The sequence below is a fragment of the Neoarius graeffei genome, chromosome 2, assembly GCF_027579695.1.
Source record: "Neoarius graeffei isolate fNeoGra1 chromosome 2, fNeoGra1.pri, whole genome shotgun sequence".
In the NCBI taxonomy this organism is placed as follows: Eukaryota; Metazoa; Chordata; class Actinopteri; order Siluriformes; family Ariidae; genus Neoarius; species Neoarius graeffei.
The window spans coordinates 6,979,488-7,123,666 of record NC_083570.1 but is presented as its reverse complement, the minus strand read 5'-3'; the positions used below and the strand labels follow the sequence as shown (position 1 = coordinate 7,123,666).

At 40.3% G+C, this 144,179-nt stretch overlaps 3 protein-coding genes and 2 pseudogenes across 4 annotated transcripts; all 5 read left to right on the top strand.

The window, feature by feature from the left end:
• The first annotated feature begins 17,032 nt into the window (after positions 1 to 17,032).
• LOC132871711 (uncharacterized) lies at positions 17,033 to 18,164 on the top strand. Its single transcript, XM_060906146.1, has 3 exons — positions 17,033 to 17,204; positions 17,312 to 17,439; positions 17,570 to 18,164. The coding sequence occupies exons 1-3, from the start codon at positions 17,035 to 17,037 to the stop codon at positions 17,977 to 17,979; spliced, it is 708 nt and encodes a 235-aa protein (XP_060762129.1). The 5' UTR covers positions 17,033 to 17,034; the 3' UTR covers positions 17,980 to 18,164.
• A 22,346-nt stretch (positions 18,165 to 40,510) lies between these two features.
• Positions 40,511 to 53,567, top strand: LOC132879453 (E3 ubiquitin/ISG15 ligase TRIM25-like; annotated as a pseudogene).
• A 15,756-nt stretch (positions 53,568 to 69,323) lies between these two features.
• On the top strand, positions 69,324 to 122,864 carry LOC132879421 (E3 ubiquitin/ISG15 ligase TRIM25-like; annotated as a pseudogene).
• Positions 91,369 to 93,689, top strand: LOC132878827 (serine/threonine-protein kinase ULK4-like). Of its 2 annotated transcripts, XR_009653770.1 has the most exons (4): positions 91,369 to 91,512; positions 92,976 to 93,115; positions 93,284 to 93,443; positions 93,593 to 93,689. XR_009653770.1 is itself a non-coding variant. In XM_060913688.1 (3 exons), the coding sequence occupies exons 1-3, from the start codon at positions 93,044 to 93,046 to the stop codon at positions 93,651 to 93,653; spliced, it is 342 nt and encodes a 113-aa protein (XP_060769671.1). In that variant the 5' UTR covers positions 92,948 to 93,043; the 3' UTR covers positions 93,654 to 93,689. The 2 variants fall into 2 exon arrangements, 1 of the variants encoding a protein (XP_060769671.1); XM_060913688.1 differs by lacking the exon at positions 91,369 to 91,512 and having other exon boundaries at positions 92,948 to 93,115; positions 93,284 to 93,492.
• Positions 96,947 to 100,067, top strand: LOC132878024 (uncharacterized). The gene is made up of 5 exons (XM_060913636.1): positions 96,947 to 98,409; positions 98,522 to 98,807; positions 98,896 to 99,110; positions 99,217 to 99,344; positions 99,475 to 100,067. The coding sequence occupies exons 1-5, from the start codon at positions 98,159 to 98,161 to the stop codon at positions 99,816 to 99,818; spliced, it is 1,224 nt and encodes a 407-aa protein (XP_060769619.1). The 5' UTR covers positions 96,947 to 98,158; the 3' UTR covers positions 99,819 to 100,067.
• Positions 122,865 to 144,179: the final 21,315 nt, after the last annotated feature.

The following is a 144,179-nucleotide window of genomic DNA, read 5'->3' as shown; positions in this document are numbered from 1 at the left end:
AAATGAGACAAAAATATTATCCTTGGTCATTTATTTATTGAGGAAAATTATCCAATATTACATATCTGTGAGTGGCAAAAGTATGTGAACCTCTAGGATTAACAGTTAATTAGAGTCAGGTATTTTCAATCAATGGGATGACAATCAGGTGTGAGTAGGCACCCTGTTTTATTTAAAGAACAGGGATCTATCAAAGTCTGATCTTCACAACACATGTTTGTGGAAGTGTATCATGGCATGAACAAAGGAGATTTCCGAGGACCTCAGAAAAAGCGTTGTTGATGCTCATCAGGCTGGAAAAGGTTACAAAACCATCTCTAAAGAGTTTGGACTCCACCAATCCACAGTCAGACTATAATTCTGAATTATAGCAGCGAATTCTAAAGGAAAATGTCAGGACATCTGTCCATGAACTGAATCTCAAGAGAAGGTGGGTCATGCAGCAAGACAATGACCCTAAGCACACAAGTCATTCTTCCAAAGAATGGTTAAAGAAGAATAAAGTTAATGTTTTGGAATGGCCAAGTCAAAGTCTTGACCTTAATCCAATGGAAATGTTGTGGAAGGACCTGAAGTGAGCAGTTCATGTGAGGAAACCCACCAACACCCCAGAGTTGAAGCTGTTCTGTACAGAGGAACGGGCTAAAATTCCTCCAAGCTGGTGTGCAGGACTGATCAACAGTTACTGGAAACATTTAGTTGCAGTTATTGCTGCACAAGGGGCTCACACCAGATACTGAAAGCAAAGGTTCACATACTTTTGCCACTCACAGATGTGTAATATTGGATCATTTTCCTCAATAAATAAATGACCAAGTATAATATTTTTGCCTCATTTGTTTAACTGGTTTCTTTTTATCTATTTTTAGGACTTGTGTGAAAATCAGATGATGTTTTAGGCCGTATTTATGCAGAAATATCGAAAATTCTAAAGGGTTCACAAACTTTCAAGCACCACTGTCATATATATATATATATATATATATATATATATATATATATATATAAACCTCCTTATGTACAAACTACACACAGACCTCTCTCTCTCTCTCCTTATGTACAAACTACACACAAACCTCTCTCTCTCTCTCTCTCTCTCTCTCTGTGCATGTATAAGGGAGAACATGGCCCACTCTGCACTGTGGAGAACAGCTGAAATAATCCTGACTGCATGATCGGGGGGTAAAAGTGAAATGAGCAAGCACGGGGAACACATTTACCTCATTATTTAGCTTATTATTTGCTTATTTTTTCATTGTGATCATTTGTTCATTTAATTAAAAACACACTTGGAATAATAAAAAATTGCCAAAAATGTAAAAGTGTTTCATTAATGAATTTCCACATATCTATATCATCTGGAAGCATTACATATTTTTCCCACTCCTCTCTCTCCCACGTTCCTCTCTTCTCCTTATCTTATTCTTTTTATCTTTGTATGTGTTAAAACTTAATTTATTTTATTTTATCTAGAAGTTTTTCTCTATTTCTTTTCTCTGTTTTCTGTAATGATGCTGCTGGAATCTTAATTTCCCTGAGGGAACCCTCCTAAAGGGATCAATAAAGTTTTATCTAATCTTATATATATATATATATGTTATTTACCAGCCGGGAGGTCCATATCGTGAAATACCGTGACTGAGGTCTTGAAAGTACTGAGCGAGGCCCTCTGGGCCGAGGTCAGTATTCAAGGCCGAGGTCACAGTATTTCACCATATGGACCGACCTTAAGCTGGTAAATATATTTATTTTTTTATTTACCAAATTCTAACAGAAAACTTTAAACATAAACACTAAAGTTATGTTTAAAGGGTGACTATCCCTTGTGGTCACAGTTTCTGTAAGGTGTGTATTAATGGCTGCTGGGATCAGGAGGATCAGAAGGGCGTCTACAGCTGTCCTCAGTGCAGAGACACTTTCACGACAAGGCCTGTTCTACGCAGAAACAACATGCTGGATGAAGTGGTGGAGAAACTGAAGAAGACTGAAGTCCAAGCTGCTTCTCCTGCTCACTGTTACGCTGGACCTGGAGATGTGGAGTGTGATTTCTGCACCGGGAGAAAACACAAAGCCGTCAAGTCCTGTCTGACGTGTTTGGCTTCTTATTGTGAAACTCATCTGAAACCTCATCAGGAAGCTCCTGTTTTGAAAAAACACACATTAATTGAAGCCTCAGTAACTCCAAGAGAAGATCTGCTCTGAACATGATGAAGTGCTGAAAATCTACTGTCGTACTGATCAAAAATGTATTTGCTCTTTGTGCATGTTGGAGAAACATAAAGACCATGACGCTGTTTCAGTCACAACAGAAAGGGCTGAGAAACAGGTGAGAACTAGAAATCTTTCCAGAATTAAATCATCTTAATTATAGTTTCCCATCTAGAAACAGGTGCTTTAGTCAGTGATATGATTTGAACTTTAATTTCAATGTGTGTCTCAAACAGAAGGATTCTGTAAAAGCTGATTAAAATTGTCTGTGTTCTGGTGAACAGAGTGTTAAATTTATCTTCAGTGATGGTTGTAATCTGGTTCGGGGTGGATTTCCTGATAACGTTGCCCTTTAGACCTAAAGAGAGAGTTGAGAGACTCTCTTAAGGAATGAATGTTGTGTCTGTGTGTGGTTTTCCGGAACTCACTCATAAGAAGGAGTCTAAAGAGCAACAGGACGAAGAGCATCTTTGCAGTTCACGTCCCCGATATAGGCATTAGTAGCTGCTAAAGGCAATCGTACTGTCGTTGCTGAAGGCATTAGTAGTTGCTAAATCCAGTCGATAAGGTCACATGGCGCTCATTTTTAACCAAAATCTAATGAAATATAAAGTGTTTAAAATAAGATAATATATAGTATCATCTGGAAGCATTACATATATAATGTGGTAATTAATTAATGAAACTATTTTATGTTTTTGGCAATTTTTTTTATTCCAAGCGTGTTTTTAATGAAATGAACAAATGTTCACATGAAAGAATGAAGAAATAAGCTAAATAATGAGGTAAATGTGTTCCCCGTGCTCGCTCATTTCACTGTTACCCCCCGATCATGCAGTCAGGATTATTTCAGCTTTTCTCCACAGTGCAGAGTGGGCCATGTTCTCCCTTATAAGTGCACAGAGAGAGAGAGAGAGAGAGGTTTTGATCTGTGTGTAGTGTGTACCGAAGGAGGTTTAATATATATAGTCAACCTTATATATAAGGAGGTTAATTAAACCTTCTTAGGTACACACTACACACACATCAAAATCTCTCTCTTTCTCACACACACACACACACACACACACACACACACACACACACACACACCATTAGAAATGCAGAAATGTCTCATTTATAACACTAAATTAGTTAATCACTCACCTAATGGAGCTAAATTTGATTAAAATATAGTGATATAAATGTGACATTCTGATATCCATACGTAATTCCATAACATACTGAAATATATTCATCGTGTTTTGTGTATATTTATTTAATAATTAACAGAGCTGGACAAAGAACCCAACTTCATTACTTAAGTCAAAGTACAGATCCCACTGGGCAAATGTTACTCCGATACAAGTGAAAATTGGACAGTCAAATTTTTACTTCAGTTAAAGTACTGCAGTATTTGCTTTTAAAAAATTCTTAAGTATTAAAAGTACATTTTCTGACAATGCATTGTTGTATTATAGCCACAACACTTACAAAACCTAATGCCTCTGAAACACCTGACTGGATTTACTGACTAACTTGTAGAACCTGTAGAATAAACGCCTGGTAGAATGTTACAAAATGAAACACAACTGAACTGAAAAAGACCCATTGTCATTTTCATTTTTTTTTATTGTAACCCTCCTCCCCACAAAGCAGCATGGTAGTGTTCTGACCCAGCTCTGGCAGTGTGTGCACACATGTATGTGTGTGTTAATCAGGAAGACAGTGGAACAGCTGTAAATGCAGCTTGCACAGAAAATAAAAAGGACAATCCAACCTGATTAAAACCCAGATCCGCACCTCGAGCTTAATAACGGCCCAACAGCAACTCTGCTTTAAGCAAGACAACAACAAAAAAGGTGCAAGACCATCATCTGACATCAAAGCAAAAAAATCCAGCAGTTTGTTAAGTGTATGTATTCATGCACATATGAATCTGCCTGTGGAATCATGTCAGTGAAGCTCCACCTGACATGCTAGCAAACTCTTTTCAAACTCAAAATCATATTGGGCAGCTAATATTATGAGAAAAGAAAGATTTCTACTTTTTTGTTTAATTGGCAAGATTATGATAAAACATTTCTGAAAGGACTTCAGAAAAGTGAACGTTATTCATGTTAGTGTAACTCCGTTTTTACATGCTAACTAACAGTGTCCAAGTTAACTAGCTATGTGTAAACATTAGACGTGGACAAGGCGATGGTAACTTGGCAAATCCATAGAAAGTCATTTGACTAATCAGACTGTGTAGCGATTGCAACGTTATCGCGAGCTCTAAAGCACAGACAACTTCACTGCAAGCTTTCTCTTGGAATAAAACGTTTATATCCCTCAATATGCTTCCGCAGGTCGGATGGAGAGTTTTTGTAGGCTGTGATGTGCTCCGTTTTAGGCAAACAAAGCAAACATTTAAAATGAAACAACTCTTTATTCCTTTCAGAAAACTGAACCATGGGTTCTAGCTATAGAACCGTGGGTGTGTGCATTCCCCAGAAGAACAGCCTCCTTCCATTCTGCCATCAACTGATCGTGTTAAATAATGCTGCGGAGAAATCATTGATCTTGATTTTATCCAGTCTATGGACGTGACGTGACCCGAGTGATTACTGATAGACTGTCTCAGTGTCACCTGCGAAAAATCCAATCACGTTTTAGAAAAGAAAAGAAAAAAACATCTACTTTCAAAGCTGCTTCATAGTAACAAGGACCTTGATAGAAATGTAGTGGAGTAAAAGGTATGATATTTGTCTTTCAAATGTAGTGAAGTTAAAGTCATGTTTCCAAAAAAAATACTCAAGTAAAGTACAGATACTCAAAAAGTGTACTTAAAGGTGCAGTACGAAATTTTGGAATAACGGTTCCCGCAAGCAATATTTTGAAAAGAAACATGCCTGCTCTTGCCATGCTCCCACCCCCTCGCGTCTCCACCCCTCCTCCCCCTCCCCCCGCGTCTCCACCCCCCTCGCTCTCGCTGCCAGGGTGTACACTTGTTAACACGACAACACTTTCCTATCTGAAAATGTAATAAATACATAATGTTATCTTACCTATCGAGTAGAAACAGGGCCACCATTGCATCGGTTTGAAGTCCTTTTTGTTGTTTGAGTCGCCACCAGCGGTCGAATGCTGCGCCAATATTCACTCTGGTCTTGACTCGTCCTTTTTCATAAAGTTTCCTGGCAGGTGCCTTTTTGAATACAGATTTTCATTTTCTTTTTTGACCAGTTGTGTGCGTCTGTTCTGCCATAGTGTTATGTAATTATTGTAGGCCAGTATCTAGATAAAATGGGCTAGTATGGTAGGCTATCTATCCGTTGCTTTGAAATGGCTTAAGTTCAGCTGTAGTGTTCCCTGCTCATACTGTAAGCGCAAGGTTAGGGGTGGGGGTGGGGCGGTGAGGGTCGCGGGCTTCAGTCTGATTGACGTGTCAGTATCCAATCATTTTGAGGTGGTACCTCGATAGGATTTGATGGTGTTTTTCCTTTATTTTACACTGTAGACTGGATTAAAATATTTCATTTTTGGGTCAAACCTTCTATTGTACTGCTTGCAACATGGGTGTGAGGAGCTTTTCAAGCAATATGGTAAAAAATACTCCTGAAAAAAATCTTGTACTTGACCTTTAAGTACAGAACTCAAGTAAATGTACTTCGTTACTAGCCTGGCAAGCCAGACTAAATGTGAATATTTAGTCTGGTCTCGGTCGTAGACATTTCCGAAGGTGGGGGTGGAACAACCCGTTGTCGTTCAAACTGTCTCTGTGCGTATAGGCCAACGCTCTGACCAATCAGCGCAACAGTGACTGTGACGTAGTCAGAGCGACAGAAAGCAGTGGGGGAGACCTTGAAATAAATAATTTTTCAAAATGCATATTAATTAATAAACAGGTTCTAGATATTAAGAAGTTTGGAGATAATGACCACAAGTTTGGAGTCTGTACCACATACAGAGGGGCAAAAAAGTATTTAGTCAGTCACCAATTGTGCAAGTTCTCCCACTTAAAAAGATGAGAGAGGCCTGTAATTTTCATCATAGGTATACCTCAGCTATGAGAGACAAAATGAGAAAAAAAAATCCAGAAAATCACATTGTCTGATTTTTAAATAATTTATTTGCAAATTATGGTGGAAAATAAGTATTTGGTCAATAACAAAAGTTCATCTCAATACTTTGTTATATACCCTTTGTTGGCAATGACAGAGGTAAAACGTTTTCTGTAAGTCTTCACAAGGTTTTCACACACTGTTGCTGGTATTTTGGTCCATTCCTCCATGCAGATCTCCTCTAGAGCAGTGATGTTTTGGGGCTGTCGCTGGGCAACACGGACTTTCAACTCCCTCCAAAGATTTTCTATGGGGTTGAGATCTGGAGACTGGCTAGGCCACTCCAGGACCTTGAAATGCTTCTTATGAAGCCACTCCTTCATTGCCCAGGCAGTGTGTTTGGGATCATTGTCATGCTGAAAGACCCTGCCATGTTTCATCTTTAATGCCCTTGCTGATGGAAGGAGGTTTTCACTCAAAATCTCACGATACATGGCCCCATTCATTCTTTCCTTTACAGGGATCAGTCGTCCTGGTCCCTTTGCAGAAAAACAGCCCCAAAGCACGATGTTTCCACCCCCATGCTTCACAGTAGGTATGGTGTTCTTTGGATGTAACTCAACATTCTTTCTCCTCCAAACACGACAAGTTGAGTTTTTACCAAAAAGTTGCATTTTGGTTTCATCTGACCATATGACATTCTCCCAATCCTCTTCTGGATCATCCAAATGCTCTCTAGTAAACTCCAGACGGGCCTGGACATGTACTGGCTTAAGCAGGGGGACACGTCTGGCACTGCAGGATTTGAGTCCCTGGTGGCATAGTGTGTTACTGATGGTAGCCTTTGTTACTTTGGTCCCAGATCTCTGCAGGTCATTCACTAGGTCCCCCTGTGTGGTTCTGGGATTTTTGCTCACCGTTCTTGTGATCATTTTGACCCCATGGGGTGAGATCTTGTGTGGAGCCCCAGATCGAGGGAGATTATCAGTGGTCTTGTATGCCTTCCATTTTCTAATAATTGCTCCCACAGTTGATTTCTTCACACCAAGCTGCTTACCTATTGCAGATTCAGTCTTCGCAGCCTGGTGCAGGTCTACAATTTTGTTTCTGGTGTCCTTTGACAGCTCTTTGGTCTTGGCCATAGTGGAGTTTGGAGTGTGACTGTTTGAGGTTGTGGACAGGTGTCTTTTATACTGATAACGAGTTCAAACAGGTGCCATTAATACAGGCAACGAGTGGAGGACAGAGGAGCCTCTTAAAGAAGAAGTTACAGGTCTGTGAGAGCCAGAAATCTTGCTTGTTTGTAGGTGACCAAATACTTATTTGACCGAGGAATTTACCAATTAATTCATTAAATATCCTACAATGTGATTTCCTGGATTCTTTCCCCCCATTCTGCCTCTCATAGTTGAAGTGTACCTATGATGAAAATCACAGGCCTCTCTCATCTTTTTAAGTGGGAGAACTTGCACAATTGGTGGCTGACTAAATACTTTTTTGCCCCACTGTACTTAACATACACTCGTTTTTTTTTCAAGTGTTTTTCAAGGGTTTGCTTAAACTGTTTTTGAGAGTTTTTATTTTTATTTAGTGGTGTTCGGTGAAATAATTTCCCTTAAATTTAAAATAACGCGAAAATAAGAAACAATCAAAAAGTAATGTTTCAAAGCTGTTTATTAATTCTTTGTACTGCACAAACTAGCCCCATCCTTTTGGCAACCAGCGGAGCCAGCTGGTAGATCAGACATTGGCCATAGCCGGTCGGCAAAACAGCGAAAACGTTCTTCTTGAAAAGGAATGAGCGGAGAGCCTCTTCCTGCTCATGTTTCAATGAAAACTCCAAGTCTAATTCTTCTAAAACTGATTCCAAAGCGGAGTCAAACGAGTGCTGTTCACTCGCCATAGCCATCTTTCCTGTTGTGCTTTCTCCAGCGTCGCGCAGCTTTGGCATCACTCCTGCAAAAGCCCGCCCAAAGAATCCAAACAAAAACCTTGCGTTGTGATTGGTGGGCACGATTTGATGCCCGGGGTGTTTTGTTGATATGGTGCGAGGCTAGACCCACTCGTAGGCAAAAATATTTTTGGCCGCTAGGCAGATGGGTCTAGTTTACTACGCTACTTCGTTACTGTCCACCTCTGATAATTAACCCGATGTACTTGCAATGTACAAGAAAACTAATTGAACACCACCAGCAGATTCAACACCAGTTTCCCCCGCTGACTGTGAGAGTCCCTCAGAGCCGCATGCACATTCTGTGGATTCGGCAGCGAGCGAGTCGCTCTTTGTTTTGAACGAGTGCTCCGGGTCTCTCGTAAATTCCGAGCAAACTAAAGGACGACTTGTGCTACGATATTGTTCGGGAAAACCACGTTAGCTTGATGATGGATCTTAAGAGGTCATTTAAAACTCTCTTGGCCTTAAGAGGCTTTCGGGAAACCCAGCCCAGATCAGTTAGTGAACATTTCTCTCTCTCTCTCTCTCTCTCTCTCACACACACACACACACACACACACACACACACACACACACACACACACACAGAGCACATAACCTTCAGAGCGAAACATGAATGTACTTTGAACTGACATTAATATGGAACCAGTTCGCTCGTACTGTATAAAAAGCTGAATGTATTTTATTTGTCCTCAGAGTGAGTTAAAGGAGGAGCAGATGAAATCCCAGCAGAGAATCCAGGAGAAGCAGAAGAAGGTGCAGGAGCTGAAACAGGCTGTGAACACTATAAAGGTGAGCAGTGAGCAGAGACAGAGCTGCTCCTAGAAACACACACAACATGGACAACGAGTCATTTACAGTCCCAGTAAGAGAGGGAATGATAGATGAGCTTTAAATCTTGTGTGTGTGTGTGTGTGTGTGTGTGTGTGTGTGTGTGTGTGTCCTAACAGCTCAGTGCACAGACAGCAGTGGAGGACAGTGAGAGGATCTTTACTGAGCTGATCAGCTCCATGGAGAAAAAGCGCTGGGAGGTGACGGAGCTGATCAGAGATCAGGAGAAGGCTGAACTGAGTCGAGCTGAACGACTCCTGGAGCAACTGGAGCAGGAGATTGCTGATCTTCAGAGGAGAGTCACTGAGCTGGAGCAGCTTTCACACACACACGATCACATCCATTTCCTCCAGGTAACACTCACTGTCTGATCTACAGAGCCAGCTGTTTCTCACACACTCTCTAAAACACCTCTCATTAAGGGAACAATAAATGCCCCTGTCTGACGTCACAAGTGGGTTTTACATTTCATTTGCTTTCTGTAGGTTTTAGCTTCTGGACGTCGCTCTCCTCTCTTCCAAAGACCAGATTTTCACACATCCAGCGTCACTGTCCGTCAACATCTCTCATTTGATGGAGTGAGGAATTCTCTCTCAGATCTGAAAAAGAGACTCGAGGAATTCTGTGAGGAGGAATTCAACAAAATCCCTCCACATGGTAAGAGGAGCTGTTCCTGCTGGAGAAACACAGTGATGTGTTATTTCTTAGCGATGCTCCTGCTTTCTTTTCTGCAGACACTTTATTCACCCGACACTTTGAACTAAAACACTGATTTAAAATGAATAAACTGACTGGATCACTTTAAACTCTTTCCATCTTTTACACAAACTCATGTTTCTATTTTTCTCTCCACAGCTGCAGCAGCTCAGATCATTTCAGAACCAGAACCACAGAGCAGAGAAGAGTTTCTGAAATGTACATCTAACACACACTCTCTCACACACACACACGTACACACATCTAGGCCTGTCATGATCACAAATTTTGTTGGACGATATATTGTCTCAAATTATTGTGATAAAGGATATTATTGTTGACGTCTTTTCAAGACAATTTTATGCCACTAGTAAAATAATAATGATCATGCAAATACACCCTTTCATAGAACAGTAAACTTTTTAATTAAGTCAACTTATTCAATTCAACAGTGGAACGTAAACAATAAATCTAAATAAATAAGCTAAAGAAATAAAACAACAATCAAACAAAAACAATAAATAAAATACTATTTATGGCTCTTAAAAATTGCACTGAAGTGAATATTAACTTGGCAGAGGGTAATAAAAAGACATTCTTTTCTTCACAGGCAACATTCTGCCAATCCAGTTTCTCAAAGATTAGTACCCAGATCAACAAAAAGTGCAAAGTAACAACGTATTGCCAGCTGTCATTTGGATAAAAGTCACAACAATTAGAACGAGATAACATGTAGGCAAGGGCGTAGGTTTGGTATTAACATTGGTGGGGACAAAAACCCAATGCCAACCCCCAGTGGTGCCAACTTCAGGTCAACATTAGAGGGTCACAATATTTTACTCCATTGTGTTCCACCAAAAGAGTCTCCATCATCTCTCCAAAGGCCAGACTTTTAACATTTGAAGTTCAGAACTGTAGTAATTCATGAATAATAATAATAATAATAATAATAATAATATGAAATCCATTTGATTAACTGCAAATCTTGCATGTGATGATGAACTCATTCTACCAATTTGCAAATGTGTTTTCCAAGCGAATAGCGCACTGACTGTCGGGAGGGTGTATGTTCCTTTCCCTCATAAATGGAAATAAAACCCATCCGGAGCCTTAAACACTGCGTTCCATGAGGCTGGCAGGGGGAGTCGCTCTCTTCTGTGGGATCTTTAACTAGTTTTAGAATGCTAGTTTAAGCTGATATGTGATTGATCTACGGTAAAACAGCACGAGGGCTCGAGAACTTTGACAGGTTACAATTTTCACTGCTTGTGAGCCCGTGCCCAGCGGTCACCTAGCAACGAAGAGACGTCTCAAAAATAAGGGGTGCACGGACATTTAGAAAAAAACTAAAACAAGGTGACGAAGTTTCTCGAATTTCTAAACATGTTTGTATTTGTAATTCTGTGAACAAGATTATCACTCAAATATGGAAAAACAGGAGGCATTTTGAAAAGACCTGTTACTCGTAGTGAAGGCTGTACCCCCGATTTGGAAGTGAGCTGGTCCAGCTTTGTTTCCGTCTGACAGCTGTTTGTGCTCACGGTTTATTAAACTCTAGTTTTAGATTTGAGTTTTCTCAGTTTCTGCACATAGTTATAAAAAAAATGCAGAATATTTTAGCATAATTGTTTTCTCCTGGTCTTATTCATGTTACTGACCTGTTTAAAGGAGTTCTGCGACATATTTAATTTAAAGTTCTCCTTGCAGTTGCCTAGCATTTGTAAATAGTCATTAGCAAATCGAACTACTGTAGCTTGCTAGCTTCAGGAGAGTTCATTATAGTATCAGTGCAGTTCTTGGTTCATGTATTTGTATATTTACCACAGGACAGGAACAAGTACCGGTAGCTCGATAAGTAGCTATGCGTGTTAAAAAAACAACAACAACTAATTACACTACCGTTCAAAAGTTTGGGGTCACCCAGACAATTTTGTGCTTTCCATGAAAAGTCACACTTTTATTTACCACCATAAGTTGTAAAATGAATAGAAAATATAGTCAAGACATTTTTCTGGCCATTTTGAGCGTTTAATCGACCCCACAAATGTGATGCTCCAGAAACTCAATCTGCTCAAAGGAAGGTCAGTTTTATAGCTTCTCTAAAGAGCTCAACTGTTTTCAGTAGGGCTGTAACGATACACCCAACTCACGATTCGATTCGTATCGCGATTTTTGACCCACGATTCGATACACCCACGATTTTTTTTTAAATGTATTTTTAAAGTAGTAAATTTGACTTATTAACATTTACTTACTTACATTAACTATTTAATAACAAATAATTCAGACCACTGCAGAGAATGAGTAATATGTATGCAAAAATGAACAAATGTATATCCAAAGACTGTTTTATTTCTCAAAATAATACTGTTGAGCCGGAAGCTCTGTCTTTTTCGGTTCTGAAAAAGTCATCTTTCCAAATCGTGTAAATCCGTTAAGATTTTTTTTTGGGGGGGGGGGGGGGTGGCTCTCTCACTGTCTCACTCTCATAGGGCCAATGATTTTCTGTGATCGCGGAAAACAGATGGAAATTACGGAATTTTTATGGTGAAACATTGCTCGCGTGTCAAAATGTAACTGCCGCAGAAGGCTTCCGCCCAAGCAGACATGCCTTTCCGGTCAAGTGATTGTGATTGGCTTGTGGCACACCTAGCCAGCCAATGAGCTGCTTGTTTACAGATTCGCTCCCCGCATCGCAACCAGAATGGCGACCGCTTAAAAGAAATGAATGCTCTGCCAGTGGCGAGTGTGGACGTTGCGTGACTCGCAGAAGATTGTTGCAGGTCGGCGAAAAAACGACTTACTAATAGATATAAAAAAATAAAAGTAATTTAAGTAAGTTTAAAATGTAATTTAAATAAAAAGTAAAGTATTCATAAATTGAAGTTTGGAAGCGCCTCTGTTTTTGGGCTGAGAAGTTTGAAAGGGTGTACCGCGATTCTGCCTTCTTGTATCTCGACACGGATCGTGGCTCTGCGTATCGCGATTTCGATACGCATATTGTTACAGCCCTAGTTTTCAGCTGTGCTAACATGATTGTACAAGGGTTTTCTAATCATCCATTAGCCTTCTGAGGCAATGAGCAAACACATTGTACCATTAGAACACTGGAGTGAGAGTTGCTGGAAATGGGCCTCTATACACCTATGGAGATATTGCACCAAAAACCAGACATTTGCAGCTAGAATAGTCATTTACCACATTAGCAATGTATAGAGTGTATTTCTGATTAGTTTAAAGTGATCTTCATTGAAAAGAACAGTGCTTTTCTTTCAAAAATAAGAATTTCAAAGTGACCCCAAACTTTTGAACGGTAGTGTAGGTCATGAGTGTTTTTTGCTGTAAATCAATATCAAACAACTAATCTCTTTTCTAGTGAAAATCTCAGATGGAAAACTTCATTTTGTTTGAAGAAATTGGATCCGGGAGCAGGTCAGTGGTTTACAGGGGCAGGAGGAAAGATGGCCTCAAATTTGTGGCAGTTATCCGTAGTGAGAAATCCAAGAGGCCTGAGTTGGAAAACCATGTGAGTAAACTAGAAAATATTATTGAAAATCATTCTAAATTAGACCAGTATATAAATATTAAGCTTTGGTCATTTCTTGTTTTTTTTTTTTTTTAGTTTTTGTAAAACAGAATACATGTGCATCAATGAGAATGGGGATGAGTGTGGTGAAGATGCAAGGAGTGGATGTAAAGAAAGTTGGTGAATTCAAGTACCTGGGGTCAACTGTGCAGGAAAACAGGGGCTGCGATAGTGAGGTGAGAAAGAGAGAGCAGGCAGGGTGGAGCAGTTGGAGAAGGATTTCAGGAGTCGTTTGTGATAGGAAAGTCCCAGCAAAAGTTAAGATGTGTAAGACAGTAGTGAGACCAGCTGTGATGTATGGAGTGGAGACCGTACCCTTAACGAAGAGACAGGAGGCAAAGTTGGAGGTGGCGGAGTTGCGGATGTGAAGGTTTGCAGTGGGAGTGACGAGGTTGGACAGGATAAGGAACGAGCACAGCAGAGGGACAGCACATGTGGAGAGCTTGGGAATTAAGCTAAGAGAGATGAGACTGAGATGGTATGGGCACATCCTGAGAAGAGATGCAGAGCATGTTGGAAGGAGAATGTTGAGGATGGAGCTGCCAGGCACATGAAAACGAGGAAGGCCAAAGAGGAGATACATGGATGTGGTGAGAGAGGACATGAAAGTGGCAGGTGTGGTAGAGGAGGATGCAGAAGACGGAGCAATGAAGACGAAAGATCCACTGTGGCGACTCCTAATCGGGAGCAGCCAGAGGAAGAAGAGATTTTATTTCAGTTTCATTCAGAATCATGTACACAATCATATTCATCATAACTGCTGTTTTTCAAGTTTTTCAATATACATGGTAACAACTATGATACAACAAAGGAGACGGAGACTATAATGACAAAGAAAAATATAAAACAAAATAGAATTTAAATCAGATTAGGAATATAGATCGGATTCATCAGAATCAGAAACACTTTTATTGCCAGGTATGCGAACACACGCGAGGAATTTGACTCCGGTACCACTTAGCTTTCATAGTACAACATAGATAAAAGCATATACACAAAACAAAGGAATGGTGCAGTAGTAAGGAATAATAGGGAATACAGAGAGAGAGTCTAACTGCAGTGATCATCAGGGGAAGATTGTTGCTCCAGCAACGACCTTGACCAAGGCAGTGCTGGCTGAGATAGCCGAAGATAAGATTGGAATTTGTTTAGGCTTGAAACGGGTAAAATGCCCAGCCACTGGGGTTGTACAAGTGGATAGATTGGGGAGGGTTGCGTCAAGAAGGGCATCCGGTGTAAAACCATATGCCAACTCAAATATGCGGGTCATGATGATCTGCTGTGGCAACCCCGAACGTACAGGAGCAGCTGAAAAAAGATTATTAATGAGTAATAGTTGGTCTTTAAACAGGTAGATTTCACCTAGTATTGAAATCTGGATATCATATTTCTGTAGGAGGATCATTAGAGACAGTTATTTCCCAAGATGAATGCTTGCCTGAGGATGCTGTGCGAAAGTTTGCTATGGATTTAATAAAAGGTCTCAAGTACATCCACGACTTTGGCATAGTGTTCTCTGATATCAGCCCTGCTAAGGTACGTCTCTATACATCTGACATAACGTTACATAAAGAAAACTGTATTCATGTCTGTATAAAATCAATTCAGAATATAGAAAGTCTAATGCCTAGTTTACATGTTTTTGTGACTGTAAGAATGAGTTTGATTACACTCTGAACTCTGAACATGGGTGTTTGCCTGCAGATTTTATTGGATAGTTTCGGTACTCTGAAGTACTCTAATTTCTGTCTGGCCACCGTACAAGGAGAGAACCTAGGAGAGTTTTTTGCTCACGTGATGTCAAGAGAGGAAGGAGACAACAGAGAGAGTGCTACACCTCAAAATATTCAGAACTGAACCCAAGGTTATCACTTGGCACTTAAACATGTGACTGTTTCTTGTTACTGTGTCAGGTCTCACTTTTAACTCTTTGATGGGACATGGGTAGTAAATTCCTTTACAGATAATTTTCATAATAAGTCACACTCAGTGTTTTGGTCTTGCTCTCTTCAGGCTCTCTACTGTACTGTGCTCCAGAGGTGCTGAGTGGAGAGAGCACAAGCATCGCCAGTGATCTGTGGGGATTGGGCTGCATCCTCTGCGAGATGTTTACAGGTCAGGACATTTTGAATGGGTTCTTTCTGCTTTTCTGTTTAAATGACTTCAGTGTGAATTGCATAAAGGACAGTCGTCATCATTTACAGTGAAAGCTTTCTGTATGATGTAAGAAGAAATAATTCCTGTCTGTTAAAACAACATCCATCATCCATAGCAGTGCTGTTGTTCTTATTATTAAATTAAGAAGCAAGAGCGCTACACCAGCAATGATGATGTTTACAGGTAACTGGGTGCTTTGCTTGCAGCTATGGATTAGAGGCATGCACGTTCCACCTAGGAGTGTGTGATATTGAATATATAGCTGTGTTCACACATATACCGGTACGATAGTGGTATAACTGTATTGATACAAAGTATATCAGTTTAGTGCATCTGTCCACACTAGTGAGAAATGTTTGCGGTTCTCTTTCACGGTAGTTGAAATGCGCGTGCGCGAAATGTTTCCGTGGCGGATTAAACGATGTGTGTGTGCCAGACCTGCCAGACTCAGCCATTTGGTTTATTGATTGACGAGTCAAACACAATGGATAAAAACAAAGACCTCATAATATTGGCACGGGTTTATGATAACACCCTTGAGGTCGTAACAAAATTCATTGATCTGCCTGTTTGTAACATTGGTACAGCTGACAGCATTTTTGCAAAACTGGAAAGCTTTGAGGTAAGTTGATTTCTCAGTCAAATTTGCTGGTGCTCTATATATATAATGGAATTTGCTGGCGCTACAGTACATATATATAATGCAAGTACTATTTTCTTAGTCTGGAGAGGTGGTTAGAAAGAGCATCAGTGAGTACTGTGAAATTCAGTGCTGTGAAGGTTCAATTTGGTTTTTAATCAATAATGCATTTGTGTGATTCTAGTACAAGAGGAATTTCGTGGGATAACCTGGTGGCCTTTAACTCAGATAATTGTAGTGTGATGAAAGGAAGGCACCATTCAGTCATTACCAAGTTAAAAGCCAGACAGCCTAATGTCCAAGATGTGGGATGCATTTGCCACCTTGCCCAACTTGCCACAGGCTGTGGCATCAAGGCAATGAAGGCCCCAGTCGAAGATTTGCTGGTTGGAATATACTCTCACTTTGACAAAAGGTGAGAGTGTAATTTTACATGGTTTGGTGATGATCCACTTCACCATCTTCACTATATTCACATCAAATTTTAACATTTACTATTGGCTATGTTTGTTTGTTTCCTGGCACAGTGCAAAGAGAAGTGAAATTTATAAAGAGTTTGTGAATTTCACGGACACCGAGCACTTACAGCTGCTTCAATACTGCAGTACACGGTGGCCCAGTCTATACACATGCATCCAAAGGGTGCTGAGTCAGTGGGCTGCCCTGCAAGCATACTTTAACAGCTGTGAAGATGAGCGGAGTGCCAAAGTGAGACAGCTGGCCAATTACTTGAATGATCCTGAAGTGAAATTCTACTTTCTCTTTCTGAGCACTGCTCTCAAGCCATTGGTGTTATTCAACACTTCTTTCCAGGTAAATGGGCTGAATGTTCCAATCATTGTACATAAAAGTAAGAATTTGTCAATTTATTTTGATTTGATCTTGGACTCCATGTATCTAGGCAGACAGAGTGATGATTCACAAATTGCATGCTGAAATGAAACGACTGGTGATGGGGTACATCCTCCCGGCCAGACTGATTGTGGACCCTTTGACTGAGGTGTCACTCAATGAAGAACACCAGCTGCCAAATACTGAGCTCTTCGTCGGATCTGAGGCTACAGCATTAATTGTGAATGAAGACCTCTCCACAGCGAGAATCTATAAGTAAGTGAGGGCTTGATTTGTAATTAATGTAATGTAATTACACTTTGATGATTCCTAGTTGATATTGTTCTAATTGAGTGTAATTCTGTCATAATTGTGTTTTTTAGGACAGCCAGGGCCTTCTACGTTGAAACCATTAGGAAGATGCTGAAGGTTTTCCCTCTTGATTCCGAGCTGCTGAAGGCGCTAACCGTGCTTGACCCAGCCTCTCGCCTGGATCTCTCACCAGTGACAGGTGAATTATGCCTTGTAATTTTTGCATTTACCTATCCAATCATCATGTTATAAGAATGCAGAGTCCAGCACCTTTGACATTTTTAAAGTGATCTAAGGAAATAATGTGCATATTATGTTATTGCTGTCAGTGACAAGGCTAGGTGAGATGCTTCCTCAACTAAGGCTTGATCCAGATAAACTGAGGGAGGAGCTAATAGACTACCAAGTTGCTGACAAGAAGGAATTGCCACAGGAGCGGAAAGTGGACAGATTCTGGGGCCTATTAGGGAAACAACAGTGCTTTAGTGAGATAGCTAGGCTTATGAAAGCATTATTGTGTATTCCCCATAGCAATGCCTCCTCAGAAAGAACCTTCAGCATGGTAAGGAAGATAACTACAGAGAACAGGTCAAGTTTGAGCAATAGTACTCTGTGCTCTTTTTTGTCCTGCAAGATAAACTACACCAAACCTGCTCACAAGTATGCCCCTTCTAAAAATGTTCTAAAAGCGGCTAAGTCAGCCACCTACTTGTACCTACATGCGTCTACAAAAGAATAGGCACACTTGCAATACACACTGTCAGAAGACATACAATGTATACAATCAAGGGCATAATCAGTAGCCTACAATAAGTGCGGATGTAAAATTAAAGTTTTTTCCTATGATGTCATTGTCATTTTGTTATTGTGCCATGTTATTTTGCTCTTACTTAATTTTTTAATAAATGTTGGAATGTGGATCAATACTGTGTTCAGAGTATTCACTTTATATACAGTGTGTGTGTGTGTATATATGTGCATTTTATACATATCTCCAAAAAAAATCTCCCTTATTTTGCTACTGCAATGTTGGCAGGTATGCTTGCAACCCTTCAGCCTTCGCAACCTGCTCTTCAGATACACACCCAATCAACAAATCACCATCATTCAACACTCTGGCGTTATTTATAGCCCCAACCTGATTCTTAAGCACGTTCGTCAGTTTTATACACCGGCGCTTTAAGGGGGGGGCTTCGGGGGGCTCAAGCCCCTGGGCCACAGCCAATCAGGGGCCTCGTAAAGGGGCCTTGTAATATTAATAAAATAATAAACTTTCGGAATCGTGGGCCTACATTAATGTACGGATAGAAATAAGGTTAGAAATAAATGAGCGCACAGTAGCCTGCTGTAAGAGACATGGTGGATGTGGTTCGTGAAACGAACACCCACAACTGTACCAGAATAAAATGTAACAAAATGTAACGTCACGCACAAAAGCGTGCCAAAGACTGCAGACTACTGAGACACAAATTTAGAGGCTTCGAAAGATGAAGCGTTCACATGTTAGCGGGGCACATAAAAGGAAAAAAAGAGAGAGATGCAGGTAATGATAGAATCGTTGCCTAAAGTCACAGACTTTTTTAAGGTAAGGATCACCAATCTGTTCAGAATATCAGCTACTTATCAGTTATCAGCCTACCAGCAGCTAGGTTATGTGTAGCTAGGCTAGATATGCTATGTAACGGATAGCATATTATTACATTAAGGTAATAAAATGTCTAAAACGACATCTACTGAAGAAATTGATGAAAAGATTGTAGTCTATAATGTTCACAGTTCAGGCAGCAGACAGAGTAAGCATACTGAGGGGAATAGCAATACAAAGCTAGCGCAGATCCACATTTCTCGCTAGCTGTGTTGGGTGTGTTGTTAACCTGTGTGGATTTAAGTGAAATACTTGAGAAGTTCTGTGGTCAAGACAATGTTTTAAGGTAAGGACGCTTGATTATTAATGTTTGCCTGCCGTGGCTCGTTGTTGACGAAAGGCCCACATGATGTTGCCTTATGCAGCTACTGCTAGCGTCATGCTTTGTACTAGGTTAAGCTCATTTGCGCTAAAGGATGGGCTTATTGAAGGACTTTGATGTAGCTAGTTTCTTTTTAAAAAATCGTATGCTCAACAGTATGCCCGTGTTCTTCATGTTTAACTTTTTTTCTTGATGGAGTGCGTGAAATATTGTTGCAAGTGGTATTTCGATGCAGTCATGTCAAAAAGGCAGTTGAATGCACGGTCTTCAAGGAGAAGGAAGACTTGTATGATGCTTGAACATAGATCAGTAAAATAGACCCTAATAGGACTTGGTTTCGTGTATTTCGGTCTGTAGAGTTATGAGTTTGGCCGCTGTCCATGGTGTTTACGTTTCATGTGGCCGCCGAGCCAAGTACCTTGACTTGCAGTGAATGTTTGTTTTCATGCTGCCGAGCTATTTTTATGTATTTTATTTTTTAAAAGGACTTGTCTGTAAGTGTGTGTGTTTTATGTTTACAACACATAGGTCTACATTATAGCTCAAGCGCGCTTGTGTGGTTATCTCTGGCCATGCCCCTGTGTGAAAGTTACGTAGTATCACTGTCCTGTCCGTGGTAATAATCAGAACCGGCTCTGTAATGATAATGCGCGCGTTCTTCTCTCCCTCTGTGGTCGGATGTGTTGAGTAGGGGTGTGCAAAAATATCGATACGGCGATATATCGCGATACTTTGTCTTCCGATTCAATATCGATACTCAAAATTTGAATATCGATATTTTTTCAAATAATCATGTTTCAGACGGGTTGTAAATCCAGTACGATTTCCGCACCTCCGCTCCGCGAGGTGTCGCTGTGCCGCTCCCTCACTGCAAGGCACTCTTCATTTTCTCTTTTTTCCCGGCGGTTGCAGTGAGGAAAAAAAAACAAGCAAGCATGGCTGTTAATGTAAACCTAGAGACGCCGCCGAACTTTAAGGCAGATGTTTGGAGGCACTTTGGATTCCAAAGGAAAGGAGAAAAAAACAGTGAGCCGGACAAAGAGTATGCACTCTGCAAAACCTGTTTCGCTCCAATTAGATATTCAGGTAACACAACAAACTTGCGAACTTACTTAGCACGACACCACCCCGACATATTAGCTCAGCCGGAGCCACCGAAACCCGACCCGAAGCAAACTACACTGGACAGCGTCAAAGTCCTCCCGTCTACTTCAGTGATGTGTGACTTACTGTAACTGTGAACTTAATTTTGTCATTTAAGGCCAAAGGCAAGAAGCTGCACTTTATCTTGCATTTTCAATTTTAGTGTGTGTGAGACACTGCATTTTATTTTGAGTATTTACTCAAAGTTCAGAAGAAACATGATTCACTGAGGGTTCAGTTCAGTTTCAGTGTGTGGACACTGACCCACACTGCACTTTGTTTCATAATCGTGCTCAGAGAGACTAAGATGCCCACTGCACTTTTCAATGTGTTTCAGACAGTGTGTTGTTCCTGCAAAATAAGCACAAGTTAAATGTTCTCAGGTATATGTTCTCAAGTTTACAAAGAACAAATTGATATTAATGTTAGCACTGAAATGTATGTGCAGTCTGCAGTGCAAGTTTTAAGTTTTCATAAAACAATTTGATTCTGCTTGTTAAGCAGCACTGATGTGTCCATGCTTACAGAAAAGTTGAGAATACTAGCACAGAAATGGGAATTTTCTGTATGTTGTAGTGAAGCGACTCTTGGTTTTGCCAGCAGTGGAATAGAGACAAATATATGTCTGGCAAGAGTGTGTAGTTATGTATGTGAAATGTAATTTTACAGTGGTCAATAAATTCTGATTTTCTTCAGTGACACAGATATCGTGATGTGGTTGAAATTTCTTGCAATATATCGATTATCGCAGAATCCCTGTACCGTGATATTATCGTTATCGTGGGCAAAATATCGCCATAGTATCGTATCGTGAGGTATCTGGTGATACCCAGCCCTAGTGTTGAGCGATGTGAGCGTGGGCCTTGCGCAGCTACGCTGAGCCAAATGTAACCTATCGTAGGCTTCTAGGCTAATTACACGCTTACACTGTAAATGCTTGACACGTATTGCAAATAAAATAAGAGTGTTTTCCTGGCCAACGGTAAGGGTAGGGTTGACAGGTAGCCTATGAGGGGCCTCAAAAAACCCAGTAGCCCCTGGGCCACGGGTGTTGATAAAGCGCCCCTGGTTTTATAGGATCCATATTCTTGATGCCACCACTTTCAATCCTTACAACCACAAAAGAGCACTTCTCCCTGTCTCTTCCCCCTTCTCCCGTCACCGTAGTTTTAAACCTTTTCCTTAACTACCGACTATTATCATCATCTTTAATGCCATCCATACTAACCCTCTCCTCCCCCCTTGACTCCCCGCCATGGCGGAGAACTTGCAAGGATATCGTATACCGGACCTATACAGGCCGTCGGCCGATATACTCACAGAATTCTCCACACACAGCCTATCCCTACCCTGTTTGTATGCTTGAACACTGCAGCTCTTCTCTTCTCTTCTCTGGTATCAACCTTGACAATGACTCAACAAAGACTACCAACTGCAGAGCTCACCAGCCAACCAAACCAATCGCGTTGTTTAGCTAATGGAGTCGGCCTTGTCCGGGAGCCTCCTCTGAGCCCTATTGGAGCTCTCTCCAGCATGGCTGAATCCTGAATGACTCCGATTTGTATAAATAGGGGACTACATAGGCGGCAAAACGTAGTGTTTTTCCTGCCATGGAAGTGCACTTGTATACTGAAGAGGAAGCAATTTGCATTACAGCCTTGAATGAGGATTCAAAATGGCGGCTTGGCTCAGGAGGGCTGATAGAAGTGGCGAAACATTTTACTTTTTATCGTTTCTTTCACAACTTGAATGCATTGAAACAAAAAAAATTATGACAAACGCCGCTTACACTAAAATATCGAGGGAAATTTGAAATAAAAACTTTACGGTCAGCAATTTCGACGCGGAAATTCTCGATCGGTCGGGTTACCGGAAACACACTTTTTTTTTTTTGCTTTACATGTTCTCCCACCTGATTTTTATCCTCTCCAAATCAGCATCGCAACTATGCTAGCACTGTTTATTCATTATAATTTCATTTCTTGATAGAGACGGGTCAGCCACAATCAGATGGACCTACTTGTTTGAGATCATGTAACACTATGGAACAGCCTTCTATTTATGTTTATTAAACTATTTCATATGTTGTAATGGTAGACTATCATTGCCAATGTATGACGTTTCAAAGCCAGATCATAATTTACCACCACTGAATCCATGTCTCAGTTTTTTTTTTTTTATCAGACAAACTCTTCATATTGCACATTTTCACCATGTAACACATGTTCATTTGATTTAATACCCCAGAATGCGTCATTGCTGCTTAAACTTGGCAATAATTTGTCAAACATTAACTGTTTTTAGTAAATCAGCAGATTTTTGAGGAACAAATTGACAGCTGAATCACGGAATTCCGATAAAAAATAAATCTTTCACAATAGTTTTGTCAATGGGGGGTGCTGAACCTAATTTGTTTTCTTTGTCACTGCAAAGTTGAAAAATGGCCTGAGAAATCTTATTTAATGCATTTTAATAAACACTTTAAATTAAATACAGACATTTTATGTAGTATGTGATATGATTTGATACAAAAACCTTGTTGCTGGGGGCATATGTTTGCAAAATTCACATGCCAAAGATTTTGCGTGTCATTTCCGTTGTTTTCTGTAGTGTCCGTAACGGTCTTGCTGTAACAGAATGCTGCAGAATTTTTTTACCATTTTTGGTGATTATGACATGCATTGGTCCTGTTGGCCTCATGTAGGACTCTAGTTACATATTCATACGTCTTTAGTTGTTATATTAATAGATATATTTGCAATATGTAGTGTCCGTAATGCCAAATTGATATTTTGGTAAAGCCAGTTAATTGAGACTTCTTGACAAATTTAAATGAAACCTTCATGTGAGAATGACGCAAATTAATCATATTCTTCTCTCAAAGTTTTGTAACTGATTGAATTAAGACCCCACAGGCCAACTATTTGAACACTAAATTATTATAATCAAGATGTTACCAAGACATATTTTGACCATTCAAGATAGAGCCCTGGCTTGTTAATATTTTTTTTTTTACATAATGTGCTTTTTAACACTTTTGTTTTTGAGACGGCTATTCATGTACAGTTGAACCTCGTTTGAGTGGCCTCCCCTATTGCCGGCCAAAAGTGGCCTTATAAATGAGGTGGTTGTTCACGAGAGGTCCAAATGCATCCGTGAGACAGCCAAATGTGGCCTTTCATAAGAGGTGGCTGCTCACATAAGTGACCTCTCCAGAGAGGTATTACAATTACTAGTATTTTCCAAAAGCGTGTTTAAGTATGTATAACATGTGGCGTTGATCCTGTGTTGATATTGATATACTAGTATTACCCGGTAGGTTTCGCCCTGCTGCATGATGCAATGTTCGAGTAGTCACCCTTGTTTTTTAATAATTCGTTAAGGTGTAATGTGTAGTAGATGCAGTGTGTCATGACTAATTGTACTAAAAACATTTCTCTGAAACACGTTCCATGTTGTGACTTTGGGAATAACCCAAGACACATTGTGTAGTGTCCGTAACGTTGTGTAACATTGTTCAACAAGTATATAAGCTATGTAATCTTTGATGGAAAGGACAACCAACTGTCAATTAATTAAGGAACTAGTATAATAAGCCGATACTATGCATAAAATGATGTTTTGTGAGCCCAATAATTGGAGCTTTAATAAAGTGTTGTGAAATTTTGTGTTTGTCTAATATCGGGGTCCCTGATAACGTGTCACATAACTAGAAGACCCAGCAAATATATGTAACTATACTCAATTGTAACATTCGACAGGGCACTTTATGGCATAACAGTTCATTGCCCCATCAACATTTGCTTTTGAGGTGTTTTAAGTGGATCTATCCCGTTATATCTTTTAATGTAGTCAGGGCCGTTGACAGCTTTGGCTGGGCCCGGGACAAAATAATCTGAGTGGGCCCCCCCCCCAAATAATCTGAGTGCCCCCCCCCCACACACACGCGCGCGCACGCACATCGCCACACAGCAACCACCCACACCCAACCCCTCTTTTCACAGTCTCCATTCACTCCAACCCTTAAATAACAGGTATTCCAAGCCCATTATAACAGTCAACCATTTTATTTCAACATTTCAACATATTTACAGTTTGAACATTTCCTTAGTCTGCAACTATTCAGGTGCGAAATGCAATGCGCCGGACTTTTGCTGTGGCAAAGTCGTCAATAAGGTCATTGAAGTCCAGCTTCTTTGCAAGTTCGCGCTCTATAGAGAGCATAGCCAGCCCATTGAGCCTCTCCTGTGACATGTTTGAGCGCAGGTAGTTGATAAACCAAAATGATTGTTTACGGGATGGAACCGGGCCTCAATGAGAACGGAGTTATGGCTTTCCCAAAATCTGAACATAGAAGCATCACCACTAGTGATGTGTACAGTGAGTTTTTCAGTGTATTTTTTTCGTCTTGTTTTTCATAAACGTCCTTTCCGTACTCGATTTAGAATGTTACAAAAAAAATTGACACCCTCCCAACCACGTAACATTAGCCTATCTGACCTGGGGGCTGACACGTTTATTACGGATAAACCAAAAGGATTACAACGTTCCCTGGATATAGAACTGGACCGAGAAGATTTCAAAATCTTAACGTGTAAGCAACAACAATAAAACAGAGGTTGTTTTATTCATTTAGGGCTTATTAGGCTACTTTCATTAATTGCGCTTTTCATACAGGCCTATCATTTTTCACTTGAGCAAGGGAATTGTTTGAAGAGTATCCAGTCTAAGCGAAAGTTTAATGATTTGCAACAGACTAACCTCAAAACACCCCATTTATAGCCCATTCGTTACATTAAACTCTATCTAGCTGGCAATTTCACATGCCGTCATATCTACACGGGATGATTTCCAACAAAATAAGGTGTAATTAACAAGAGGCAGCGTTCCACGGGCTTTCAGCTAACCGGAGTCCAGCTCAGCGCAGCTCAGCAAGCGTGCCTAAAACATTTGGATATGATTGCGGGCCAATGTGCTATTCTTTGCTTCATTGAGATATATGCAACACAGTGTTATTAAACCGATATGTTTATGAAATAATTCAATGCCCTGTGCATTTCAGTGTTCACTCAGTGTACCCTGCTATCCCCTACTTTATAATTATGAATGGCACGTCGCGCATGCTGGGGTTACATTACGGGGCTGGAAAAAAGTTATGTGTCTTACCTGGCTCAGCTGCCCCACTGCATCATCTGAATCTTTTCTAAAATATCTATGCAGTGAGCCCCTGAGGCTCTTGGCTTCTTCATCTCTTTTTCTCTTGTCTTTTCTTTTCTTTGCTCCTGACTTGTGCATGTTGGCAAACGGGCTCGCACGCTTATTGTTGAAGCGTTATGATGGAATAGTGCCGTGTTATTTGTCGCCTTAATCAAAGACCAAACCATTTCTGCATTAGGGGTGGTAGGTGGGTTCTTGAATCTATTTTCGAAGACAATAAAGGCAAAAGAACCAGAAATTATTCATTGAATGCAAATATAGCACATTTTTCTCCCCCAAATCAACACATTTTGAAATGAAACAGAATGATTAATGGCATCTTCATGAGGGACCAGTTCTGGGCCCCCCTTCATGCCTGGGCCCGGGACAAAATACCCAGTTGTCCCCCCCTGTCGACGGCCCTGAATGTAGTGTCCGTAATGTCAACAACCTAGCAGAATGGGGCATGTATAAAATGAGGTATATTTTCAAAACGGAAAGAGAATGCTACATGAAATTTTAGGTATGGGACCCCAATATGTTCAAGCCCATAATATCACAGTTTTGACCATTTTGGGTAACCTTGGGTTTTTTGTTATTTTGGAACCTATAAGGTCCATCTGATCTTGGCTGACCCGATAGTTAATCAGCTTTTACCCCTTTCCTCCCGTGTCTCCTTTCCTCGCGACTCCTGGCTCCCTCGCTTCGCGCCTCTCAATTTTCCAAAACAACCAATCTCTGGCGTTATCTCGTGCTGCATTCGCCGCAGTCGGACATTGGAAATTCGCGCACGTAAATGTCAAATTGGCCGTAATTTTTCTTTGAATTCGTCGCTGCCAGCAGGGGTGGCAAGGCTTTCTTTTAGGGTGGCATTTGCCACCCTATGCCACCCCGGTAGAGCCGCCCATGGTTATTCACCCCCGAGCACGCTGGAAACTGTTCCATTGGTATGTTCAGATCCAGTCGCGAGATGAGGTTGCCAGATCTCTCTATAAAAAGGTGACTTTGTGGTCTGAATCTGTGGAATATTCGTAAGCGAGGACTGGCAACCAGCAGTGGGTTGCGCACCAGCTGATCAGAACTCCAATGGAAAAGAAGTGCGTGTTACTGTTTATCTCGATTGACTGTAACCTTGTAAGTGAAATCTTTGGCAACAATAACGTTGTAGCCTGCCTACCCCCCCCCCCCCCCCCCCAAAAAAAAAAAAAAACCTCTTCGGATCTACACGATTCACACAAGTGACCTATTTTGGGACCAAAACGGCGAATTTCGCCGAAAGGTGAGGAGTTTGCATGTGTGGTGTGTCGCCCATTCTTGTAACCACCTGAGCAGTCAGACATGAATGTAAACAACATGAGTTTTTTAACAAGTTCAAACCAGAGCCATGCCATAGCACTCATTAATGGAGGAGTCTCCCTGCAGCACACATGATCATTTATGTCACACGTGAACGCTAACAATGAGAAACCTTTGTCAACAAAATTGTCTCAATCAAAGCCATGCCATATTTGTCATTTCCGGAGGGAGGGATCTCCTTGCAGCACACGTTCTCTGCTTCCGGAGGCATTCTGGCGCAATTCCCACAAATGCACCTGGCCAGATTTAGGTGGGTGTGTTTGTTTAGAACGTATGGATCTTTATATTTGGTGTGCTATGACCAAATCGTCTTTGAAATATGGTGCCTGGAATTCAAGCCATAACTAGCATAGGATTAGCAAGCTAGGTCAGTGGCTAGACTGCATTTAGCAAGGCGCTAACCAAGTGCTGTACAGTAAAATAACTCCGAGGAAGATGGCAAAGACTGTTGACAGTGTAAAGAAATCAGTCTTTATTTTAAAACGTTACCAACTGTTTATTACAACTTGAAAGCATAGCCTAATGACAATCAGCACAAACGTTCACCTCCGGAGGAAATATAAGTTCCAATGCAAATATTCCCATTGTGAACCGCTCATTGACAGCCGATCAGGAATCGGTTCTTGTTCTATCTCTCCTTCCTCCTCGGATTCAGGATCAAACACATACAGCTGCATCTCTGAACACATTATGTGCAACAGTTTCCTGAGTTTTAGCTTTTTCAAGTTGACTGAACAACCGAGGCCAGGAAAACCGTAGACAGTGTTGCCAGATACTGCTGACGTTTTCCAGCCCAAAAATATGTTCAAAATGCACTTAAAACCGCCCAATCTGGCAACACTGACTGCAGAGCCAGAAATGGTTCTGACTCACTGGAGGTAGCGTCACAGTTAGCCAATCAGAGGTAACACGTTTACATGTCATGAATATTAATGAGTAAGAGCTGAAATCCTGTCGTTCTTCCACCATCCACTCCTCCACCAAACTAGAACAGCCTGAAACAGGAGAACCACAGCATTTTTTTCACCAAAACTCTTGGACCCAGAACTCTTAGCATTGTCCCTTTATTAAAAGTGTTTGATCAGAATAATTTAGTAAAAATCTGTGAAATAACGGTATTTTTCACAGAACTCTTAGCATCGGCACTTTATTTAAAGTGTTTGATTGTAATAATCCATGAAAAATCTGTGAAATAATGGTATTTTTCCACAGAACTTGTAGCACTGTCACTTTATTAAAAGTGTTTGATCGTAATAATTTAGGAAAAATTTGTAAAATATTGGTATTTTTCTGCAGACCATTTAATGAAAATTTCTGTAAAAGTAATGTTTCTGGACTTAATTTGAATTAGGATAGTTTACCTTAATTTTACGTTTTTTGTTTGGCAGCCGTAGCTGTTCCACGGCAGGCGTCGCTTATCCGCACGACCTTCATGAGACTCGTGCGAGACTTCGAAACGTGAGGTGTCAGCCAGGTGTCAGTGCCGCCATTTTGAAAACTTAGATCCTCCCTCAGACACCCTCTGAAAACTGTTTTCCAAACGAGCTGAAATGACGATTACTGCCTACTTTTTTCAAACTTTCCTGATTGTTATCAAAAACAAACAAGACTTCTGGCTTGATTACATCAGCATTCGCTCCCTACTCACTATACAGGGCACTATATAGTGAGGACGCCATTTTGTAGTGCTGTCCGAAGATTATTTACACCCTATACAGTGCACTCAAAGTATCCCACGGTTTTTTTTTTTACATTCACACAGTTGTATAATTATCATTCGAAGTCTTCAAATATTTTCAAATGATCAAATGCATTCAAGAGTGACATTGCTTTTTTGCATTTCATCCACTTTAAGGCAGTGAGGATTTTCTACAAGATGTTTTTTGAACACAGTGAAAATAGGCCTTACTTTTTCCCATTTTGAGCAGTGAATGAAATATTTCGAGAGCAATAGTAAATTATTCATAACACAGTCTGCTTGTGAATCCTTCAGACTCGTCCCAAATGTTATGTTGTCCAGGGTAAGTGTGTCCTGTAGCTGGATTTTAGAAGAAAGCCAGTCCAAAAAGTCCTCCCAAAATGTTTTTGTGTAAATACATTGAAAGAAAAGATGGTCCGTAGTTTCAATATCTGATTCACAGAAAATACAGTTGTTATCAATACTGTCAATATTGAATCTCACTCTTAGCATTCCACTGGATGGATAAATCTCATTCAAAATCTTAAAATGTGCTTCCTTCACCTTTGGACTTACAGGAAATTTTAGATATTGGGCCCTCCATTTTTAACCTCTACTTCAGAGAACTTCTGAAAGATGGAATTTATTTGAACGTATTGGGTACAGATTATTATTCAAATGATTATGTAGGATTTTGTTTGGTATCTCTTTGTTAAGAAAGTCTTGTTCCATGATGTAGAGTATTGGAAGGTTAGGAGGAGGCAAACTCTCAGGATCAATGTTTTGTACAAGTTGTTTGACTGGTTGAGGAATTGCTTTGCATATTTTATTAAATTCAGCTTTTTTGCAGGTAATATTATGAATGGAGCAGAAGTTTTCATATAACAGCCAGTTGCCCTGATTATCCATAAGGTGAGATATTAACCAAATACCTTTATCCATCCAGTGTTGCAAAAAGAGAGATTTTCCATGGCACAGAACATATCTATTATTCCAAATCGGTGTTTGGTGTGGTGTAAAGTTGTGGTTGTACATAAGTTTCCAGCATAACAGAACCTGCTTGTGAAAGGACGCCAACTTGACTGGTAGTTTTTCTATATTAAAATCACATTTAAGGACAAACTCAATACCTCCCATTTTTTCAAATAAACCTCTGTAAAGACAAAACCAAATATTATTTCTATCTAGCAGAAAGACAGCATTTAGACATTCAAAGTCAATTGCTTGTACGCCACCTTCTTTATATTCTTTTTTATAATTTCATATTTTTTGATATAGTGAGCTCGGTTTTTCCAAATGTAGTTAAAGTTTAGTTGATTAATTGTTTTGATGGTTTTATCTGGTATAGCCATAGAGTAGGCGGGGTAAATACATCTTGCTAAGGATTCCATTTTAGTTAAGTACGTTCTTCCAAATATTGTTAGGTCTCTTTGTAACCATGAATTTAATTTTGATTTACATTGAAGAATTTTATCGTGAATATTTAATGGTTCACTCATGGCACTGTCTTTGGTTCGGTGAATTCCTAAATATTTTACACAAGACTTAATGGGAATGTTATATGCTTCGAAAAGGTTGCAATCATGTATAGCCATGAGTTCACATTTACTACGATTGAGTGTGAGACCAGATGCTTCAGAGAAGAGATCAACACATTTAAACACTTCAGGGATATGTTCTAGGCTTTTTAGAAAAATAGTGGCGTCATCAGCAAGCTGGCTTATCATCAACTGTTTACTGAAAATATTTAATTTATCTATTTGAGTTTTTCATAAGGATTGCTAACATTTCTGCTGCCGTAATAAAGAGAAACGGAGATATATTGCACCATTGTTTAACTCCTTGGTTTAAGGAGAAGTGAGGAGTAGTGCCTGTTGGGAGTGCTACCGTGCTGGTTGTACCATCATAAAAGGATTCTATAAATGTTGCAAAATTTTGGACCAAACCCATATAAATGCAAGACTTTAAAAAGGAACTGACACTCAAGTTTATCAAAAGCTTTGTGAAAATCAAGAAATAAAATAAAGCCCTTGTCCTCAATTAGGTGACTGTATTCTAAGATGTCTTGCACTAACCTTATGTTATGTATTGATCTTTTATTTATAAACCCTGACTGTGTTTCACTAATTTTTTAACCAAGTCCTTTTTTTAATCTATTGGTATAGATGTTTGTTAACAGTTTATAATCATTGTTTAAAAGTGAGATTGGGCGATAATTTTCCAGTGTCCTTTTATCTTTACCAGGTTTTGGTATTAACGTTATAATGCCTTGTCCTGCTTGTGGGTAAAATTAGATTAGTTATTGCTTCATTAAACACCTGAAAGAGGAGTTCCCTAAGCAGCTCCCAAAAGTGCCTGTAAAAGTTAGCAGTTCGCCCATCGGGGCCAGGGGATTTATCTAGTTTTAAACACATTACAGCTTTGTCAAGTTCAATCAGTTCTATATCTTTTCACATTTATCTTTAAATTTATTGTCAATTTTTGGAATAGATTCTTCAATTTTGTTCAGGAAGATAGACTTTTTCAGAAGAGTAGGAAGAGGTATACAGATTTTGATAAAAAGCACTAATTTATTTTGCAATAACAGATGGATCAGAGCATTCAGAGCCATTAATCATCAGAGATTTTATTGTATTTCGTTCTTGTCGTGTTTTTTCTAACCTGCAGAAGTAGGCTGTATTTTTCCCCTCTTTCCATCCACTTCGCTCATGATCTGATGTATGCCCCTCGAGATTTCTGTTCATAGATTTTGTCTAGTTTAGTTTAATTGTAAAAGCCTTATATGATCACTCTGACAATAGTGAGCGAATAGTAATTGAGAGTATATCTTTTATAATACGTTCCTCTTGTATATTATTTTGGTTTCTAACCTGTTTACTAAAGGAGATGGAGTCTCATCTCTTCTCATTATCTGTAGCCGCTTTATCCTGTTCTACAGGGTCGCAGGCGAGCTGGATCCTATCCCAGCTGACTATGGGCGAAAGGCGGGGTACACCCTGGACAAGTCGCCAGGTCATCACAGGGCTGACACAAAGACACAGACAACCATTCACACTCACACCTACGCTCAATTTAGAGTCACCAGTTAACCTAACCTGCATGTCTTTGGACTGTGGGGGAAACCGGAGCACCCGGAGGAAACCCACGCGGACACGGGGAGAACATGCAAACTCCGCACAGAAAGGCCCTCGCCGGCCCCGGGGCTCGAACCCGGACCTTCTTGCTGTGAGGTGACAGCGCTAACCACTACACCACCATGCCACCAGGAGATGGAGTATTGATGGATTTTATATTTTAGGAATTCCCATTTCTGAGAGTATTATAATAAGGCTTCGTCATGTAAGGTTTCTTGTATAAGGTTTGCTTTGCCTTCACAAAAGTTATCCTATTTTAATAAACTAGAATTACATTTCCAATACCCTTTTCTCCTGTGGGACTGTGATAGGGGTGTGACCAGTAACTCAACACAGCCATGGTCAGTTAGAGGTGCGGGCATTATTTCTCAGAGGGAAATGTGATTGAATAGAGCATCAGTAATTAACCGATAATCAAGTCTTGATTTGGATGAGCCATCTGGTTTGAACCAAGAGTATTGTTTTACATCTGGATTTTTCTCTCGCCATACATCTACAAGTTTTAATGAATCACAATAGTCAACCAGCATAGTATTGGGGTGAGGGTTTGTAAATCTACTAGGAAGTCTGTCTAGCCCTTCATCCTTAACCATATTCCAGTCCCCTCCCAATATTATATTTCCAGTTACATATTTAGTTTTAAACTGCAAAATAACTTCTCTAATCTCTGTAAGAAGGTTTCTGTTTTGTGCTATGTTAGTGTCCATAAACATTTCCTAAAATTAGCGTAGAATTGTCCATTTGAAGTATGCATATTACCCAATGGCCATTATTACTACTTTTGGTGGCAATTATTTTCCCCAGTGAGATATTGAGTAAAATTGCAATGCCTGCTGATCTTGATGTACCATGTGGAAGAAAAAAAAAATTGTCTCCCCATTGAGTTGTCCAAAACTTCGTATGATTCCTTTGAATGGGTTTCCTGAAGTAGTACACATTGAGAACTTCTGCTTTTGTAGAATAGAAATAAAGCCTCTCTCTTTATATTATCCCTTAGACCTCTGGTGTTAACTGTCAAAAGTTTTAGATTGCATTGTAAAGACATTTTAATTCACATACATTCACTCAAACAGACAAAAATAGGTTGTAAAACCTAAAGGTAATTGAAAGCTTGCTTTTGAAGCTAACTTAAACTTAGGCAGGTCCCTGAGAACAGTGTGGACATTGTCCTCTCATCACAAGTATTCAGAAAAATTAATATCTTGGTACTTAGACTCTTCAAAAAAACAAAAAACACACATTCCTAAAAGGGAACTGGGAGAGTATAACAACTCACTTTTCAAAAAATTCAATTTGAACAAGTGGAACATAAAGCTTTTTTTTTTTTAACCCTGAGCTTATAAAGCATCAACTTGCCGCATCACATTCTGATTCAAATGCATTTCTGGCAGTGACCACGCCCATCAATAACTGCTATGTGGCCTTTGTAAAAAGCCACCTTACCCTGAGATCTAGCATGTTTTAGTTTTGGCCATAGTTGTTCTCTCGCCAGTCTGTCCTCCTTGGTGAAGTCCTGGGCAAAGCGGACCCCTCGCTCCTGGCAGATCTGGGAGTCCTGAGTTGCCTTCCAGACCGCATCCCAGTGAAGTCTCCTCACCAACTGCAGGAGGACCTGCCAGTGTCAAATTATCATGAGTCTTCCTGTCGTGTTCGGGTCAAATGTGACCGATTTACAACTTAAAACACTCAATTTTTTTTTTTTTTTTACATCTAATTGCCTCAAGACCTTATGATATCCTCCACACTGTGTACTTGAACATATAAAAGTGATGATCACCACTTACATTGAATTTTCAGTGTTTTAGTCAACCTTGTTACATCTGTAATGTTCCCGGTCAAAAGTGACTGCCATAGGAAATGAATGGGTATCCAGATTATATTCGTCCATCAGATGAGAAAACATCCCCATGCACACCAACCCAACACAATCTCTTTCCCACGCTTATGTGCCAATCCTCCCACGTGAACCAACTTCCTGATGCAACAATGCATCATATCTACACACAGACTGGACAGGTGTCTGTTATGTGAACCCAACTCTTTCCTGTGCTTTTGTGCCTACCCTCTACCCCACATGAACTACACCTTCCAGACTAAACAACGTCTCAAATCTTCACACAGACCCCCAAAATATAGCTTGATATTTGCCTTGCACTCCTTTGTTAGGGTTTTGCTGGGATTCGAACCCGGATTGCTGGTGTGATAATCCAGCAAACCCCCACTAGGCCACCAGGGGAATGACTCAAGTGCAGAGGCGTGAGGCAAAAGTAGAGTATCAAAAAACAGTTTATTTACACTATGTACAATATTTACAATCTGATGGAAAAAAAAACAAAGAAAATCCAAAAGCACAGAAGATAACAAAAATAGAAATATCCAAAGGGTCAAAGTCCAAAATCCAAATAAGAAAAAAGGCAAAAACTCAAACGCTCAGAAGATCAAAAAGGTCAAAAACAAAAACCACAAAGTCCAAAAGAAAGAAGCAAAAACCAAGAATACAAAGCCACAGGCAAGGTACCTGGGACAGAGGGAACTAGCACTAACAGCATAACATAGGAAAAAGACTCCGTGACAAGGGAACAAACAGAGGGGTATTTATACACAAACTAATTAAGGACAGGGCGGGGCAGGAAACAGGCAATAAGACAAAAACAAAACACAGAACACAGTGGTGACCTCTAGAGGCCCAAAACAAACATGACCAGAAAAGGAATTAACAGTGGCCTCTAGAGGCCAAAACAGTCCCAGTCCTAACACTTTTACTCTGAGCACAATGAGGAGGCGACTGGCCATGCGGTTATCTGTCAGAGAGGCTCTGGACCCGATTTTAGAAGAAGATGAAGAGGGCACTGAAGTTGAACCTGAGATAGAGGAGGATGTCTCAGAAATGGAAGACAACACTGATTTTGATCCAGACTTTGAGGTGACTCCTCTTATTCATTCTACGGCGCCAGCACATTCCCCACACACCAGCCTCTGCCAGTCTGGTTAGGAGTGTGCAAGCCCCAGCCGCTGCCCTGGCCGCTCTCTCCCAAAATGGACAGGGGCAGAAAAGGAAACGCTGTGAGCTCTGTGCCCCAAGAGACAATAAAACAAGCCTGAGATGCTGTAAATATGATCGCTACGTCTGCAAGGCCCACTCTAACCTGAGTGTCAAATGCCACTCATGTCCATGAATTCACACACACACCATGTTGAGGAGTTTGGTCTCTGGTTTTCCCTTTCTTTTTTACAGAACATTCATTTTGTTATAAATTTTCAGTGCCTTTTTGTATTTTGAATGTAGTTATTCATGTTAACCACTACCCTGGGGCATTGTTCACAGCTAAAGAGTGTTAAATAAAACTTTGGTGGTGACTAATGGTTTTTGTGTTAGTTTAAGAGCAGTTAAAACAGACCGGTCACATTTGACCAGGAACACTAAAGTAAGGGGTGAAGGGTGAACACGACAGGAGGTTAAACAAATCAATATTCATCAAGATAAAGTGTAAATAATTCAAGTATGAACATAAATCCCATATTAGGCTGGTAAATCCAGACTAGGCCCAATTATACCAAGTCGGTAAATGTATACTGTGGTAAGGTTAGACCGCGGATGCTACAGTTTAAATTTACCTGCTAAATTCAGACCGTGACATTTCTTCAGCTCTGACTGTTCTTTCTCCAAAATGTCCATGTTGGACTGCATTCCTGCAGTTTCCACTGAGTTCTGGTCCCCGCGCTGTATGACGCTGCTAAACAAGTCAGAGTTCTCTTTAAGTTGTTTTCCGAAGCATCTACTTCGCCCTCCGAGCTACAAATGGCTGCCAGGATGCCAGCTAAGGAGAGCACGGCTCCGGCTCCGGCTGCCATTTTCTTAGCGGGTGGCAGTTTTGTTGGCGGAGTGTTTAGCGGTCTTCTGGTGCCTGAAGCGCTAGCGTTAGCTTTGCTTGGTTTTGGTGTGTCCACCGGAATAGCAGCTTCTGTGCTTGCTGTGTGGCTAACATTAGCTTTGCCTGAGGTGTCCATCGGAGGATCAGCCTCTGCGTTTGCGGGCTCGTTATGGAAGGCGAGCGGGTTTCCCGTCTTACCATTAGCTGTCTTGAGCGGGAAAATCTTTATCTTTGAGGACAGACATCGTCTTATTTCGATTCCTTTGTTCCAGCAAGTTGAAAAGGTTAAAGTGTTTCTGTCTGAAGAGGACAGTTTAAATCCAAAAGTGTGGGACCAAGCAAATGGAGATGGAAAAGCCGCTCGTGCCCTGATCGCCATCTTGCCCCACCTCTGCATCACGAAAAGCAGCGAACAATGATGGGGATGAACCAAGGCAATACATCCCATCATGCATTGCGGTCGCGCTGACAAAAATCAAATTAAAAGTCTCAAATGTGGTTTCATAAAAGGCAGCGGCGAAGAAGAAACAAAGTATTCAGCCTTGATTTAAAAGAACTGAAAGCTGCAGGGACTTTGTATTGATTAATGTGTGAAATGCGCTCAGTATAATATGGATTTATCACAAAAACACAAGCGTGTGTTTATTATTTTGAAACCCAGCAGCCGACTGATCTGGCACGTTTTAATTGTGCGACCATAATGAGGTAAAAACCTCTTAATCAGGGCTTGAATTGCGTTGAAGATGGTTTTGTTAGTGATCTCACCTGACTGTTCACATTTGTCTTTGCTTTCACTGTTTTGGGATTTGGGCTGGGCATGGGTGTGGGATCATGAAGCCTTTTCGCATTTTCTTCCTCCATCGCCTCAATCTCTTCTTGATCACATGCTTCCTGCAGGCTGTCAGACTGTAATCATGGTCTGTTAGCCCTGTAGCATTAGCCGCTCTATTAGCATTAGCATCTCACTCTCGGTAAGCCAGAGAGCAGTTTAGTGGTCTGACTCAAGAAGCCAAACTATCGTGGGGTTTCTGAGTCATTTATAGTTTTTTTTCTCCTTTTGTTTTCCAAAGATAGTTTCAAATCGTCCTAGAACAGCTAACTTTTATCAGAGCCTGAAAACATGCTCGCGCTCAGTCCACCATCTTCCCCCCTCCTCCATCCATCTCAACAATCTGTTCATGAGAAAGTGGGACTTCTATTAGCAATAAACAATGCAAAATACAACCCTGATTCCAAAAAAGTTGGGACAAAGTAAAAATTGTAAATAAAAACGGAATGCAATGATGTGGAAGTTTCAAAATTCCATATTTTATTCAGAATAGAACATAGATGACATATCAAATGTTTAAACTGAGAAAATGTGTCATTTAAAGAGAAAAATTAGGTGATTTTAAATTTCATGACAACAACACATCTCAAAAAAGTTGGGACAAGGCCATGTTTCCCACTGTGAGACATCCCCTTTTCTCTTTACAACAGTCTGTAAACGTCTGGGGACTGAGGAGACAAGTTGCTCAAGTTTAGGGATAGGAATGTTAACCCATTCTTGTCTAATGTAGGATTCTAGTTGCTCAAATGTCTTAGGTCTTTTTTGTCGTACCTTCCATTTTATGATGCGCCAAATGTTTTCTATGGGTGAAAGATCTGGACTGCAGGCTGGCCAGTTCAGTACCCGGACCCTTCTTCTATGCAGCCATGATGCTGTAATTGATGCAGTATGTGGTTTGGCATTGTGATGCTGGAAAATGCAAGGTCTTTCCTGAAAGAGACGTCGTCTGGATGGGAGCATATGTTGCTCTAGAACCTGGATATACCTTTCAGCATTGATGGTGTCTTTCCAGATGTGTAAGCTGCCCATGCCACATGCACTAATGCAACCCCATACCATCAGAGATGCAGGCTTCTGAACTGAGCGCTGATAACAACTCGGGTCGTCCTTCTCCTCTTTAGTCCGAATGACACGGCGTCCCTGATTTCCATAAAGAACTTCAAATTTTGATTCATCTGACCACAGAACAGTTTTCCACTTTGCCACAGTCCATTTTAAATGAGCCTTGGCCCAGAGAAGACGTCTGCGCTTCTGGATCATGTTTAGATCCGGCTTCTTCTTTGAACTATAGAGTTTTAGCTGGCAACGGTGGATGGCACGGTGAATTGTGTTCACAGATAATGTTCTCTGGAAATATTCCTGAGCCCATTTTGTGATTTCCAATACAGAAGCATGCCTGTATGTGATGCAGTGCTGTCTAAGGGCCCGAAGATCATGGGCACCCAGTATGGTTTTCCAGCCTTGACCCTTACACACAGAGATTCTTCCAGATTCTCTGAATCTTTTGATGATATTATGCACTGTAGATGATGATGTGTTCAAACTCTTTGCAATTTTACACTGTCGAACTCCTTTCTGATATTGCTCCACTATTTGTCGGCGCAGAATTAGGGGGATTGGTGATCCTCTTCCCATCTTTACTTCTGAGAGCCGCTGCCACTCCAAGATGCTCTTTTTATACCCAGTCATGTTAATGACCTATTGCCAATTGACCTAATGAGTTGCAATTTGGTCCTCCAGCTGTTCCTTTTTTGTACCTTTAACTTTTCCAGCCTCTTATTGCCCCTGTCCCAACTTTTTTGAGATGTGTTTGTGTCATGAAATTTCAAATGAGCCAATATTTGGCATGAAATTTCAAAATGTCTCATTTCCGACATTTGATATGTTGTCTATGTTCTATTGTGAATACAATATCAGTTTTTGAGATTTGTAAATGATTGTATTCCGGTTTTATTTACAATTTGTACTTTGTCCCAACTTTTTTGGAATCGGGGTTGTAAATAAAATCAGGTTTTGACTCCCCTTGTGGGAATAAAGAGTCATTTATTTCTATTCATTTTCACTCCTCACTAAGTTCCAAACTGACAGAATGAGGAAAATATTTCAGCAGAACAAATGACACTGAAGTGCAGATGACAGTGAAATATTTCTGCTTTATTTCCATCCTTAATGAACACAATGTGGTAGTTTTTAGTGCTTGTAGTAAGACACAATCCTGCTGTAAATCCTCTTGTGTGTCTTTTAGTGAAGATACAGAATTGATGTTTTTAGGCTGTGTGTGTGTTTCAGTGATGTGGTGCTACTCTGTAAAACTGAGCCTCCAAATAACAACTTGATTGTATTCGCATATTATAGAATTCTATCTGGAGTTCTGATTTTAAAATGTGATTTAACCGCATACACTTCATGGACAGAAAGAAAGGACAAAATGGGAAAAGAAAATAAATGACCTGAAACCCTTCGACTCTCACTTTGGGACAGGGCCAGTTTAGGGCTAATAATGAGGTAAAAAACAATTCAATAATGATGTGATTTGAAACAGGGGAGGTCAACAGGTGATTGTAGTCATGATTCGGTAAAAATCAGGATCCAGGAAAGGCCCAGTCTGTCCTCGAACGGCAACATTATAAAGTGGTAAATGCTTTACTGTCCCAACGGTTTCTGATTTGGGTTGTGGATACACTGGTCATGATTACATCTTTTTTAAAAGTATTTGGTCTCTTAATATTATTCTGGTCATTCCAGTGAATCCATAGTTAATGTGATGCTCCACCATGTGGGTACTCTACTCGAGATACCTGTATGAACCTGAAGGGAATCGACTACATACACATCCGCTTTAAATGAATAAAGAAGGCCACTCTTTAGTCATAACATGGCTGCAGAAAGAAGCCGCTCCAGTCACCTGATCAGCAAAACTTGATAAAAGAAGGATTTGTGAATGAAAACAGACAACGTACAGGCAGCCCCAGAAATACCACCAGCTGATTTGGGCAGCAAAATTGTGATTAAAATCAAGAAAAACAGCCGAGAAACAGCAGCAAGTCTTGATGTTGATGAGAATTAGCAGATACAACTAGATGAGATACGATTCAAATCAGGACCATGGAGCATGGGGACAGAGGAAGAGTAACGCAGCAGAAACCATTCATCAGCCTCAAGAAGAAGAAAATAAAGGTGACATCTGCACAAGAACACACAGAAACACAGCAGCTTCTGGAAAAACATCTTATTTTCAGATGAATCCAAACTGAACTTGGATGGATGTGGTGGTCAAGTGTTTGTGTGGAGAAAGCCAGGAGAAGAATTCCAGTCAAACTGCACTAAGGGACTATAAAGCACGGAGGAGGCTGGGGCTGTTTCTCCTACAGCGCTGTTGGTGAGCTTGTGTTCAACGGCATCATGAACTTTCAGAAATCTGCAAAGAAATGATTCAAGCAACAGAAGTGGATTTTTCAGAAGGATAATGAACCAAAGCAGGTGATTGACAGCGATAAACATGTCTCTGCCAAACATATTGGACACAGTTGTACACAATTATACACGAAATATACAGATAAAAAAGGAAAAGTTTCCTGTAACTTGTTTAAATGATCAACAAAACATCATCTTTTTATCATCTAAACCTTTATCTTTCTGGCTGCTGAGTCATTAATATCGTGACGTTCTCTTCTGCATTTCCTGGACAGAAAGTTTCTTCCTGAATTCGAAAAGAAAGAGGAGGGAATGTGTGAATTAGTGAAGGTCAGAAGTGTGTGTTGTGATGGAGAAAACAAAAGAGATGGATTGTGTTTGTGTTCAAAACCTTTAGATGAAGAGAGTTGGACTTCCAGATTTTTCTGAATTTTTTTTCACTTTTTTTTTGGACATTTTAGTCGAGCCCACTGAATCAACTTTCATAAAATGTCATGAAATTAATCCTAATCAGTGCAGCTACATGGGTTATATTTCTGCACTGAAGGGATATGAAATGGTTAATAGAGGAGTGTTCATGATCTGTCTGTGTTTGTGCTCCTCCTCTCTCTCTCTCTTTCACACACAGGACCAGGAAGTGATTCATCATTTCAGAGAAAACAAAACTGATCTCTCTCTCTCTCTCTCTCTCTCTTTCGGTGTGAGTTCAGGAAAATGGCTGAGGCCAGTATTTCAGTAGATCAGTTTTCTGTGGACCAGTTCATGTGTCCAGTGTGTCTGGATCTCCTGAGGGATCCGGTGACTATCCCCTGTGGTCACAGTTTCTGTAAGGTGTGTATTAATGGCTGCTGGGATCAGGAGGATCAGAAGGGCGTCTACAGCTGTCCTCAGTGCAGAGACACTTTCACGACAAGGCCTGTTCTACGCAGAAACAACATGCTGGATGAAGTGGTGGAGAAACTGAAGAAGACTGAAGTCCAAGCTGCTTCTCCTGCTCACTGTTACGCTGGACCTGGAGATGTGGAGTGTGATTTCTGCACCGGGAGAAAACACAAAGCCATCAAGTCCTGTCTGATGTGTTTGGCTTCTTATTGTGAAACTCATCTGAAACCTCATCTTGAACGTCCTGCTTTGAAAAAACACACATTAATTGAAGCCTCAGCAAAACTCCAAGAGAAGATCTGCTCTGAACATGATGAAGTGCTGAAAATCTACTGTCGTACTGATCAAATATGTATTTGCTCTTTGTGCATGTTGGAGAAACATAAAGACCATGACGCTGTCTCAGTTGCAACAGGAAGAGCTGAGAAACAGGTGAGAATGAGAAATCTTTCCAGAATTAAATCAACTTAATTATAGTTTCCCATCTAGAAACAGGTGCTTTAGTCAGTGATATGATTTGAACTTTAATATCAATGTGTGTCTCAATCAGAAGGATTCTGTAAAAGCTGATTAAAACTGTCTGTGTTCTGGTGAACAGAGTGTTAAATTCAGGGCTCTACAGTGTGCACATTTCACTCGCATTTGCGAGCGAATTTTTTGGCATGCGAACGATGAAAAAAAACCACGCGCATTCATGCGAGGGCTTCTTGCGGCCGACAATTTAGGAAAGCACTGAGCACAGACGCGACGAGTTTAAAATTCTAAAATGTATCAAACGTTAAACTGCAAAGTATGTAAATCCAGCGCTGGATAGCCTACCTAATATTATTTTTTACACTAGAGACAAGAAAATTACATCAATGTGTTCAGGAGAGCCTTGTAGTGCTCAATGTGAAAGAATTTTGTGAATATCTCCTTCCGTTTTTGTGTAAATCCCCGTTTGGAGGGAGCGCTCTGAGAAAATCCTTCACTTTCTGTGTGACTCTCTGTCTCTGCGCTCAGCGTGCTGGTGGGGGAGGGGATGCTCACTCTCACACACACACATGAGGGAGGGGCTGCTCGCTCTCACACACACACATGAGGGAGGGGCTGCTCGCTCTCACACACACACATGAGGGAGGGGCTGCTCGCTCTCACACACACACATGAGGAAGGGGCTGCTCACTCTCACACACACACATGAGGGAGGGGCTGCTCGCTCTCTCACACACACAGGAGGGAAGGGCTGCTCGCTCTCACACACAGGAGGGAGGGGCTGCTCGCTCTCACACACACACACATGAGGGAGGGGCTACTCGCTCTCTCACACACACAGGAGGGAGGGGCTGCTCGCTCTCACACACACACACATGAGGGAGGGGCTGCTCGCTCTCTCACACACACAGGAAGGAGGGGCTGCTCGCTGTCACACACACACACACACACATGAGGGAGGGGCTGCTCACTCTCACACACACACAGGAGGGAGGGGCTGCTCACTCTCACACACACACAGGAAGGAGGGGCTGCTCGCTCTCACACACACACAGGAGGGAGGGGCTGCTCCCTCACACACACACACACACACACACATGAGGGAGGGGCTGCTCCCTCACACACACACACACACACACACACACACACACACACACACACACAGGAGGGAGGGGCTGCTCCCTCACACACACACACACAGGAGGGAGGGGCTGCTCCCTCTCTCACACACACACACACACACACACACACACACAAGGGAGGGGCTGCTCCCTCTCACACACACACACACACACACATGAGGGAGGGGCTGCTCCCTCTCACACACACACACACACACACACACACACACACACATGAGGGAGGGGCTGCTCCCTCTCAGAGAGACACAGGCTTGTAGCATCATGGCAGTGTAACGAGTAATGGCCTGTATTGTTGTAAGTGTGTGTGTTCAGTGTTGTGTACATGCGTGTGTGTGTGTTCTGCCTGCGCCTTGCTCCCTGTCTGTAGTTGCGTGCATTGCCTCTGTCTTGGGGGGGGGGAGTGAAAAAGTTACATTTTTTTTGCCATTCTGCCATGCTAGTGTGTTTTACTGGGACATGAGATTTCAGCATTTTTATTCTTCTCGGTGTGTAGCTTGAATAAGTTTAGGCTACTGAATAACACTTTCAGTTAAAGTTGAGTCTGGTGCTTTTGTGCTGACGCTACAATAGCCTACTATCACAATAAATATCCCCCGTAACAGTTCCCGTTTTCTACTCATCTTTCTGTGATTCCCCCTCTTTCCCACGGTTGTATGTTGTGGGTGTGGCATTAGGTGGGAAAAGTGCTTTTTAGGGATTCATCAGATCATTCAACTGAGAGATAACTGAGAGCTGGTTCGGACTGAGCTGAGAAATATATTCGCTTTGCAGAGAATAATGGCGTTTTTTAAAAGCAATGATGGTGGAAACAAGAATAAAAGAACGGACGAGGAAGAAAGTGTAGTGAAGAAAGCTAGAACGATGGGAGAAGGTGCAGGAAAATTATATAATGAGATGGAAAGCACACACCCCAGTGCAAACATTTAGATGGGAACATACAACACAGCAGAAAAACAAATAATATACAGTATATACAAATGGTGCATGTCACAACACAGCAGAAAAACAAAGAATATATAAACAACTGGGTGTGTTGAGTTGCAGATGTTAATTGCACATTAGTTATAGAAACTCAGTTCAGCTACAAAACTCAGGATATTGCACTGTATTTGGTATTGCATTGTATTGGGTATGGATGTAAAAGTGTAGAAATATAAAATATACAAAAGCTATAAAAACTAAAACATTGCTCTGTGAGGTTGCACTGTAATAAGTATTGCACTGTATCAGGTAAGTGTGAAAATATTGTCCTTTTAGGTCCTTGTTGGTGCATTGTTGCACCTGCCAGAAGTGGCATCAGTCAGTGCATGTAATTAGCCTTTTTCACATTACGTCACTTGCAGAAGAACCTCACATCCATTTTCAGCCTTTTGAATGGAAGAAGAGGCGGCATGCTAATCTGCTGGCTAACAAGTAGCAACAATAGAAAGTCAGTAAACTTCCTTTCCAAAACAAGGCAGATAGGTGACTGGAATGGTCGCTAACAATACGTAATGATAAACAACAATGTGCAATATTATTATCAATCTTATCTGTGAATGACACAGTTTTGTTAACATATGTTGCCGCCGTATACCTCTTCTTCCATTCAAAAGGCTGAAAACAGATATGAGTTCCCCTGCAAGTGACGTAATGTGAAAAAGGCTAATTGTTCAAGGTGGTTATGGCCTGTGGGAAAAAAACTGTTTTTGAGTCTGTTGGTCCTTGCTTTGATGCACCTGTAACGCCTGCCTGAGGGCAGCAAGTCAAAGAACTCAGAGCCAGGGTGGGAGCTGTCCTTGATGATGATGTTAGCTCTGCTGAGCTCTGCTGAGCTCTGCTCTCTGTTTAGCTACTGTTTGTTCATTCATTCAGTTGTTCGTTATTCATTTGTTTGTTCATTCATTCGTTCATTCATTCATTCTCAATTGAATTTTGTGTTTTATGTGTTGGTGTGTCTAAGGTTTGCGCTGCAATAAACCTTTAAAATGAAAACCTACTTGTGCTTGTGCCCCCATTTTTTTCCCTGTGCTCCTAAAATTTTTAACTTAGGAGCACGTGTGCTCCTGAAAAAAAAAGTTAGTGTAGAGCCCTGGTTAAATTTATTTTCAGTAATGGTCGTAATCTGGTTAGGGGTGGGTTTCCTGATAACGTTGCCCTTTAGACATAAAGAGAGAGGTGAGAGACTCTCTTAAGGAACGAACATTGTCTCTGTATGTGGTTTTCCCGAACTGACTCATAAGCAGGAGTCTAAAGAGCAACAGGACGAAGAGCGTCTTTGCAGTTCGCGTTCCCGATATAGGCATTAGTAGCTGCTAAAGGCAATCGTATTAGACATAACTAACAGTGTCCTAGTTAACTAACTATGTGTAAACATTAGACGTGGATAAGACTATGGCAACTTGGCGGACAAATCCACAGAAAGTCACTTGACTAATTAGACTGCATAGAATAAAACATTTATATTCCTCAATATGCTTCCGCAGGTGGGATGGGGAGTTTTTGTAGGCGGTGATGTGCTCCGTTTTAGGCAAACAAAGCAAACATTTAAAATGAAACGACTCTTTATTCCTTTCAGAAAACTGAACCATGGGTTCTAGCTATAGAACCGTGGGTGTGTGCATTCCCCAGAAGAACCGCCTCCTTCCATTCTGCCATCAACTGATCGTGTTAAATAATGCTGCGGAGAAATCATTGATCTTGATTTTATCCAGTCTATGGACGTGACGTGACCCTAGTGATTACTGATAGACTGTCTCAGTGTCACCTGCAGAAAAACCAATCACGTTTTAGAAAAGAAAAGAAAAAAACATCAACTTTCAAAGCTGCTTCATAGTAACGAGTAACGAGGACCTTGATAGAAATGTAGTGGAGTAAAAAGTACGATATTTGTCTTTCAAATGTAGTGAAGTTAAAGTCATGTTTCCAAAAAAAATACTCAAGTAAAGTACAGATACTCAAAAAGTGTACTTCAGTACAGAACTCAAGTAAATGTACTTCGTTACTGTCCACCTCTGATAATTAACTCGATGTATTTGCAATGTAGAAGAAAACTAATTGAACACCAGCAGCAGATTCAACCCCAGTTTCCCCCGCTGACTGTGAGAGTCCCTCAGAGCCGCATGCGCATTCTGTGGATTCGGCAGCGAGCGAGTCGCTCTTTGTTTTGAACGAGTGCTCCGGGTCTCTCGTAAATTCCGAGCAAACTAAAGGACGACTTGTGCTACGATGTTGTTCGGGAAAACCACGTTAGCTTGATGATGGATCTTAAGAGGTCATTTAAAACTCTCTTGGCCTTAAGAGGCTTTCGGGAAACCCAGCCCAGATCAGTTAGTGAACATTTCTCTCTCTCTCTCTCTCACACACACACACACACACACACAGTATATAACCTTCAGAGCGAAACATGAATGTACTTTGAACTGACATTAATATGGAACCAGTTCGCTCGTACTGTATAAAAAGCTGAATGTATTTTATTTGTCCTCAGAGTGAGTTAAAGGAGGAGCAGATGAAATCCCAGCAGAGAATCCAGGAGAAGCAGAAGAAGGTGCAGGAGCTGAAACAGACTGTGAACACTATAAAGGTGAGCAGTGAGCAGAGACAGAGCTGCTCCTAGAAACACACACAACATGGACAACGAGTCATTTACAGTCCCAGTAAGAGAGGGAATGATAGATGAGCTTTAAATCTTGTGTGTGTGTGTGTGTCCTAACAGCTCAGTGCACAGACAGCAGTGGAGGACAGTGAGAGGATCTTTACTGAGCTGATCAGCTCCATGGAGAAAAAGCGCTGGGAGGTGACGGAGCTGATCAGAGATCAGGAGAAGGCTGAACTGAGTCGAGCTGAACGACTCCTGGAGCAACTGGAGCAGGAGATTGCTGATCTTCAGAGGAGAGTCACTGAGCTGGAGCAGCTTTCACACACACACGATCACATCCATTTCCTCCAGGTAACACTCACTGTCTGATCTACAGAGCCAGCTGTTCCTCACACACTCTCTAAAACACCTCTCATTAAGGGAACAATAAATGTCCCTGTCTGACATCACAAGTGGGTTTTACATTTCATTTGCTTTCTGTAGGTTTTAGCTTCTGGACGTCGCTCTCCTCCACGGGACAGACCATCATTTCACACATCCAGCGTCACTGTCCATCAACATCTCTCATTTGATGGAGTGAGGAATTCTCTCTCAGATCTGAAAAAGAGACTCGAGGAATTCTGTGAGGAGGAATTCAACAAAATCCCTCCACATGGTAAGAGGAGCTGTTCCTGCTAGAGAAACACAGTGATGTGTTATTTCTTAGCGATGCTCCTGCTTTCTTTTCTGCAGACACTTTATTCACCCGACACTTTGAACTAAAACACTGATTTAAAATGAATAAACTGACTGGATCACTTTAAACTCTTTCCATCTTTTACACAAACTCATGTTTCTATTTTTCTCTCCACAGCTGCAGCAGTTCAGATCATTTCAGGACCAGAACCACAGAGCAGAGAAGAGTTTCTGAAATGTACATCTAACACACACACACACACACACACACACACACATGTCTAGGCCTGTCACGATAAATTTTGTTGGACGATATATTGTCTCAGAAATTATTGTGATAAACGCTATTATTGTTGACGTCTTTTCAAGACAATTTTATACCACTAGTAAAATAATAATGATCATGCAAATACACCCTTTCATAGAAGTCAATGTTTTAATTAAGTCAACTTATTCAATTCAACAGTAGAATGTAAAAAATAAATCTAAATAAATAAGCTAAAGAAATAAAACAACAAACAAAACCACTCCCAACAAAAACAATAAATAAAATACAATTTATGGCTATTAAAAATTGCACTGAAGTGAATATTAACTTGGCACAGGGTAATAAAAAGACATTCTTTTCTTCACAGGCAACATTCTGCCAATCCAGTTTCTCAAAGATTAGTACCCAGATCAACAAAAAGTGCGAAGCAACAACGTATTGCCAGCTGTCATTTGGATAAAAGTCACAACAATTAGAACGAGATAACATGTAGGCAAGGGCGTAGGTTTGGTATTAACATTGGTGGGGACAAAAACCCAATGCCAACCCCCAGTGGTGCCAACTTCAGGTCAACATTAGAGGGTCAAAATATTTTGCTCCGTTGTGTTCCACCAAAAGAGTCTCCATCATCTCTCCAAAGGCCAGACTTTTAACATTTGAAGTTCAGAACTGTAGTAATTCATGAATAATAATAATAATATGAAATCCATTTGATTAACTGCAAATCTTGCATGTGATGATGAACTCATTCTACCAATTTGCAAATGTGTTTTCCAAGCGAATAGCGCACTGACTGTCGGGAGGGTGTATGTTCCTCATCTCATCTCATTATCTCTAGCCGCTTTATCCTTCTACAGGGTCGCAGGCAAGCTGGAGCCTATCCCAGCTGACTACGGGCGAAAGGCGGGGTACACCCTGGACAAGTCGCCAGGTCATCACAGGGCTGACACATAGACACAGACAACGGTGTATGTTCCTTTCCCTCATAAATGGAAATAAAACCCATCTGGAGCCTTAAACACTGCGTTCCATGAGGCTGGCAGGGGGAGTCGCTCTCTTCTGTGGGATCTTTAACTAGTTTTAGAATGCTAGTTTAAGCTGATATGTGATTGATCTAACGGTAAAACAGCACGAGGGCTCGAGAACTTCGACAGGTTACAATTTTACTTCAGGGTTGCCAGATACTGCTGACGTTTTCCAGCCCAAAATATGTTCAAAACCCGCCAACATGCACTTAAAACCGCCCAAAATGTAAAATGGACTTGATGCCTATCTTGTAAAGTAAAACTATGCAGCTAAAGTCCAGTATACTATTTGTAAATCGAACAAATAGCACCATGAGCCCGTCAGTGCTGGAGGTGAAGAATCTGCTGTCTGGTACTCGGCTCCGTGTGGTTCAATCAGATTATAACTCTGCAATCATCTGCTGTGTTCTGAATCCTACATGCACCAGTAGGTGGCGCAAATGCATCATATTATGTAGGCTATGTTAGGCTACGATGCATATCTAACATCTGCATTGCTGAGGTTATTTATTTTTTATTTATTTATCTTTTTATCCTGTTTGTTTTATTAATTTTATAGGCCTAGTTATTCTGCTTAATTTATTTTTGTCTACATCCATGTATTTTCTTCATCTGTTATCCTGATTTTTGTGGATTTGTTAGATTGTACCTGTTTTATATACTTCAATTAAAAAAAAAAGTGAGGCTGCGATGCATGGCTGAATGTAACATGAGAAGAGAAAATGGAGAATGGATTGCGTCATTCTTATTTACTAGTTTGAGTTCAGTTTCTGCACTACATTACACACATTCATATTAGTCTTACAGTTACATCGAAATTGTTTTGTTTAAATAATACTTAATGAGATAAATGTTTGTTAATGATCAATTTAAGCCAATGCTCGATTTTGGTTGTTTAAAATACCTAAGGGGTGCTGGGTAAACTAGGTCTTTGTGTCGTGTGATGCCCGCGATCTCTGATTGGGTCACAGAAGTGTTTAATATGGATTGGATTGGATCGGGGCGATTTCTCAGAGACAACAAGGGAAGCCGAACTTCCCCTAAAATTCTCTCCCCAAACTGCGGCGTCTACGACGTTGAATTCTCATTAAAACAATAACTTGCATAACATAATCTATGCCCAAGATTGTATTTACGTTCATAACTATCCCCAGGGGCGTCACTAGGTTTGAGAGACAGGGGTAGCTTAGCACCCAGAGGAGAAAAGGTATTGTGCGCGCGCAGCGCGCGCCGATATCAATATAATGTATACCATATTTTCCACAGTACTATTAGTATTACAGCATAAAGGGAAGTATATGGCTGTTTAATGAAATGATGTTATAATAAATTAAGTTCATATTTTGTTGTGCACTGTATATAGGCCAATTTCCACATCACACAGTGTGTTCATGTTAAATTGGCCAGAATAAGGGCAAAACACTCTCTAAGAGGGAAAATACCTGAGTTGAGTTTGGGATGCATTGAGCATAGGTCATCACTTTGTGTTGTGTTTTTATCCCAGGTTGCTAATGCAAAGGGATTACTTGATTTTCTACCTTAAACGTGTCATTTAACAGGGGGTTCATGTTATACACGTTCTAATCAGGCATGTCATACTGATAAGCATGACACTTCAGACACTGAGACGCCCAACTCAGATGCCTTTTGAAAAAAAAAAAGTTTGGCAGCCACAACGTTCTGACACTTTCCCAATAATACAATTAGAAGGCGACATTTGCAACGTCTCGACGAATGCGTCTATTGCGTTGCACAATGATGTGGCCAAAATACATTGTTGCTCGTAGTAGACCTTTACTGACCTCAATCGAGACAGCCTCAGCATCTGCTCCTTTGCCTCTCGCCTCTTGCTGCTGACTCCCTTTCTTAAAAAATCTTCGTATATCCATCTAGCCAAAGGACGGACAGATAATCTTTTCCCATGCCAAAAAACTAATGCTAGTAGGCTACAACCCACACAGCTTAGTAAGTTTGTTCACCATGCTAACGTGCCAGATTTACAGTTGAAATAGAAAAGCTACAATATCGTCTTTCCTCACTACCAATTGGTCAATATAGCCTAGGTAAAGTTAAGCAAATGCAAACCACTGACATCAAATTACAATCTCACCGTGTGTGTCTGCAAATGAAAGCATAGAATTCTGACTCTCTGCAAACCCAACTCAATGGAAGCCCGCACCGCACCGCGCCTGCTGCAGAATGCCCGCGTAGTTTTTTAAGTCCTACTAGCCTACCACTCGACGTGACGCTTGACACAGAGCCAATGAGGAGGAATCATAACGATATTAATAATATTGCATTAAACAATAAATAAGCAAGCAGAAACTGTTGTTCGGATTAACTTGCGTTCTTGATGGCTCATGTTCAGTGCTTTACTGCCTGTTTTTTTTGGGAAAAAAAATATAAATATAAATAATTTAAAAAAGGGCAAAAAATATAGGGTGGCTTTGCCATAAGATAGGGTGGCTGGAGCTACCCTAAAATGGGTCTGGCGACATCTATGACTATCCCTATATCATCCTGTAACTTATTTGAGTGATGTCTGATGAACTTGCAGTTCGCTACGAGAATCACCTTTGCTGCCAGGCTGTAACCTTTCTTATTTCAATGGGCTCTATGGACTGGCAGCCGGGTATCCGTTGCAGTCTACGAGACGGCTCTGAACAGCCAATTTCGGCTAGTTGTTATTGGTTAAAATCGACAAAATCGTCACTTCCGGGGAAGCCGGGTATCTCTGGGGGTAAACGGGACATGGGCGGGCCAAGAAGCCGGGCTGATAAAGGATTATTGGAGGTGGTGTTTGAAAGACATGAGGAGGGCAGTCGCTGTACTTCGGCGAGGAACACGGAAGTATGATCAGTCAGTCCCTAGCGGATGTCGAGAAAGTGTAGTTGTGTGCCAAAGTGCTGTCCGAATTTCTTTTCATATAAACATTTCTTCTCATTGATGTCTCTGTGCATTACTCTGTAAATAAATGTAAATATTACTCATTGTGCTCCGTTAACTTTCATCCATTCTATCAGTTTGATCATTTGTGAATTCACTCGTTTATTTCATTTGTAGTTCAATCAACGTGGTTGTAGGCTAGCTTGAGCCTTATTGGGATCTGCAGTGCTAGCTGCTAACAGCTGGTATCTATCTGCTATCATGGCAAAGTACGGCCAGTCATTTTGCCCCGCCCCCGCCTCGCGCTCCGTCCGGTGCGGTAGTGATGTCCCGTTGCTCGCGCGCCACAGCAGAGACCCGCGCGACCTTCAGCCGGTACAGTCGCTGTTCTTTTACCACCTCTGTTATTCTCATCTTTCCGGTGCGTTCTTGATTTTTCCATTGTGTCCTATTTTGCCATATCAAATACCCAAAATGGTATCGTATTATTCATATTTAAGTGAATAATCAATTGTCATCATAACTTGGCATTTTGAACCCAATCAATCAAAAAGAGGAAATTTTTCAATATTTTCAAAAAAATTTACAAAAACATTTGAATTGTAATAAAAAAAAATTCCACAGCAGAGGCCAGATAAAGCAAGATGCTATCTTTATTCTTATTAAACATGATAAAAGAAACATTGAGTGTAAAGGCCAATTTATGCTGACAACCCAGTCCTCGCAGATAGCGTCGCAGACAGTGTCTGCATAGCCCCCCCACCTTCGCAGATTCTCTGCGTGCACCTCCCAAAAATTGTGACCACCGCAGAAGCCTCGCAGACAAGAGGGCTTTGATTGGTCCACTCTACATCCGCTGTACACGCACTTCTGCTTCCCTACTTTCCCGGTTTGTTTTGTTTTCATGACCGCCATTTTTAAAAACACGAGCGAAGATGGAGCAGCACGAAGAGCGGTTGATTGAGGAAGTACGTACATCTATACGACTCCAGTTCTAGTCATTATAAAAAAAAAAAGTTCTAGTCATTATAAGTAACCGGAGGATAAACACTCCACTAACCACACCCACCAACTACTCCTAGCGACTTCGCGCCCCCTTGCGTTGTGGCGGTGAATAACATTGCGCACGCCTATTACTCCCCGCTCAACGATAAATTACAACTGTCTGCGAAAAGCTATCTGCGAAAGCCTTGTCGCAAGAGCATGCAGAGGCCTTTAGGTAAATGCAAAAAAAAAAAAAATTAAAATTAGAAAATTTATTTTTTGACTATAATGTCCCAAATGAGAGACCAGTTTCTGAGACAGACACATATAACAAAGTGACTCATGACAAATAACAAATAATTGAAAAATTTTATTACGTAGACCTAAAACTGAGCTTCGCCTATTTCAAAGCCCACCAGCCGCCACTGGATTGGATGTAGACTAGTGGACGGAGATAGTACATAGAATGCGCTGCATCAAAGTCCTTCTAAGGCTGTAGAAGTGTCTCTGGCTGCATTCTCACACAGAACATTCGTGTGAAATGTTTATAAACATCTGATAAAAACCCGCCGAAATAACGTCAAACCGCCCAATCTGGCAACACCGTTTAACTTGGCAACGGAATGCATCTGAATTCTGATTGGTTGTTGTATCTGAATTCTGATTGGTTGTTGGACAGAGAAAAGTTTTCACTGCAACCGAACTGCTGTTTCCGTGACCACGCCCCCAGCGCGGATATTCATGTTCACATTGTTCAGTTTGTTTTTCTCTTTTATTTTAGATTTCTGTTATCTGACTCTGGATCCCAACACGGCACATCGTCTCCTCATTCTGTCTGAGAAGAACAGAGCGGTGAGATGGAGTGAGAGAGAGCAGCGTTACTCTGATCATCCAGAGAGATTTGATTACTGGCAGCAGGTGTTGTGTAAGGAGAGTGTGTGTGGACGCTGTTACTGGGAGGTGGAGTGGAGCGGTGCTGGTGTGGACATATCAGTCTCATATAAAGACATCAGCAGGAAAGGACGGGGTGATGAGTGTCGGTTTGGATGCAACAATCAGTCCTGGAGTCTGCGGTGTTCTTTTTTTTCTTCTCTGTCTTACTATCACAACAGCATTAAGACTGATCTCAGAGTTCCATCAGCCTCCAGAATAGGAGTGTATGTGGATCACAGTGCAGGAACTCTGTCCTTCTACAGCGTCTCTGACACGATGAAGCTCCTCCACAGAGTCCACACCACATTCACTCAGACTCTATACGCTGGGTTTAGGCTCGACTGGGTTTCTACAGTGAGATTGTGTGATCCAGAATAAAAGTGTGTAGTGTTTTCTGTAAAATTCCTGCACGTTGCCACGTTGTTGCTCAGTCGTCTGTTTCACTAGAACACAATCCAGCTGCACAAAAACACTCATTTTAATATTTAAATTAAAACAGATGAATAATTTAAAAATAATTAAAAAGGAAATGTTAAAAATTAACTGTCAGACAAGAAACTCGTCAAATTTAAAAAGAAAATGATCTCATGACCTTCGCATTATAAAGTTCTGTTTGTTTCATATTATTCCACAAGGTTAAGTACGCTCGCATTTGTGGACATAAAATAAATAATTTTGGTGAAATTGGGCAGCCTTGTCTGAGTCCACGTAAAATATTAAATTTTGGTGTCATTAAAGGGTTAAGGGAGATTAACTATAAATATAATTGCGAAATATTTTAATAACCTTGCAGAGCCCATTTCCAAATCCAAGATTTGATTTTTATAAACATAAAATCATGCTCCACAGTGTCGAATGCTCTGAAAAAGTCTAGAAATAAAACAAGACTGATTGAATAATTGATTGAATCAGTCAGACGTGGTTTTGAATATATCTTCCCTTCAAGAAGGCTGATTGATATTCATCTACAAGTTTTACAAGTCCACGCTTTAGACGATTAGCAGATACTAAGGCAAGTAATTTATAATCATTGCATAGTAAGGTTATAGGTCTCCAATTGTCTAGCAACAAGAAGTCTTTTTTGGGTTTTGGTAGCAAGGTTATTAAGCCTGTCTTCATCGTCGGGGATAAACATCCTTTGTGAATGCATTCTAAAAATGCTCTATATAATTTTTTTTTTAAATATCCACCCAAAAGTATTTTAAAAATTCAGATGTTAAGCCATCGATTCCTGGTGATTTACCATTTTTCATTTGTTTTAATGCAATTTCAATTATAGTTCATTCCTCATCAAGTGTATGTTTGTCTTCGTCCAGTTTTTTGATGTCATCATTGATGGGATAAAATAAGACGTCACATTCTGATTTATTAAATTTAAGTTACAATAAAACAAGCCAAATTTCATCCTGTACTCATTTCTGATCTATTATATCATTGGTCATAAGCTTACTCATTTTTTTCTGAGTTTGTCTTTGATTTTCAAGTCTGAAGAAATACGATGAACTCTTTTCACCCTGTTCGATCCATCCAGCTCTTGATCAAGTGGAAGCTCCATTTGCCTTTATTGTGTACATTTCGTCTAGTTGAGACTGCAGTGACTGTAATTCTGAAATGTTTTCGAAGGATAGTTAATGTATTAATTTTACATGATCTTCAGTTTTCTTAAATTACATACAAAATGACTAATTATATATGTAGCCTGGTATATTAAAGTTTGTCCATACTAACATCTCTGTAATTTTAAGGTAAATCTTTATATTCGCATGTAATTATACATTCAACCTGTAATTAAATGTGGCTTTTTATTTAAAGGTTTGTCCATACTAACAACCTAACGTTTTTCTCTGTAATAAGGTAAAGATTAGTTTTATATCCGTATATTTTTACATTCAAACTAATTAAATATGTACCTCATTATAAAAAGGTTTACATGCATGTCCATACTGATGTTTCTCTGTAATGTTAATCTTGTTCACTAGTACTTGCATGGTATGTATAAAAGTGCTGGTGTAGACTTGTATACTTTAATATTCAAACTGTAATTCTGGATATAATGCCAATGAATCTGACAAAAATAAAATGAGGAAAGGCAAAGTCAGGAAAAAGGATTGCAATAGTCCAGGCAGGAAGTAGCAACAACGATTACCTTCTTGCTGTTGAATGTTTTATTCAAACAATCAATGCATTTACACTTAATGATAAGGGCATCATGAACCCCCAGAGTGCTCTTTTGAATGAAGGGCCTCCAAATTGAAGCTTCAATTTGTGTGTGCCAAATAGGCCTAACACATGAACAAGTCTGATGCACCTTATATCCAACAATAACATGCCAGCCGCAGAGTGAGACACTGAGAACAGAAATCTTCAATCTATTGCAAGTAAAAAAATAAATAAATAAAAATCAAGAAACAATATATAGAAAAAGGCTGTGCTTACAAAGTTTGTCTCAAATGAATTAACACTTCAATAACATTCATCAACTTATTTCAATGCACTGTTCTACTTGGAAACCTTTGGTCCTGGCATTCACATGGACACGTGTTTGTTTGGTGAGGTAGTGATCTCACCCTTTTACTCTGTCCATTCAAAATTGACAATTTTGGAAATGAGGCTCAGCACCCTTGGGTTGACAGCATACTGACGTCCCTTTGCTTTTCGCTCGACTTTGGTCCCTTGATCTGGGTTGATTCTGAAGATGCATCTGTTGGAAAAACATTTAACACAAACCATTCAGAGAAAACTAATGTTGGCATTAAAGCCAGTGAAACAGCATCTTTAGATACAAAGCTAATACGTTTTCACAAAGCTACACTATGCAATTTCCAATCATTAGAGGGGGTTGAGAGTAGAAATGCACTGAGACTCCTAACTTGAGCAGTATGTATACGTACCGCATGTCTCAGAGCCTGTGAATATTCTCATTCAGCCAGGTTATAGTTATTGCGAGGAAATTTAATTGAACGCAACTGGACTTGGTTATATGTCTTTGAAGACGTTTCACCTAGGACTAGTCCTAGTCTAGTCCAGCCTAGTCAGATGAGCATGAACTGACGAAGAGGTGAAACGTCTTCAAAGACATAACCAAGTCCAGATGCGTTCAATTAAATTTCCTTGAGATACACAGGTCAGAGTTATGAGCTGGGGAGGAGTTACCAAGTTTGAATGCTGTGTGTTTACAAACAGCAACTGGCAAATTCTACATTATCTACCTGTAAAGCAGCGTGTGCATGCATTCTGAAAGTGTACCTCTGCAAGAACTCCAGAGTAGCGGCAAGTTCCACTGGGTAGTCAATTTTGTGCAGGTAATATGAGCAGAACATCTGGAATGCTTTGGTGAAGCTGTTCGTTGACTATGACCTGGTCCATAGCAACCATGAACATCTTGGCAGTGAGTGGGGTATTACCTGAAAACAGTGCGAGAGTATTATTACCATAGCCAGTAAATAGTTTGCTACATGTATATGGATCCCTAATGGTTAAGTAAGCCAGGAGCTGTGGTCCGCACACTGCAAAACAAACTGTGCCGTCAAAAAAAAAAAAAACACACAACTTCAAGTTATGTAAAATGATTTCTCCAGCTCTAAACATGTTTTGCAGTGTACGGTACACTCCTCCATATGTGTAAACAAAGATATTAAGTCATAACATTATTTTTTGGCACACCTACCACAGACCACAATGCAGGGCGTCCATGGTAGCTTGGTGGTGTCCACATCAGTCGCAATGGCGGCATGATCGACATTTACTAACATCTTGTCTTCCTGCTCTTTAAAATGGACAAGAAGCATCAGTACAGCTGCACAAGTTTCATCACCTCCTGCCAGGGCTTGGTTCAGAATAGTGCCTGCTCTGCTGGACGGCTCAGTTTGAATAAACTGAAAATAGCGCAGGATTCTTCTGAACTTGGTGGCTGTGGACTCTTCAAAGCTGTCATCAATCTGGACACCTGTTAGTTCTCTGAAATGAAGCCTCATTCCAATTTCCTGGCAGAGGAAAGGCCATTCCTTAAGGATCTCTTCTGTCTCCTTCAGTCCTGACAGTATGTCTCTCCTCTGTGAGGGAAACATCTCAACCATCAGTCTTTCTAATTTTCTTTGCCTTTGAACGCCTTCATTAGTTCTTCTTGTTTTTGCTTATCTTTTGTTTCACCAGCAGGAAGCTCTGGGTCAGGATTAATGCAGCCAAATGCATCTCTGCATGCTTTTTTTGCATTGTCAGGAGTGTCACTTTCAGAAAGCCTTTTCTGGGCAGGAGCTTGGAGTCGTCTATAGTTATCAATCCGAGATATGAACTGTTTCACAAGTGAGTCATGCCCAGTGCCGACAACCTGGCCCTCAATCTCATCTCAGAAGGATTTTGGGGAGTGAATTACCATTTTCCTTGCAATTTCAGTGATGTGCCTCTTTCCAGGTTTCTTGCATACAGTCAGTATTTCAGCAGCGACAATCCTAATAATCTCCCTTCTCTCTGCTGCAGTCGGTCTCTTCTCAGTATCCAACACCCTTCTTGTATTTGAGGGCATCTTATTCCAGGGTATTTCAAAGCTGTAATTCCAGCTACTATCTTCTCCGGCTAAAAGTGAGGAGCCAGTGGCATAGCCAGGATTTTTTACATGGGGTGGCCAAAGGGGGGCCCAAGGATATACAAGGGGTGGCCATGCTGTGACTAAATGGGGGGGGGGGGGGTCGGGGGTCCTCCCCTGGGAAATTTTGAATTAGCTAGATTTGATTTCCTGTATTCTGATGTATCTGGTGCCTACGGTAACTCATGAACAAAACCCATGTGAGCCAAGAGGTCAGAAATTAATGTATTAATTTATTTATGTAACAAAGCATCTGCAAAACAAAGAAACCATCCAACTTGTTTACTCTAGTTAAGCATCGGGATTTTAACAATCACTACTAAAATGCAAAAGTAAAAACTAAAAGATCACCTGTCCCAGGCACCTGGGAAGTAGTAAGGATATTAGTCAGGCTTGAATAAAGAGTGCTTTACTCAGGAAAAGGAAAATACTTGTATACTTAACTCATACATACAACATACGTAAACACTTACAACATGTTGTGATATTGTCCATTGTAAGTGCTGTACAAACTAAATGTGTTTAGTTACAAAATGTGTGTTTGTGTGTGTGTGGGTGAAAGTGTTACACTGATGTAACACATGACATAGGTGAGGTGCAGTGCATGAGTGGTGTGTGTGTGTGTGTGTGTGTGTGTGTGTGTGTGAGAGAGAGAGAGAGAGAGAGAGAGAGGGAAATTATGTGCACTGCATGTAGATATAGATGAGCTGTAGTATATGAATTGTGTGTGTGTGTGTAGATATGTTACATGTAAATACAAAAATGAAGAAGTGCATAAGTTGTGTGTGAGAGAGAGTGTTCAGCGTGCATGAGTGTTGTGTGTGTTATATCTGAATATAGAAATGTAGTGTGTGTGTGTGTGTATGTATGTGTGTGTGTGTGTGTGTAAGAGAGGGTGTGTGTTGAGAGTGCATGAGTTGTATCTTATAGTGAGTGAGAGAAAGACATAGTGTGTGTTAAAGTATGTGTTCATATATGAGTGAGTGAGTGAGAGAGAGAGAGAGAGAGAGAGAGAGAGAGAGTTAAGACAGTGCATGAGTGTTATATTTAAATATAAAAATTTAGTGCATGAGTTGTGTGTGTGTGTGTTGAGAGTGTGTGTGTGTGTGTGTGTGTGTGTGTGTGTGTGTGTGTGTGTTGAGAGTGTATGAATGTTACATGTAAATATAGAAATGTAGTGCACAAATTGTGTGTGAGAGTGAGATAGACAGTGTGTTAAGAGAGTGCATAAGCGTTGTGTATGAGTGGTGTGCAGGGCTTAATTTGAGCCGGAACATGACGGAACAAGATCCGGAACCTCCGTCGTCGGATCCAGCAGCTATTTTCATTTCATTCGGTGTTCCGGCAGCTATTTAAATGGATCAGATCACCTCCGTGACCATCACAAAGGGAAAAAAAAATCTCTCATTCTCATTAGCCGCTTTATCCTTCTACAGGGTCGCAGGCGAGCTGGAGCCTATCCCAGCTGACTACAGGTGAAAGGCGGGGTACACCCTGGACAAGTCGCCAGGTCATCACAGGGCTGACACATAGACACAGACAACCATTCACACTCACATTCACACCTACGGTCAATTTAGAGTCACCAGTTAACCTAACCTGCATGTCTTTGGACTGTGGGGGAAACCGGAGCACCCGGAGGAAACCCACGCGGACACGGGGAGAACATGCAAACTCCACACAGAAAGGCCCTCGCCGGCCCCGGGGCTCGAACCCAGGACCTTCTTGCTGTGAGGCGACAGCGCTAACCACTACACCACTGTGCCGCCCCGGGAAAAAAAATCAAGCAATAAATTAAATAAGTAAATAAAAATTTGTTTCGTGTTCGGTTTTGATTTTGATATCTGTTGTTGATTTCTCTCCTCTGACATCCACAAAATCTATGCGGGGACATGGGGCGTATAGTATACTTCCGCTCAATAGAACACTGGGTTTTTTGTTGCCGTTAGCTTGCGCTGTGGAAAAAATGGCAAAAAAAAACAAAACAAGAAAGGTAGGCGGATTGCTGCCCTGAAAAAAAAAAAGTTACATGTCAACTCGTTATTACTTAAGAAAATAATTAACCGTGTTACTTGAAAAAGAAAAAATGGTTCACGTCACTTTTTAAAAACCCGTTATTACTTACCCATTACCTGAATCGATTGCACTTATGGCTGCTACTTGAATCCTTGGAATATAGTAAAACTTGAATCCTTAAAATGAATTCTCCAACTTGTTTTGTAAACCCTTTATTTCTTAACTTTTACTTGAATTGATTGCGCTTATGTTTGCTGGCACTGCTTTTAAATTTGAAATATGCTTGAAATCCTAGGCTATGCTTTTAAATACCACTTAAATCCTTAAAATGAGTCATTTAAACAGAGGTGGGTAGTAACGCGCTACATTTACTCCGTTACATTTACTTGAGTAACTTTTTGGATGAATTGTACTTGTAAGAGTAGTTTTAATGCAGCATACTTTTTACTTTTACTTGAGTATATTTGTGAAGAAGAAGCGGTACTTTTACTCCGTTACATTGGGCTATATTCTGCTCATTACTCACTACTTTATTTTTATTGATCCGTGCGATGCGTGGCCTGTTTGTTTATGTTTTGTCGAGACTTCCAGCAGAGGCTCTGTCACATGACCGCATCTCACCGATCAAATGGAGCAGCCAGAGCCATAGTGGGAGGAGCTATGGTTTAACTCCGTTTCGCCAATCAGACCCTCCAGGATTTCGCGATTTGCAACATCAACGCAAATTCAACCAATCCCTGCGAATTCAGGGCGGTGTTGCAATTATATCCAATCACCGCAACTTTCTCGCAAATTTGACCAATCGTTGGCGTCGTCTTGAGGTGACGTCAACAAACTACCTTCCGCCTTAGATTGGGCGGTTTCCCGCTCAATTGGGCGGTTTCAAGTGCATTTTGGCGGGTTTTGAACATATTTTGGGCTGGAAAACGTCAGCAGTATCTGGCAACACTGCATGTACGAGTCAGTGTTTATCTCATCTCATTATCTCTAGCCGCTTTATCCTGTTCTACAGGGTCGCAGGCAAGCTGGAGCCTATCCCAGCTGACTACGGGTGAAAGGCGGGGTACACCCTGGACAAGTCGCCAGGTCATCAGAGGGCTGACACATAGACACAGACAACCATTCACACTCACATTCACACCTACGGTCAATTTAGAGTCACCAGTTAACCTAACCTGCATGTCTTTGGACTGTGGGGGAAACCGGAGCACCCGGAGGAAACCCATGCGGACACGGGGAGAACATGCAAACTCCACACAGAAAGGCCCTCGCCGGCCACGGGGCTCGAACCTGGACCTTCTTGCTGTGAGACGACAGCGCTAACCACTACACCACCGTGCTGCCCCGAGTCAGTGTTTATGTAGGCTTAAATTCTGTTACTGAAAGTGTGTTATGTTTACAGTGAAGGACTGTGTGCACTTTATTTTTTACTTAATACAAGAAATTAATGGATGCCAACATTTTTGCCAAAACGGTATTTTATTTTCCATTGTTTAGGCAGCTTCAGCATCATACTGTGAGATTCTGTTCAAATTGTTTTTTTTTCTTCTATGAAGCCTGAGCCATTTATTTTATTAGTTTATAATTATTGTTTAATTTAGTCTTCAGGAGAGACTGCCTGCACACAGTACTAGCAACATCAGTACTAGTAACATCATGAATAACTGTAAAATACATTGTTTTGTGGAAATGTATTGACGCACTGCGGCCTCAGACAGCAAGATAACACACACACACACACACACACACACACACACACACACACACACACACACACACCAGAGAACCAAGAAATAAAACTACAAAAAAAATCTTCCTAACAATCACTTTTTATTGATGTGAAACCAAAAAATGCTCATGAAAATAAGGTTGCTCGCCTAATGTCAGCTCCTCAATAGCGTTGCAGTTGCACACGGCTCTGGTCAAAAACTGGGAATGGAAGACTGGTGAAAACTTACGAAATAACAAAACGCCTAACATATCGTTTGTGAAATCTCCATTTTTCAAGCTGCTGTATTTGTTGTGGATTAGAGGGATTTGTGAAGACTTTAGGTGTTTTTTTCTGTGAGATTTGTTTTATTATTTGTCTACAAGTGCTTGTTCACAAAAGGAAGGGCATTAGCTTGTTAGCTTGACCGCTTGCTAGCAATCCCCACCACCACCCAGCCAAGCTGGGCACTGGCAGCTAGTTAGCAACCTTTCTGCTTGTTACTTCCACTTGCTAACTCCTCTGCGAGATGGAGCCAGTAAACAACTTTTTGGGAGATGAAAGGATTAACATCGTTGATCGCATCTTACAGGATTATTTCCAGTCTTTTTCGTACGAGGAGATATTACATGTGATGTTCAGCTGCTGTTAAAGCTGAACAGTCACTTCACGGAGTGAACGTGCATGCGCACACACAGTGTTATGGTTTATGTGCAGACTGCCTTGAGCTTCTTGTTGTTATTGTTAATACACAGAACTACACACACACAGTTTATATGTGTGAAATATATATGAAATCTCTGCCTGTTATGACATCCTGATCAATAAACAAAGTTACTCAGCAGTTACTCAGTACTTGAGTAGTTTTTTCACTTAGTACTTTTTACTCTTACTCAAGTAATTAATTGGACGACTACTTTTTATTTTACTTGAGTAATATTATCCTAAAGTAACAATACTCTTACTTGAGTACAATTTTTGGCTACTCTACCCACCTCTGCATTTAACTCATGTCTTGTGTGATCTGATCTCCAATGGTGAAATAAACCGGTTGTGATATGAGTACAGTCTGTTATTTTAGAAGATAAATTTAATATATAATTTAATATATAGCCTAATAAAAAATATTTTCTAAGATCATAATGTCTGATATTTTATTTATTTATTTATTTATTTATTTATTTTTTTGCCAAGCGGGGCCACTGCCGGGTCGGTCGACACGTGGTAGGTCTATTGTTCAAATGTGTTCTACGGTCTATGGGGCTGCGTTGTGGGTGCAAGCGCCAGGACCGTTTTATTTATTTACTTTCTTTATAATCTCAGTCAGATACACAAGCAAGATTAAGTCTTTACTCTGCTGTGTTTTATTATGGCCATCAATATATTGTAACCTGTGTTTGATTTGTTAATTGTTGATCCAGTTGTTGCCTTAATGCAGGGGTCTGCAATGGCTCGGGAGCCAGATGTGGCTCTTTTGGTGACTGCATCTGGCTCGCAGATTAATCAGCTCACACTGAGATCAAGAAGTACACCTCCATTTAATGAAAAAGCCAGTTAGCTGTCTGCAAAGCAAAGCCTTTTGACAAAGAACATGGCGAAAAGGGAAAAAAGGTGACTGGTAGGCTACCGTACATTTCAACAGGAATGGACAGAGGAATTCGCCTTTGTGGGGTGAGAGGGTTCTGCTTTGTGTCCAGTAGGCCTATACAATGACAAGATTGCATCGATGAAACAATGAAATAAAGCGGCACTTCGAAACACGCCAAGCTACGTTTGCGTCAAAATATTCAGCGGAGGACAGGAGGAAGACGGCATGTCAAGAGCCTCTTCATTATGAAAAAGAATATATTACACTCAGATTGTTGGTCATATGTAAAAATGCATTTTAGTTGTATTCAGCGTCACTTTTTATATATGGCTCTCACGAAAATGTATTTGAAAATATTTGGCGTTCCGGGACCTCCCACTTCACAAATTAAGCACTGCTTACACTGACTATTTGCGTTGCATAACCGGACTTGCTCTTGGAACTCAGGAGAACTCTTAAAGGACAATTTGGCATTTTCATTTTATTTTCAAAGGGCCCATTTATTTCATATGTGTAAATGTACGTACTTGTTCAATCATTTCAATTTTCAACTAAAGTGAAGGTAACCTTATATTTGCGTGTGGTGTCTTTCAATTGCATCCTCCACTCTCCTTCTCCGAACCTAGCCTGAACCTAGCCTAGCCTAATTGGACGTGTACATACCCTGAAGTGGGTTACATCTATAATTTATAGGGTATGCAACCGTACAGATAAATATGCATCTTTATAGACTATAAAGATGCATATTTATCTATACGGTTGCATGTAAACGAAGGTTTCAGTCACTGAAAATGGATATTTTCGAAAACCCTGGGCAGAGTGGAGATTTCTGGAAACTCTGAATTGTCTGAGGACAGAATTGTAACTGTATGTCTACAAAGTGAGAAAACTTGGAGACTATAAGAGATGAATAACTTACATCCCAAATTAATCGCACGTTCACGTAGTTCGTAGGTTGTTGTGTTGTCGGACTAGAGCATGACTATCTGATACCTGCCTCTAAACACAGTTTAGAGGCCAACGCATGGTCAATAGCCCAGGAGTAATAGGGTTATACCCAGAACAAATTAGTAACAAGCTGAAAATTTCAGAATATGTTCAGAATACCTTTAGGAATAACATACTAAAAGTCCCCGGAAATCCCCCTTGTGATCTCTGAGAAATTCAAGATGGCGTCCAAAATGGCCACCAAATGGAGATCTGCCCATATCTCAGGCCCAAAACAAAATATTAATGCAATTAAAAGGTCAGAATATATGTTTTGTAGGGTAGGAGAGTAAATTCCAACATGTGTGTATTAATTACATTGTGTATTAACATTATATAATAACAATGTACACATTATTATAACAGTATATTTGTGTATAATGTGTTCGCTTGCCATGTCTGGTTAGATTGTCATATTTTTGGCACTGGGAGTTTCACTAAAACCAAAAACATCATGAACTCCAAAACATTACCTTCAATCCATTATAACAATTTATTTACATATATTGTTCATTATAACAAGAAGCTAATCCAACACAATAAATCATGGCGACTGAGTGTTCCTCAAATAATGAATATTTACAAGAAGACAACTGGTCATTGTTCTATAACTTTCAACTTCAACAATCAATAATAATTACAGACTTATAATTGTAAATCTATACATGTGCTATTTAATGTACACTACCGATTATAGAGTGTGGATCCATTGGTTACTCATTCACTCCGTATCATCCTATTCTGTTCACAAAACAACAAACACAATTACTAGGGGTTGGAGCACTTATTTTCATTAATATTAAAGTAAATTGATGGTGTAAAATGAAAAATGGCATGTTAAAAGGTCATGCTGAGTTCAGTCATTTTTAAAAGGTCATGCTGAGTTTAGTCATTTTTTGTCCGAACACACTGGCATTGCTAGTAGTAAAGACTGGCGCTAGGAACTCAAAGATTAATTTTTTTCCACCCTTAAACAAGCTTGAATAAATTCCCTACTTCATTGATGGTACAACAAAGGTCCAAGCATTACAACTGAGGCACTGAGAAGTGTTTAAGTCTACTCATTGTTTATAAGCAAGAGCTTTTATTGAGGCAGACCTTTTTGTCATGAAAGTCGCCAGAATGTAGAAGAAGTGTACTGAAACAGCTTGCCATTGTAGTTTTAGAAGATAGAGTTCTCAAATTTAATTTCCCTTTAATATTTTATCAAAGCTTAAAGATGCACTAAATATTAAGGAAATTGATGTCTAATTGTTGTCTTACATTATGTTCATGTATGTAGGTAGCCTACTAAGCTAATCTGTCAATCATGTCAACCATCAAATTCCATGAAATTTCCACATTAATGACCTTGCAATCTTGGTTAATTTTAATTTTAACAGTGTGACAATGGTGAATTTGCATTGCTTGTATGAGAGAACATATAATTTAACATTTTAATTGCATTTATATTATGTTTTATCCCTGAGATATTGAAAAATCTCCAATCAGCGGCCATTTTGGACGCCATCTTGAATTTCTCAGAGAGCACAAGGTGGATTCCCGGGGACTTTTAGTATGTTATTCCTAAGGGTATTCTGAACATATTCGGAAAAATTCAGCTTGTTACTAATTTGTTCCGGGTTGGACTCAATTTTGAGCTAATGCTCTTGGGCTACAAGACACCTTCAGAAAGTTGATCTTTGCGATGGGATTAGATCCTTTAATGCTAGTAAAAAAGGATTTTTTGCACAAGTTGGAAAATTATCCATCTGTTGAGTTCCCTGTTAACATGATGAGCAAAGTATGGTGCTCCTCCACCTACAGGACTTACTCCAAGCTGAGACTCTACCACAGCTGTGTCCTCACAACTCTCCTATATGGTTTGGAATGCTGGAGGCTGACTGAGAACAATTTAACAAAGCTTTCCACGTTTCACACCAAGAGCCTCCGCCGAATTCTACGCATCTTCTGGCCCAAAACCATTTCAAACAAGGACCTGCTTGAAAGGTGTGGAGCCGAATCCTTGGCTACCATCCTAATGAGGAGACGCTGGAGGTGGATTGGCCATGTCATCCGCCAAGAAGCCTCCATTGTCAAGATTGCCTTACACTGGACACCAAAGGGAAAGCGAAGGAGGGGTCGTCCGAAGATCACATGGTGCCGGACGGTGGAGAAAGAAATGCAGCAGATGGGAAAGACCTGGAGCAGCATTTCAGTCATGGCGAAAGACTGGCAGAAGTGGAGGGATCACGTTACTGCCCTACATGCTACCCGGTGTAATGGGCATGAGTGAGTGATGAGTTGAGTTCCCTGACATCTCAAAGTACCTGGTGCTACAGCCATCATTCAGGACAGACAAATAAATGAAAACCTGGAAGATCATGGAGACGTACAACTTTTAATATGTGGCTGGGTTAAAGATCTGGGTTCAGTTGTTCAAAATATAGTTATTTCCATTAAAATTTGAACTTCCCGTTAGTTAAAAAATCGTTTCTTGAAGCTAATTGAACCAGACCATTAGCAAACCAATTGGTTTAGCCCTAACCAACATCACACCGTGTCAAAATCAATCCCACAATGCCACACCCACCAAGTCTCCTGACTTGGGAAAAAAACTGCTGCTTGCATAAAATCTAAGGGCAATGAGCACCTCAACGGACAATGCACGGCTTCTTCACGTTGGGTGTTCCAAATCTTTTTGAAACAAATCAAATATATAACGGAGAGATTCTCTATAAAATCGGTACCGATGTCGAAGTTCTGCCTCATTGTATCAAAGTAGCTTGTTTGGTCCTCGTCTGAATTGTTTTGGACGGCGTGCATTAACAATCGGGAACATGCGTGTTTGCCTTTTGAGCTGTGCGTAACCACTTGGGTAAAAGATAATGGAGGCTGGGACGTGCGTTAACTTTAACGGAGTTTTGAACAACAGTTTAACAGCAGGTTATATTTAACATCATGTTAAATAGTGATTGAACCATTGGTTAAAAGATAACCATGTTTTGAACAACCGGACCCAGGGGATCAGGACACTCCAAGATAAATCCTGTATCATTTTTTCTGGGGTAAGGAGGCAGTTTCAGGCTTTTTGTACGTGTCTTTGCAATGATCGCTAGGACGCTACACGGTTTAGTATCGGGTGAAAGCAAACCACAGCCACTCGATTCGCAATCTTCCCTGCTCTTCTCTTCCAGATAAATCAATCACAAAGATCCACAGAAACCCCTTTAAAGGAGAACTGAAGTCAATGTTGAATGTAGTTCGTTTTGTTCTCCGGCAGGCGTCGCTTATCCGCGCAATCTTCACAAGACTTGTGTGAGACTTCGAAACGTGAGGTGTCAGCCAGGTGTCAGTGCCGCCATTTTGAAAACTTGGATCCTCCCTCAGACACCCTCTGAAAACTGTTTTCCAAACGAGTTGAAATGACGATTACTGCCTACTTTTTTCAAACTTTCCTGATTGCTATCAAAACAAACAAAACTTCCGGCTTGATTATGTCAGCATTCGAAAGAGGGGGTGCGCGTCTTTTGACAACCCCTGTGTCTGAAATCGCTCCCTACTCACTATACAGGGCACTATATAGTGAGGACGCCATTTTGTAGCACTGTCCGAAACCTTAGTGAGGATTATTTACACCCTATACAGTGCACTCAAAGTATCCCACTGTAGGTGCAATTTGTGATTAAGTGATCAATCTCATTAAATCAGTCTCATTAAATCATTAGATCAATCTCATTAAATCAGTCTCATTAATAATGCCTTTAATTTTGGTGCTTAATAATAAATTATCAAACAGCTAAATTATGGTATATCCCAAATTATTTAATCACTACCAATGCAGCAATAATGGATCACTTACCATATTACACAACTCATATGCACCTTGGAATTCTTTGAGATTGAATGACTTCAAAGAATATGGAAGCAACACAGACACAGTTTAATAATTAATTGAATTTATTATAGTAAAGATAAAAATGAATAACAGCAGTTGAATACATTCAAATATGATATGGTCATATACTTGATGAGCTTGTGTGTGTGTGTGGGGGGGGGGGGGGGGGGCGGGGCTTGTGGCCCGAACAAAGGACTAGCCTTGGTTGCTAACTAAGACAAAGGAATGTTATCTAAGGTGTGTGTGTGTGTGTGAGAGAGAGAGTGTGGAGGAGGGGTCACCACGTGTTTCTTTGTAGAACAAAGGGTTAGCTGTGGTAGCTAATCCACTAGCTTATAGCATTACTAAATCCACTGAAATCTTGATGAGGTCAAAATATGTGTAATAATGAAATTAAAGGTTAGAAAGGATAGCAAGAGCATGCAAAAGCCTATCTATTAACAATTGAGCGATCAACACAAATAGAACAATAATCAATTCAACACCCTAAGTGTCTGCAGTGTGCACAATTAAACAATTCCTGAGTTTAAATTCACACTACTTCATAAAGCTAATTCCTAAGACTAGTCTTGTGCCCAAAAATGCCAGTCTTACTTCAGTATCTTGCTTCCAGTGCAAGATTATAGAGGTGTTCCGAGACTTTTGGAGTCCACAGGAGCACGTGAGTCGATTCCGTGGAGGGCGGAGAGAATTTCTTGGTCCAACGCTTGTTGTTCGTGAAGAAAAGTCTCTGATCAAACAATGTGCACAGCGATTTAGTTAGAAGGAATCCGGTCGCTTCTAACTTTTAATCAAACTGCTTTGGGCGGCAGTTTTGTAACGTTACCTCTGATAGACAAACAAACCGGCTGTAGCTCAACCGAGAGAGAGAGATAGGACGATTTAAGTAGTTCTACCGTGGCCAATGGTAAACAAAAACCGCGCTGAATTCTTTTGCTCAGGAGAAAGACGTCTTTATCTTGGGGGCTTGGAGGAGCGGATCTCCTTGTGTCCATGTGCTGATCTCACATGGCGCCAAAAGAGATAGAACGGAAGTTTGCTCAGTTACTTATGGCTTCGTGGAGGATGTGACGTACGTAGGTGATCCCGCCCAGGCGTGACGTAGGTCACCGTGGAAGTTATTGATGGTAGTTGTAGTCCTAAAAGACGAGACAGGCGGTACCTACACCACAATGCATCACGAATTGTTTTTTTTTTTACATTCACACAGTTGTATAATTATCATTCGAAGTTTTCAAATATTTTCAAATGATCAAATGCATTCAGGAGTGACATTGCTTTTTTGCATTTCATCCGCTTTAAGGCAGTGAGAGTTTTCTACAAGATGTTTTTTTGAACAGAGTGAAAAAAGGCTTTACTTTTTTCCATTTTGAGCAGTGAATGAAATATTTCGAGAGCAATAGTAAATTATTCATAACATAGTCCGCTTGTGAATCCTTCAGACTTGTCCCAAATGTTATGTTGTCCAGGGTAAGTGTGTCCTGTAGCTGCATTTTAGAAGAAAGCCAGTCCAAAAAGTCCTCCCAAAATGTTTTTGTGTAAATACATTGAAAGAAAAGATGGTCCGTAGTTTCAATATCTGATTCACAGAAAATATAGTTGTTATCAATACTGTCAATATTGAACCTCACTCTTAGCATTCCACTGGATGGATAAATCTCATTCAAAATCTTAACATGCGCTTCCTTCACCTTTAGACTTACAACCCCAATTCCAAAAAAATAATCCTAATTAATCCTAATCAGCGCAGCTACATAGGTTATATTTCTGCACTGAAGGGAGATGAAATGGTTAATAGAGGAGTGTTCATGAGTGTTTGTGGTCCTCCTCTCTCTCTTTCACACACAGAACCAGGAAGTGACTCATCATTTCAGAGAAAACAAAACTGATCTCTCTCTCTCTCTCTCTCTCTCTCTCGTTGTGATTTCAGGAAAATGGCCGAGGCCAGTATTTCAGTAGATCAGCTTTCTGTGGACCAGTTCATGTGTCCAGTGTGTCTGGATCTCCTGAAGGATCCGGTGGCTATCCCCTGTGGTCACAGTTTCTGTAAGGTGTGTATTAATGGCTGCTGGGATCAGGAGGATCAGAAGGGCATCTACAGCTGTCCTCAGTGCAGAGACACTTTCACGACAAGGCCTGTTCTATGCAGAAACAACATGCTGGATGAAGTGGTGGAGAAACTGAAGAAGACTGAAGTCCAAGCTGCTTCTCCTGCTCACTGTTACGCTGGACCTGGAGATGTGGAGTGTGATTTCTGCACCGGGAGAAAACACAAAGCCGTCAAGTCCTGTCTGATGTGTTTGGCTTCTTATTGTGAAACTCATCTGAAACCTCATCTTGAACGTCCTGCTTTGAGAAAACACACATTAATTGAAGCCTCGGCAAAACTCCAAGAGAAGATCTGCTCTGAACATAACAAGCTGATTGAGATCTACTGTCGTACTGATCAAATATGTATTTGCTCTTTGTGCATGTTGGAGAAACATAAAGACCATGACGCTGTTTCAGTTGCAGCAGAAAGAGCTGAGAAACAGGTGAGAACTAGAAATCTTTCCAGAATTAAATCATCTTAATTATAGTTTCCCATCTAGAAACAGGTGCTTTAGTCAGTGATATGATTTGAACTTTAATTTCAATGTGTGTATCAGGGCTTTACATTAACTTTTTTGCTCACCGGCCACTGTGGCTAGTGGTTTTCCCGAGTCACTAGCCATTCAGCCTTTTCACTAGCCACAATTTTGTTGCCAGGAAATTGCAGTTTTTTCTTCACCATGATGCGTTAAAGTTTGGAAGATCTAGATTTAATTATGAATGGCAGCATATTATGTATCTCTACAGTAGCACTCAATACTCAGTGCTGTTAAGGTCGCTCCCTATATGGAAACATGCAACCAGTTGAGACAAAAATATAAACAGAGTATTCTGTTTATTGAACTCAAATTCAAGCCCCTTACAATATGAAATATCGTATAATATGAAAAATAACATTCAGTACAACTGAACTGATTCTAATATTAAAAGTCCAATTCAAAACATTTATCACTGAAAAACATTTGATGTTTTGATATGCAAGTATTACTGTATGTGTATTATTATGTATATTATGTATTATCTATTAGTGTGTGTGTGAACATGTGTAGAGAGAGACATTAAATGTCCTCATTACATTCATCATCAGATGAGTCTGAATGGTCCATGAAAAATGGTCTTCGTGACCTGAGGCTTCCAGCAGGCCATAAGTTGATAGCTGGGGCGAGATCAACTTCTTTCCAATCGCGTGAACGTTTCTAAACAGCAGCTCCATCCTCTCCAGCTCAGCCGACTTCATGACAGCCAGGGACTGAAAGCAATGCTGTCCTGTAGTGAACCAGCCGTCTTCGCCTGTTTTGATGTTATAGTACCGATGTGTGCATTTGACTTTTCGTGGTCCTTTATAGTTTCGAGTTTAAAATTACTGGTGCCTGTCTTTGCCAGACTTTCTACAGTCTTCGCAGTACAGGGTATTTTCGGTTTTGCTATGAACTAGCCAATCTCACCGGAACTTCCATTTGTCATTGAACTGTCTTATCTTTGTATTAGCGTCTTGTTCGTCTCCATGGCCGGAGCCAGCTATGAGGCCCCCACGGTCTGGACCTCGGTCATTTTTAAGAGCTGAAAATACATTTGTACGCTAAATATTCAACTGGATAAAAAATAAAGAATAACATTAAAACATCTCCGTAAAAAGTGCATTGATAATTATGTTAAACGTTGATTCTGTCTTCTGTGTGTGTTTGGTGTGCGCGGCTCTGAGACCAAGAACACAAACGCGAATGAGCGCGCAACTCGGCGGAGGAACGCAGTGCAGGAGGCACAGGGTTTTCATGGGAACCATCAGCTCACTTTCATCAAGCTGTTCAATTTACATTTTCGAAGCAGCGCAGTTGTAGCCAGACACGCAGCTTGTGAACAGGCAAGGCAGGCAACTGTTTGGGGCCCCCTGGCCCAGGGGCCCCCTGAGAGTTGGGGCTAGCGGGCTTATTTATTTTGTTTTTTATTGTTTTTATTGTTCTTTACCATTGTATTTTCACATTTGGAATTTAAAAAACTTTGGTTTCATACATTTTTCATTGGTGTCAGATTATTTAAAACAGATGAATAATTTAAAATAATTAAAAAGGAAATGTTAAAAATTAACTGTCAGACAAGAAACTCGTCATATTTAATGAAAATTCAACGTCGTAGACGCCACAGTTTGGGGAGAGAATTTTAGGGGAAGCTCGGCTTCCCTTGTTGTCTCTGAGAAATCGCCCCTGACTCCCAGATATGTCAAAGGACCAAATGTGGTTTTAAATGGATGTGAAGCATGAGTACAATTTCCCGTCAGATCATTGATTGGGAATAAAACACTTTTTGTAAAATTATTTTTGTAGCCAGATGATTTTCCAAATTCAGAAATCAAAATCAGAAATGATATCTAAACACCTTGGGATTGAAAGTTCTAGATCGGATATTAAATCGTCTGCATATAATGAGACTTTATGAGTCAACCCACCCCGAATAATACCCTGCACATCATTGTCGGAATGTAACTTCACAGCGAGTGGTTCGATTGCCAAATCAAAAAGGAGGGGAGACAGAGGCCAGCCCTGTCTTGTACCACGATAAAGGCGGAAATAAGATGAATTTAAATTGTTAGTCCTAATTCTTGCTTGGGGTGCTGCATACAACGTTTCGATCCAGGAGACGAACACTGAGCCAAAGCCGAATTTACGCAAAGTATTAAAAAGATGTCCATATTCAATTCGGTCAAATGCTTTGTGTGCATCCAATGAGATCACAAACTCTGATTTTTTGGTTGAATGTTTAGAGTATATTATATTGAAAATCCGCCGAAGATTGTGAAACGATTGCCTGCCCTTTACAAACCCCATCTGGTCCGCATGTACAATTTTTGGAACTATTGACTCCAATCTCAAAGCCAGAATTTTTGTACGTATTTTGTAATTGTAGGTAAGAAGGCTAATTGGACGGTACGATTCGCATTTGGTAGGGTCTTTCCCCTTCTTAGGGATCATTGAAATTGTGGTCTGAGTCATAGACTCTGGAAGATTCTTCTGTTTGAGTGATTCACTATAAACAGCGGATAGCAAAGGTGTCAGCTTAGTAGCAAAAGCTTTGTAGAATTCAATTGAGTAGCCGTCCGGGCCAGGAGCTTTTCGTTTTTTCATAGATTTGATCGCTTGTCCGATCTCTGCTTCAGAAATAGGTTGCTCTAACGAGATCTTATCTTCGTCAGTTATTAGTTAGTTAGTTAGTTTATTAGGATCCCCATTAGCTGGACACAGACCCAGCTATTCTTCCTGGGGTCCAACAATAAAATCATATACAGTTAAAATTCTATACAATTCAATACATTCATTCAATCAATCATCAATTGAAGAAAAAAACCATATAATTTAATTACTTTAATAATGATTTTAAACCTGAAAAATCTCTACCTCAATTCTATATTAACCTATTTTATATATGATAGGCTCAGATATTTTTTTACATGTTTTTTTAAAACCACTTTACTATTCAATGTAGTTAACTTAATTGGCAGCTTATTCCGTGCTTTAATTGATCTGTATTCAACAGTGCGTATAAATGCATTAGTATTAATCTTTGGGACGCTCAGTCGCCCTGCTGCTGCAAGCCTTGTGTTATATGTATGAATGTCACAACTTTTATAGAGCAGATTATAGTGATTTAATGGAGTCTTGTTATGTAAAACTGCCCAGGTTGATGTTAATAAGGAGACATAAAACCTATCCTCCACTCTTAACCATTGTAAAACTGAGTGCATGTAATGGATGTTTGTTGTGTAGGAACATTGAAAAACGAGACGTGCTGCCTTGTTTTGGACTCGCTGAAGTTTAGTAAGGTGATCTTTGGTGGCATTTGACCACACAATATTACAGTAATCCATCTGCGCTAAAACCAAAGAGCATACAATCCTCTTTCTAAGTTCCTGGGTAAGGAACTGGCCACTACGTCTGAGTAATGCCAAGCCACTACTCATTTTCTTAATCATGTGGTCAATCTGTTTAGACCAGGACAGTCTGGAATCTATGATGACTCCAAGTAGCTTTACTTCCTTTAACTGTTCAATTTGTTCTTTATTAATACCGAGATTAAGTGCTGGGTCATGACTCAATGAATGACTAGAGCCAAAAACAATACTTTTAGTTTTTGATATATTGAGAACAAGTCTATTTTGTTTTATCCATCTTTCTATTGCTCCTAGCACCTTATTTAAAACATGTGTCAGTTTGGCTGATGTTTTTGCAGATGTATAAATGGAAGTATCATCTGCATACATTACAATTTTTGCGTTTTGTACAGCTAAAGGTAAATCATTTGTAAAAATGGAGTACAACAAAGGTCCTAAACAGCTGCCTTGTGGCACACCACAGTCTACATTCACACTACTTGAGAAACTGCCATTAAAATAAACTTTCTGGGATCTATTTGTTAGATAGCTGTTAAACCAATTTAAAGCTGACGTTTTGAAACCATACCTCTCCAACTTTTGAAGTAACAATCCATGATCAATGACATCAAATGCTGCAGTGAAATCTAACAAGACAGCACCACATATTTTTTTATCAATTTCTCGCAGCCAGTCATCAGTCATTTGGGTTAAAGCTGTACATGTTGAAAACCCTTTTCTGTAGGCATGTTGAAATTCTGTTAACAGATTATTCTCAGAAAAATAAAATTGTATTTGATTAAAAACAATTTTCTCAAATATTTTACTAAGTGCAGGGAGCAAACTTATTGGTCTGCTATTTGATGGTGTAAAAGTTTTCTTTTTATCTTTAGGTAGTGGTATAATTTTTGCTTCCTTCCAAACTTGGGGAAAAATGCCACTCTTTAAGCTGACATTGAATATGTGGCATATGGGGTGGGAGATGTAACTCACTGCCATTTTCAGAAACTTTCCATCTATATTGTCAATACCTGCTTGTTGGTCCTTGCAAGATGCATTAATTAACTTGCTTACCATGTCTTCCTCCACTTTGGCAAACTGAAAGCTGCAAGATTGCTCCTTAATTAGTTGCATTATCATAGGGTTGGAGTCATTACTCCCCTTTGATAATTGTTCTTTCCTTAATTTAGCCACTTTATTATGAAAAGTATTTAGATGATTGGCAATTTTTATTGGATCTGTGATGAATGTCCCATCATTCTCCATGAATGTTGGTTGTGAGGGTGTTTTATTCCCCAACATACTATTCAACGTTTTCCATATTTTTTCCCCATCACTGCTAAATTTACTTAACTGTGAAGTCAAGTATGCTCTCTTTTTCTTCAGGTTAAGTTTAGTGACATAATTTCTTAATTTACAATATTGTCTTCTATCAATTACGCTCCTGGTCTTGTTGGCTATTGCCTTTGCCTCATTCCTCAGTGCCATCTGTTGTTTAAGTTCTTTGTCCACCCAAGGTGCTCCAAAGGTTCTTACGGTCATCTTTTTAACCGGCGCATGCTGGTCTATCACCGGCACAAACTTGGACATAAATACATTTAATGCTGTGTCTGGTTCCTCCTCCTCAAGTACACTTGACCAGTTTATCTTACAAATGTCATTTAAGAAAGCCTCCTCGGAAAACCTTTTAAGAGTCCTTGTCAAAATGACTCTTGGCTTAGCCTTTGGTACACTTCCCTTCCTTGCAATAGCCACTAAATTATGGTCACTGTAACCTACAGGAACTGAAATAGCTTTCGAATATACTTCTTTTCTATTGACATAAATGTGGTCAATACAGGACGATGTCGTAATACCTCTTTTGTTGATGCTTATTCTAGTTGGCTGCTTCACCATCTGTTTTAAACTACATGAATTGGCTATGTTCATGAGCTTCTGCTTTAAAGGACAATGTGGTAGCAGCCAATCTACATTTAGGTCACCTGTTAGGATGACCTCCATGCTTAGGTCATATACCTGATCAAGCATACTATTCAAGTTATCTATATAACCAATATTTGCACTGGGAGGTCTGTAGCAACAACCCACCAATATATCCTTTTGATACGGTAAGTGGATTTGCAACCACCTTATTTCAATATCAGTTGGTTCTAGGTCTTCTCTTACTTTTACAGGAATGTGATCTTGAACATAAAAGGCTACTCCACCACCATGACAATTTCTATCTCGACGGTACATATTAAAACCTGAAATAGACATTGCAGCATTACTAAAAGTTTCGTCAAGATGAGTCTCTGAGATAGCCAGAATATGAACAGAATTAGAGGTTAGGAGTTCTTCAATGTCAGTGATTTTGTTTCTCAAACTGCAAATGTTCAAGTGAGCTACTTTCAGTCCCTTCTTGGGTAGCCCTGCAGTAGAAAACATTTGTGTCAGTAAAAAAACGAAAGTCCTTTTTTGAGTGTCATATCTTATTACTCGTCTGTGGAGTCTTTTTTCTCTCCTTGCCGGATTATTAGTTTGTCATAGCGCAGAAAAGCAATGTCTCCCCTCTCTCTGGCTTCTTTCATTTTAGGCAAGAGCTCCTTCCTTCTTTGTCTCACCGACTCTGGATAATCCTCATTTATAAAAATCCTAGTCCCCTTCAATTTTCTTGCGTTCCTTAGTACCATGTCTCTATCCTTTGTACGATGGAATCTCACGATGACTGGACGTGGCCTGCCTTGAGTGCCATTGCTAGAGATATTCACATTTCCAGTACGCCATGCTTGTTCCACTGTAATTGTCTTTGGGTCCAAGTTGAGTTTCTCTTTGAATATTTCCAGAACCTTTTCTTCTGTGGCTAAATTGTTCTCTTTTTCTGCCTCTGGAATTCCATCGATGATTATATTTGCTCTCCTTGCTTGCCTGTCGAGGATGTCAGCTTTTTCGTCCAATATCAGCATGGATTCAGCCAGTCGATCAATTTCTGTTCTTTGTGATTTACAGCTAGCTTGAATTCCTTTATTTTCACATTTAATATCATCCAACTCCTTTTGTGTTAATTGTAAACTTGTTCTTAAGTCTTGCAAGTCTTTTAGCATGTCATCAATCCTTTTATTACATGTCTCCATAATGGTACTAACACAAGTTTTAAAATTGCTTTCCTGCTGTAATAAAAGTTCTTTGTAAAAGAGTTTTTGTTGTTCCAGCAGATGTACCATTGATACAGTTTGATCATAGTCTTTCTCCCCTCTTTCTTTGTTCCCCTTCCCACCAGCCATTTTGTCTTGGGTCTAGACCCAACACCAGCTCTAGTTAAAAAAAACAGTCCCAGACTTTCCAAAATCTTCCAAATTTGCCCCAACAAGGTTTCAGTTCTTCTGCTTAAAAGCTCCTTTAAAAAGATTTGTTATCAAAGCAAGGATTACAGAGATATTTGTGGATTTATTTTACCCAATTCAGCAGCACAACAGGTAACTCTCCAAACAGGAAGTGAAACTCTCCAAACAGGAAGTGATTTACCAGTAGGTAGGTAGTGGATGAATAATAAAAAGTTATGGGTGGAAGAATAATATTATCTAAAAACTTTGATCTTGGGAACAGTCTGAAGAATACAGGGATGAGTAAAATATTTTAAATTGGTCATTAATGTCTTTGGGATCTGATTTCTTTTCCCCATTTGCTGATTCAATTTCAGCAATAAAATTGTTAGCTGAATATTGACGCAGCTGACGGGAAAGTAGTCAACTTGCCCGTTCCCCATGTTCATAGCAATTTTGTCTGGACTTTAAAAATTTCTCACTTACTTCTTTAGAGGTAAGGAGGTCAAATTCTGTTTGTAATGCTATACGCTTTTTGCGGAGATCAGATGTAGGCGCAAAGGAATGTTGCTGGTCTACATCCTGAATTAATTTAATCAGCTCATTAAATTTTTTTGATCTGTTTCTGTTGAGACGGGCAGTGTATTCAATTATGTGTCCCCTGATATAAACTTTAAGAGTTTCCCAAAGTGTTAAGATATTGGTATCTGGTAACTGATTTGTTTCAAGAAAAAAATCAATTTGAGAATCAATGAATTCAACAAAATGTTCATCAGATAGCAAGGAAGAATTAAATCACCAATTCCACTGAAATGGTATTCTATTCTGAAGACATAGTTCTAAAACAACAGGAGAATGATCAGAAATAACTATGCTTTCATAGCTGCATGATTTTACAAGTTGAAGCAAATTTTGATCTATTAAAAAGAAATCAATTCTGGAATATGATTGATGGACCGCAGAGAAAAAAGAAAATACTTTGGAGGAGGGATTTTTAAATCGCCATGGGTCCACTACACCGCTGGATCGGCAAAACGCATTTATGGTGGAAGCTGATTTGGAAAGTGAGGTAGTTGAAATTCTGGAACAATCCAGTATGGGGTTAAGGACCGTGTTTAGGTCCCCTCCGAGAATCAGATGGTGTGAACCCAGCTCGGCCAAACAGCACTTGAAAAAAATTTGCATTGTCCCAGTTAGGAGCGTATACACTAATTAGGACCACTCGTTTATCATAAAGCTTACCCTGCACCATGACATAGCGCCCATTTTTATCCCCTAAGACTTTGGTGTGAATAAATTGTACATCTTTACCTATTAAAATAGCTGTACCCCGGTGTTTTGAATCAAGTTCAGAATGGTACACCTGTGACACCATTCCTCTCTTTAGTTTCATCGCATCCTTAGTGCGCAGGTGAGTTTCCTGCAAAAATGTTATTTCTGCTTTCAGTTTGCTAAGGTGTGAAAAGACCTTACTTCGCTTAACTGGATGATTGAGTCCCCTCACGTTCAAACTAACAAATTTGGTTGATGATCTGTTTGTGTTATCCATGGAGCCCATTATTGGTAGTCAAAGACTGAATAGGTCTAGATGAGAATACTCTTTGGCACATCCGCTTTACCTCTGGGAGAAAAAAGAAAGAAGGGAAAAAAGGGAAAAACAAACAAAATATCGAACAAGATACGTTACAAAATGCAATAAGAACTATTAAATCCCCCCCAGAACAACAACCCACTGCTGGTCCCTCCCCAACTGAGAGACTGCACCCACCCAACCACCATGAAGGATATAACACCCGCCTTACCTAATGGAGCTAAAACCCCACATGTACCTTGTATGTATCTAGTTAGTTTATAAGAACAGAAATCAACAAGAACCTTATGTTAACCAATCCTGTTTATATGTAATACTTAACAGTTGTTGCACTGTGAGCCACCAGAAAAATAGTGAAAAATATATATTTATATTAAAGTAAATTATATTAGTAAATAATCAAAACAAATTAAAAAATATGTAAACTGTAAAAAAGATGGATAAATTAAAATAGAAAAAGAAAATAAAACATAACAAATAAAAGAAAAAATGAGTGAAATAAAAAAATTATAAATATATAACTATGCCTTGCAGAACAGTAAGCCTAATTTCAAAGCCTGACAATACCTCCATAACATTAACAATAAACTGATCCAATATCAAACAATACAATCCAGTACCAAATTACCACAAAATGCAAAGTGAGAGCATCTTGACCGCAGTTGAAGTTAATCGCCAATAGTCCACATTACAACTCTGTAAGACCTTTAACAAAAGCTGTTGCTTTCGTCCGGTCGGTGAAGGACTTCTGTTCGCCATCTGGAGTTGTGATTATCAGTTTCGCAGGATATAAAAGTCCAAACTTCACATCAACGCAGCGTCGCAGTAGTTGTTTTACCGGTCCAAAAGCTGCTCTCTGACGTGCCACTGATTGTGTGTAGTCGGGATACACTCTGATGTTATCACCATCCCCTGAAACAAGCATTTGAGACGCCAGCGCCTTTTTTAGAATATTATCCTTCTCTTGGTAATAATGGCACTTTACCACGAAGGCTCTTGGTGGCTGGTCTCTGCCTGGGATTTGTTGTAGAGTACAGTGAGCCCGGTCTATCACTGGTGGCATATCAAGTTTCAGTACTTCTTGGAGCAGTCCCACAATAAAAGTACTCATTTTGGCCCTGTTTTCCCGACCTTCTTCTAATCCCGAAAATGCGTAGATTGCACCTCCGTGATCGTCCTTCGAGATCCTCAGTCTTAGCTTTTAAACTCACTATTTCCTTTTTCAGCTCCAAAACTTGTTGTTCTAAGTTAGTGATCTTATCTGAATGAGTATTGGCAGCCTCTTCTAAGCTAGCAGTGTGTTCATCCAGTATGCGAACCTTACTGTTAGCTTGCTCGTTAGCTGCTTTCATCTCTTCTCTCAGCATACTGATTTGCTTGCGCATCACATCATTTTGAATGTCAGCTTTCTCGTCCATTTTAGCCAAAAACTCAGATCTCATGGCTTCAATCGCTTGTAAGACTGCCGACTGCTCCATGTATGCAGTCTCGTTAACTTTAGCACCGCTAGCTGTTTGTTCGTTATCTTTGGTGGGGCCAGCCTTCTTCGGAGGGGTCATGCTTCATCAAAAAAGTCCGTAAAACTTACCGAAGTAGAAAAAGAGACTCACCTTTCAACTGTTCCCATTCAAGTTACATATATTCCATACCTCGAAGGTTCTTGTCGACCAATTTTCAGGCACATGTGGGAGCAATCGCAAAATACGTCTACATTCCTCAAGGCTCTTCCGGGACCCGGCTCAAACGTTCTTTAGGGGTGAAGATTGGTTTAAAGGTGTCACGAGGAAAAAGCTGTTCAAGTGAAACAATTGTAATTTATCAACAAGGCTGAAAGTTGTGCTTGAGGTGTCAGTAGGTGGAAAAGTCCAGAAAATTAAGATCCATTCTGTGAGTATTTCATGAAATCAGGGGCAATTTCTCAGAGACAACAAGGGAAGCCGAACTTCCCCTAAAATTCTCTCCCCAAACTGCGGCATCTACAACGTTGAATTCTCATTAAAACAATAACTTGCATAACATAATATATGCCCAAGATTGTATTTACGTTCATAACTATCCCTATGTCATCCTGTAACTTATTTGAGTGATGTCTGATGAACTTGCAGTTCGCTACGAGAATCACCTTTGCTGCCAGGCTGTAACCTTTCTTATTTCAATGGGCTCTATGGACTGGCAGCCGGGTATCCGTTGCAGTCTACGAGACGGCTCTGAACAGCCAATTTCAGCTAGTTGTTATTGGTTAAAATCGACAAAATCATCACTTCCAGGGAAGCCGGGTATCTCTGGGGGTAAACGGGACATGGGCGGGCCAAGAAGCCGGGCTGATAAAGGATTATTGGAGGTCGTGTTTGAAAGACATGAGGAGGGCAGTAGCTGTACTTCGGCGAGGAACACGGAAGCATGATCAGTCAGTCCCTAGCGGATGTCGAGAAAGGGTAGTCGTGTGCCAAAGTGCTGTCCGAATTTCTTTTCATATAAACGTTTCTTCTCATTGATGTCTCTGTACATTACTCTGTAAATAAATGTAAATATTACTCGTTGTGCTCCGTTAACTTTCATCCATTCCATCACTTTGATCATTCGTGAATTCACTCGTTTATTTCATTTGTAGTTCAATCAATGTGGTTGTAGGCTAGCTTGAGCCTTATTGGGATCTGCAGTGCTAGCTGCTAACAGCTGGTATCTATCTGCTATAATGGCAAAGTATGGCCAGTCATTTTGCCCCGCCCCCGCCTCGCGCTCCGTCCGGTGCGGTAGTGATGTCTCGTTGCTCGCGCGCCACAGCAGAGACCCGCGCGACCTTCAGCCGGTACAGTCGCTGTTCTTTTACCACCTCCGTTATTCTCATCTTTCCGTTGCGTTCTTGATTTTTCCATTGTGTCCTATTTTGCCATATCAAGACCCAAAATGGTATCGTATTATTCATATTTAAGTGAATAATCAATTCAGTCATCATAACTTGGCATTTTTAACCCAAGCAATCAAAAAGAGGAAATTTTTTCAATATTTTCAAAAAATTTTACAAAAACATTTGAATTGTAATAAAAAAAAAATCCACAGCAGAGGCCAGATAAAGCAAGACGCTATCTTTACTCTTATTAAACATGATAAAAGAAACATTGAGTGTTAGGTAAATGCAAAAAAAAATAGCAAAATTAGAAAATGTATTTTTTGACCATAATGTCCCAAATGAGAGAGCAGTTTCTGAGACAGACCCACATAACAACAAATTGACTCATGACAAATAACAAATAATTGAAAAATTGTATTACGTAGACCTAAAACTGAGCTTCCCCTATTTCAAAGCCCACCAGCCGCCACTGCATGAAATTAATCCTAATCAGTGCAGCTACATGAGTTATATTTCTGTACTGAAGGGAGATGAAATGGTTAATAGAGGAGTGTTCATGATCTCTCTGTGTTTGTGCTCCTCCTCTCGCATTATCTCTCTTTCACAGACACAGGACCAGGAGGTCACGCCTCATTTCAGAGAAAACAAAACTAACCCCTCTCTCTCTCTCTCTCTCTCTCTCTCTCTCACACACACACACACACACCATTAGAGGTGCAGAAATGTCTCATTTATAACACTAAATTAGTTAATCACTCGCCTAATGGAGCTAAATTTGATTAAAATATAGTGATATAAATGTGACATTCTGATATCCATACGCAATTCCATAACATACTGAAATATATTCATCGTGTTTTGTGTATATTTATTTCATAATTAACAGAGCTGGACAAAGAACCCAACTTCATTACTTAAGTCAAAGTACAGATCCCACTGGGCAAATGTTACTCCGATACAAGTGAAAGTTGGACAGTCAAATTTTTACTTCAGTTAAAGTACTGCAGTATTTGCTTTTAAAAATCCTTAAGTATTAAAAGTACATTTTCTGTCAATGCATTGTTGTATTATAGCCACAACGCTTACAAAACCTAATGCCTCTGAAACACCTGACTGGATTTACTGACTAACTTGTAGAACCTGTAGAATAAACGCCTGGTAGAATGTTACAAAATGAAACACAACTGAACTGAAAAAGACCCATTGTCATTTTCATTTTTTTATTGTAACCCTCCTCCCCACCGCCACAAAGCAGCATGGTAGTGTTCTGACCCAGCTCTGGCAGTGTGTGCACACATGTATGTGTGTGTTAATCAGGAAGACAGTGGAACAGCTGTAAATGCAGCTTGCTCAGAAAATAAAAAGGACAATCCAACCTGATTAAAACCCAGATCCGCACCTCGAGCTTAATAACGGCCCAACAGCAACTCTGCTTTAAGCAAGGCAACAACAAAAAAGGTGCAAGACCATCATCTGACATCAAAACAAAAAATTCCAGCAGTTTGTTAAGTGTAGGTATTCATGCACATCAGTAGCGGCTGGCTTTTGTAAAAGTGAGGGAGGAAGGAATGCTTGGTTGAAGGTCACGGGCCCCAATGCGACCGCACCTGCTGGACCGGCTATAGTTACATGCACGGGTTGAGTTGATAATAGTTGAAAAACCTATCATTTTAACGGGGTGTGTACACTTTTTATAGCTGCTGTACACATTACTTTCAGGTGTTCAACACATCTTTCTCTTTCAAAATTCTCTCAAAATCTTCCGTATTTAACGAAGCAAACCTGGCGGCCATGTTTGTAGCTCAGCCCATGGAAGGGTTTTGCAAGCAAAACATTCACCACGTCCTCTGTTTCCATTACTTTATTCGTAGAATATCTATAACATAGTCAATCCACTTCCACCTCGCCGTTCTCACTCTGACTGCCGAAGTGCCCGAGTCACCGGATCTAGAAGTTAAGTTTGATAAGATAACCCCTCCCCCCAGGCAGCTAAGGCCTCTACTTATTGGTTCATTGCGCAACTAGGGCTGCAGCCTATTGGTTGATATTTTGTAGCACTTGTCAGATCTCTTAGCTAGTCCCACCCTCTTAGAGGAGGATTTTCCTCCTCTCTCTCATTGAAGTCTATGTTAACCACGAGCCGCCAGTGCCGGAGACTGTTTGAATCGGAGTGAATGGGAGCCGAAGGGAGGAAGATCCTCCGTGCAGTAATTTTTAATAGCGAGCGATAGGGGGTGCTAATGTAATTTCACCCAGAGAAACGAATATAATGTACATGTCGTATTTGGCAGTAAAATAGTAATATTCAAGGACAGCAATTCATTAAATTGGTCAAGACAATTTCAACTTTTTATTCTTAGAATTTTTAAGGAGGATCTTCCTCCCTCTCCTCACTGGAGAAGCCACCTGTGATGCACATATGAATCTGCCTGTGGAATCATGTCAGTGAAGCTCCACCTGACATGCTAGCAAACTCTTTTCAAACTCAAAATCATATTGGGCAGCTAATATTACGAGAAAAGAAAGATTTCTACTTTTTTGTTTAATTGGCAAGATCATGATAAAACATTTCTGAAAGGACTTCAGAAAAGTGAACGTTATTCATGTTAGTGTAACTCCGTTTTTACATGCTAACTAACAGTGTCCAAGTTAACTAGCTATGTGTAAACATTAGCCGTGGACAAGGCGATGGCAACTTGGCAAATCCATAGAAAGTCATTTGACTAATCAGACTGTGTAGCGATTGCAACGTTATCGCGAGCTCTAAAGCACAGACAACTTCACTGCAAGCTTTCTCTTGGAATAAAACGTTTATATCCCTCAATATGCTTCCGCAGGTCGGATGGGGAGTTTTTGTAGGCTGTGATGTGCTCCGTTTTAGGCAAACAAAGCAAACATTTAAAATGAAACGACTCTTTATTCCTTTCAGAAAACTGAACCATGGGTTCTAGCTATAGAACCGTGGGTGTGTGCATTCCCCAGAAGAACCGCCTCCTTCCATTCTGCCATCAACTGATCGTGTTAAATAATGCTGCGGAGAAATCATTGATCTTGATTTTATCCAGTCTATGGACGTGACGTGACCCTAGTGATTACTGACAGACTGTCTCAGTGTCACCTGCGGAAAAACCAATCACGTTTTAGAAAAGAAAAGAAAAAAACATCTACTTTCAAAGCTGCTTCATAGTAACGAGTAACGAGGACCTTGATAGAAATGTAGTGGAGTAAAAGGTACGATATTTGTCTTTCAAATGTAGTGAAGTTAAAGTCATGTTTCCAAAAAAAAAATACTCAAGTAAAGTACAGATACTCAAAAAGTGTACTTAAAGGTGCAGTACGAAATTTTGGAATAACGGTTCCCGCAAGCCATATTTTGAAAAGAAACATGCCTGCTCTTGCCATGCTCCCACCCCCTCGTGTCTCCACCCCTCCTCCCCTTCCCCCCGCGTCTCCACCCCCCTCGCTCTCGCTGCCAGGGTGTACACTTGTTAACACGACAACACTGTCCTATCTGAAAATGTAATAAATACATAATGTTATCTTACCTATCGAGTAGAAACAGGGCCACCATTGCATTGGTTTGAAGTCCTTTTTGTTGTTTGAGTCGCCGCCAGCGGTCGAATGCTGCGCCAATATTCACTCTGGTCTTGACTCGTCCTTTTTCATAAAGTTTCCTGGCAGGTGCCTTTTCGAATACAGATTTTCATTTTCTTTTTTGACCAGTTGTGTGTGTCTGTTCTGCCATAGTGTTATGTAATTATTGTAGGCCAGTATCTAGATAAAATGGGCTAGTATGGTAGGCTATCTATCCGTTGCTTTGAAATGGCTTAAGTTCAGCTGTAGTGTTCCCTGCTCATACTGTAAGCGCAAGGTTAGGGGCGGGGGTGGGGCGGTGAGGGTCGCGGGCTTCAGTCTGATTGACGTGTCAGTATCCAATCATTTTGAGGTGGTACCTCGATAGGATTTGATGGTGTTTTTCCTTTATTTTACACTGTAGACTGGATTAAAATATTTCATTTTTGGGTCAAACCTTCTATTGTACTGCTTGCAACATGGGTGTGAGGAGCTTTTCAAGCAATATGGTAAAAAATACTCCTGAAAAAAATCTCGTACTTGACCTTTAAGTACAGAACTCAAGTAAATGTACTTCATTACTAGCCTGGCAAGCCAGACTAAATGTGAATATTTAGTCTGGTCTCGGTCGTAGACATTTCCGAAGGTGGGGGTGGAACAACCCGTTGTCGTTCAAACTGTCTCTGTGCGTATAGGCCAACGCTCTGACCAATCAGCGCAACAGTGACTGTGACGTAGTCAGAGCGACAGAAAGCAGTGGGGGAGGCCTTGAAATAAATAATTTTTCAAAATGCGTATTACTTAATAAACAGGTTCTAGATATTAAGAAGTTTGGAGATAATGACCACAAGTTTGGAGTCTGTACCACATACTTAACATACACTCGTTTTTTTTTCAAGTGTTTTTCAAGGGTTTGCTTCAACTGTTTTTGAGAGTTTTTATTTTTATTTAGTGGTGTTTGGTGAAATAATTTCCCTTAAATTTAAAATAACGCGAAAATAAGAAACAATCAAAAAGTAATGTTTCAAAGCTGTTTATTAATTCTTCGTACTGCACAAACTAGCCCCATCCTTTTGGCTACCAGCGGAGCCAGCTGGTAGATCAGACTTTTGCCATAGCTGGTCGGCAAAACAGCGAAAACGTCCTTCTTGAAAAGGAATGAGCGGAGAGCCTCTTCCTGCTCATGTTTCAACGAAAACTCCAAGTCTAATTCTTCTAAAACTGATTCCAAAGCGGAGTCAAACGCGCGCTGTTCACTAGCCGTAGCCATCTTTCCTGTTGTGCTTTCTCCAGCGTCGCGCAGCTTTGGCATCACTCCTGCAAAAGCCCGCCCAAAGAATCCAAACAAAAACCTTGCGTTGTGATTGGTGGGCACGATTTGATGCCCGGGGTGTTTTGTTGATATGGTGCGAGGCTAGACCCACTCGTAGGCAAAAATATTTTTGGCCGCTAGGCAGATGGGTCTAGTTTACTACGCTACTTCGTTACTGTCCACCTCTGATAATTAACCCGATGTACTTGCAATGTACAAGAAAACTAATTGAACACCACCAGCAGATTCAACCCCAGTTTCCCCCGCTGACTGTGAGAGTCCCTCAGAGCCGCATGCGCATTCTGTGGATTCGGCAGCGAGCGAGTCGCTCTTTGTTTTGAACGAGTGCTCCGGGTCTCTCGTAAATTCCAAGCAAACTAAAGGACGACTTGTGCTACGATATTGTTCGGGAAAACCACGTTAGCTTGATGATGGATCTTAAGAGGTCATTTAAAACTCTCTTGGCATTAAGAGGCTTTCGGGAAACCCAGCCCAGATCAGTTAGTGAACATTTCTCTCTCTCTCTCACTCACTCACACAGAGCACATAACCTTCAGAGCAAAACATGAATGTACTTTGAACTGACATTAATATGGAACCAGTTCGCTCGTACTGTATAAAAAGCTGAATGTATTTTATTTGTCCTCAGAGTGAGTTAAAGGAGGAGCAGATGAAATCCCAGCAGAGAATCCAGGAGAAGCAGAAGAAGGTGCAGGAGCTGAAACAGGCTGTGAACACTATAAAGGTGAGCAGTGAGCAGAGACAGAGCTGCTCCTAGAAACACACACAACATGGACAACGAGTCATTTACAGTCCCAGTAAGAGAGGGAATGATAGAGCTTTAAATCTTGTGTGTGTGTGTGTGTGTGTGTGTGTGTGTGTGTGTGTGTGTGTGTGTGTGTGTCCTAACAGCTCAGTGCACAGACAGCAGTGGAGGACAGTGAGAGGATCTTTACTGAGCTGATCAGCTCAATGGAGAAAAAGCGCTGGGAGGTGACGGAGCTGATCAGAGATCAGGAGAAGGCTGAACTGAGTCGAGCTGAACGACTCCTGGAGCAACTGGAGCAGGAGATTGCTGATCTTCAGAGGAGAGTAACTGAGCTGGAGCAGCTTTCACACACACACGATCACATCCATTTCCTCCAGGTAACACTCACTGTCTGATCTACAGAGCCAGCTGTTCCTCACACACTCTCTAAAACACCTCTCATTAAGGGAACAATAAATGTCCCTGTCTGACGTCACAAGTGGGTTTTACATTTCATTTGCTTTCTGTAGGTTTTAGCTTCTGGACGTTGGTTTCCTCCACTTATCAGACCAGATTTTCACACATCCAGCGTCACTGTCCATCAACATCTCTCATTTGATGGAGTGAGGAATTCTCTCTCAGATCTGAAAAAGAGACTCGAGGAATTCTGTGAGGAGGAATTCAACAAAATCCCTCCACATGGTAAGAGGAGCTGTTCCTGCTGGAGAAACACAGTGATGTGTTATTTCTTAGCGATGCTCCTGCTTTCTTTTCTGCAGACACTTTATTCACCCGACACTTTGAACTAAAACACTGATTTAAAATGAATAAACTGACTGGATCACTTTAAACTCTTTCCATCTTTTACACAAACTCATGTTTCTATTTTTCTCTCCACAGCTGCAGCAGTTCAGATCATTTCAGAACCAGAACCACAGAGCAGAGAAGACTTTCTGAAATGTACATCTAACACACACACACACGTACACACATCTAGGCCTGTCATGATCACAAATTTTGTTGGATGATATATTGTCTCAAATTATTGCGATAAACGATATTATTGTTGACGTCTTTTCAAGACAATTTTATGCCACTAGTAAAATAATAATGATCATGCAAATACACCCTTTCATAGAACAGTAAACTTTTTTAATTAAGTCAACTTATTCAATTCAACAGTGGAACGTAAACAATAAATCTAAATAAATAAGCTCAAGAAATAAAACAACAATCAAACAAAACCACTCACAACAAAAACAAATAAAATACAATTCATGGCTCTTAAAAATTGCACTGAAGTGAATATTAACTTGGCACAGGGTAATAAAAAGACATTCTTTTCTTCACAGGCAACATTCTGCCAATCCAGTTTCTCAAAGATTAGTACCCAGATCAACAAAAAGTGCAAAGTAACAACGTATTGCCAGCTGTCATTTGGATAAAAGTCACAACAATTAGAACGAGATAACATGTAGGCAAGGGCGTAGGTTTGGTATTAACATTGGTGGGGACAAAAACCCAATGCCAACCCCCAGTGGTGCCAACTTCAGGTCAACATTAGAGGGTCACAATATTTTGCTCTGTTGTGTTCCACCAAAAGAGTCTCCATCATCTCTCCAAAGGCCAGACTTTTAACATTTGAAGTTCAGAACTGTAGTAATTCATGAATAATAATAATAATAATAATAATAATAATAATAATAATAATATGAAATCCATTTGATTAACTGCAAATCTTGCATGTGATGATGAACTCATTCTACCAATTTGCAAATGTGTTTTCCAAGCGAATACCGCACTGACTGTCGGGAGGGTGTATGTTCCTTTCCCTCATAAATGGAAATAAAACCCATCCGGAGCCTTAAACACTGCGTTCCATGAGGCTGGCAGGGGGAGTCGCTCTCTTCTGTGGGATCTTTAACTAGTTTTAGAATGCTAGTTTAAGCTGATATGTGATTGATCTAACGGTAAAACAGCACGAGGGCTCGATGACCGGTTACAATTTTCACTGCTTGTGAGCGCGTGCCCAGCGGTCACCTAGCAACGAAGAGACGTCTCAAAAATAAGGGGTGCACGGACATTTAGAAAAAAACTAAAACAAGGTGACGAAGTTTCTCGAATTTCTAAACATGTTTGTATTTGTAATTCTGTGAACAAGATTATCACTCAAAAATGGAAAAACAGGAGGCATTTTGAAAAGACCTGTTACTCGTAGTGAAGGCTGTACCCCCGATTTGGAAGTGAGCTGGTCCAGCTTTGTTTCCGTCTGACAGCTGTTTGTGCTCGTGGTTTATTAAACTCTAGTTTTAGATTTGAGTTACTTGGGTTTCTGCACATAGTTATAAAAAAAATGCAGAATATTTTAGCATAATTGTTTTCTCCTGGTCATTCATGTTACTGACCTGTTTAAAGGAGTTCTGCGACATATTTAATTTAAAGTTCTCCTTGCAGTTGCCTAGCATTTGTAAATAGTCATTAGCAAATCGAACTAGCTTGCTAGCTTCAGGAGAGTTCATTATAGTATCAGTGCAGTTCTTGGTTCATGTATTTGTATATTTACCACAGGACAGGAACAAGTACCGGTAGCTCGATAAGTAGCTATGCGTGTTAAAAAAAAAAAACTAATTACTCTACCGTTCAAAAGTTTGGGGTCACCCAGACAATTTTGTGCTTTCCATGAAAAGTCACACTTTTATTTACCACCATAAGTTGTAAAATGAATAGAAAATATAGTCAAGACATTTTTCTGGCCATTTTGAGCATTTAATCGACCCCACAAATGTGATGCTCCAGAAACTCAATCTGCTCAAAGGAAGGTCAGTTTTATAGCTTCTCTAAAGAGCTCAACTGTTTTCAGTAGGGCTGTAACGATACACCCAACTCACGATTCGATTCGTATCGCGATTTTTGACCCACGATTCGATACACCCACGATTTTTTTAAATGTATTTTTAAAGTAGTAAATTTGACTTATTAACATTTACTTACTTACATTAACTATTTAATAACAAATAATTCAGACCGGCGGCACGGTGGTGTAGTGGTTAGCGCTGTCGCCTCACAGCAAGAAGGTCCTGGGTTCGAGCCCCGGGGCCGGCGAGGGCCTTTCTGTGTGGAGTTTGCATGTTCTCCCCGTGTCCGCGTGGGTTTCCTCCGGGTGCTCCGGTTTCCCCCACAGTCCAAAGACATGCAGGTTAGGTTAACTGGTGACTCTAAATTGAGCGTAGGTGTGAATGTGAGTGTGAATGGTTGTCTGTGTCTATGTGTCAGCCCTGTGATGACCTGGCGACTTGTCCAGGGTGTACCCCGCCTTTCGCCCGTAGTCAGCTGGGATAGGCTCCAGCTTGCCTGCAACCCTGTAGAAGGATAAAGCGGCTTGAGATAATGAGATGAGATAATTCAGACCACTGCAGAGAATGAGTAATATGTATGCAAAAATGAACAAATGTATATCCAAAGATTGTTTTATTTCTCAAAATAATACTGTTGAGCCGGAAGCTCTGGTTTTTTCGGTTCTGAAAAAGTCATTTTTCCAAATCGTGTAAATCCGTTAAGATTTTTTTTTTTTTTTTTGGGGGGGTGGCTCTCTCACTGTCTCACTCTCATAGGGCCAATGATTTTCTGTGATCGCGGAAAACAGATGGAAATTACGGAATTTTTATAGTGAAACGTTGCTCGCGTGTCAAAATGTAACTGCCGCAGAAGGCTTCCGCCCAAGCAGACATGCCTTCAGTGTTGCCAGATATTGCTAACGTTTTCCACCCCAAAATATGTTCAAAACCAGCCAAAAAGCACCTAAACCTGCCCAATCCAGCAACACTGCATGCCTTTCCGGTCAAGTGATTGTGATTGGCTTGTGGCACACCTAGCCAGCCAATGAGCTGCTTGTTTACAGATTCGCTCCCCGCGTCGCAACCAGAATGGCGACCGCTTAAAAGAAATGAATGCTCTGCCAGTGGCGAGTGTGGACGTTGCGTGACTCGCAGAAGATTGTCGCAGGTCGGCGAAAAAACAACTTACTAATAGATATAAAAAAAAAAGTAATTTAAGTAAGTTTAAAATGTAATTTAAATAAAAAGTAAAGTATTCATAAATTGAAGTTTGGAAGCGCCTCTGTTTTTGGGCTGAGGAGAAGTTTGAAAGGGTGTACCGCGATTCTGCCTTCTTGTATCGCGACACGGATCGTGGCTCTGCGTATCGCAATTTCGATACGCATATTGTTACAGCCCTAGTTTTCAGCTGTGCTAACATGATTGTACAAGGGTTTTCTAATCATCCATTAGCCTTCTGAGGCAATGAGCAAACACATTGTACCATTAGAACACTGGAGTGAGAGTTGCTGGAAATGGGCCTCTATACACCTATGGAGATATTGCACCAAAAACCAGACATTTGCAGCTAGAATAGTCATTTACCACATTAGCAATGTATAGAGTGGATTTCTGATTAGTTTAAAGTGATCTTCATTGAAAAGAACAGTGCTTTTCTTTCAAAAATAAGAATTTCAAAGTGACCCCAAACTTTTGAATGGTAGTGTAGGTCATGAGTGTTTTTTGCTGTAAATCAATATCAAACAACTAATCTCTTTTCTAGTGAAAATCTCAGATGGAAAACTTCATTTCGTATGAAGAAATTGGAACCGGGAGCAGGTCAGTGGTTTACAGGGGCAGGAGGAAAGGTAGCCTCAAATTTGTGGCAGTTATCCGTAGTAAGAAATCCAAGAGGCCTGAGTTGGAAAACCATGTGAGTAAACTAGAAAATATTATTGAAAATCATTCTAAATTAGACCAGTATATAAATATTAAGCTTTGGTCATTTCTTGGTTTTTTTTTTTTTTTTTTTAGTTTTTGTAAAACAGAATACATGTGCATCAATGAGAATGGGGATGAGTGTAGTGAAGATGCAAGGAGTGGATGTAAAGAAAGTTGGTGAATTCAAGTACCTGGGGTCAACTGTGCAGGAAAACAGGGGCTGCGATAGTGAGGTGAGAAAGAGAGAGCAGGCAGGGTGGAGCAGTTGGAGAAGGATTTCAGGAGTCGTTTGTGATAGGAAAGTCCCAGCAAAAGTTAAGATGTGTAAGACAGTAGTGAGACCAGCTGTGATGTATGGAGTGGAGACTGTACCCTTAACGAAGAGACAGGAGGCAAAGTTGGAGGTGGCGGAGTTGCGGATGTGAAGGTTTGCAGTGGGAGTGACGAGGTTGGACAGGATAAGGAACGAGCACAGCAGAGGGACAGCACATGTGGAGAGCTTGGGAATGAAGCTAAGAGAGATGAGACTGAGATGGTACGGGCACATCCTGAGAAGAGATGCAGAGCATGTTGGAAGGAGAATGTTGAGGATGGAGCTGCCAGGCACATGAAAACGAGGAAGGCCAAAGAGGAGATACATGGATGTGGTGAGAGAGGACATGAAAGTGGCAGGTGTGGTAGAGGAGGATGCAGAAGACGGAGCAATGAAGACGAAAGATCCACTGTGGCGACTCCTAATCGGGAGCAGCCAGAGGAAGAAGAGATTTTATTTCAGTTTCATTCAGAATCATGTACACAGAATCATATTCATCATAACTGCTGTTTTTCAAGTTTTTCAATATACATGGTAACAACTATGATACAACAAAGGAGACGGAGACTATAATGACAAAGAAAAATATAAAACAAAATAGAATTTAAATCAGATGAGGAATATAGATCGGATTCATCAGAATCAGAAACACTTTTATTGCCAGGTATGCGAACACACGCGAGGAATTTGACTCTGGTACCACTTAGCTTTCATAGTACAACACAGATAAAAGCATATACACAAAACAAAGGAATGGTGCAGTAGTAAGGAATAATAGGGAATACAGAGAGAGAGTCTAACTGCAGTGATCTTCAGGGGAAGATTGTTGCTCCAGCAACGACCTTGACCAAGGCACTGCTGGCTGAGATAGCCGAAGATAAGATTGGAATTTGTTTAGGCTTGAAACGGGTAAAATGCCCAGCCACTGGGGTTGTACAAGTGGATAGATTGGGGAGGGTTGCGTCAAGAAGGGCATCCGGTGTAAAACCATATGCCAACTCAAATATGCGGGTCATGATGATCTGCTGTGGCGACCCCGAACGTACAGGAGCAGCTGAAAAAAGATTATTAATGAGTAATAGTTGGTCTTTAAACAGGTAGATTTCACCTAGTATTGAAATCTGGATATCATATTTCTGTAGGAGGATCATTAGAGACAGTTATTTCCCAAGATGAATGCTTGCCTGAGGATGCTGTGCGAAAGTTTGCTATGGATTTAATAAAAGGTCTCAAGTACATCCACGACTTTGGCATAGTGCTCTCTGATATCAGCCCTGCTAAGGTACGTCTCTATACATCTGACATAACGTTACATAAAGAAAACTGTATTCATGTCTGTATAAAATCAATTCAGAATATAGAAAGTCTAATGCCTAGTTTACATGTTTTTGTGACTGTAAGAATGAGTTTGATTACACTCTGAACTCTGAACATGGGTGTTTGCCTGCAGATTTTATTGGATAGTTTCGGTACTCTGAAGTACTCTAATTTCTGTCTGGCCAAAGTACAAGGAGAGAACCTAGGAGAGTTTTTTGCTCACGTGATGTCAAGAGAGGAAGGAGACAACAGAGAGAGTGCTACACCTCAAAATATTCAGAACCGAACCCAAGGTTATCACTTGGCACTTAAACATGTGACTGTTCCTTGTTACTGTGTCAGGTCTCACTTTTAACTCTTTGATGGGACATGGGTAGTAAATTCCTTTACAGATAATTTTCATAATAAGTCACACTCAGTGTTTTGGTCTTGCTCTCTTCAGGCTCTCTACTGTACTGTGCTCCAGAGGTGCTGAGTGGAGAGAGCACAAGCATCGCCAGTGATCTGTGGGGATTGGGCTGCATCCTCTGCGAGATGTTTACAGGTCAGGACATTTTGAATGGGTTCTTTCTGCTTTTCTGTTTAAATGACTTCAGTGTGAATTGCATAAAGGACAGTCGTCATCATTTACAGTGAAAGCTTTCTGTATGATGTAAGAAGAAATAATTCCTGTCTGTTAAAACAACATCCATCATCCATAGCAGTGCTGTACAGGGTTCCCGCGGGGTTTTAAAAGGTAGTAAAAGGTAGTTAATTAAAATAGGCTAAATTATGGCCAGTAAAAAGTAGTAAAAGGTAGTAAACGTAATCTGACATGGTAGTAATTTTTTTTGACCCCCATCCAACTAGGCCTATGTGTTTTCTAATTCGTTTAATTAACTTGCATGCCATAATATCCATAAATTACTATATTTGGGCGAATTTATTTTTATGTATCGAGGAGGACCGCAGTGAGGAGTTGGTGGCGCATGCGCATTGAATTCCAATAACGGTCGAATCCAGTATAAATTTATACCAGAGATTGTTTAGTACAAGACTGACTTTGTTTATACGGCTCTAGTCGAATCTATCTGTTAACCCGACTGGCGACATCTGGACGAGAATTGAACAATGGGGAAATGCAAATTTTCAGACCTCTGGCTGGAGGAACCTGATTTTAAAGACTGGCTAAAGGCGATAGATGGCAATCGGCGAGAGGCGCTCATTGAAAAGTTGGTCGAAGAAAAGGTCAAACAACTGAGGCACATGTAATGCGTTGTGTGCGCGCGCGCGCGCCTGGTGCGTTGTGCGCGCGCGCCTGGTGCGTTGTGCGCGCGCGCGCGCCTGGTGCGTTGTGTGCGCGCGTGCCTGGTGCGTTGTGCGCGCGCGCCTGGTGCGTTGTGTGCGCGCGCCTGGTGCGTTGTGTGCGCGCGTGCCTGGTGCGTTGTGCGCGCGCGCCTGGTGCGTTGTGTGCGCGCGCCTGGTGCGTTGTGTGCGCGCGCGCGCGTGCCTGGTGCGTTGTGTGCGTGCGCGCGCGCGCCTGGTGCGTTGTGTGCGTGCGTGCGCGCGCCTGGTGCGTTGTGTGTGCGCGCGCGCGCCTGGTGCGTTGTGTGCGTGCGCGCGTGCCTGGTGCGTTGTGTGCGTACGCGCACGCGCCTGGTGCGTTGTGTGCGTGCGTGCGCGCGCGCGCCTGGTGCGTTGTGTGTGCGCGCGCGCGCCTGGTGCGTTGTGTGTGCGCGCGCGCCTGGTGCATTGTGTGTGTGTGCGTGCGCGCCTGGTGCATTGTGTCTGCGCGCGTGCGCCTGGTGCGTTGTGTGTGCGTGCGCACGCGCCTGGTGCGTTGTGTATGTGCATGCACGCCTGGTGCGTTGTGTGTGTGTGCGCACGCGCCTGGTGCGTTGTGTGTGTGCGCGCGCGCGCCTGGTGCGTTGTGTGTGCACCATTTGAGGCATCCAAAATGTGATGAGCAAATCTGTTGAACTGTTCAAATGATTAAGATTAACCCTCTAAAACACTGATCTCTGGGAGGAAGGTGTTGACTCTGCCCACGGGCCTTCACAACTACAGGACTGGTGCAAATGACTATCTTAAGCAAACTTGGCAATGTGTTGAGAGACTGCCAAAATAGGGCTTGGGTTATGTGTGTTTTGTATCTTTAGGGTGTGTGTCTTGTCTTTGTCATGTGTGTGTGCACCAGACCTGTTTACTCCTACGATTTGTCCGTAGTTCCTACAATTTTTCAAAACAAAATACGGACTACGAATTCTTGTCCAAAAACTACGATTTATGGCCGAAATGTTGCCAAATGTTTCAACAGGTTTCGTCTAAACGGGGGAACTGCGCCCTCTTACTCTCGGCGTGCGCCCCCTTACCGACTCCGTGAAAACATCCCAGCAACACCACGTGACAATGTGTCTGATCATCAAATACGTTATAATTGCTCCAAAAATATTCCAATCATAGTAGATACACCGCCAGACGGTGCAAAAACGATCCGAATTGGCGTTTTCCAGACCGAGGCGCCATGTTGTTTACTTGTTGCGGCTGCTCTCGCGAGATTTGGCATGGGTTACATACAAGGTCAGCTGACTTGTAGAGCAAGATTTCTCGAGACTGAATGACCTTTCACCCACCGGCACGGAGCTTTTGACAGAAGTAGTTCGCGAGTTGTTTTTGTTGACACTTGGGCATTTAAAGATGTCATCCCGTGGCACGAAACGGAAGAAAGCCAAAGACTGTCCGGGGCAGAAGAAGATTACTTTTTTGTTTTTCAATGTTGACAGACAATTTGTTACAATTTCCCTCTCAGATAGCCTCAGAATGTCCCATCGTAGCCTCAATTTTTCAAAGGCTTCGCACGGCGGGGGGGGGGACAATCGGCACCATCTCCCCCCCCCCCCCCCCCCCCCCGCTTTGCTCCCTCGCCATGGTGAGCGCCCTCATACTAAATTTTTCTAGAAAAAACCCTGTTCATGACTTACTTTACAATCATATTTATTGTGTGAATCGAACATCGATCATATAGTCATGGGAGCGGCCATGTTTAATCACGTTTAAGCCACGTTTACCGTACGTTGCATTGTGGGAAGGTTCCATTGTTTCAACTTTGGTTTCTGAGCACACAATCATGGCGGCCGCAAAGCGAAAGGCCGATGGCATTAAATGACGTGTGATTTGTTAGTAAAGAGTGTGAGATCAGTATAGCTGCCAATCAAGTATTAAGTAGCCTATTAGAGCATAGTATGGTCTCTGAAATATTTTTTCCTATTGTAGCATCCTAAATAAGTATTACTGCTAGTCTTCTGGTTATTTCAGAGATACTGAAATAATGAAATGTATGAGGAGTCAACAAGTAGACCTTAGAGTCTAGGCTTGGTAATATGAGGATTATGGAGCAGATCTAGAATCTTACATGGGTTTGCTTTTTGGTTCTCACAGGTGCTTAACTTGACAGAAAAAATAAGACCAGTGCTAGATGTTAATTTTTAAAATTTTGTTCATGTAATCTATCACTTACTTTCAACTTGAATGAGTACTATTATCTAATAGGCTGCTTTCTACTTTTTGTCTTCGATACAATACATAGATTGGACCCCAGTAAAATTCCTACTGACAGCTTACCAAAACTACTGACAAGATACTGCAAGACTACTGACAGGGCAAATTTGGGGTAAACAGGTCTGGTGCGCTTTGTGTGTGTGTGTGTGTGTGTGTGTGGGTTCGTGTTTGCCATTTGACCTGATCTAAATGTAATGAGTTGATGTACCTAAGCACATAAGATTTTTTGTGCAAATCTGTTCTCTGTTCACCTGTTCAAAAGATTATTCCACAAACAAAAGGTTGGCCATCTTGAAAGTGTTGGCCGACAAAATGTAATTAGATCTTGTACCTAATGTGAAGTGTTGACACACAAGGTTTAGTGCAAATCTGTGTACCCGTTAAGAGGTTATGGGCCACAGTTTCACAGTTCAATAAAATTATAACTTATATGTGGAAGTTTGTTTTCTTTTATGCAAATATGCATTACTCCATGTGTAGCCCTAGCAATGGGAGGTTCTGTTATGCATCCAAAGGGAAAGAGTTGCACACGTTCAGATTTTCTTTCTATCTTGTCTCATCAATCCAACTCTTTGGGTAGAGTTGTCACTAACTTATATGTAGCACGTTCACTTGGACTAACACATACACTCAAAGATTACCTTGTTAAATTGTGAGAAAATGTCCAAATCCAAATTGTCGCTGTGGTAGTAAAAAAAATTGTGAAGGTAGTAAAAAGGTAGTAAATTCAACATAAAATATCTGTAGGAACCCTGATATTGTTCTTATTATTAAATTAAGAAGCAAGAGCGCTACACCAGCAATGATGATGTTTACAGGTAACTGGGTGCTTTGCTTGCAGCTATGGATTAGAGGCATGCACGTTCCACCTAGGAGTGTGTGATATTGAATATATAGCTGTGTTCACACATATACCGGTACAATAGTGGTATAACTGTATCGATACAAAGTATACCAGTTTAGTGCATCTGTCCACACTAGTGAGAAATGTTTGCGGTTCTCTTTCATGGTAGTTGAAATGCGCGTGCGCAAAATGTTTCCGTGGTTACCGAGTAACTTCCTTCCAAGAATATGGCGGATTAAACGACGTGTGTGTGCCAGACCTGCCAGACTCAGCCATTTGGTTTATTGATTGACGAGTCAAACACAATGGATAAAAACAAAGACCTCGTAATATTGGCACGGGTTTATGATAACACCCTTGAGGTCGTAACAAAATTCATTGATCTGCCTGTTTGTAACATTGGTACAGCTGACAGCATTTTTGCAAAACTGGAAAGCTCTTTGAGGTAAGTTGATTTCTCAGTCAAATTTGCTGGCGCTCTATATATATAATGGAATTTGCTGGCGCTACAGTACATATATATAATGCAAGTACTATTTTCTTAGTCTGGAGAGGTGGTTAGAAAGAGCATCAGTGAGTACTGTGAAATTCAGTGCTGTGAAGGTTCAATTTGGTTTTTAATCAATAATGCATTTGTGTGATTCTAGTACAAGAGGAATTTCGTGGGATAACCTGGTGGCCTTTAACTCAGATAATTGTAGTGTGATGAAAGGAAGGCACCATTCAGTCATTACCAAGTTAAAAGCCAGACAGCCTAATGTCCAAGATGTGGGATGCATTTGCCACCTTGCCCAACTTGCCACAGGCTGTGGCATCAAGGCAATGAAGGCCCGAGTCGAAGATTTGCTGGTTGGAATATACTCTCACTTTGACAAAAGGTGAGAGTGTAATTTTACATGGTTTGGTGATGATCCACTTCACCATCTTCACTACATTCACATCAAATTTTAACATTTACTATTGGCTATGTTTGTTTGTTTCCTGGCACAGTGCAAAGAGAAGTGAAATTTATAAAGAGTTTGTGAATTTCACGGACACCGAGCACTTACAGCTGCTTCGATACTGCAGTACACGGTGGCTCAGTCTATACACATGCATCCAAAGGGTGCTGAGTCAGTGGGCTGCCCTGCAAGCATACTTTAACAGCTGTGAAGATGAGCGGAGTGCCAAAGTGAGACAGCTGGCCAATTACTTGAATGATCCTCAAGTGAAATTCTACTTTCTCTTTCTGAGCACTGCTCTCAAGCCAATGGTGTTATTCAACACTTCTTTCCAGGTAAATGGGCTGAATGTTCCAATCATTGTACATAAAAGTAAGAATTTGTCAATTTATTTTGATTTGATCTTGGACTCCATGTATCTAGGCAGAGGGAGTGATGATTCACAAATTGCATGCTGAAATGAAACGACTGGTGAAGAGGTACATGGGGTACATCCTGCCGGCCAGACTGATTGTGGACCCTTTGACTGAGGTGTCACTCAATGAAGAACACCAGCTGCCAAATACTGAGCTCTTCGTCGGATCTGAGGCTACAGCATTAATTGTGAATGAAGACCTCTCCACAGCGAGAATCTATAAGTAAGTGAGGGCTTGATTTGTAATTAATGTAATGTAATTACACTTTGATGATTCCTAGTTGATATTGTTCTAATTGAGTGTAATTCTGTCATCATTGTGTTTTTAGGACAGCCAGGGCCTTCTACGTTGAAACCATTAGGAAGATGCTGAAGGTTTTCTCTCTTGATTCCGAGCTGCTGAAGGCGCTAACCGTGCTTGACCCAGCCTCTCGCCTGGATCTCTCACCAGTGACAGGTGAATTATGCTTTGTAATTTTTGCATTTACCTATCCAATCATCATGTTATAAGAATGCAGAGTCCAGCACCATTGACATTTTTAAAGTGATCTAAGGAAATAATGTGCATATTATGTTTTTGCTGTCAGTGACAAGGCTAGGTGAGATGCTTCCTCAACTAAGGCTTGATCCAGATAAACTGAGGGAGGAGCTAATAGACTACCAAGTTGCTGACGAGAAGGAATTGCCACAGGAGCAGAAAGTGGACAGATTCTGGGGCCTATTAGGGAAACAGTGCTTTAGTGAGATAGCTAGGCTTATGAAAGCATTATTGTGTATTTCCCATAGCAATGCCTCCTCAGAAAGAACCTTCAGCATGGTAAGGAAGATAACTACAGAGAACAGGTCAAGTCTGAGCAATAGTACTCTGTGCTCTTTTTTTGTCCTGCAAGATAAACTACACCAAACCTGCTCACAAGTATGCCCCTTCTAAAAATGTTCTAAAAGCGGCCAAGTCAGCCACCTACTTGTACCTACATGCCTCTACAAAAGAATAGGCACACTTGCAATACACACTGTCAGAAGACATACAATGTATACAATCAAGGGCATAATCAGTAGCCTACAATAAGTGCGGATGTAAAATTAAAGTTTTTTCCTATGATGTCATTGTCATTTTGTTATTGTACCATGTTATTTTGCTCTTACTTAATTTTTTAATAAATGTTGGAATGTGGATCAATACTGTGTTCAGAGTATTCACTTTATATACAGTGTGTGTATATATGTGTATTTTTATATATATCTCCAAAAAAAATCTCCCTTATTTTGCTACTGCAATGTTGGCAGGTATGCTTGCAACCCTTCAGCCTTCGCAACCTGTTCTTCAGATACACACCCAATCAACAAATTACCATCATTCAACACTCTGGCGTTATTTATAGCCCCAACCTGATTCTTAAGCACGTTCGTCAGTTTTATACACCGGCGCTTTAAGGGGGGGGGCCTTCGGGGGGCTCAAGCCCCTGGGCCACAGCCAATCAGGGGCCTCGTAAAGGGGCCTTGTAATATTAATAAAATAATAAACTGTCGGAATCGTGGGCCTACATTAATGTACGGATAGAAATAAGGTTAGAAATAAATGAGCGCACAGTAGCCTGCTGTAAGAGACATGGTGGATGTGGTTCGCGAAACAAACACCTACAACTGTATCAGAATAAAATGTAACAAAATGTAACGTCACGCACGAAAGCACGCCAAAGACTGCAGACTACTGACTACTGAGACACAAATTTAGAGGCTTTGAAAGATGAAGCGTTCACATGTTAGCGGGGCGCATAAAAGGAAAAAAAGAGAGAGATGCAGGTAATGATAGAATCGTTGCCTAAAGTCACAGACTTTTTTAAGGTAAGGATCACCAATCTGTTCAGAATATCAGCTACTTATCAGTTATCAGCCGTACCAGCAGCTAGGTTATGTGTAGCTAGGCTAGATATGCTATGTAACGGATAGCATATTACATTAAGGTAATAAAATGTCTAAAACGACATCATCTGAAGAAATTGAAAAGATTGTAGCCTATAATTTTCACAGTTCGGGCAGCAGACAGAGTAAGCATACTGAGGGGAATAGCAATACAAAGCTAGCGCAGATCCACATTTCTCGCTAGCTGTGTTGGGTGTGTTGTTAACCCGTGTGGATTTAAGTGAAATACTTGAGAAGTTCTGTGGTCAAGACAACGTTTTAAGGTAAGGACACTTGATTATTAATGTTTGCCCGCCGTGGCTTGTTGTTGACGAAAGGCCCACATGATTTTGCCTTATGCAGCTACTGCTAGCGTCATGCTTTGAACTAGGTTAAGCTCATTTGCGCTAAAGGATGGGTTTATTGAAGGACTTTGATGTAGCTAGTTTCTTTTTAAAAAATTGCATGCTCAAAACAGTATGCCCGTGTTCATCATGTTTAACTTTTTTCTTGATGGAGTGCATGAAATATTGTTGCAAGTGGTATTTCGATGCAGTCATGTCAAAAAGGCAGTTGAATGCACGGTCTTATTCAAGGAGAAGGAAGACTTGTATGATGCTTGAACATAGATCGGTAAAATAGACCCTAGTAGGACTTGGTTTCATGTATTTCGGTCTGTAGAGTTATGAGTTTGGCCGCTGTCCATGGTGTTTACGTTTCATGTGGCCGCCGAGCCAAGTACCTTGACTTGCAGTGAATGTTTGTTTTCATGCCGCCGAGCTATTTTTATGTATTTTATTTTTTAAAAGGACTTGTCTGTAAGTGTGTGTGTTTTATGTTTACAACACATAGGTCTACATTATAGCTCACGCGCGCTTGTGTGGTCATCTCTGGCCATGCCCCTGCATGAAAGTTACGTAGTATCACTGTCCTGTCCGTGGTAATAATCAGAACCGGCTCTGTAATGATAATGCTCGCGTTCTTCTCTCCCTCTGTGGTCGGATGTGTTGAGCGATGTGAGCGTGGGCCTTGCGCAGCTACGCTGAGCCAAACGTAACATATCGTAGGCTTCTAGGCTAATTACGCGCTTACACTGTAAATGCTTGACACGTATTCAGGCCCGGCGCCATGGGGGGGCGAAAGGGGGCGTCGCCCCCTCGTGGCTACAGCCCCGCCCCCTCAACGGAGACTCAGATCACCTAATTGTTTTCTTATGAAAATATAATGTATTATAGACGTGTTAATAATTTGCATTTTCAAATATGAAATATTAAGTGGTTGTGCACTGCACAAAATACATTTCACATAAATCAGTACTAAAACTGGCACGGCAGAACAAATCTGATTGGTTATGATTCTTACGTTGCAATCGTAGAATTCAACTGTATTAAGGTAGGATTATTTCAAAAAGCCTGAATTTAATATTAACCCTGTTTTAGACATATGTATCAATCCTAACTACTGGGGACTAGTTATTGTGGGTGTGTGTGTGAAATGCTGACACAGCCGCGCACACAGACCTGTGATAAGGACAAGGGGAGGGGTCGTGCGGGCGGGCGGGGGTTTTACATGCACACTTACAAGTGCACAATCCTGTAATATGCAGTCAGTTTACGGGAGTAGTCTTTCCCCCTCCGAATTAAATGAATTCAATCACAATATTGTGAATCCATTTTCTTTCTTTGTAGGCTAAGTTTATCTCCGTTTATGTTGGTGTATGTGTTCATATATGGTCCGCTTTGTGCGCAAATAGCGTAAGAATATGTGTCGTTGACGTCACCCCCCATGCAGCGGGGGTGAAAATTCATCACTTCAGAGTGTTTAGTCCCCTACACGCCTAAACTGGGATCGCGGATTAAGTGGTTAGCGTTGACTCGGTGCGAGTCAGGAAGGCTATTACTGGTGCAGCCGCGGGGTCTGTTGATTTTTTTAAATTATGATTTTGGCCGCCGAGCCAAGTAGACTTGCATTGGCGTTTTGTTTTCATGCCGCGGAGCTATTTGTATGTATTTTAAATGTAAAGGACTTGCCTGTAGGTTTGTGTGTGTTGTTTTATGTTTGGCATCTTTCCGGTTGTAACGCGTGTCTGTGAGAAAATTGGAGGGGAGGGTTAACAGGTGGGCACGGGGGTTGATAAAACTGCCCTGGTAATATGTCACATGATTTTCCCGTAAGCAACCTTCGGGGCCGTGGTTTTGTGGTTGTCGCAGTTAATTGTTTGAAACACGTTGTCAGACCGCCATCACTACTACACACTATATGAAAAAATATTTGCCCCCTTGCGATTTCTAATTGCCCCCTTAGGAAACTGTTCCTGGCGCCGGGCCTGCACGTATTGCAAATAAAATAAGAGTGTTTTCCTGGCCAACGGTAAGGGTAGGGTTGACAGGTAGCCTATGAGGAGCCTCAAAAAACCCAGTAGCCCCTGGGCCACGGGTGTTGATAAAGCGCCCCTGGTTTTATAGGATCCATATTCTTGATGCCACCACTTTCAATCCTTACAACCACAAAAGAGCACTTCTCCCTGTCTCTTCTCCCGTCACTGTAGTTTTAAACCTTTTCCTTAACTACCGACTATTATCATCTTCTTTAATGCCATCCATACTAACCCTCTCCTCCCCCCTTGACTCCCCGCCATGGCGGAGAACTTGCAAGGATATCGTATACCGGACCTATACAGGCCGTCGGCCGATATACTCTCAGAATTCTCCACACACAGCCTATCCCTACCCTGTTTGTATGCTTGAACACTGCAGCTCTTCTCTGGTATCAACCTTGACAATGACTCAACAAAGACTACCAACTGCAGAGCTCACCAGCCAACCAAACCAATCGCGTTGTTTAGCTAATGGAGTCGGCCTTGTCCGGGAGCCTCCTCTGAGCCCTATTGGAGCTCTCTCCAGCATGGCTGAATCCTGAATGACTCCTATTTGTATAAATAGGGGACTACATAGGCGGCAAAACGTAGTGTCTTTCCTGCCATGGAAGTGCACTTGTATACTGAAGAGGAAGCAATTTGCATTACAGCCTTGAATGAGGATTCAAAATGGCGGCTCGGCTCAGGAGGGCTGATAGAAGTGGCGAAACATTTTACTTTTTATCGTTTCTTTCACAACTTGAATGCGTTGAAACAAAAAAAAATATGACAAACGCCGCTTACACTAAAATATCGAGGGAAATTTGTAATAAAAACTTTACGGTCGGCAATTTCGACGCGGAAATTCTCGATCGGTCGGGTTACCGGAAACACACTTTTTTTTTTTTTTTTGCCTTCCATGTATAGTTAGCTAAATAACGTCCTCCAACCTGATTTTTATCCTCTCCAAATCAGCATCGCAACTATGCTAGCACTGTTCATTCATTATAATTTCATTTCTTGATAGAGACGGGTCAGACACAATCAGATGGACCTACTTGTTTGAGATCATGTAACACTATGGAACAGCCTTCTATTTATGTTTATTAAACTATTTCATATGCTGTAATGGTAGACTATCATTGCCGATGTATGACGTTTCAAAGCCAGATCATAATTTACCGCCACTGAATCCAGTGGTGTAGTGGAGATTTTTAAAGTGGGGGTACGCGATTCGTGACGTCATCGATTTGATATGTCAGAAGCGGTCGCCTTTGTTTGGTCGCCTATGTTTGGTCTGAATGATTTGTATAAATGTTACGTTCTTTTAACAACACGAGGGCACAAGAAGACACTTTTTTTTCAGACGTTTTTATGTGTGCAATTTTCATTCGTGTTTGTCAGTACAGCCCAACTGTTATGGCGAAAAGCCGCGGTTTATTTTGTCTCCAATAAATATGCCGAAATGGCTAAAGAGGAACAAATTCGCCTTCTCCTTCCGAATGCATCGTCGTAGACAGCACCACTCTGCTGCTGGAACTCAACATAAACCTTGCATAGGTTTAACATGGACTATCAGGCGTGAAGCCAAAATATTGGAAATTATGATACACAAACACCTTTGTTCATGTTCGATTCATGTTCATTTGAGCCGAGCTGCATTCGGAATTCGATATTTTTACTAGCCTACTTACTGCCGTGGCAACAGCTGCAGCATGTGTCCAGAAGTTCAAAAAAAAGTCATGTCACTCACTCACATCGCATACAAACCAGCAATGGGCTGAAATTTATTATAAAAGGCACCAATCGAATAAATCAAGCATTTAGTCTGGTGCGATTGAGGCACCTGCGTATACAAAATACATGACATGCAGCCATTGGGTTAAGCCCTACCATGCACTCCTTCTTAAAGACTTGAGTATTTCTTTAAATTTATTGTCATTTCACATTTTTGGATGTACAACAAAACACTAAGGAAGGCCACAAAGATTATGAATTTCAAATCATATATATATATATATATATATATATATATATATATATAATACAGTATGTGGTGAAATTATCCGCGTAAGGATGACCAGGCAGGCGATTATATCAGTTCTGTTGCCCTCTCGGTGCTGCTACCATGAACGCCCGGAAATCACGCGCACACACACAGAGAGAGACCCTACTGTTATTATTAGGCGATTCAAAATCATAGGCCTATACTGAGCAAAAATCGCATTAGAACTTCAAAGATCATAAAGCATTAAACCGACAGATCATGCTGCCTCGAAAGTGAAAAAATAAAATCCGTATAACTTACATTTGACGTTGGCTGTCAAGAGCGTATAAACTCAGGCCATTGAATGACAGTTTTTTTTTTTTTTTTTTTTGAATCTCACCTCGGGAGAAGTGGGTGGACGGCGTACCCCCGCGTACCACGCCCACTACACCCCTGACTGAATCCATGTTTCAGTTTTTTTTTTTATCAGACAAACTCTTCATATTGCACATTTTCACCATGTAACGCATGTTCATTTGATTTAATACCCCAGAATGCATCATTGCTGCTTAAACTTGGCAATAATTTGTCAAACACGGCTGCAGCAGCCATTAAGGTTTTGGCTGAGTCAGCTAGCCAGCCAATAATTTCATCAGCCAGCCATTATCCTGAAAACAAACGGCTTCGGGGTCTAAGTTGTTGTATCAAGTCGGATTGTTATTTACATGCCACACAAACTTAGAAAACAGTCATATTCATATGTTGTCGTTTTTACACACTGAATCCGAACTGTTGTGAACTGATTAATTTTCCGAGCTAATCTAACGCTGCATACCTCAAGGACAGTTTGATAGCTAGCAGCCGCTCACTGCATTGCAACCGCACTTCCTAATTGACATGGTAGCCGAACAGGCATGTTGTTTCCGTGACCACGCCCCCAGAGTGAATATTCATGAGTGAATTTTGCATGGTTCCGCCCAGTGGAAACCTACAGGAACCCTTTGTGTACCGCGCACGGAGCGGATTTTTATTTTCTCCAATCAGAAATATTGGTAGGATCCCGTCCAGACCCAATTCTACACCTCTGGTCTGTACAGCGGAGCACCGTGTTGTTGTCTTTTCCCCATTCAGTGGATCCCCTGGCTGGATAACTGTTGCATGCTGGGAAGCCCCGCCTCTGACAGAGAGCCGCGCGAGATGACAGAAAACAGTGCAGTGTTTTATTCAGTCATTGGGTCAAACTAATACTCTGGAGACTTCCCTATGGAGATGGACAGCACGGAAATGCCAAAATCACGGTGGAAAAATTACCGAGTTCATTTTCATTTACCGTACGATAAGTCGGTATATCAAATATCACGACAGGCCTACACACTTCACATCAATATATTTTGTGAAATAAACCCAACATGTTCACATTGTTCAGTTTGTTTTTCTCTTTTATTTTAGATTTCTGTTATCTGACTCTGGATCCCAACACGGCACATCGTCTCCTCATTCTGTCTGAGAAGAACAGAGCGGTGAGATGGAGTGAGAGAGAGCAGCGTTACTCTGATCATCCAGAGAGATTTGATTCCTGGTGGCAGGTGTTGTGTAAGGAGAGTGTGTGTGGACGCTGTTACTGGGAGGTGGAGTGGAGCGGTGCTGGTGTGTCCATCTACTAGGAAGTCTGTCTAGTCCTGGGGTGCCATGGTAACGGCCCGCGGGCCGGATACGGCCCGATTGGTCATCACATCCGGCCCGGTGGTTCATGAGACTTTTTTTTTTTAAATAATAAATTAATAAAAATCGAATGTTTTTTGTGTTTTTTTTCGTAATGATTTTAAATAGTGTTTCAATTTGATTCCATTTTCGTGTAATCCATCGGTTCGTTTTTAGCTGCTCTCTGCTTGCTGCAGCACGCGCAGGCGCAGTGACCCGGATTTAATGTAGAGTGGCGAGTTGTTGCTCGTTCACAAGATGTTGTCTAAAAAGAGAAAAGTTGATTCTGAGGGTCGCATCTTTCAGGAAAAATGGAGAGAGAAATACTTTTTCTGGGAAGTAGGGGGAAAACCTGTTTGTCTGATTTGTTCGCAACAAGTGGCTGTACCGAAGGAACACAATGTCAAAAGACATTACGAGACCCACGCCGACAAATTCACCGGGCAACGCAGGACTGGAAAGCTAAATGAGCTTCCCTCAAACCTTCAAAAACACCAAGCAGCTTTCTCAAAGTCTCGAGAGACACATGAAGGTTCGTTTTAATATCATACATCATCTTCAGTTCTCCTTTAATGTTAAATGCGGCTGTTTTCAAAGAGGGGTGTCTCAATATCTTTGTTGTACATTTTATGTCATGTTGGGGCAGTGAAGGCGAGCTACATCATCGCGTGGGAGATCGCAAAAGTGTCCAAGCCATTTTCGGAGGGTGCATTCGTCAAGGATAAATACGCATCTGTTGGAATCCAATCTTTCTATCAGTCATTGCCACCAGAGTACCCAATTATCACGGCCTTTGCCGGTAAAATACTCTGTATGTTCGGGACAACATATTTATGTGAACAGGCATTTTCAGTAATGAATATTAATAAATCGAAACTGCGTAGTCGTCTGACCCATGGACATCTCAACGATGCATGAAAATAGCAACTTCCCAGAGTCTGTCCCCCAGTGTCGACAAGCTGGTAAAAAGCAAAAGACTTCTGGCTTCCACATGTAAAATGTAGCTGGTATTTCTCCCCCCATGTAACCTTGTGCTGTGTGCTTGAGGGGGAATAAACAGGATGGGTGTGTGGAAATATATGTGGGACTTGACCAGCAAAGTTAATGTGCCGTTTGTTTTTATTGGTATGTTCAGTCATATTTGGCTCTTTTAAACTAATGCTACTGGATATTTAGTCACTTGACCTATTGGTGGAATTATTTACCCTGGCACTTCTTTCTTTTGACTCGTTTAGGCCTACTTGCCAATCGTTTTAATTGGCCTAATTAGGCCTATGCATTGACATGTTTTTGATGTGCAAGATCAATAAATCTGATCTAAGTCATTTACAGTTTACACTTGTGTTATTTGTGTCTTAGTCCATTTCTGTAGCATTTTTTTTTATAAATGTAGGCTACTTGCATGCTTAGACTGTCACATTTTCAGAGGGTAAATTGCTTTTGTCTGCCATCTTATTGTGCGCCTCGTTTTGAGGCTATAGCTTTACAATTCCTTTTGGGCGTATAGGCCTTCAAAAATCATATAAAATAATGTCCTTTTGTTGAGTTAGTGTCTGGTCTTTTCAGGCCAAAAGTGTAATTCGGCCCCCAAGGTCCCACTTGAAAAAAATCTGGCCCCCTTACCAATTTCACCCTGGCACCCCTGGTCTAGTCCTTCATCCTTCACCATATTCCAGTCCCCTCCCGATATTATATTTCCAGTTACATATTTAATTTTAAACTGCAAAATAACTTCTCTAATCTCTGTAAGAAGGGTTCTGTTTTGTGCTATGTTAGCGTCCATAAACATTTCCTAAAATTAGTGTAGAATTGTCTATTTGGAGTACGCATATTACCCAATGGCCATTGTTACTACTTTTGGTGGCAATTATTTTCCCGAGTGAGATATTGAGTAAAATTGCAACGCCTGCTGATCTTGATGTACCATGTGGGGAAAAAAAATTGCCTCCCCATTGAGTTGTCCAAAACTTTGTCTGATTCCTTTGAATGGGTTTCCTGAAGTAGTGAATGGGCTACTGAGCAACACAGAGCGATCAGGATGCTCTCTCTCTCTCTCTCAGGGAGCTGATGTCACCTGGTCACATGACCTGGGTTTTCCCCAAAAGTTTAGGGGAAAACCCAGGTCACATGATTCAGACAATTTCATTAGTTCAATTAGTTTAAAAGAAGACAGTTTAATTAGTTTAAATGAAAACAGTTTAATTAGTTATGTTTCAAAATCTGCAGCTATATAAGAGCCACACATCCACACAGAGCTTCAGAGCGACACAAACCTTCACAGCGAGTAACAGCGAGTTTCCAGCGATCATCAGCAACTTATCAGCAATTCATCAGCGGCTATCAGCGGTTTAATCTTCTCCTTCGGAGTAAGTCACCTTGCACTAACTGAGTGATTTGTATTTTTTTTTTTTAAGTTTTAATAATCTACTAACACGACACACACTAATCGCATGACTGTCTGTATCGTATGATATTTTGCAGTTTACGAAAATATTTCAGCATGAAAGTCGAGGTGACCACAGCGGTGACCTTCATCACCGGATTACTGAGAGGAAGAGGACCTCTGTCCGAAAAACACCTCCAACACTTCAGCCGTTCTCTGGAAGAGGCATTAGGAGGTGAGATTAAACACCACATTACACACCTGTGACTTCTGACAAAAGGATCCACATCATATTTAGTTTTTATTCGATCTACTTATTTTTCATTTTCACTGAAATACCTTTACAATTATACCGACTCCTTGCTGTGGTCTGAGAAAAAGGGAAAGCTTATTAGTGTGGCATTCAGTTAAAGTCAGTGATGTATAAAGACCTAGATTTAATGGCGGACAGATTTTTATCTCGGGAGCATTAACACTGCCCAGAAATGCTGCCTTTCTCGAGAGCCTCATCCCAAGTGAATGATAGTCATGATATTCTAATAACAAATCTATTCTTAAAACAATCTGCGAGTTGAACAGAGTTTTTAAAAGTCTGTTTTCTTTGATTCCAGAGCATTATGAGCACCACTGGTTCCCTGACGCACCGTTCAGAGGTTCGGGATATCGATGCCTCAGAATCAATCGCAGGATGGAGCCGCTAGTAGGGAAGGCTGCTTACACCAGTGGTCTCAGCATGGAGCAGGTTCGCGCCCTCTTACCGTGTGAGCTGACAGTGTGGGTCGACCCCTACGAAGTGTCCTACCGGATCGGGGAGAACGGGTCCATAGGTGTGCTGTAGGAGTCCACACCACTGCCGCTGGAGACTCATCTCAACTCTGTGATGACCGTCTCCAGCTAATCTCTCAGCACATCTGGCCCACATCTGTTTGACATGATTTTAATGACTGGTCTCGCTGCACGTATATATCCAATTTATTGGGTTATATAATCCAATAAATTGGGTATGTTTTGGTTCGGTTCCTTATTTTAACGCCTGTAAATTAATTTTTATTTCATTTGTAAATATTTTGATTTATTTTATTACTTGTAAATATTTTGATAATTTTATTTGTAAATATTAAGATTTTTATTATTCGTAAATATTTAGATGATATTGTTTTTAGTAAATATTTTTATTAAAGATGATTAAATAAATATATTTTGATTAAAGATGATGCTTCTGTTTTTTCATAGTGTTTGTTTTACATTTGCATGATGCGTAATACAGTTTATAAATACAGTAAGTGCACATTTTCGGTGTAACTGTAGCCCATTTGTTGTTGTATAATTTCTGACCCCTAGCTGCTCTAGACTTTGACTATAAACTGCGATATACAGCTTTAAGACGCTGTTTATCTCCTTTAGAAGTTTGTGCCTTTTTGAAATGGACACTATTTGTGCTGGAATTTATGGACAGCAACGTTTGTCTGGTTGATTTTTATTCGACTAATTTAACATGAATTCGTTGTTCGCAGTGTAGAATTATCAGGGGAAAAATAGGGTGCGATACTGAGTTCAATCTTTTCAAATTTTACCCATCAACAATACTGGAAATGCCTAATGGATGTGAATTATCACAAAGAATGATGCATGCACTGATGGCTGGCTTGTTTAAATTGCTCGCAAACTCGCTTTATAAGCAGCTTCAATAAACATTTATATTCTAATATGCGGAGTAGTTAGAAAAGTTCCCGGCGGCGGCGAGTTGACACAGTGCTGTCATATACACTTGGCTTTGTTTCTTCCCTTCTGAGCGTCGGTCAGGCTCTCTCTGGAGGGCGGAGCCACATCTGGCGCGTCTTCCGGTTGGCTGTCGGCGCTGTCTGGCAGCGTCACGTGCGGGGGAAGGGGCGGTCAGAAACAGGGCAGTGGCACGGTCACGTGCAATCGGTAAACTTGTGGATGGGTAAAGCTTGAATTCAGATGATGAAATAAAAAGTTATGAGTGGGTTAGCATTTATAAATTCCAATGTAGATTAAAATAATGTCTATCTATTGTGTTGCATTGAACTGGAATAGCCCTTTATGTGCTGTTCAGCACAGTGAAAATGACAGCGCCATGAAAACCTAAATGATGTCCAGATTCTGGAATGCGAGTAAAATATTGATGCGTTTGATATTTTGCTTAAATTAAGTGACGTCAACTCACCTTTGTTTATATAGTGCTTTACACATAATGCAGTATATAGTGTGTGACAGAGAGAGAGATGCTTATGGAACTGATCAGCCTACAAATAAAAATTTATTTTCTTTATCATCTTTTCTCGATAAAGAAAAAGATACCACGTTGCTTTGAATGTGATTGGTTGAAGTGGCTCTCATCAAGAAAACTGGCCAATGACAACTGTGCGCGCGCCTTCTTTTTTGAAAATCCGTCAGTTGGATCCGGCAGAGCGATCGGTAGATCTCTATGGCTCTGGATACGGCGCGAGCGTCAGTCGGCAGTGTTGCCAGATTGGGCGGTTTTGAATTCTACTTTGCGGGTGTAAAATGGCTTGGGCTGGTTGACAAAAATTGGGCGGGTTTGACGTTAGTTCGGCGGGTTTTTATCAGATGTTTATATAGTTTCACTCCCACTAGAAAGCAGAGATGGGAGAGAATGTAAACACCTAAGCCGAATGATGTTCTTGAATATGCGAAGGAAATCAGGAAAAACAGCTCTCTTTGGTCAACTGAGGCAAGTCAGAGACCTAGTTTACCCAGCACCCCTTAGGTATTTTAAACAACCAAAATCGAGCATTGGCCTAAATTAATCATTAACAATAAACATTAATCTCATTAAGTATTATTTAAACAAAAAAAGTCGATGTAACTGTAAGACTAATATGAATGTGTGTAATGTAGTGCAGAAACTGAACTCATAAACTAGTAAATAAGAATGACGCAATCCATTCTCCATTTTCTCTTCTCATGTTACATTCAGCCATGCATCGCAGCCTAACTTTTTTTTTTAATTGAAGTATATAAATCAGGTACAATCTAACAAATCCACAAAAATCAGGATAACAGATGAAGAAAATACATGGATGTAGACAAAAATAAATTAAGCAGAATAACTAGGCCTATAAAATTAATAAAACAAACAGGATAAATATGATATGCATCGTAGCCTAACATAGCCGACATAATATGATGCGTGTGCGCCACCTACTGGTGCATGTAGGATTCAGAACACAGCAGATGATTGCAGAGTTATAATCTGATTGAACCACACGGAGCCGAGTACCAGACAGCAGATTCTTCACCTCCAGCACTGACGGGCTCATGGTGCTATTTGTTCGATTTACAAATAGTATACTGAACTTTAGCTGCATATTTTTACTTTACAAGATAGGCATCAAGTCCATTTTACATTCTACCAAATCGCAGTGACGTACTTCCGGTTAACATGAGATGCCCACGCGCGCGCCGTGAGTCAGTACAACGTTGGACGCCGTGGAGTTCAGAGCTGTCTTGTGCTCTTCCTTCCAGAGCTGCGCTTTTTTATTATTATTTATTAAATTCGGTTTTATACAGGTAATTGATATTTATGGATATATTATATTCCTTTTCTTATAGTTTCTATTATTTTTTTTTCTGTTAGAAATTTCCGACTTCTTTATGTTTTGGGAGTTGTTTTATTAATGTTAGTCACATGGACTCGTATAACTTCACGAGAGCTTTCATACCTCAGTTGGTGTAAAGCCTAACGAGGAACTTTAGGGAAGTAAGTGATAGTTCCCTTAAAAGATTCACTAAGAAGGGAAAGTAAGTGATAGTTTCCCTACAGTCTAAATTCGTAATACTGTTATTCTACTTAAAAGTCGACAATGTCATTAAAATTGGTAATAAAAAAGGGAAGTAAGTGTTAGTTCCCTAGCAAAAAAAAAAAGGGGGAAAGTAAGTGATAGTTTCCCTACAAATGATCCACAGTCATATGAATTTTGGGAAACACTACGTTCATAATCTTCGATCTAGCTTTGCTTCAAAGAATATTCAATGAGTGGCGTACAACTCTGCTGTATGGATGCTCCAAACGGAATTTCGTTGTTCTTTTTTGAGACAATGACAATAAATATTCAGAACCTGAATAAGACTTGTGAATTCCTATTCACACTACATATTACTTGTTCAGATTCTGAATCTGAATAAGACTTGTGAATTCCTATTCACACTACATATATTAATTACTTGTTCACGGCAATTAATATGTATGACCCAGGAACCTCAACTGAAACCACATCCTCAGAAGATTTGAAAACTTCTATATCTGCCATGTTTTCAGAGATGAAAACTGATCTGAAACAACATGTAGAACAGTTTGTTGCGACTGCCATCGAAAACTATGCTTATAATGAAGATTTCTGGAGTGATGAAGAGGAGGAATCTGACGGGAATATCTCTAACGCAGATCTTGCTGGTGACTTAGAAAAATTTCTTTCTCAAGATAAAGATCAACAGAAAGAGAAAAATGCTGCCGCAAGCGAGTTCCAGGACCTCGCCCAGGAGTTTACCACAAGTGAGAAAACAAGCCCACCAATCGATGATGATCTGGTGAAGATCATAGATGGTCTCATCAATGACAAACTACCCAAAGCAAAACTCGACGAGCTTACTGACAAATATGCCAGACCGGAAAATTGTAAGCTCTTACTGGCTCCTAAGACGAACAGGACTGTGTGGACTCAGCTTAAAGACAACACCAAGAAAGCAGATACTGGAATGCAGAGATGTCAGTGGATGTTTTTAACTGCAGCTTATGCTATCCTTGATGCCTCGAAAACAGCATCCAGAGAAATGAAAACCAAACTAGTCCATGCTTTGGTGCTTATCCTGTCTGGCAATAGAGAAATCAATCTGAAGAGAAGAGAGCTGCTAAAGACAGATCTCAATGCCCAGTACAATGCTTTATGCAATGCCTCAACTCCTATTACAACAGAGTTGTTTGGTGATGATGTGGGGAAAGAAATTGATGCAGTGACCAAAGCAAACAAGTTGGGGGAAAAAAGCTTATACCCCCTAGGAAGAGTCGTGGTTCACGCTTTCAGCCCTATGGCCAGGGAAGGTCTTCAGATCGCTTTGGCTCAGCGAGGGGTCGTTATGGCGGCCGAGGATTCAACAGGCCTTTTTTAGGGGAAAGATACACCGACCACAGGAGGACGTCGGCGAAGTCCACATCCTACAACAAGAGCACTCAGAATTAACTCCTCCACAACAGGTCAGCTATGATAACTTGATAAATATACTACTCGAGTCACAACAGCCTTTTATAGCTGTGCAAATAAGCCATTATTTGAAGGAATGGAGAAAGATCACTACGGATCCTTACATTTTGCAATGTATAAGCAACTGTCCCATTGAATTTGACTGTGATCCCTCCTGTATCCAAAATGTCACTAACTATGAGCATAAATTCTCCCCAGCTCAACAAGAGGCCATTGGCAATGAAATGGAGACATTTTTGAACAAGCATATTATTGAGCCTGCAGTCCCAGAACCAGAAGTAGTTATTTCACCCATTTTTACATGGTTACATCTTTTTAAAAAGTATTTGGTCTCTTAATATTATTCTGGTCGTTCCAGTGAATCCATAGTTAATGTGATGCTCCACCATGTGGGTACTCTGCTCGAGATACCTGTATGAACCTGAAGGGAATCGACTACATATACATCCACTTTAAATGAATAAAGAAGGCCACTCTTTAGTCATAACATAGCTGCAGAAAGAAGCCGCTCCAGTCACCTGATCAGCAAAACTTGATAAAAGAAGAAGGATTTGTGAATGAAAACAGACAACGTACAGGCAGCCCCAGAAATACCACCAGCTGATTTGGGCAGCAAAATTGTGATTTAAAATCAAGAAAAGCAGCCGAGAAACAGCAGCAAGTCTTGATCTCGATGAGAATTAGCAGATACAACTAGATGAGATACGATTCAAATCAGGACCATGGAGCATGGGGACAGAGGAAGAGTAACGCAGCAGAAACCATTCATCAGCCTCAAGAAGAAGAAAATAAAGGTGACATCTGCAAAAGAAACACAGCAGCTTCTGGAGAAACATCTTATTTTCAGATGAATCCACACTGAAATTGGATGGATGTGGTGGTCGAGTGTTTGTGTGGAGAAAGCCAGGAGAAGAATTCCAATCAAACTGCCCTAAGGTACTATAAAGCACGGAGGAGGCTGGGGCTGTTTCTCCTACAGCGCTGTTGGTGAGCTTGTGTTCAATAACGGCGTCATGAACTTTCAGAAATCTGCAGAGAAATGATTCAACCAACATAAGTGGAATTTTCAGAAGGATAATGAACCAAAGCAGATGACTGACAGCGATAAACATGTCTCTGCCAACTGTACTGAACACGGTTGTACACAATTATACACAAAATATACAGATAAAAAAGGAAAAGTTTCCTGTAACTTGTTGAAATGATCAATAAAACATCATCTTTTTATCATCTAAATCTTTATCTTTCTGGCTGCTGAGTCATTACAGGGTTTCCCCAGGTTTGACCACCATAAATTTAAGACCTTTTTAAGACCACTTAAATGAGAATTAAGACCTACATCGCACCCATTATGCGGTCGTAGAACACCAGATTAAATTCCCAATAATGACAAATGTTTCAAGTCAAAATACTTTTATTATAAAAGTTATATACTTAAGTCATTATGTGCATTGCTTGTCGAATCTTCACATTCAAGACAATAAAACAAGTCTAAACCTGGAAGAAAGGAGCACAACGTAGGGTCCAAGTCATGGCCTTAAAGGTACACAAAAATGCAATAGGCATACCAACACATTAATGCCAAAGGTGTGCACTCACCAGTCAAAAAGCCAAACTGAGGGCCCAACTCGAGGCCTAAAGAACGGTCTCTAAACTAATTATGACCATGCACCCAGAGATGATAAACAGACAAACTCTTTGTCTTAGTTTCCCAGCATTCAACTTGCTTCAACCATTTTACATTTTGAAGAATTAAAAGAAATGTAAATACTCCTAGTAAACAAGGGAGGGAGGGAAGACATAGATGTGGAGGTGGATAGACAAGAGACACAATGAGATAGATAGGAAAGAGGTATACAGATGGATAAGAGATTGATAGGAGAGAGCGATAGACATAATATAGATAGATAACAGAGTGGTAGACAGACATAAGAGATAGAGAGGAAAGATAAAAAGATATAGATAATCCATCACTTGCCTCGTTAACGTCTTTGACCAACTCCTTTGTTATATAAGGAGCAAGACCGAATTTTATGTAAGACGTTTTGTTTTTTCCACAAGAGAATGTTGTAGCGACTTCCGAGTCTGGGAACATGGCCTTAAAGAGTTCGCTTATGCCCTCATTCGAGCTGTACGAGTGGTGTTCCGTAATTGTTTTTAAAATCCAGAGCACCTCTGCCCGAAGTGTCGGGGTTCCACCGACACCCATCATGCCACTGCTCGGCCCTTGTGTTGTTGCTAGCCTTGCCGATTGATGTCTGGCTTGGCTGATGCTGCTGACGTTCGACAGTGGTGCTAGTGCCAACTCCAGCTGCATTTGGAGATTGAACCGTGCAGAACTGAGTGATGGGCTGGTGGCAGTGGAGGGCAGATGCAATGTGCTTTGAGCTCTTCATGTGAGACTCTAAAGCGAAATGACCTATAGTGGACAACTTGAAGGTCTTTCGACAAACACAGCATCTTGCTTCAACGTTGCTTCCAGGAACCTCCCTCACCCAATCACGATATCTTTCATCTGAAAGCCACTGCTGATTAAAACGACACTTCCCCATGCTGTGCTTCGCGGAGTCTCCTCTCCACCACGGACTCCGACGATTGCGCCGGCGTGAAAATGTATCAATATTGTTTCTTTCTTTGCGCATACTCCAAGAAATTCACTGATGTTACGCAAAACCCATGTTTGCACATTGTAGAATAGTATTAGTAAATTTAAGACCTGGGCAAAGCAATTTAAGACTTTTTAAAGCCTTAATTTTGGAATATTAAGCTTAAGACTTTTTTAAGACCCTGCGGCTACCATGCATTAATATCGCGACGTTCTCTTCTGCATTTCCTGGACAGAAAGTTTCTTCCTGAATTCGTCAAGAAAGAGGAGGGAATGTGTGAATTAGTGAAGGTCAGAAGTGTGTGTTGTGATGGAGAAAACAAAAGAGATGGATTGTGTTTGTGTTCAAACCCTTTAGATGAAGAGAGTTGGACTTCCAGATTTTTCTGAATGATTTTTTTTTTTTTTTCACTGTTTGGACATTTTAGTGGAGTCCACTGAATCAACGTTCATAAAATGTCATGAAATTAATCCTAATCAGTGCGGCTACATGGGTTATATTTCTGCACTGAAAGGAGATGAAATGGTTAATAGAGGAGTGTTCATGACCTCTCTGTGTTTGTGCTCCTCCTCTTCCAAGCTCTCTCTCTTTCACACACAGGACCACGAAGTGACTTGTCATTTCAGAGAAAACAAAACTGAGCTCTCTCTGTCTGTCTCTCTCTCTCTCTCTCTCTCTCTCTCTCTCTCTTTCGGTGTGAGTTCAGGAAAATGGCCGAGGCCAGTATTTCAGTAGCTCAGGACCAGTTCAGATGTCCAGTGTGTCTGGATCTCCTGAAGGATCCGGTGACTATCCCCTGTGGTCACAGTTTCTGTAAGGCGTGTATTAATGGCTGCTGGGATCAGAAGAGCGTCTACAGCTGTCCTCAGTGCAGAGACACTTTCACTACAAGGCCTGTTCTACGCAGAAACAACATGCTGGATGAAGTGGTGGAGAAACTGAAGAAGACTGAAGTCCAAGATGTGGAGTGTGATTTCTGCACCGGGAGAAAACATAAAGCCATCAAGTCCTGTCTGATGTGTTTGGCTTCTTATTGTGAAACTCATCTGAAACCTCATCTTGAAGTTCTTGCTTTGAAAAAACACACATTAATTGAAGCCTCAGCAAAACTCCAAGAGAAGATCTGCTCTGAACATAACAAGCTGATTGAGATCTACTGTCGTACTGATCAAACCTGCATCTGTTATTTGTGCATGTTGGAGAAACATAAAGACCATGACGCTGTTTCAGTTGCAACAGAAAGAGCTGAGAAACAGGTGAGAACTAGAAATCTTTCCAGAATTAAATCATCTTAATTATCGTTTCCCATCTAGAAACAGGTGCTTTAGTCAGTGATATGATTTAAACTTTAATTTCAATGTGTGTCTCAATCAGAAGGATTCTGTAAAAGCTGATTAAAATTGTCTGTGTTCTGGTGAACAGAGTGTTAAATTTATCTTCAGTGATGGTCGTAATCTGGTTCGGGGTGGGTTTCCTGATAACGTTGCCCTTTAGACCTAAAAAGAGAGTTGAGAGACTCTCTTAAGGAACGAACGTTGTCTCTGTGTGTGGTTTTCCCGAACTCACTCGTAAGAATGAGTCTAAAGAGCAACAGGATGAAGAGCGTCTTTGCAGTTCGCGTCCCCGATATAGGCATTAGTAGCTGCTAAAGGCAATTGTATTAGACATAACTATGTGTAAACATTAGACGTGGATAAGACTATGGCAACTGGGTGGGCAAATCCACAGAAAGTCATTTGACTAATCAGACTGCAGAGAATAAAACATTTATATTCCTCAATATGCTTCCGCAGGTCGGATGGTGAGTTTTTGTAGGCTGTGATGTGCTCCGTTTTAGGCAAACAAAACAAACATTTAAAATGAAACAACTCTTTTTATTCCTCTCAGAAAACTGAATCATGGGTTCTAGCTATAGAACCGTGGGTGTGTGCATTCCCCAGAAGAACCGCCTCCTTCCATTCTGCCATCAACTGATCGTATTAAATAATACTGCGGAGAAATCATTGATCTTGATTTTATCCAGTCTATGGACGTGACGTGACCCTAGTGATTACTGATAGACTGTCTCAGTGTCACCTGCGGAAAAACCAATCACGTTTTAGAAAATAAAAGAAAAAAACATCCACTTTCAAAGCTGCTTCATAGTAACGAGGAACTTGATAGAAATGTAGTGGAGTAAAAAGTATGATATTTGTCTTTCAAATGTAGTGAAGTTAAAGTCATAAGTTTCCCCCAAAAAAAATACTCAAGTACAGATACTCAAAGTGCACTTCAGTACAGAACTCAAGTAAACGTACTTCGTTACTGTCCACCTCTGATAATTAACTCGATGTACTTGCAATGTACAAGAAAACTAATTGAACACCACCAGCAGATTCAACCCCAGTTTCCCCCGCTGACTGTGAGAGTCCCTCAGAGCCGCATGCGCATTCTGTGGATTCAGCAGCGAGCGAGTCGCTCTTTGTTTTGAACGAGTGCTCCGGGTCTCTCGTAAATTCCGAGCAAACTAAAGGACGACTTGTGCTACGATGTTGTTCGGGAAAACCACGTTAGCTTGACGATGGATCTTAAGAGGTCATTTAAAACTCTCTTGGCCTTAAGAGGCTTTCGGGAAACCCAGCCCAGATCAGTTAGTGAACATCTCTCTGTCTCTCTCACACACACACACACACACACACACACACACACACACACACACACACACACACACAGAACATAACCTTCAGAGTGAAACATGAATGTACTTTGAACTGACATTAATATGGAACCAGTTCGCTTGTACTGTATAAAAAGCTGAATGTATTTTATTTGTCCTCAGAGTGAGTTAAAGGAGGAGCAGATGAAATCCCAGCAGAGAATCCAGGAGAAGCAGAAGAAGGTGCAGGAGCTGAAACAGGCTGTGAACACTATAAAGGTGAGCAGTGAGCAGAGACAGAGCTGCTCCTAGAAACACACACAACATGGACAACGAGTCATTTACAGTCCCAGTAAGAGAGGGAATGATAGATGAGCTTTAAGTCTTGTGTGTGTGTGTGTGTGTCCTAACAGCTCAGTGCACAGACAGCAGTGGAGGACAGTGAGAGGATCTTTACTGAGCTGATCAGCTCCATGGAGAAAAAGCGCTGGGAGGTGACGGAGCTGATCAGAGATCAGGAGAAGGCTGAACTGAGTCGAGCTGAACGACTCCTGGAGCAGGAGATTGCTGATCTTCAGAGGAGAGTCATTGAGCTGGAGCAGCTTTCACACACACACGATCACATCCATTTCCTCCAGGTAACACTCACTGTCTGATCTACAGAGCCAGCTGTTCCTCACACACTCTCTAAAACACCTCTCATTAAGGGAACAATAAATGTCCCTGTCTGACATCACAAGTGGGTTTTACATTTCATTTGCTTTCTGTAGGTTTTAGCTTCTGGACGTCGCTCTCCTCCAATTCAAAGACCATCATTTCACACATCCAGCGTCACTGTCCATCAACATCTCTCATTTGATGGAGTGAGGAATTCTCTCTCAGATCTGAAAAAGAGACTCGAGGAATTCTGTGAGGAGGAATTCAACAAAATCCCTCCACATGGTAAGAGGAGCTGTTCCTGCTGGAGAAACACAGTGATGTGTTATTTCTTAGCGATGCTCCTGCTTTCTTTTCTGCAGACACTTTATTCACCTGACACTTTGAACTAAAACACTGATTTAAAATGAATAAACTGACTGGATCACTTTAAACTCTTTCCATCTTTTACACAAACTCATGTTTCTATTTTTCTCTCCACAGCTGCAGCAGTTCAGATCATTTCAGAACCAGAACCACAGAGCAGAGAAGACTTTCTGAAATGTACATCTAACACACACACACACACACATGTCTAGGCCTGTCATGATCAGAAATTTTGTTGGACGATATATTGTCTCAGAAATTATTGCGATAAACGATATTATTGTTGACGTCTTTTCAAGACAATTTTATGCCACTACTAAAATAATAATGATTATGCAAATACACCCTTTCATAGAACAGTAAACTTTTAATTCAGTCAACTTATTCAATTCAACAGTGGAATGTAAAAAATAAATAAATATAAATAAATAAGCTAAATAAAACAACAATCAAACAAAACCACTCACAACAAAAACAATAAATTAAAATAATTTATGGCTCTTAAAAATTGCACTGAAGTGAATATTAACTTGGCACAGGGTAATAAAAAGACATTCTTTTCTTCACAGGCAACATTCTGCCAATCCAGTTTCTCAAAGATTAGTACCCAGATCAACAAAAAGTGCAAAGTAACAACGTATTGCCAGCTGTCATTTGGATAAAAGTCACAACAATTAGAACGAGATAACATGTAGGCAAGGGCGTAGGTTTGGTATTAACATTGGTGGGGACAAAAACCCAATGCCAACCCCCAGTGGTGCCAACTTCAGGTCAACATTAGAGGGTCACAATATTTTGCTCCGTTGTGTTCCACCAAAAGAGTCTCCATCATCTCTCCAAAGGCCAGACTTTTAACATTTGAAGTTCAGAACTGTAGTAATTCATGAATAATAATAATATGAAATCCATTTGATTAACTGCAAATCTTGCATGTGATGATGAACTCATTCTACCAATTTGCAAATGTGTTTTCCAAGCGAATAGCGCACTGACTGTCGGGAGGGTGTATGTTCCTTTCCCTCATAAATGGAAATAAAACCCATCCGGAGCCTTAAACACTGCGTTCCATGAGGCTGGCAGGGGGAGTCGCTCTCTTCTGTGGGATCTTTAACTAGTTTTAGAATGCTAGTTTAAGCTGATATGTGATTGATCTAACGGTAAAACAGCACGAGGGCTCGAGAACTTTGACAGGTAACAATTTTACTTGGCAACAGGATGTATCTGAATTCTGATTGGTTGTTGTTATATTATTGCCCTTTTGTTGTGTTCTTGAGCCCGGGGAGGGGGGAGTGACAGGGTTCTACAGAGAAAAGTTTTCACTGCAACTGAACTGCTGTTTTCGTGACCACGCCCCCAGCGCGGATATTCATGTTCACATTGTTCAGTTTGTTTTTCTCTTTTATTTTAGATTTCTGTTATCTGACTCTGGATCCCAACACGGCACATCGTCGCCTCATTCTGTCTGAGAAGAACAGAGCGGTGAGATGGAGTGAGAGAGAGCAGCGTTACTCTGATCATCCAGAGAGATTTGATTCCTGGTGGCAGGTGTTGTGTAAGGAGAGTGTGTGTGGACGCTGTTACTGGGAGGTGGAGTGGAGCGGTGCTGATGGTGTGGAAATATCAGTCTCATATAAAGACATCAGCAGGAAAGGATGGGGTAATGAGTGTGACTTTGGATGCAACAGTCAGTCCTGGAGTCTGCAGTGTTCTTCTTCTTCTCTCTCTTTCTATCACAACAGCATTGAGACTGATCTCAGAGTTACATCAGCCTCCAGAATAGGAGTGTATGTGGATCACAGTGCAGGAACTCTGTCCTTCTACAGCGTCTCTGACACGATGAAGCTCCTCCACAGAGTCCACACCACATTCACTCAGACTCTATACGCTGGGTTTGGGGTCTACTGGAGTTCTACAGTGAGATTGTGTGATCCAGAATAAGTGTGTAGTGTTTTCTGAAAAATTCCTGCACGTTGCCACGTTGTTGCTCAGTCGTCTGTTTCACTAGAACACAATCCAGCTGCACAAAAACACTCATTTTAATATTTACATTAAAACAGATGAATAATTTAAAATAATTAAAAAGGAAATGTTAAAAATTAACTGTCAGTCAAGAAACTCGTCAAATTTAAAAAGAAAATGATCTCATAACCTTCGCATTATAAAGTTCTGTTTGTTTCATATTAAGCAGCATCTCAGTAAATAACTAATAAACAGTAATAAAGCCAGAACAGAACAACATTTTAAACCTGTTCAGGTCACACTATATAAAAATAAAACATCACTTTTGGAATGAATTTGATTTTTCTGCTTGTGTTCTAAGATGTAAAATCCACATTCACTTTTTCAAATCTGAAGTTGTTTCTAAACCCTGAGATTTGATTGTAAAACATTGAACAATATTTAAACTCCATTAGAACATCCAGTACATGATCGGTTCAGGCTGCCGATGTCGTGTTCATCCCATATTCAGCCTGGATGATGATTGGCCCGCAGATAGAACCTTATAAATCCAGGTTTATCTGTGAGTTTGGGATTTTTATTCAAATATTACAGTCAAAGCTTTGCAGAATAAAAGATAAGAGCACAGGAGAATAAAGTTTCCCCCAGTGATGGAGTTTCTGTGCTGAACTCATTTTCAGACAGAAGCAAATTCAACCTTTTCCTGAGAGTTTCAGCAGCTGGATAAATATTGTTCAGTATATTAAACTGAATTTCTTTCACTGTGGGTGAAATTGGCCGTCTCAGATAACTACAGTGTGTATTTGTTAGCGTTCCTCCATTGTCAGTTATTCTTACTTTTATCTTTTTTAAATCAGGGAATAGCTTCCATTTTAAAACATTTCTAATTCCTTTGTTATTAGATTTTCTTTCACCAATTTTCAGTTCAGGCAGTTTGACCGACACTTTTGAATATTCAAGGGTATTTTTTTATCGTGAACCTTAAGGGAGGTGGAATAGCTCTACAAATTTCATTAAATTCTCTATAGACACATTTTAAATGAAACTTTTCTACAAATGAATTAAATTGCATTAAATGTCCATTTTCATCCATTAGACCAGTAATATCTAAAACTTTATCATTCCATTCTTGTTGAAACAAAGTCTTCCTATTAATAGTAATGGTTCTATTATTCCACAAGGTTAAGTACGCTCGCATTTGTGGACATTAAATAAATAATTTTGGTGAAATTGGGCAGCCTTGTCTGATTACACGTAAAATCTTAAATTGAATAATTGATTGGTCATCAATCATATCCAGAATCAGTCGGACGTGGTTTTGAATATATCTTCCCTTCATGAAGGCTGATTGATATTCGTCTACAAGTTTTACAAGTCCACGCTTTAGACGATTAGCAGATACTAAGGCAAGTAATTTATAATCATTGCATAGTAAGGTTATAGGTCTCCAATTGTCTAGCAACAAGAAGTCTTTTTTTGGGTTTTGGTAGCAAGGTTATTAAGCCTGTCTTCATCGTCGGGGATAAACATCCTTTGTGAATGCATTCTGAAAATGCTCTATATAATTTTTTTTTTTAATATCCACCCAAAAGTATTTTAAAAATTCAGATGTTAAGCCATCGATTCCTGGTGATTTGCCATTTTTCATTTGTTTTAATGCAATTTCAGTTATAGTTCATTCCTCATCAAGTGTATGTTTGTCTTCATCCAGTTTTTTGATGTCATCATTGATGGGATAAAATAAGACGTCACATTCTGATTTATTAAATTTAAGTTACAATAAACGAGCCAAATTCCATTCTGTACTCATTTCTGATCTATTATATTATCATTGGTCGTAACCTGACTCATTTTTTTCCTGAGTTTGTCTTTGATTTTCAAGTCTGAAGAAATACACTGAACTTTTTTCACCCTGTTCGATCCATCCAGCTCTTGATCGAGTGGAAGCTCCATTTGCCTTTATTGTGTACATTTCGTCTAGTTGAGACTGCAGTGACTAATTCTGAAATGTTTTCGAAGGATAGTTGTGTGTTATTTACTAATGTATTAATTTTATCAATCAGATCCTTTTGTTCTTGTTTCCTTATATGTGAAAGTTTTTTACCCATGCCAATTGCTATTTGTTTGAGCATAAACTTAAACCATTCCCATTTACTCCTATCAGACATGTCTAAAGGCCAATTTATGCTGACAACCCAGTCCTCGCAGATAGCGTCGCAGACAGTGTCTGCATAGCCCCCCCACCTTCGCAGACGCTCTGCGCGCACCTCCCAAAAATTGTGACCACCGCAGAAGCCTCGCAGACAAGAGGGCTCTGATTGGTCCACTCTACATCCGCTGTACACGCACTTCCGCTTCCCTACTTTCCCGGTTTGTTTTGTTTTCACGACCGGCATTTTTAAAAACACGAGCGAAGATGGAGCAGCATGAAGAGTGGTTGATCGAGGAAGTACGGACATCTATACGACTCCAGTTCTAGTCATTATAAAAAAAAAAAAAGTTCTAGTCATTATAAGTAACCGGAGGATAAACACTCCACTAACCACACCCACCAACTACTCCTAGCGACTTCGCGCCCCCTTGCGTTGTGCCGGTGAATAACATCACGCACGCCTATTACTTCCTGCTCAACGATAATTTTTTTTTTTTTTTATTGGAAGTTTCAAAGATTTACAGAGCATTAAGGCAAATGTATGTCTTTTTTACAGAACCTTGTAGGAACATAGCACACATAGTACACATATCAAGAAATAATAAAACATAAGAGGAAAAAAATAAATAAAATGATAAAAAGAAAGAAAGAAAGAAAGGAAAAAAGACACTCGAAAGAAAGTAATGGAGGGGGGGTACATTATAACAAATTGAAGCTGTCTATTATTGATACAAGTTCGTTACTCCTCTTAGTTTTTAAATATCTGACGGATTTACTGTACAAACATAACTCGTTTTTAAAGGAAGGGAAAATGGGGATTGTCTTTATGCATTTGCATTTGTGAATATAATATTTTCCTAAACACGTCACCACATTTATTAAAAGCTCTATGTTTTTGTCTTCGTGTATACACCCATATTTGAGTAGATTCAAGTTTAAAAAAGGAACGGTAGGAATGTTTTCACAGAGCCAGTCAAATACATCGTCCCAAAAGGCGTTACTGTATAAACATAAGAAAAATAAATGATCTGTAGTTTCAACATTTTCACAACAAAATATGCAATTCTTCAGCTCTATATTAAATCTGTAGTTAATAAGCTCCCCTGAGGGATATATGTCATTAAATATTTTAAAGTGGAGTTCCTTTGTCTTGGGAGGGATAGGTAGGTTTAAAGTGAGAGTGCGTAGTTTTTTGATAGTGTGTGAATCAATATTTTTAGGATTAAAGTTTTTATATTGGTGATAAGGAAAGAGATAAGAAGTGAACAATCCTCGGATTACTTGGTTAGGTATATCTTTCTTTATGAAGTCGTCCTCACCTACTCTTAAGGCACTAGGAAGGCTAGGGGCAGAAGTGAATTGTTTTGAGTTTTTGGCCATTAATAAAAAGGCAGGAGGGATACATTTCATGAGCCTGTTGTATTGTTGTCGATCACATTGAAAGCCGTGTTTTAAACAGAAGTTATCAAATGATAAGACACTGCCATCCTCATCTAGCAGGTGCATTATCGACCACACGTCCCTCTCCATCCATTCGCTAAAATATATTGATTTGTTTTTGTGAAGAATATATCTGCAGTTCCAGATAGGTGTGTTGTGTGGCGTGAAGTTGTGTTTGTACAGAAGGTTCCAGTAGAGGAGGACTTGAGAATGGAAAGAGGATAGTTTTAAGGGCTGCTCAACGATAAATTACAACTGTCTGCGAAAAGCCGTGTCGCACAAGCATGCAGAGGCCTTAACTCTTCAACCTCCAAAATAAGAGACTTCACCTGATCACAAAATTCACCGTTCTGTAATAAGTCATTATTACATTTCCAGATATAAGGAACACAAAAAAAAAACTAATTTTAAAGTCTGACTAATTTTTTACAGCAGTTTTCCTGTTCTTTAAAAATAGTGTAGGCATTCTGTAAATCAATCCATCTGTTAGTCTAAGTATTATGACAGTAATGATAAATTACATTTCTCTTAACAGAAATACAATATTCATTTTACATGATCTTTTCAGTTTTCTTAAATTACATACAAATTCATGTAAAATGACAGTAATTATCTGGAATTAAATATGTAGCCTGGTATATTAAAGTTTATGTCCATACTAACAATATTAACACTTGTTATTTTAAGGTAAATCTTTTTATTTGCATGTAATTACACATTCAACCTGTAATTAAATATGTAGCTTGTTATATAAAAGGTTTAAGTCTATACTAACAATCTAATGTTTCTCTGTAATTTTAAAGTAAATCTTATTAGTTTTAGATTTGAGCAGGGGCGATTCTAGCATCTGATCTTTGGGGGTGCTTAGCCAGAGCTGACAGAGGCACCTGGCTTGAACGACAGTGTTTCCACGTTTATTCCCCATTAATGGCCCTTTTCCACTACCCTTTTTCAGCTCACTTCAGCTCGCTTCAGCCCGACACGGCTCGCGTTTCAACTACCAAAAACCAGCACGACTCAGCTCGCTTCAGCCCTGCGTAGCCCCTAAAACTCGCACCGTTTTGGAGTGGGGCTGAAGCGAGCCAAACCGTGCCGAGTGAGGCTGGGGGCGTGAGCAGACACTCCCCTGTGCACTGATTGGTGAGGAGGAGTGTCCTCACATGCCCACACACGCCCCGCGAGCGCGCTGGGATCTGTAAACACCGTAAACCCGGAAGGAGAATAATTACGAATTACGAGAATTTCTGAAGCCTTATGCGCCTCGCCTCATCTATACGCTCTTGCCAGTATCTGTCCGTGTTGTCGGTGACAAGCCACAGCACCAAGACCAGCAACACTAACGACTCCATGTCCTCCATGTTTATTGTTTACTATTCGGGTCGTGAGACTACCACTTAAAAGATCACTGATGTCACTGTTTGCGCCGCTTAACGACATCACGTGACGTCCACCCACTTTCGCTAACTCCACCCAATGTGCCCACCCACTTCCAGCCAGCACGGTTCAGCGCGGTTGTAGTCGAAATGCAACTCCAACAGCCCCGCTCAGCCCGACTCAGCACGGCACGGCTCAGCCCGACTCAGCCGCGTTTGTAGTGGAAAAGCGGCATTAGACTAGACTTAACTAGACAAGAAGACTAGACTTATGCAATGTTTTAACAGAAGCTGACCCAATAAACTATGATATCTACACATTTATAATACAACCACTGACAAATACTTACGTTATATTTTTAACTAAACAAGACCTACTACTGCATTTGTAATGTTGGAGCTATTCATTTTGAACAGTGGTAATTGTTAATTAATGTGTTATTGTGTAATAGTGTGTATTATTTTACATTTGTTATATTTTGGTAGTGTTCTTTTGATAGTCATTTGTTTAATTGTACAGCTCTGCACAAAAGTATCTCGATATGGATGATAAATGTCGTTTTTATCATTCTGTTCATAGACCAGGGAACATCAATATTGCATTATGCATATTGTGTTGTGTTTAACAATTGTAACTCCAGTCCGTACCTTCACATCTCGCTATGCCAGTAATACTCAGGTGCTACTTCGAGTTCCTCATCGGCATGGAATCCAGTTAAAAAAACCCACCATGTCGTAGCAAGCACTCGCGCGGACAGGCAACCCAATCAGAGGGGACGCACGGAGGAGAGGGATTTTACTGCTCATAGAACTATCACGTAACAGGTGAATTCAAGAACACACACACGCCCGCGCACACATTCATTGCGCAGTGCGCAAGGGCACTTATTTCTGAAAATTACGTCCAAAAGCAGTGTTGAGGGTGCTGAGCTCGTTTTTGGGGGTGCTTGAGCACCCCCAAAAATAGGCTAAACACCCCCCTGGATTTGAGTACTTTTACATTCAAACTTTGTAATTAAATATGTAGCTTGTTATATAAAAGGTTTATGTCCATACTAACAACCTAACGTTTTTCTCTGTAATTATAAGGTAAAGATTAGTTTTATATCCGGATATTTTTACATTCAAACTCTAAATATGTAGCTCATTATATAAAGATTTACATGCTTGTCCATGCTGATGTTTCTCTCTGTAATTTTAAGGTAAATCTTGTTCACTAGTACTTGTATGTATAAGAGTGCTGGTAGACTTATATACTTTAATATTCAAACTGTAATTCTGGATATAATGCCAATGAATCTGACAAAAATAAAATGAGGAAAGGCAAAGTCAAAGATTAGCTTCTTGCTGTTGAATGTTTTATTCAAACATTCATCAATGCATTTACACTTAATGATAAGGGCATCATGAACCCCCAGAGTGCCCTTTTGAATGAAGGGCCTCCAAATTGAAGCTTGAATTTGTGTGTGCCAAATAGGCCTAACACATGAACAAGTCTGATGCACCTTATATCTAACAACATGCTAGCCGCAGAGTGAGACACTGAGAACAGAAGTCTTCAATCTATCGCAAGTAAAAAAAATAAATAAAAAACAAGAAACAATATATAGAAAAAGGCTGTGCTTACAAAGTTTGTCTCAAATGAATTAACACTTCAATAACATTCATCAACTTATTTCAGTGCACTGTTCTACTTGGAAACCTTTGGTCCTGGCATTCACATGAACACTTGTTGGTTCGGTGAGGTAGTGATCTCACCCTTTTACTCTGTCCATTCAAAATTGGCAATTTTGGAAATGAGGCTCAGCACCCTTGGGTTGACAGCATACTGACGTCCCTTTGCTTTTCGCTCGACTTTGGTCCCTTGATCTGGGTTGATTCTGAAGATGCATCTGTTGGAAAAACATTTAACACAAACCATTCAGAGAAAACTAATGTTGGCATTAAAGCCAGTGAAACAGCATCTTTAGATACAAAGTTAATACGTTTTCACAAAGCAACACTATGCAATTCCCAATCATTAGAGGGGGTTGAGAGTAGAAATGCACTGAGACTCCTAACTTGAGCAGTATGTATACGTACCACATGTCTCAGAGCCTGTGAATATTCTCATTCAGCCAGTTCATAGTTATCGCGAGGAAATTTAATTGAACGCAACTGGACTTGGTTATGTGTCTTTGAAGACGTTTCACCTATAGGACTAGTCCTAGTCTAGTCCAGCCTAGTCAGACGAGCATGAACTGACGAAGAGGTGAAATGTCTTCAAAAGACATAACCAAGTCTAGTTGTGTTCAATTAAATTTCCTTGAGATACGCATGTCAGAGTTATGAGCTGGGGAGGAGTTGCTAGGTTTGAATGCTGTGTGTTTCCAAACAGCAACTGGCAAATTCTACATTATCTACCTGTAAAGCAGCGTGTGTATGCATTCTGAAAGTGTACCTCTGCAAGAACTCCAGAGTAGCGACAAGTTCCACTGGGTAGTCAATGTTGTGCAGGTAATATGAGCAGAACATCTGGAATGCTTTGGTGAAGCTATTCGTTGACTATGACCTGGTTCACAGCAACCATGAACATCTTGGCAGTGAGTGGGCTATTACCTGAAAACAGTGCGAGAGTATTATTACCATAGCCAGTAAATAGTTTGCTACATGTATATGGATCCCTAATGGTTAAGTAAGCCAGGAGCTGTGTTCCGCACACTGCAAAACAAAAACTGTGCAAAGTGTAAAAAAAAAAAAAATTAAACTATGAAAAATGATTTCTCCAGCTCTAAACATGTTTTGCAGTGTACGGTACACTCCATGTGTGTAAACAAAGATATTAAAATAAGTCATAACATTATTTTTTGGCACACCGACCACAGACCACAACACAGGGTGTCCATGGTAGCTTGGCAGGGTCATCGACATTTACTAACATCTTGTCTTCCTGCTCTTTAAAATGGACAAGCATCAGTACAGCTGCACAAGTTTCATCACCTCCTGCCAGGGCTTGGTTCAGAATAGTGCCTGCTCTGCTGGACGGCTCAGTTTGAATAAACTGAAAATACCGCAGGATTCTTCTGAACTTGGTGGCTGTGGACTCTTCAAAGCTGTCATCAATCTGGACACCTGTTAGTTCTCTGAAATGAAGCCTCATTCCAATTTCCTGGCAGAGGAAAGGCCATTCCTTAAGGATCTCTTCTGTCTCCTTCAGTCCTGACAGTAGGTCTCTCCTCTGTGAGGGAAACGTCTCAACCATCAGTCTTTCTATTTTCTTTCCATCTTTGTCTTTGAACATCTTCATTAGTTCTTGTTTTTGCTTATCTTTTGTTTCACCAGCAGGAAGCTCTGGGTCAGGATTAATACAGCCATATGCATCTCTACATGCTTTTTTTGCATTGTCAGGAGTGTCACTTTCAGAAAGCCTTTTCTGGGCAGGAGCTTGGAGTCGTCTATAGTTATCAATCCGAGATATGAACTGTTTCACAAGTGAGTCATGCCCAGTGCCGACAAACTGGCCCTCAATCTCATCACAGAAGGATTTTGGGGAGTGAATTACCATTTTCCTTGCAATTTCAGTGATGTGCCTCTTTCCAGGTTTCTTGCATACAGTCAGTATTTCAGCAGCAGCAATCCTAATAATCTCCCTTCTCTCTGCTGCAGTCGGTCTCTTCTCAGTATCCAACACCCTTCTTGTATTTGAGGGCATCTTATTCCAGGGTATTTCAAAGCTGGAATGCCAGCTACTATCTTCTCTGGCTAAAAGTGAGGAGCCCCTCTCTGAAGTAGTTGGGGAGGCTTGACTTCTCATGGCTGTGACTGAGACTGGGCTCCTTGTGGCAGTGGACTTCGGTGTGGTGTCGATATCAATGTCACACACAAATGATTCTTCACCAGTGCTCGCCTCTTCAATTTCACTGGTAAGTAATGAGGAGGAATCATCCTCTCTTATAACTGAGAGTGAACCTGAATTAACAAAAGGACACATTCATGTCAGTCAATATCATTCATATATAGTTTTCACTTATTGTTCTGACCAGTGAGTCAATCCTTACCTTGCAGTATCTAATCTAGTAGTAAGTACACTGTAAACCATCACTGTTGGTAAGCTAGTGTCACAAATCAAAGGAGTTGACAATGACTCAACAAAGACTACACAGAAAACAGGACCCAAACACAAATGAAGGGGATGAGGAACAGGTGGAGAGAGGGAGGAGAAGGTCAGGTGATGGGAGCCAGAAGAACACCGATAGGTGGAGAAACACTAGGAGGGAGAGAAGGACAAACCTGACAACAGGACACAGGTGAAGCAGATGCAGGCAATCACACAGGTGGGAAAAAAGGACAAAGACAGGAAGTAAATATGAAACAGAACACAAGGGGGCAACTACTACAAAATAAAAATGAAACAGAACAAACAAAAACCACAACACTAGTATGCACACACCCGTGTAAATTCATCTTCACAAAATGTAAAGTTTGGATGGATGTTTTCATTTAATGATTAATTCTCTTCTCTGCATTGCTGGAGATAAAACCTATGTTAACTTTAATAATAGTGGAGCACTCTGCCGCCTCTTATTTTGTTCTATTTTGTTATTCTCATACAGGACAATATTGCATGCTTTAACATTAATTAATTAATGCAGTTTTAAAATAAAGAGGCTGCAGACCATTTATCTCATTCATCTTAATTGCCAGTTAAGTTTCATATTGTGTTTTCATGGAAAAAGGACACCAGTGATTAGTTTGGCACAAAATATAGTGGCAACTGAGACTTTTCTATTCTTTCAATGAACTATCTCTTATGAATCAAATCGACACCCAAGTATCATCACAGCGTCCATAATAAGCATATCTTCCCAGGCCTACAAATTAACAGTCATTTTTAACAACCTTGATTTTCATCTTTTTCACCATTTTGATATAAAATTTAAAGCCCTAATGGGCACTTTAGTCTTCCAAATCGTGATTCTTTTTCCCCATTAAAGTGCACAACAATCTAAGGTGCATGCTATGCACAAACTGTATACACCAAAAAAACCCAGAAGTTTTAAGTTTAACTTTAAAGTTTCAATAGACATTGTGAATAAATCATATACAAGTAATGTAGACATTAGGAAAATGTCAGTTTCCATAAGATATGAATGTTTTTATTTAATTCAATATATTAATATATGAATTTGAATTATTAATGGAACTGTCTCTATCTGTCATTGTAATGGACATTTTTTAGAAAAACAAGTGATGTTGACAATGAGTAACAACCAGTCCCCATAAAATGTAGATATTATTTTGAATTAATGCAATACACACATATTGTTATATATAATAGTGTTTTTATTTCAATAAGTATTAAAATAGGCATCAGGTGTTTTCATTAACTACAGCTCAGATTGCAGGAAATAGAGTGTGGAAGGTCTCTTTTTGAAAAAAATTTCCCAGGATACAGATATTCTGCTTTTTTTCATCAGGACCCACTCTCATCCCTGCTAGGCTATTACACTCATAGGCTATCTATGACTACACTAGCTCGCTAGCTTCTACCCAGAGATGTAACTTGTTTAATCTACAGTCTTTTATCCTAAGATAAGCGTTAAACCACGAATTCCAATGATAGCAACCGTATCTTATGTAGCGTAGCATAGTCTACTGGTGCACGGACATTGTTCTACAGTAGTCTAAACAGAGAAAGCCAAGAGCGTTGCCCATGCATTATTAGGCTTGCTATCACTAGAGCTCAAGTATTTACACTTCTGTCTAATTTTTTAGCCCATGTCTTCTTGCCATTATTGCATTTGTCTTTTTACATTAATGTTTCATTTCATTATGTGCTGTTTACTGAGTTTTTGTTTGTCTTTCAGAGCATATCACAGATATTGGCGATAGACCCCATTCACACCAGCACCCAAACAGACCCACCTAACCTTTCATGTCGGGCTACACAGCTTTCTATGGGTACATTGGGTCATCACGTTAGAAGCAAAGGTTTGTGATATTTCAATTTCTCTTGTGCTAGTTTCTAGAATAATTCATCTCATCTCATCTCATTATCTCTAGCCGCTTTATCCTTCTACAGGGTCGCAGGCAAGCTGGAGCCTATCCCAGCTGACTACGGGCGAAAGGCGGGGTACGCCCTGGACAAGTCGCCAGGTCATCACAGGGCTGACACATAGACACAGACAACCATTCACACTCACATTCACACCTACGGTCAATTTAGAGTCACCAGTTAACCTAACCTGCATGTCTTTGGACTGTGGGGGAAACCGGAGCACCCGGAGGAAACCCACGCGGACACGGGGAGAACATGCAAACTCCACACAGAAAGGCCCTCGCCGGCCCCGGGGCTCGAACCCAGGACCTTCTTGCTGTGAGGCGACAGCGCTAACCACTACACCACCGTGCCGCCTTCTAGAATAATTTTTCTAGTAATATATGTTCTTATCTGCTCGCAAAGTTGAATGTATGGCAAATAGATTTATATTCCTGAATATCTTCTTTGTGCGGGTGTGTTATTTGGTACTTCATACACCTTACCACAGTCACTGAAATCTTTTGTTTCCATTGTGCCATCACGGTTTCATGTGAAATAATGAATGTCCTGTGAAGGATCTTGTAATTTGACAGTAATACACAGGAATTTACTTTAGGTACCCAAACAGACTCTTTCATGACAAGTACTAGCATTGCTACAAGTACTTTGGATGCACTGTGGGGGCCTGCTACCTCTATGCCCATCAAGTCTGTTCATCCAAGGCCAGCTAAAAGACCACGGGTAGATGAAGAGGAGGATGAAAGTGACATCTTCACAATAACACCTGAATCCCATGACTCCACATATGATCCAGCGCAGTCAATGAGCACTGTAACAGAATCATCACGGCTTACGTTCATCTAAATGATTGTTTACATTGACATATATTTGTATTAATTCTAAAACTAACATTGTGGATATCTACAATGCCATTTGTCTTAAACAGTGATACCTCTTCAACTGGATACAAAGACTCCAAGCACATAGTATTTGAGAAGAACCTCATGGAACTTTTTGAAACGTGTCTAGTCTGCAGCCGGGTGTCGGAAGTGAAGACCTACAGACGAGGAACATTTTTATCCATTGACCAAAAATGCCATCACTGCCATTTTTCCAAGCAATGGAAGAGCCAGACAGTGATTGGGAGCTCCGCTGTAGGCAACATCCAACTGTCTGCTGCCATATATTTCACTGGCTCTTCATATTTACAAGTGCAAAAGGTAAAGTACACTATACATTTTTACCAATTTTTACAATCCAACCAGATTTAAACAGTATTTATACATTATAGTTCCTGGTTTGACACAGTATGTGTTTGACAGCCAAGACATGATATGCTGATTGACTGCTCACTTTAGAAACAGGGCTCTTGACACCTCCACCTTGCCCCACTTTCTCAACTTTACCTGGCCCTATTGACACCTCTCCAGAGAGGCCATGACTTGAACAATGGGCACTTGGGGAGGCCATCATGAACTCAGAAAACTACCCAAATCAAATCTGCATTTGAATGTTTTCATCTGTATAAGTCATACTGACCCTTGGTGGCAGGAAATTATTTTGGAAGTTATTATTGACAAGATAACACTCCTGGGCAATAAAGTGCTATATAATGTGCTCATGAATACATTTTTAATTTGTAGGTATTTCAAGGCATGCATCTGCAAAACATCAGCTACTCAGCATTCCATAGGCATGCAAGCAATTATCTGGAACCAGCAGTGATCCACAAATGGCACCAGTACCAAGATGCTGAATTACAGTTCCTGAGCCAGAGGAAGGTCAAGATTGGAGGGGACATGCAGGCAGATTCACTAGGCAAGCTTCCTGTTTATATACTGCAATACTTTTTCAGTCATGACCGATTGCGTTGTAACACAGAATTTCTTACTAATTTACAAAAAAAGTAAAATGTCCTAGTTCTAATAATAAAACCCTTTTGTATTTGCAGGCCACTCTGCCAAATACGGAAGTTACAGTTTGATGAATCTGGAGACCAAAAGCATAATCGACATTCAACTGGTACAGGTGAGTGGGTTCACAGATGTAAGATAAATACATACATGTCAACCCCTACGGATTTCCCGTATTCCTTACAGATTTTGGCATTTTAAAAATGGTACGGGCGTAGTGGTATTCAACTACGGATTTTTCTACATTTTCACCTTAAAATTATTTTGATTTATTACCATCAAAAAAATCCTCATGAAATACGAAAATGCATGGGAGCCGCCATTTTCTACATTTAGAATTACTCAACCGGTACTTCCGCTAGTACCAACAAGCCATTCCGAATGTCTGAGCATGCGCAATTGTGATTTTCCTGCACACTGAGCGGGAAATAACAGCACATGTAGCGTAACAATAGACAGGTCAAGAGGTCAAGATGTCGGCACCACCGAAGAAAAAACTCAAAACATCTAAAACTGGAGGTCGCTTTCTTCCCGAATGGACAGAAACATTCAATGGAATAATTATCGCTTCCAAAATGGGTGCTGAGTATGTCAACTGCACAATTTGTTGTAGAGACGTGAAAGTGTTTGCCTCTGGAATTTACGACGTGAGGGAACACATGAAATCTCAAATGCATGTGAAGAATGCAAACCAGAAAAAGAGACAGCCGTCAATTAATTTCTTCATGCAAAAGCCAACAAAGGTTGTATCTGACACTATCTTAAAATCAGAAGTGGCATTTTGCAATTTCATTGCTCAACACAACCTCTCGATGTCCGTCGCAGACCATTTCACGGAACTCGTCCCTACACTATTTCCAGATAGTGATCTAGCAAAGAAATTCAGCTGTAAATGGACCAAGGTGACTCAGATTATAAAACGAAGTCTAGCACCAGAGGCCACTTCTCCAGTGATAGATCATTGTAAGACTGTGCCCTTTTCTGTCATGGTTGATGAAAGCAATGATAAAAAGAGTGACAAGAGACTGGCAGTGCTTGTCTGAATTTTTGATGTGAATGTTGGGGCTCGAACCAGAATTTTGGACATGCCAGTGTGTAACATTGGTACAGCGGAGTCAGTTTTCAAAACTTTGGATGAAGTATTACAGTAAGTATGTTATGTCCGTTTTATTGAATATAGAATATGTACATTTCTATTTGTATGAATAATTTCTGAAATATAACTTTGTTTTAAAGATGCATGATGATCTTAATACTAATAAATGAGATGATCATTTAAAATCAAGAGATGAAAAAAAAAAAATTAAATGCCTGATGTGATTATGTATTTGTAAATAGGCCTTAATATATGAATAAAAATAAATTATTTAACTCTAATGTTACGCACAATTATCTCCTTTGTATGATTAATGTCTGAAGTATACATATTAAAAAAGTTGCATGTCATTTAAGTATGTTATTTATGAGAAATAAATATTATCCCTTTTGTATTAATTATGTCTGAAATATTCCTTTTAATATAAGTTGCATGTCATTTGTTTTAAAAACATTTGTAATTATGTGGAATTAATATTTCCTTTCGTATTGATAATGTCTGTAAAGGAATCAAAGGTCACCGCTCATCTGTGGCAAGGTGCAGGATTAAGTGAAAACTTAAAATAAATAGAATACAAATCTGCACACTTGAAGTCTGTGCAATAATTTCTTTATTGAGATAGCAAGCTTTCAGTCGCGAGACCTTCATCAGACAGAGTGCATAGTCCAACAAACAGTGCTGAGTTAATACATCTTAATTAGGAGCACCTGTAGTCAGTACTGCAGCCACTGTGTCAGTAGAGCATCATGGGAAATGTAGTGAAAATAGTCATGAAACATATACAAAAAAGAAAAAAAGAACAAGTCCATGCTGTGTACACATCAGGCTCCCGCCATCATAAAACAGAGCATAAACAGTTCAACATTTAATAAACAATTCAGAATTAAATAAATACACTCATGTCAAAATCCTCGTTTAGACCTGATGGTTGTAGTGCTTCTAATGTTTATATCCAAAAGAGTTCCTGTTGGCATAACTTCTTGTCAACGTCACCCCCTCTGTGTAAGGTGACTTGTTCTATACCTCTAAATCTAAGTGAGGAAACAGGATGTAACTGATCATTAAAGTGACAGGCAACAGGATAGTTTGCATCTTTCCTCCTAATAGAACTCTTATGTTCCCTAATTCTTTGTTTCAGAGGGCGGATGGTTTTACCTATGTAAATTTTGTCACATGGACATGTTAACATATAGATAATATTCTTTGTGTTACATGTGATGATCCCCCTGATTCCAAAGGTTTTCCCAGTTCTAGGGTGCTTAAAAGTGTTTGTTTTCACTGAGTTGTGACAATGAGCACAATTTCCCCAGGGATAATTCCCTTCTCTAATGGGAGTTAATAGAGTCTGTTTCGGAGGAGGTAAGATGGTAGCTCTGACCAATTTATTGCGGAGGTTTGGTCCTCTTTTGTGGACAAAAAGAGGTGGATCCTGAAAAAGTGCAAACAAGACTGGATCTGTGGTTAGAATATGCCAGTGTTTCATAATTGTTTTTTTGATAATATGGGCCTGGGGAGTGTATGTAGTAATACAAGAAACTGAAAAGTGTCTTTCTTTTTTTACACTTTTTTTCAAAAGGTCAGCTCTGGACTTAGAAAGAGCAATGTAATATGCTTCATCAACACACTTAGCAGTATAACCTCGTTCTAGAAACCACTGTTTCATTTCTACTGCCTTCTGTATAAAATCTTTGTTAGAGTGGCAGAGTCTTCTTAATCTATAGAATTGGCTTTTAGGTAAGCCGTTCTTTAAAGCTCTAGGATGGGCACTAGTAGCTAAAAGAAAAGTATTGCGGTCAATTTCTTTCTTGTACAATGATGTGATAAGGCTCCCATTACTTAGCATAATCCACATATCCAGAAATGATACACGTGATTGCTCAGAATCCAGAGTAAATTTTAAATCAGAGTTACAACTATTCAGATATGTACCAAATGCACACAGTTCTTCACTAGTTCCTTGAAACACACAGAAAACATCATCAAGGAAACGATACCATTTAAGAATTTTTTTGACTATAAGGATTTACATCTGGGTTAAAAACAAATTTCTGTTCAAAAAAACCCACATACAGGTTGGCGTAATTGTTACGACCCCATATTTTTCTTGTCTGATTTGCTTTTGTTTTGTGTTTTACTCTTGCAGATCCCGTGGGTGGCTGATGGGCCCAAATTACCACCACCTGGAGTCTGGTGAGAGCAGCACAGGATTGGCTGGTATTTGGTGCCCAGTCTTTAAAAGCCACCGGCGGTGACGTCACCCAGGGGGGAGAGAGCTTTAGCTTGCTTGTTCGCTTGTGTTTCGTTTCTTTCTTTTTTTGTATTTATTTCCTTATTTTCCTTTATGTAAATAAACCTCCCCTTAAACATTTTTGTGAGAAGTCTGTCTCTTATTTTTACCACTTTTGTCTATGTCCTCATTTTTTTTTTACCCTTAGACAATTTGGGGACATAACAGTAATCTGGAGCAAAAGTGGAGCCCATAGATGTCCCTTTAAGTTGTAGGTAGAATTCCTCTATAAATTACAAATAATTTAACTTAAGAACCATGGAGGCCAATTCAATAATAAAGTGACTTGGGGGGAGGTCTGTACGGTCTTGAAGATAGAAACCTAAGGCATCTAGTCCCCTGTCATGTGATATGTTTGTATAGAGGCTTTCTACATCTAAGGTAACTAATAATATGTCAGCAGGTAGATCTGTGATCTCTGAGATCTTATTTATAACCTCAGTAGAATCCTTGACATATGATGGAAGTTTGCAGACATATGGCTTGATGAAGTAATCCACAAAATTAGACAATGGTTCAAAAAGAGAGTCATTGCTAGCCACGATAGGCCTTCCCTTAGGATTGACCAAACTTTTATGGATTTTGGGCAACATATAGAATACAGGAGTCACAGGATGTTTACAGTTCAAAAAAGAATGTTCATTTTTAGATATCCAGTGCATTCTCAATATTGATAATGTCTGAAATACTTTTTTAAAAGTTTGATATAAATTGAAAATTTTGATATATTTTTTTCAGGAAGCAGGACATTCCTTGGACAAATTGTGTTGGCTTTGCCAGTGACAATTGCAGCGTCATGATTGGGAGAAAGAACTCTGTGCTGACAAGAATCTGAGAGAAACAGCCCAACATCTTCAACATCGGATGTATTTGCCACTTAGCAAATCTTTGTGTTGCTGCTGGAGTAAAAGAGTTGTTGATTCCTGTGGATGAACTCCTCACTGACATTTATTTCCACTTTGAACACAGGTTATTTTGGTTACACATGATAAATACAGTAAAGGAAAAACTTGAGACTGAAAGGTTTTAACAGTCATCCAAATGACTGAACGTAAACATTGCTACAGTAACATACTAGCTACTATGTTGTTGACATTAGCTAGTCAACAATAGCTACTACAGAAGAACAAAGAGGTTACAATGGGTTATTTTAACCTATTTGGTTACACACTCGCCACCACAGAATGTTAACAGCAATGCAATGCCTTTTCTGGCTAATTTTATTCGTCTTACCTCCAACAAAGTGGTCACTACACAAGCGTTGGTATGCCGAGGGCTGGCAATCTTTCCTGATAATGGCCGCTATCCATCTTCTCTGTCGGGATCCGATAAAATGATAAACCTTGCCTTGTTTGTTGATGGTTACTACATCCAGGTGCACAACAATATAGTGCCATGATGGAAGTCTTGCTGAAAGTAAAAACTTTCTTCACTGTAAAAAAAGAATAGTTGAGAATACTTCAAATTTCAAGGCAACAGTCTGCATTAAGAATTTTATGTTTTGCCAATGATGTGCCCATGATAATCCAAACTATGATAAAACTGTTATCTTTATTAAGAATTCTTAATTAAGTCAATTTTCAATTCCTCATTCTGCCAACATAGATTTCTCTTTTTGCTGAACAGTGGCATTCACAGTAGTACAAAAAGGCAATTGAGGTTATCAGACTTTTTTGGGGGGGGCTTTTTTCACCTTTATTTGGATAGGACAGTGTAGAGACAGGAAATGAGTGGAACAGGGAGGGATTGGGAAATGACCTCGGGTCAGAATCAAACCGGGGTCCCTGGATTTATGGTATGGCGCTTTATCCACCTGAGCCACGACACCATACCCATGACGTGGGTTTTAAAAATTTTTGTAATTGTGTAGAACAATGAAAAAAGGCATGTATAGTTTAATGATAAATTGTGATAATTGTGATAAATTGTGAATGGCTGGTGGCTGGAAGAGGAAGAAGTGGGTGTTTGGGATGCTAGGTGTGAACCGGAGAGGGAGAAGACATGCAAAGCCTATTCTTCACTTAGTCGAGAGAAGAAGAAGGAGAGATCTGGTGCCACTTATAGCTCACCATGTTAAAGTGGGATCTACAATAATAAGTGATGAGTGACGGGCTTATCGCAATGCTTTACCTCAGCTAGGTTATACCCATTTCACTGTCAATCACAGTGTGTCATATGTCGATGCCCAAACAGGTGCACATACAGCACTCAGCACATAGAGAGGGCCTGGAGAACAGTTAAGGAAAATGTGTGGGGACTCAGGGGGAATCGTACAGAGGAGTTACTGGTAGACCATCTCAGAGTTATTGAATGGCATGAGTGGCTTGCCCGTAAGCATCGCAAAGGGCCATTAGGACGGATAATCCATGACATTGCTGTGAAGTATGGACATTAAATGTCCCTGAAATTCTGTTTATCAAGTGTTTAGCACAGAAAGTGCCCAAACCTCATGAGTTTGTATACTGTTGTATACTGCTGTTCTGCCAAGTGATGCCTCAGTATGTGTGTTTCTATACATTAAACACAATGTTCAACGTTTCATCTGTGGTGTCTTTGGTAAAATACAGTACACAGAAAAGCCTATGGGTGGAACAAGGTTGAGGTACAAAAATTTGATATTTTAAATATCACATCAAATTTCTGTACCTTGAACTTGTTCCACCCATTTGCTGTTCTACAAAGTTTCACTGGTATTAGTAGATGGTTAACAAACTATTAACAACTGATCTGTAAAGTGTGAGTTAATATATTAGTTAAGTATTAGTTATTAGCTTATGTATGTAATTGGGACGTTATTCTAAAGTTGCAACTATTCCTCATTTACTAACAGTTAATAAATGAGGAATAGTTGCAACTTTAGAATAACGTCTCAATAACATATATAAATTATTAACTGATACTTAGCAAGTCATTAGTAAGTAATTCACTAATAGCTTGTTCATGATCTATTACTAGTTTATAAGGTATAGTTATAAATCAACATACAGTTAAGAAGTCATTTATAACTCATGAACTAACAGTATTAATGGTCTATTAACTATCTATAAGGCATCGTTATAAATCCTTAACAAACTATTAACAAACACTTAACAAGTCATTAATAACTCATTAATTAACAGTTTACTAATGCTCTATTAACTAGTTATAATGGATAGTTATAATAAAGTGTTACCTAATTTTTTAAATATCCACCCAAAAGTATTTTAAAAATTCAGATGTTAAGCCATCAACTCCTGGTGATTTACCATTTTTCATTGGTTTTAATGCAATTTCAATTTCTGTTATAGTTCATTCCTCATCAAGTGTATGTTTGTCTTCTTCATCCAGTTTTTTTATGTCATCATTGATGGGATAAAATAAGACGTCACATTCTGATTTATTGCATTTTGATTTATAGAAGTTACAATAAAAGAGTCAAATTTCATCTTGTACTCATTTCTGATCTTCTATTATATTATCATTGGTCATAAGCTTCCTCGTTTTTTTTTTCTTAGTTTGTCTTTGTTTTTCAAGTCTGAAGAAATACACTGAACTTTTTTCACCCTGTTTGATCCATCCAGCTCTTGATCGAGTGGAAGCTCCATTTGCCTTTATTGTGTACATTTCGTCTAGTTGAGACTGCAGTGACTGTAATTCTGAAATGTTTTCGAAGGATAGTTGTGTGTTATTTACTAATGTATTAATTTTATCAATCAGATCCTTTTGTTCTTGTTTCCTTATACGTGAAAGTTTTTTACCCATGCCAATTGCTATTTGTTTCAGCTTAAACTTAAACCATTCCCATTGACTCCTATCAGACATGTCTAACTCTTCAACCTCCAAAATAAGAGACTTCACTTGATCACAAAATTCACCGTTCTGTAATAAGTCGTTATTAAATTTCCAGATATGAGGAAGGATCTTATGTTGCTTAGACGTGAATAGGTTTAGACTAATTGTACAATGGTCTATGAGCAGAGAGGCTGAAATTTCACAATCTAAAATATCATTATACAGCTCACAAGAGATAAGCCAGTAATCTAGTCTCGAACACTGACCGTTTCCTGCAGCATTAAACCATGTATATTGAATACAAGTTGGGTTTGATGACCTCCAAAAATCAATTACATTCGTTGTTGTTCACAAATTCAGTATTATGTGGCTGTAAATAGGTTGTGGATTCCTGTGAGGTATTCGATCTCACCATGAATCAGGGGCTATGTTAAAGTCTCCGCCCATTATCACTTTTTCTGAAGTATATGATGTTTTCCATTTGTTAACAAATTTACTTCGTTTTGAATACATGCCTCTATTGATCGCATTATTGTTATAACCACAGATACATAGTAAGATATAACGTTTATCATTTATCTCCACTACCACCATTAACCAGTGACCTTTTGTATCCTCTTTATGATCAATTATATTGCCTGAAAATATGTTGAATAATATAATTACTCCAGCTGAATATGAAGTTCCATGAGCAAAAAAGGCTGAATCTCCCCATTGGATTCTCCAACCTTTTTTTATCAGTCAGAACAGAATGAGTCTCTTGTAGAAAAACATATTGTGATTTTTGATTCTTACAAAACAAAAAAAAATGGCTTCACGCTTCATGCTAATTTTTCAACCCCCGAACATTCAATGATAAAAAAGAAATCAGAATTGTTTCAATCTGCACTGAACTTCATTTTAATATGCAGGAATGAACATGTTGTCTTTATTAACATCCTATAAAAAAAAGTTACTTTTTTGAAAATTGAGATTTATGTTTAAATGCATTTCTTGAACAGTTAAATCAGTTTAACTCTCATCTGAGTGTTTGCTTGCTGTAAACATCCATATTTTTTTACCAATGTGCCTGAGATTTTTTTCTTTTCTTAATAGAAGCAATTGTATACTTTACCAAAGTGCGTGAGTATTTACTTTCTGGAAGCAGCAATTAGGGATAAACTCTGTGTCCATCAATAAGTGCATCGCCTTCTCTTAAGGAGGCTTTTTCCCATTTCGTCTGGCTTCTTGCACCTTGGACCACAACTTGGCGCGGGCCTCCTGATCTTCCTTTGAAAAATCCTCCTTGAACTAAATGTTCATCTCTTTGCAACCTCTTGCGTAACCCACCTAAGGTTCACAAAGTGCTCATATGTATTGGAGCAGTGCCTAAGTTCATAGGAGGGGTTAAAAGAGAGAACGCTGGACACAATAAGGAACTGGAGCTACAGGATACTTTAACTTTAA

Bases quoted from the DNA above. Each gene is read 5' to 3' on its own strand.
- LOC132871711 (XM_060906146.1), top strand. From the start codon at position 17,035: ATGAAACGACTGGTGATGGGGTACATCCTCCCGGCCAGACTGATTGTG. The intron at 17,205-17,311 runs GTAAGTGAGGGC...TGTGTTTTTTAG, and splicing joins TCCACAGCGAGAATCTATAA to GACAGCCAGGGCCTTCTACG. The intron at 17,440-17,569 runs GTGAATTATGCC...TATTGCTGTCAG, and splicing joins GGATCTCTCACCAGTGACAG to TGACAAGGCTAGGTGAGATG.
- LOC132878827 (XM_060913688.1), top strand. From the start codon at position 93,044: ATGGATTTAATAAAAGGTCTCAAGTACATCCACGACTTTGGCATAGTG. The intron at 93,116-93,283 runs GTACGTCTCTAT...GTTTGCCTGCAG, and splicing joins CTGATATCAGCCCTGCTAAG to ATTTTATTGGATAGTTTCGG. The intron at 93,493-93,592 runs GTCTCACTTTTA...TGCTCTCTTCAG, and splicing joins GTTCCTTGTTACTGTGTCAG to GCTCTCTACTGTACTGTGCT.
- LOC132878024 (XM_060913636.1), top strand. From the start codon at position 98,159: ATGCATTTGTGTGATTCTAGTACAAGAGGAATTTCGTGGGATAACCTG. The intron at 99,111-99,216 runs GTAAGTGAGGGC...TTGTGTTTTTAG, and splicing joins TCCACAGCGAGAATCTATAA to GACAGCCAGGGCCTTCTACG. The intron at 99,345-99,474 runs GTGAATTATGCT...TTTTGCTGTCAG, and splicing joins GGATCTCTCACCAGTGACAG to TGACAAGGCTAGGTGAGATG.